General features: G+C 43.5%; 1 protein-coding gene across 1 annotated transcript; it reads right to left on the reverse strand.

Moving 5' to 3' along the window:
* Window positions 1-39,539: 39,539 nt before the first annotated feature.
* LOC146829975 (vomeronasal type-2 receptor 26-like) lies at window positions 39,540-99,465 on the reverse strand. The gene is made up of 2 exons (XM_085604005.1): window positions 99,363-99,465; window positions 39,540-40,435 (listed from the first exon to the last, which is right to left on the reverse strand). Exons 1-2 carry the CDS (start codon window positions 99,367-99,369, stop codon window positions 39,540-39,542), a joined length of 903 nt encoding a protein of 300 aa, XP_085460131.1. The 5' UTR covers window positions 99,370-99,465.
* Window positions 99,466-144,179: the final 44,714 nt, after the last annotated feature.

A 144,179-nucleotide genomic window follows, 5' to 3' on the forward strand; every position in this document is an offset into this window, starting at 1 on the left:
TTTAGGGTTTAGGGCAGAGCACTGGTGTTCAGGCAGTGAAGGGGGATGTGTGGGGTGGTGTTTTAGGGTTTAGGACAGAGCAGTGGTGTTTGGGCAGTGTAGGGGGTCATGCTGGGGAGGGTGTTTCAGGGTTTAAGGTTAGTGCAGTGGTGTTCGGGCAGTGTAGGGGTCGTGCAAGGGGTGTTATTTCAGGGTTTAGGGCAGTGCAGTAGTGTTCGGGCAGTATAGGGGGTCGTGCTGTGGGTGGTGGTTTAGGGTTTAGGGCAGTGCAGTGGAGTGGAGGTAGGGCAGTGTAGGGGGTCATGCTGGGGGTGGTGTTTTATGGTTTAGGGCAGAGGAGTGGTTTTTGGGCAGTGTAGGGGGATGGGCGGAGGGGGGTGTTTTAGGGTTTAGGGCAGAGGACTGGTGTTCAGGCAGTGAAGTTGGATGTGCGGGTGGTGTTTTAGGGTTTAGGACAGAGCAGTGGTGCATGGGCAGTGTAGGGGGTCTTGCTGGGGATGGTGTTTCAGGGTTTAAGGTTAGTGCAGTGTTGTTCAGGCAGTTTAGGGGGTCGTGCAGGGGGTGTTATTTCAGGGTTTAGTGCAGTGCAGTAGTGTTCGGGCAGTATAGAGGGTCGTGCAGGGGGTGGTGTTTAAGGGTTTAGGGCAGTGGTGTTGGGGCAGTGTAGGGGGCCTTGTTGGGAGTGGTGTTTCAGGGTTTAGGGCAGTGCATTGGTGTTGGGGCAGTGTAGGGGGTCATGCAGGGGGTGGTCTTTCAGAGTTTAGGGCAGTGCAGTGGTATTCGATCATTGTAGGGGGTCGTGCAGGGGGTGGAGTTTCAGGGTTTAGTGCAGTGGTGTTCAAGAAGTGTAGAGGGTGGTGCTGGGGGCTGTGTTTCAGGGTTTAGGGCAGTGCAGTGGTGTTCAGGCACTGTAGGGTGTCATGCTGGGACTGGTGCTTCAGAGTTTATTGCACTGCAGTGGTGTTCAGGCAGTGTTGGGGGTCTTGCTGGGAGTGGTGTTTCAGGGTTTAGGGCAGTGCAGTGGTGTTCAGGCAGTGTAGGGGGTTGTGCAGGTGTGGTGATTCAGGGTTTTGGGCAGTGCAGTGGTGTTCAGCCAGTGTAGGGGGTCTTGCTGGGGGGTGGTGTTACTGGGTTTAGGGCAGTGCAGTGGTGATCGGGCAGTGTAGGGGGTCGTGCACGGTTGGTGATTCATGGTTTAGGGCAGTGCAGTGGTGTTTGGGCAGTGTAGGGGGTCGTGCTGGGGATGGTTTTTCAGGGTTTAAGGTTAGTGCAGTGGTGTTCGGGCAGTGTAGGGGGTCATGCAGGGGGTGTTATTTCAGGGTTTAGGGCAGTGCAGCAGTGTTCGGGCAGTATAGGGGGTCGTGCAGGGGGTGGTGTTTCAGGGTTTAGGGCAGTGGTGTTCGGAAAGTGTAGGGGGCCTTGCTGGCGGTGGTGTTTCAGGGTTTAGGGCAGTGCATTGGTGTTGGGGCAGTGTAGGGGGTCGTGCAGGGGGTGGTGTTTCAGGCTTTAATGGCAGTGCATTGGTGTTGGGGCAGTGTAGGGGGTCGTGCAGGGGGGGGTCTTTCAGAGTTTAGGGCAGTGCAGTGGTATTGGGTCATTGTAGGGGGTCGTGCAGGGGGTGGTGTTTTAGGGTTTAGGGCAGTACAGTGGTTTTCGGGCAGTGTAGGGGTTCGTGCAATGGGAGGTGTTTTAGGTTTAGGGCAGTGCAGTGGTGTTCGGGCAGTGTAGGGGTCGTGCAGGGGGTGGCGTTTCAGGGTTTATGGCAGTGCAGTGGTGTTTGGGCAGTGTAGTGGGTCATGCAGGGGGTGGTGTTTCAGGGTTTAGTGCAGTGGTGTTCAGGAAGTGTAGGGGGTTGTGCTGGGGGTTGTGTTTCAGGGTTTAGGGCAGTGCAGTGATGTTCAGGCACTGTAGGGGGTCATGCTGGGGCTGGTGTTTCAGAGTTTAGGGCACTGCAGTGGTGTTCAGGCATTGTTGGGGGTCGTGCAGGGGTGGTGTTTCGGGATTTAGGGCAGTGCATTGGTGTTCGGGCGTTGTAGGGGGTCATGCGGGGGTAGTGTTTCAGGGTTTAGGGCAGTGCAGTGGTGTTCGGACAGTGTAGGGGGTCATGCTGTGGGTGGTGTTTCAGGGTTTAAGCCAGTGAAGTGGTGTTCGGGCAGTGTAGGGGGTCGTGCTGGGGCTGTTTTTTTAGGGTTTAGGGCTGAGCACTGGTGTTCGGCCAGTGTAGGGGGATTTGCGGGAGTTGTGTTTTAGGGTTTAGGGCAGAGCAGAGGTGTTTGTGTAGTGTAGGGGGTCATGCTGGGTGTGGTGTTTCAGGGTTTAAGGTTGGTGCAGTGGTGTTCGGGCAGTGTAGGGAATCGTGCAGGGGGTGGTATTTCAGGGTTTAGGGCAGTGCAGTAGTGTTCGGGCAGTATAGGGGGCCGTGCAGGGGGTGGTGTTTCAGGGTTTAAGGCAGTGGTGTTCGGGCAGTGTAGGGGGTATTGCTGGGGGTGGTGTTTCAGGGTTTAGGGCAGTGCATTGTTGTTGGGGCAGTGTTTGGGGTCGTGCAGGGGATAGTGTTTCAGGTTTAGGGCAGTGCAGTGGTGTTCGGGCAGTGTAAATGTATGTAAAATGTTTAGGTATTTATATAGCGCCGATGACCACTACGGGTATCTCAGCGCTAGTGTAGGGGGTCGTGCAGGGGGTGGTCTTTCAGGGTTTAGGGCAGTGCAGTGGTGTTCAGGCACTGCAGGGGGTCATGCTGAGGGTGGTGTTTCAGGGTTTAGTTCAGTGGTGTTTCAGGGTTTAGTTCAGTGGTGTTTGGGAAGTGTAGGGGGTCGTGCTGGGGGTTGTGTTTCAGGGTTTAGGGCAGTGCAGTGGTGTTCAGGCACTGTAGGGGGTCATGCTGGGGCTGGTGTTTCAGGGTTTAGGGCAGTGCAGGAGTGTTCGGGCAGTGTAGTGGGTCGTGCTGGGGGAGGTGTTGCAGGGTTTAGGGCAGAGCAGTGGTATTCTGGCATTGTAGGGGGTTGTGCAAGGGGTGGTCTTTCAGGGTGTAGGGCAGTGGTGTTTGGGCAGTATAGGGGGTCTTGCTGGTGGTGATGTTTTAGGTTTTAGGGCTGTGTTGTTCTTGCAGTGTAGGGGGTCTTGCTGGTCATGGTGTTTCAGGGTTTAGGGCAGTTCAGTGGTGTTTGGGCAGTGTAGGGGGTCTTCCTGGGGTGGTGTTTTAGGGTTTAGGGCAGTGCTGTTTTGTTTGGGCAGTGTGGGGGGTCGTGCATAGGGGTGGTGTTTCAGAGTTTAGGGCAGTGCAGTGGTGTTCGGAAAGTGTGGGGGTTGTGCTGGGGGTGGTGTTTCAGGGTTTAGGGCAGTGTAGTGGTGCTCGGGCAGTATAGGGGGTTGTGCTGGGGCTGGTGTTTTAGGCTTTAGGGAAGTGCAGTGGTGTTCCGGTAGTGTAGGTGGTCATGCTGAGGGTAGTGTTTCAGGGTTTAGGGCAGTGTAGTTTTTTTCGGGCAGTGTAGGGGGTTGTGCTGGGGCTGGTGTTTCAGGGTTTAGGGCAGTGCAGTGGTGTTCGGCAGTGTAGGGGGCCATGCTGGGGCTGGTGTTTTAGGGTTTAGGGCAGAGTAGTGGTGTTCGGGCAACTTAAGACAAAATCCTTACTTAAATCTGTCTTAAATCTGTCTTAAGTCTGTCTTAAGTCTGTCCTAAGGTTGTCTTAAAACAAACTTAAGACAAAATCCTATCTTCTGGAAATACCAAAATTAGTAAGTTTAGGATTTTGTCTTAAGGTAGTTCTGTGAATCGGGCCCCACGGCAATAAAGGCTGCAGAATAAATCTGTTTTGTATTGGTTAACATATTTTTCCTTCCTGTCTTGTTCAAATTCAGAAATAAAACGATTCTTGATTTGATAAGTTGAACCCTGAAAAATTTAGAAATGTCATTGCAAAAGTTTTTGAGCCATCCTTTGGAGGTGTAGGACAATGTTCCCATTGGTTATACATTAATATATTTCTAGGTGATGGAGTTTTATGCAAGAGATGATGACCATAGTGATTATAACAATACATTTGTTCCTAGTCTGATGAACCCTCTAAATATTCATGATTTGTGAATACTGCAGACAACTCTAGATCAGACATCATGTTATTAACAGTCTCGAAGTCCCAATCATCAGAAAAGGTACTAGAGGTAATATAGTCACTTAATTAAATTTTAAATAGGTGTGGAATCTTCAAATGTTCCGACGAGCCAAAAATGTCATATTCAGTTCTGTCCCAGACTATACCCTCTGGTATAGGAACGGCTGTGATGTTCACTGCTGACAGGTCTCTTGCTCATGATGGAATGATTTGAGTGGCTGGAGAAGTAAGTTCACTCTTTTACTTGCTGAGTCCTTTTGAATATATCTTCCATTTATCAGCATACCCAGAGTTATTACCAGAGCTAACCAAAGTAGAAAGAAGAATAGTCCGAAAACAATCCATAGTTCAATCCATGGTGAAACCAGATAAGTTTTTTTCAGGAGACGAAAAATGTCTGTTGCTTGTTCTTTGAAAGTTCTTGTGCTGGTGTCGTATCAGGTTCGCTGGGATCCTCAGAAAACGTATCAAAGTTCATGAAATAGCCAGAGGCAGTTCTGTCAATGGTTGGAATTGTATCAGGACATGTTGGAATCGCTGGAACCAGTTGATCTCTTGTTACTTCGTTGTAGACAGGTGTATCAGGACGAACTGTTATTTGGGTCTCAAGAGGGACGAGTTCCAAAGCTTTGTTGCTTATTCCTTTATTTCTCACTGTAGACTCTTCAAAGGTGATGGGTCACTCAGTTTGAACCTCTTGGATTGTAGCATAGGGGAGTGCGCCTGCTACATTGTCGGAGTCCACTTGGCCTACTGCTTAGTATCAGCCACATAGTGTGATTTGATCAGGTCGATGGACACAAATCTTTTCTCCTTTTTACCAGCAAGGGGCATCAGTAGTACTGTTCTCGATCCGTGGATTGCTAGGACAGGTACTGGTTGTCTGTAAGAAGGCAAAAATCCCTTCTTATCCGCGATCTTTTCTCTGACTAGATCACCAAGCTTTGGGATCCAGACAGGCCTTGCTGGGACAGTTGGTTTTTCCTCAGTGGTGGTTGACTTCAGGAACACGTTGCTTTGTTTCGATCTTAGTTCATTTAAGTCCTGTAAAACAGCTAAACGATCTTAGATATCAAACTTAATTATTTTCCACCATTGTGCCTTTCATGTCAAGGTCCAGAATCAATATTCTAGTTCCACATAGGAGTTCATATTTGGTGACACCCCCTAGAGAACTTCTTGGCAAATTGTTTAATGAGCGTTGGACCCCATAAAGAAGTTTGACCCACCCATCACCCAAACCTAATAACCTAGCTGTTATAGACTAATTTATGTCCCGGTTTTTTCTTTCCACAACAAAATTTCCCTCAGGATGGAATGGAGAAGAATACTGCAATGCTAGGCCCAAACTGGCCATGGCTTCTTTGTAAGCTCAAGAGCTAAACGTAGGACCCTGGTCACAATGTAGTGTGCCAATTGCTTATGTGCGGATAAAGACCCGCAAATCTTTTATAACAGTTTGAGCGTCAGTCGAGCGCTGAGGCCACATCCAAAGGAACCTCGAACACAAATCTACCGCGACCATGATATATTTATAGTTACCATCTCTTTGTAAGGGACCGCAGTGGTCCCGGTAAACACAAGCTAATGGTTTATCTGTAATTAACAGGGGCATCTGTGCAGGACATTTCACAGTAGAGACTTTCATCTTCTGGCATATTACACAGTCCAAAATATAATTCCTGGTCTGTTTCCTAATGCCTGGCCACCACTATGTCTGTTTAATAACGATACTGTGGTGGAAACACCTGCATTTGTAGAGGCGATCCTTTCATGTGTTGCTAGGATTAGTCCTAATCTATGTTCCATGTTTGGTATTACCCTATCCCACTCCAAGGATTCGAGCAAACGTAACATTGTTCGCATCAATTATATATGAGTATTTGAGTGGAAACCTTTTAGGTAACGCTGCATCGCTGCCTTTGCTTGAAGCATTGACAGCCATCATTATTTCACTGCCTATTTTCATTTTTGAACGAGTGATTGCAGCTATGGAAGCCGTTTGCACAGCCCCCTTCCGGCTTCATCAGCCAATGAATTCCCTTCAACGTGAACGCCATCATGTTGATGACTCAGCGTGTGTATCACGTGAGTGTTTTGTAGTCCGTTTCGCAACTGAACTACTTGTTCCCAAAGCATTTTATGCTTTATTGTGCCACCTTTTGTATCTTTGAAACCATTTTGAAGCCAATTCTGTAAATATTCATTGTAAGATTGAACACATAAAAATAATTGCACACTATGAGTGTGGGGAATTCGCGATCCAAATTTTCAAGTGCCATTTTAAATGCTTGTAGTACAGCTCGCTCGTAGAGATTGCGTTTTTGTGACCGTTGGTCTGAATTTGCCATCGAGCATACGACCTTTAACGGTTGCGCATGCTGCACTATAAGCTTGCTTACCCCCATAGCGGGTTGTGCAGGTCCGTCAGTATAAATTATAAATTCGGACTGGTCAAGAGGGAGAGTTTCAGTAGGCAGAGAAAATTTGTGTTAGTAAAGCAGGAATGCTTGTGTTTTCAAATAAGGATCAAAAACATATTCAACATCAGTTGCAGCAAGAGAAGCAACCCACTGTATCCATCTTGGATGTAAGCTTTTGCATTCGGAATACTCGCTTTAGTAACTGCCTCTAAGGCTGGTACAGGGGTTACGACCATAATGCGTTTCCCCTGTGCAAGGGCTCTTTCTTTTGCTTCAGCGGTTTGAACTGCTGTCAGAATTTTCTCTGTCATTGTAAATTTAATTTCTGCGTGCGTGTACAAATGTGATTTGTATGCAATTGGTACTTTTTCACCTTCGTTAAAAGTTAAGTAGGTGAATCCGCATTGACCTGAAATGATTCGGATCACTAAGTTGCGTACGTTTACGAGTTTTGCAAATGTTTTGTTGCTAACATGTCAGCTTGAAGTGAACGCAGGATATCTGTGTGTTCCTGTGTCCAATGTGTGATTTTAAAATCAGGTTTGATTAATTTGTAGAGAGATTTAAACCTTTCTGCGTAGATTAGAATGTATTTTCTTCCAAAATTTATGAAACCTAGAATCAACTGTAAGTTTTTCATTGTTTTTGAAGGTTGGAGCAGCGCACACGTTTCTAAAAAGTTGTCTGTCAGGCTTTTCCTTCACTTGATAGTTCATATCCTAGGAAAAGGATGTTGAGATGAGCAATTCTTGATTTTTTTAAATTAAATTTATCACCTTCAGAGGTGAAGCCCAGTATAATGGTGTTCACCCTGTTCAAGTGCTGGTTCAGGTCATCGTCTGTCAGATAGATATCATCGACATATGGCGATGCCTTGTCATCATAAATTTGAGGTAACTCTGTTACCCTTGCTGAGAATAACCCTGGACTATTCTTGAATCTCTGAGGGAGACGACAGAATTAACGCTGGGTCCCCATTATTGAGAAAGCTGTCAAATACCTACTTTCAGGTGCTATGTTTTGACAAAAGTAACCGTTAGAAATATCTAATGTGGTTTTATATTTTTTACGCACAATGTTATTCATTAATGCTGCACTATGTGCATTTTGTACTGCAAATGTTATACAAGAGCTTAGGTGTCTGTAATCCAAAACTAGACGATATGTATTATCTGGTTTGGAAACAGGAAACAAAGGATTGTTCATTGATGAGGTGCATGTTTCAATCACCCCTTGGTATTCAAGTTGATCTAAGATCTCCCTGACCTGTTTTTTAGCTTCTTGCTTAACTGGGTACTGCCTTTAAGCAGTTGGTTGATTTTTTAACTGGATCTTATGGTGAGGTGAGTCCTCATCCCATCCTACATGATTGTTGTATAATGCTGGGGCTTGGGCCACTGCACATTTCCTGGCATAAGTATATTTTAAATGTACTGGAACATGGTTAGAGAAGGCTGGCGTGATGATGTCTTCGTCATGTGAGCACTCTCTGACAAATTCTGGTGGCCAGTCCCGTTCTGCTAGAAGTATATCATAACCCTTTGAAAGTCACTCCCAAAAGAGTGCTTTCACTTTTCTTGGTATGTCTCCCTCCATCCGGAGTGTCATTTCATATAACCTTTGTGGAGAACTAACCCTGGTGTCTGCAGTTTCAACTCGAATGTCTTCATTCAGGTCCACTGTCTCCAGAAGTCCCTTCAGTTTCTGGCAAGCTATTGTTACTTCTGCTGCACTGTCCAACATTGTCTGAGCCCATTCTCCGTTCTTGAGTTGTTTTCTCAGAATCCTCGGCATGTCTGATCTTCAGACCTGCTACTTTCTTCTTGGAGAATTGAGGTTTTGATTTGTTTTTCTGAACGTGTTGATCGTCTTTGGACTTCACGTGTTCTTCTTTTTGATCTGACCGTCCTCTTCTTTCAGATGTCTGTGACGATATCTGAAAGGTACGTGAGGAACGTGTATCAGTATCTTGATACCTGTCAGGTTTTCTCAAATTCGCCCTATTCCTGAGGTTATACCTTCTTTCAGAGGGCTCCTTTTGAGGAGATCTACCTCGGGATTGAGAATCTTTCTCTTTTGAATGTTGTTTGTTATTTTCCCACTTCTTTTTAGAAGAGGCAGGATTGTTTTTAGTAAAGGCCTTTTCAGGACTTTCAGACAGTTGTGGTTTAACTGTGTAATTCTATTAAATTTTGTATCTGAGTAAGTAATTCTACGTCTGACATTGCTTCAATGTCCGGATGAGGTGTGTAGCCGGCTAAAATCGGCCATGTTGCTCCTGGTCTACCTAGTGGACCGAGCCTGGTAATGTGATTGTAATGTTTTAGGGCGCCTTTAAACCAGAGATCATGCTCTTGGTATGTGAGTGGAATTTCAATATCCTCAAAAGGAATATATTCCTCATGTGGTTCATCATCTTTGTAGAAGTGAAACGTTTTAGTTACTGGATTTGATTCTGGGAATATGTGAGATTCATGTGCCTCTATCACAAAAACTGCTCTCCCACCTCTTAGTGTTAGGCCATGTTTTATAAGTTTTAGAGTGATGGCTCTCTTTAAATATGGAGCAATTATTTTCGCACTTTCATCGGTTTCATTAAAACCTGTATAATCAAACACTGCTGTGACATCTTCAGGTACAGCTCCATCGGTTCCGGTGTTGTTATCCTCATTTTAGGACATTTGTTTAATGAAAATTGCAGAGCAAGTTTAAAGGGAACACAGATAAGGTGCACAACACTGTATCCTAAAACTTTGAACAAACCAAATAGCTAATATATTGGATTTTTGTCCTACTCGGCTATGGCGGATATTATCCCTACCCACTCCAGACGTCTTATGGAGTATTATGAATAGGAGTCTCTGAGAAAAGCACAACTGAGTTACTTCAGTATCGAGCATTAAATTAGTGCCTTACCAATCCGTTGGGCACCATGTATTGTAGTTCCTATATCCCTGATAGGCTCTGCACATTGGAATAATATACACTATAGTTTTGACATAGGACTGAGGTCAGTATGTCTATATCGAGTACATTAAACTTAATTACTTGTGTGTGCCAGCTAACTCAGAGGTCACTAGAAAACTACTCGAATGATCAAGAAGGGATTAGTTTCTGACAACCGCATAAACATGACAACTTTGTTTCCCTTAGAATCGGAACAATCTCAGAATCGTGGAAACAATAGATAACAGTTTCACTCAGTCAATCGTGCATGCTTCGTTTCTAGATGAGTTACACAGAAATAGATAGACGGGCGTTTCAATAAAAAGGGTTTATTGTACAGTCTTATTTCTCATGCAAGAGATATGAACTGCTACAATCGTAAGACAGAATGTGAAGTAAAATATGTACAGCGTTAGCAGTAAGATAAAATAATACTGCAATAGCATGGTTTGTAGCTATGACAGATATTCATAAAAATACATACAAAAATAACACAGGCTAACATGTTAATACTCATCTGATGCTTCTAGCTAGTTCTACCCCAGTGTACCTAACCTAAGTGTAGTACGAGGTAAGAAGTAGGTGCTGTTTGTCTATAGTCTAGTTTAGAAATAGTTGCCAACATTTGCCAAAAGTCCCTCTAGGTTCTAGTCCGCTCCATACCTTAGAATGAGTGAGGTTGGAATCTCTTTCTGAGTCTCGATCTCTAACACCCCGCAAGGGGAGTCAGAAACACTGGAGCTGGATTCTCTGCGAGGAGGATGACAGCGTCTGGTCAGTGCATCAGGCGGGGACTTGACTTCCTTCTGAACTTGCCGTGATGAGCCGCGTCTTGCTAGTAGGCAGCCGAACCGTGGTTTGCCATGGTAAGTGAAGGTATATTTATACCTTGAAGGTGTTTAGGAATGCCAGTATTGACGTAAAAGTTGGGCAGAAGAACGTCATGAATGAACCCCTAAGGAATAGATGTTCATGCATAGTAAATGAGTTCTTGGAGAAATCAATATCAGAGCAAGGGGAAGTCCTAAAGGCTTACGAGTCTGGTTTTCCAAGAACTCTTTGTGACGTAGATGAATGGATGTAGGTGGCCATGCCTCTATTTGGTTAGCATGGATAATGCCTAAATAAGGGTAGGATTTCTATGCCTAAATATGGGCAATGCAAATTGTGCCTAAATAAGGACATAAATCGGGAAACCTATATATGGTATCTAAATCGACACACAACAACCTGACACCTCTTTCTCCTTGCTTGGACCTTCCTAGTCCCCCCACCACTCAGTGGGCAGGATCACCAAAAGGAGACATTAAATCACTCTTGGCCCAAACCAATATGGGCACAGCACCAGCCTCTCTACAGCAGCAAGCAGGCCTGGACATAAACGACCAATCTCTCCTGCAACTTTCTTTCTTCCTTACGGACTCAGTCCAATCCTCTAACCGGAAATCAGAATTCAGCATGAAGGACGCCACACTCATTCTAGCATCACCCGCATAGCCTCAGCAGCTGCAAACCCTTCAAACAACAGTAACGGCGTTAAATTACCAAAAAACAAACTTAACATTGAAGTGGAGCTCCTGAACACTATAGCCTTGTTCACGGCCGGCATTGATAGCAAGTTTGAAGACTTGAATAAAGTAATAACAAGGGTTCAATCAGCCTCTAACTTAGTCCAGTCTATCTGTTATTTCTCACCAATTATAGAAGACTTATCTACCCTTCCAACATTCTCAACTAGTGTTTTAGAAGAAGTAAAACACCTTTCGAGGGACCCAGGCTGGAAAAAGAAGAACCACGATACCCTGGATCGGATCTCTCTAAAACGTTTTGATCAGCTTTAGATCCAGCGTGCATAAATGCACTAGATCCTTCCAACAAGATACCTCAGTTGTGTGGGTGGGCCAAGGTCCTGCGACTGGGAAGGGCCAAAAACATAGGGATTGAGAGGATAGTACTCAGAACTCTAAGCACTATATTTTGTTTAATAAGTGTTTTTAGGCAAATCTGCATTAGATATCCTAATAAGTGAGGTATCAGTTTTTATCGGGCGACCAAGGGGAATGCTGTTTGGTCAAACATTTGTGCCGGCATGGTGATCCCACCCATAAATGTAAGAAAATTTGATTATGTTTAGCTAAGTTTGAGTTTTGCAGGGGATTCTGGGTAGAAAAACGTTGGGGGATCCGTGCAAGCTCTTTTTTCTCTTCTTCATTTGGTCACCCGCCCCTCTCCCTCTTCAACTGATGCCTCCTAGCCTCACATGAACGCTCTTTCATTCTGACCTCTTTGGACATTAAGGAAAGTTTGATCACTGACGCCATTTTCCCACAGGCCATTCCTCTTCCAAACACCCAGTATACAAAATGGCTGAATCCATAAAAAGTAAAAGAGGACTACACAGCAAAAGCTGGAAAGACTATCTAAGGCACCTTCTGCCTCTTTCTACAAAGTGGCAGTCATCTTGTAATGGCACCCAACCTACTGTTGTACCTCTAACAATTATGCAAAGCATTTACCCACATCACCTTGGAATAATATATCATTAGCATCTCCACCGTAGGTTGAGCAAACTGGTCGTTCCCCCCAGAACAAAAAAAATCACTCGGGCTCCCACTGCTTGAGCCTACATTGATGCTACTGATTTACTAATGTAGCATTATTAGCACCTCGTAACAAATCTCACACAGATAAGCTCTCATAAGACCACCCACAGTACACCTCCTAGTCTGATCTACCTTGTAACCTACCCTCCACCTCCAAATCCTTTCCTCCCGAAGGTCGCCACCTGAACTAGGTCAGAGCTGCTCACTGACCCACCACCTCACCATGGCGGAACTATCTATCAAACTTGCAGGAAATAACTCCTACTCTATTCTATTCCCCTCCAATCTCTCAAAAACGCTACCAAAACCATCAAACACAGCTTACTAAGAAAAAACCCTGATACTCTGTCCCTTGACCCCTACTTCAACTTGAACAAAGTCTTTATAATTAATGACCTCATATTTTTCACTAGAAAAATGGCCAAATGGCGAACTAACTTTTCTAAGATACTTCGCATCGAAGATAAGAAAAATATCCAATATGGAACCAAGATTACAATTGTACCCTCACAAAACCCTACAGCACATCTAAACACAACCTCCTACAAAAATGACACTGTTCTTATCCAAGCAGCCAACAAAGACTTAGAACAAATACTTCTGGACACTAAAAGCTCACGTCTTCAATTACTTCTATCACCTTCTCCATATCGGAGATAATGCTCTCACCAATACACCACCTGTAGTCCTCTTGTACCAATCAACTCCCTCTATCTCTCTGCTATCACAACAACCGGCACCACTATCCAGAATACCCAAAAAAGCAATAGCAACCCACTGCCTTTAGTACACATCTCACGACCCTCATCTATCCCTTACCTTGCCCCCAGCCTCATTGCTAGTACCGGCTCCCCCCCTCAACCCTTCCTTGACCTCCCGTACTTCACTCTATAAAGAGACCTTGGTAGCGAATCGTAATAAAACCCATCACCTGGGTCTACACTGCTCATCTAGGACCTCCATCAGCCCTACCACACAAACCTACCTTACTGTAAACAAAGACACCAAACCTCCCAGCATTCCTAACACAAGCCTTTCTTGCAGGCCGCTCTTTCCTTCCCGCTCATACCACTCGGAACTAGACACACTCAGAACTCAAACGGACTTGACATACCAGAACCTACAAAATGTTATCTTAGAAATCAAAAATATACTACAACTCTCTCCAAAATGTAATATCTTCAACTATCTTTAACCTCAGCCAACTGCAATACTCACTCCATCCCGCTCCCTCTGTCAAAGCAGACGTACCGTACACGCAAACACTACAACTACTTAACTGACTCTGAAATCCAAACCTTACTACTATCCTACGAGTCTACTCCATGTCCCCTCACTAACAAGGATAAATTCTCCATTCTCCCTGTCCCATCAATCCGAATAGAATTTCATAGCCGAATAAAGATAAACCCTAACAACCTACAAAGAGTAACCTTAACCCCTGATATCCATGACCTTGCTCTCGGAAACGTATTGACTCAGATCTCCTGCCTCCTACTGAATTACCGCTCTGCCATGAAACACACCTCTGATATCGCAGACCTAATCCTGAACCATAAAGTGGACATAACCATCCTAACGGAATCATGGCTGACCGAATCATAGTCTCCATGCCTAGACATCCTGTCCCCCCCTGACTACAACATTATAAGATTAGACAGACTACATAAAACGGGTAGAGGTATTGCTGTTATTCACCGATCCAACTTCCCTAGCTCGAAATTTCACGCCGAACCCCTTGAATCCTGTGAATACCTTGGGCTCTCCATAAAATCTTCAGCTAGCCATCCCTACAAACTACATATATTGTACCACACCCCAGGTAAAAACGTCTTATTCATAGACCAACTAATGGAAATCAATACTATAAACTCTACCCCTCACTTCAATGACTTATTCCTGGGGAACTTCAATCTTCACTGGGATGACCCCCTTGATAAAAAGGTCAATGCTGTCAAAATCTTTCTAGCATACCATTCCCTGCCTGCTCTTTACTAACTCATTCCAAAGGTGCTACACTGGACTGGATCATCTCTAAAGAAAAACTGGTTGAATTTATCTCAATCATCGCATGCGATTGGTTAGACCATCATATTATCACCTTCCAATTACCTGCCACAACAAGAACACCTTCCACACAGCAACTCACACCCTGACATTGAGTTAGAGACACTAAAAACCTGAACTGGGACAATCTAGCTACTAATACGAGAAATAACTCCTTCCTCCCAAAAACTTGCTACAACTCCACAATGACCAAACTAATTGACCGCCTAGCCCCACCTAAACTCAAAAGAATTAAATACAAAAACAAGTGGTTCTACAAAGCCCTTAATGATGAAAGGCGCAAACTGAGACTAACTGGACGAATATGGAGACAACATCCTTCCTCCCCTCATCTCAAACTGCAAAGAAAATCTGGAAACTCCTATAACAAACATATTTTAAAATCTAAAAAAAGACTTCTTTTGTTCGGAACTTGACAATGCTAAAAACAGACCGAAGAAACTATTCGACATTTTGAAACAGCAATCACTCAAACTGGCCAAATCCGCACTCTTGACCTCAAAATCACAGCTAAGTAGAAGAATTTTCTTCCTTCTTCACAGCCAAAGCCAAAGCATTATAGAATGAGCTTTAGACGGCCGCAATCAACTCAGCTATTCCAAGCTGATGATCTAATCCAACCTACTTTGCCATTGTTCAAAAATAATGCTCTATGGTCATCCTTTAAGCTTTATGATCTCAATGATATTACAAAAACTTTATCGACTATCAAACACAATAACCACTTCAATGACCCTCCCTCCTCTAAATGCCTATCTCCTATCTACCACATCATCACTCCTCTCTGGACCAAATTCATCAATGCTTTGCTCTCGCAAAGCTCCATCCGAATTGCCTAAAAATTGGTCACGTCACCCCATTCTCAAAAAACCTTCAGATAACCCCTCTGACCCAAATAACTTCTGACCACTAATCAACATTCGCATGCTAGCCAAGTTCTTGGAAAAATTTGTTCAACAACAATTAAACCAACACATCACAAATTTCCAGCTTCTGGATGACTGCCAATCTGTATTCAGACCTGGAGACAGCACCAAAACGACAATTCTACACATTGTAGATGACGCCCTACTTGCACTCGACTGGAATGAAACTTGTCTACTAGTGCTGCTTAACCTCTCGTCTGCCTTCGATACTGTTAACCATGTAAAAAAACTGGAGAGGCTAGAAAAAAGGATGGGGTTATCGGGCACAGTCTTTCAATGTTTCAAATCCTTCTTGGAAAACAGGACGCAAAGGTTTATGGTGATCAACAATTTATCTCCTCCATCTCCTAATCTTTTAGGAGGACCACAAGGCTCTACTTTATCCCCTGCACTATTCAACCTCTATGTCGAACCCCTAACTGATTTACTACAACAGTCAAATATCTCCTTCCATATGTACGCAGATGACACACAGTTACACATCAAGGTCACCTCCCTTCAAGAGATCAAGTTGATGAATCATGCTCTTGAAAAGACCGTCCACTGGCTAACCACCAACTACCTTAAGCTAAACTCACCAAAAACTGACTTCCTTCTAATTTCCCCCCAAAAAAACTCTGAGGCTGGAAAGGACTGGACCAAAATGATCACTGTGTTGAACTGTACCCCGATCCTAGTGGTTTCCACCAAATCACTTGGAATCACGGTGGATAAGAACCTAAACACGCAAACACACATCAAGATGCTAGCTAAAAATGCTTGCTTTCACCTCAGCTATCTCAGAAAAATAAAACCATTCATCGAGACTCCGGACCTGCAAACTGCTGTTCAAGCGCGAGTCATCTTGAGGCTGGAATATGAATGTACTACACTATCGGGTCTTCCCAAGATCTCCACAGCCCCTTTAAAAGCTAGCCTCCACGCAGCCGCAGACATTTAACAGTTTCTAGAAGATTTGACCACATCTCACCACTCCTGAAAGCACTCAACTTGCTGCCTTACGAAGCGAGAATACAGCTAAAGATGGCCTGTATCACACATAAAGCCTTACACTACAAAAAACCCCAATATCTAGCACAGAAACTTACGCTATCAGGTGGAAACAGACTTACTAGGAGCCCCAACAATCTGCTCCTAAAACCTTCTTCCTTCAGCAAGAAAAAAACATTTGATAGAGAATTCTACGGAGCTGCACCAAGATTTTGGAACTCTCTCCCCCGAGTATCAGAAGAATCTCTTCAATGACAACATTCAAAACGGATGCTAAAACCTTTCTGATGAGCAAATGTCTCCATTAAATGCTTAGCATTACTCACCCACCTTGGCTCATTAAACTTCAACAGATATCCTTTCAACTTGCCCCTCTCTTGAGTGACTCTCCCCAATTTTCAATCACTAAACCTGTTTCCTGAGGCAGTTCCACCATCGATTACATCTCTGCTTACATCTTACCTACCCTTCTCCATGGCTCCTTGTGTAGACTGCCATGCCAAATAAGATTTGTTTGTACTTAAACTTGCCTTAATGCACCAAACTAAAGTACCTATGTCTTCTTAGCATGTGTTTTCTAATTGTATCTATCCGTTCTTCATATATGCCTGATATCATTCTCTCTATGACCCTTCTAAACTGTCTTTAATATGTTTTACTCTTTACTGTGAAGTGCTCTGATACCCTATTGTGGGTCTTGTTCACGCTATACAAAACTCCAAATAACTAAGCCATACCTCCCTGGACTCCCCCGGGTGTCTAGCTTTCAATAATGTGTGAGTTTGGTGGGTTTCCCTAAATGGACGCCGAGCCGGGGGCCAAAAACCCAGGTGACCCCCCGTTGCAAAACCAGGTCGGTTTGCGATCAGTAATTTTGATGTCTCCACAATACGCTTTGGGCCCTTGCCTGTCGCGGTTACTTGACCCACCCATACTATTGAGGTACCACTTTTACCGCGAGACCTGGGGGAATGCTGAGTGGTAGGAAATTTGTGGCGGCCCCGTGATCCCACAACTTTCCCACACAGAAAAGTGAGAACATTTTGATTGTTTGTTGTTACATTTGACATTTGCAGGGGTAGGAAAATGCTGGGAGATCTACGTAAGCAACACCTCCCTGGACTCCCCTGGGTGTCTAGTCTTCATAAATGTCTGGGTTGGTAGGTTTCCATAGATGGCCGCTGACCTTCTTGAAAAACCAGGCAATTTTGTTTTAGATTGGTGGGCAACTTTGTTTTTGGTCCCCGGCTTGCAGACATCCAGGGGAACCTAAAAAACCCAGACATTTCTGAAAACTAGACATCTGTGGGAGTCTAGGAATGTGTGGCTTGCATTGATCCCCCACAATTTTCCTTCCCAGAATCTGCTGCAAACCTCAAATTAATTTAAAAGTCAAATTTTCTTTAATATCAGTGTGGGAAAGTTGTGGGATCACCACACAACACACATTTCCTACCACTCAGCATTCCCCTCAGTCTACCTATAAACACGATACCTTACTTGTGTGGCTGGGCCAAGTGCCTATGAGATGGTGAGGCCAAAAACATGTCGAGATTGAGAGGGGCCCAACGCAGTTCAAAAAGGGCAGTTTATTTATCTGTTTTTAGGCTGATGCTACTTTGGGTACCCACACAAGTGAGATTTATTTTTCTCGGGAGATCGAGGAGAATGCTGAGTGGTAGGAAATGTGTGCCAATGCAGTGATGCTACAACTTATCCACACAGAAATGTGAGGAAAATGTGACTTTGTTAGTAAATTTGAGGTTCGCAGAGGATTCTGGGTAAGAAAATGCTGGGGGTTCCATGCAAGCCACACCGCCAGCCGAGAGTCAGTACATGAACACCACCATCCGCACACACTACCAGCCAAGCGCCATCCACTAACACTGCCAGCCAAGTGCCATCCACACACACCGACATCCATGCGCCATCCATGCACACTGCCAGCCAAGTACCATCCATGTACACCACCAGCCGAATGCCATCCATGCACATAGTCAGTCAAGCACTATCCATGCACACTGCTAGCCAAGCAGGGCCATACTGGGAACAGCAACCATCATCCACACACACTACCAGACACTTCCAGCCAAGTGCCATCCATGCACACTGCCACCCAAGTGCCATCACACACACACCACCAGCCAAGCGCCATCCATGTACACCGCCAGCCAAATGCCATCCATGCACACAGTCAGTCAAGCACTATCCACACACATGGCCAGCCAGGTGCCACCCATGCACTCCGCCAGCCAAGCACTATCCCCACACACCACCAGCCAAACAGGGCCAGACTGGGAATTGCAACCAGCCCTGGCAGATTGCTGCTCATCCGGCCCTGAGAGGGGGAAGGGACACACTAGTAAAAAGCACCAATACCGCTTTTGTTATTGGGGTCCGATATTGCAGCACTGCTTCAAAACCGGTCCCTGTGACAAAACCGGCTGCCATGGAGAGAAATCCAGCCTCCAAACCTCCGTCCCACAGGGGAAATGCCCGGTGGCCGCTACGACCTGTCCGGCCCTGCAGCGAAGCACTATCCATGCACACCATCAGTCAAGCACCAGTCCACATACACAGCCAGCCAAGCGCCACTCCACCACACCACCAGGCAAGCGCCAATCTACATACTGTCATCAAGCATGAGTCCACACACACCATTAGCCAAGTGTAGGTCCACACACACCAAAAGCAAAATGCTAGCCCCAGGTCAGTACATGCAGACTGTCAGCCAAACTCCAGTTCACACACACACAAACTCTCCCTGGTTTCTAATAGTTTTCTGCCCCCGCTTGAGGGTAGATGAGACTAACATTGGCACTGAAACAGACAACATATGAGCCTAAAAAAATGGGGAGCAACCCTTGCATATGGGGCTTTTCCCAGATATGCCCATAAACATATCCCTGGTGCCTACTTGGCCGTTTTCCCCCCAGGGGGACCAGATAAGGGGATATTGCTCCAATCTGCCTTTTTGGGAGGCAGAAAGACTTTTTCAGGGGCATTAGCATGCTCATTCTCGGCAGCCCCCTCCCTTATGTATAAAGAAAAAACAACATCATCCCTGGTGCCGAGTGGGCTTTCTGCCCCCTTCCCCGAGGAGAAGATCAGAGACTATTGCTCCATCTGCCTCCCGGGGGAGGTAGAAAGGCTGTGGCTAATATTTTTTGGGGGGTGGGAGCATTGGCATGTCCATTCTGGGCAGCCCTTGCCACTAAATTCCATAAAAAGACTGTTCCCAAATATGTTTGGGTGGGGCATAGTCTTGCGCTTTGTGGATTTCTCCCACCTCACTTTTATATAAAAAAAGACCTGGTGTCTAGCGGGCTTTCAGCCCCTCTGGGGGGCAGATTATGGATAATACCCCTCATTTGCCCCCTAGGGAGGCAGAACGTCAGTGGAGGTTGTTTGGGAGGTGAGGGCACTGGCATTCCCATTTAGGGGAGCCCCCACTCCTAAATTCTATTAAAAAATCCACGGTATCTTGTGTGCTTTCTGCCCCCTCTGGAATTTGCCAAAATGATTTTGGGGGAGCAAAGGCCCTTTCCCAAGGGGCTGTTCCCCCCTCCCTGGTGTCGAATGCTAGATCCCTGTTTGGGGATCATCCTCCTGAGGCGATCCCCAAACATGGATCCACTAGTAAGGGGAACCATTGGAGAGGAGAGATTCTTCTCCAGCTCCTGAGGGTGTTTTGACTGAAAAGAAATCCCTCAGGTGCCCACACAAGAGGGATTTCCTGTGCCATGTGCGAGGACGGCCAGGGGCCTTCCTACGCACATGAGCATTGTGACATGGGACGGCTCCTGGTCATCCCACGCATTCAAGGGGTTAAAACTAATGAACGTTTTCCACAACTCGTATCCTCTTTCACCGTCAACCAGCAGACTCAATCATCCTAATGCTCCTGGAACAATAGCGGCCTTCATCGGAAAATAAGCTCCCAGGAGATTTGTGACTTCATCTCTGGACATAACTTTCTCTCAATGCAAGAAACATGAGTCACTCAAAATCACCTCCTAAATGGTTACCTGGAAAACTGGAAGCCTGCTGTAAGAGATCGGAAATGTGGCTGGCCCAAGGGGGGGACTGTCAATATACACTTCAACCCACTTCAAAGTCCTTATAGTGAGGAAATATGAATTTTGTGATCAGTTATGTCCCCTATCGTAGACCCCAACGGCTCCATGTGCATGCTATAAGTACATGTATGTTCCCTCCTGCTCCAGTTTTGAAGACGCAAATATATGTGCGTCCACCGTCAACATGTCCTCTTTCAGATCCGCCATGAATGGGTCAGATATTCCATTCCTAAGTATGAAAGGCCACCGACTTTATGTGGTTCACTTTCCACATTTTACAGATTCAGGCGAGTAGGCCCAGAATTCTGTCATCAAGCCTTTTCCTGCCTTCTGCCTCTGAAAGCTCCAGTCTGAGCCTGCATCTGTATCCATGAACTTTGTCCTACTCCCTGCGCGGCTAACGGTGCCTGATCCAGCCTGTCGCCTGCCAAAAACTGTATTTCACCTTCAAGATTATCTACTCCGCTCCTCATCCGATGCATTCCTGTCTAGTAGTTTAGGTAAACATTCCTCCAGCTACCGTGCAAAGGGCCAGGCCTCGCTGTCCTCATGCAAGTAATTCATAGCCCCGTTACCATGGAATATTCCTACCCCCTCGCATCTAGTGTAGACACTTAGACGCTTGTACACGCACTAACAGTCAGTATAGAATAGATTCTATCCTAGAGACCTCTCCTTTTGGATAACACAGTTCTTTAAACATAGGATATTAGATATGATTTGGGATTAGGTTGACATGACCCCCAGACTTCTGTCTCCACATGTAGAGCTAAATGTCAAGTCCCCTTCACCCTCTAGTTGCACGTCAATCACACGTCATGCGGCTGCGCGCGCATCTCTGTCAAATATTTCTGCTGACATTGCAAGATTCTCTTATGGATCCACCCACTTGTGACATCATGTATGATGACGTTTATTAAATTACGCCCATACATCCGCCTCTATTAGTTACGTATGCACCTTTTATCTGTACTATCAGCTGTTACGCCTCTTGCATCTGTTTCACTGTAATGTATTTTCTATAAAACTGACTATCTGTCAATAATGTATGCCCTTCCTTCCTGAACTTTCGTGGTGATGGAATAGAAAGCCTACAATTCGAATTGCATTCCTTTGTATAGGAATAAAGCCTTTTAAAACCTCTAATACCACGGATTCTGCCTCTTATATTTACTGAGTTATTCTTAATAGACTTTACCGCATAAAAATAGTACCGGTAATGAAATATTTACCACATAAATTGGCGCCCGAATAGGGACCCTTTCTCATCTCACGCGCCGGCGGTGCGTTGCAGGCCCGGTCTCCTGCCACAGCTGAACGGACAAAAACGCGTACCTGCAGGATTTCCTGTATCTCCCTCCGGCCAAGCGGGGACGACTGAGGCTGCGATCAACACCCAGACGAGGCGGTGAGAAGTGCGAAGTATCCCGACCAGAGCCTAGCTGAGAGAGCAAGATCCGAGGTATACAGAGGCCCACCAGGTTCCGAAGTTCCGAGTCCAGTCGAGTCCAGTCCAGTCCGGTCCAGTTTCCGAGGCCTTCCGTTCCGAGCTACCCGGTGAGTACCATTACCGGGGAGGCATTTAACGTGCACATAGTCTGTGCCGGTCAAGACGGGTTTGGGTACACAAATCCGGTCTGCACTGTTTTAGCAGTGTATCTGTACTGTTTAGCAGTATATATAGTATGTCTTGCATATAAATAAGTACTATCTAGTGTCAGTATTATGTCAGTAACTAGTTTTCTATTAGTTATCATTGTTCGTAAAACTGTTAAGTGTTAAATGTTTTAAATACGTTCTATATATTGTGGTGTGAATGACTGTTCATTATTGTGTTTTCTTGTATAAAGTGTGTTCTAGTAGTAAGGTCTAAAAATGCCGCTCTTTTCGAAACTAAGACAGATCAAAACTAGAAAAGGTGTACTCGAAGAAGCTGTTCCCATCCCACCTAGGGACACTCCAGGGTACTTTATGTATCATAAGCATGGCCTAGATGCCGTATTATTTCTTGATTTATGGGTGGACTACACCAAAGAATTACCAGAGAGTCAGAGATGGCCCGCAGCGGGGACCTGGGATGCAGATTGCATCATGAGAGTAGAAGACGAATTATGGAAAAAGAAAGCCAGACAGTCACAGAAAGATGCCATTGCATTATGGCGTAAAGAATCATATAGACGTACAGAAAAAGCACTCAGACAGGAAGAGAAAGGTAGAGAGAATTCAAATAAAACCCGAGAAAATCTTTTACTTGAGGAAGGTACCCGAGTAAAAACAGAACAAGTAGATAGACAAAGAAACACTCTTATGAATGGTATGTATCCTCTTCTGGCCGAAGGGTTACCTAAGGCTACCCCGGAAATACCAAAAGACTTAACTCCTCCATTGCTCCCGATAAAAGCACATCCCAAAACACATCCCAAAACAGCAAAGGATGTTTTCCTTTCCTCCTATTTAGATGACGCAGCGCCCGAGTATGCTAATGCCATACCACCCACACCGCTTGCCGATGGTGTTCAACACCAAGAGCATTCGTCTGTATCCCCGCAACTACAAACTCCTACACAAGTTCCAACAGGCCCGTCCGTTTCTACAGTTTTTCCCGCATCTACAATCTCTATCCTACGCCCAACGAATCCTTTCGTGCCTAGCACCTCAGATGGTGCTGCAGGAGGTACGACAGACATGTTTGCCACACCGCCGCGAAATAAACAGACCCTTAGAGATTTAGCACTCCAACGTACACCCCAACTAGCGACATCCGAGATGTTTAAAGAACAGCTTGTGGATTGTAGATACGACCCAGTACCAGGTAGACAGGATAAATTGCTCATATCATCACTACGTATAAGACGAGCTACATTATATTTAATGACGATACCAGGAATGGGTGAACACCTAGATGAAATATATCGCTTTGTCCAAACAGGGCGAGGTCCAGAAAGTATTAACGAAGCTATGGAATACCAGAAAGTGGATGTCCAAAGACAACTACTACGTTTTTTCATAAATTGTGTAATTAGGAATCAAGACAGGCCTGGGGCAGATCACGATACCATGCAAAGACTTGCCAAATGGGGTCAGAATATATCAGAAGAGAAACATGATAGACAGGCGTGTATAATCGCCATGTGTCGAAAGATCCGCAAGGAAGTAGAACGAATACATAAAGAAAGACGAGAAACAGACAGAGTAGAATCAGAAGAAGAGGAGGAGCAAGAATCAGAGCAATTAGAAACGATAGCTTATGTAGGTAGAGGAAGACCCCATAATAATACCAGAGGTTTTAACGACCCGATACGTCTAATACGTCCAGAATATAATAGACATTTTCCAAACCCTATGTTAAATACAAAATCCCCTGAACACCTATTCCAAGCCGCTGATAAATTACTCCGAGATCGAAGGGGGTACCACTTGCTCGATTCCATGGACGAACAAGAATTATCCAGGTCAGCAGTACAATGGGCTGACAGTCCCGGCGAATACAATGATGATGTACTTGCACACACGTTTCTGAATCTTGACCCATACGAACAGCGTTTAGCTAGTATATACATGATTCAACACCTCCTTATATTATATAAAAGCCAACACTCCGATCCAGGACCCTTACCTGACATATTGACAGAACTACTCACGAATAAATGGAGAGGGTCAGGTACTGATTTGATTAAAGAAATTCTAGAATTTCGAAACCAATATTTAAATTTCGTATGCCCAGAACACGTTCCAGTTCCTATCATGGGAAGAAGAATGTATCACATAGATAGACAGAACCCGTTACGCGAAGTACACCCAATCAGAGGTGACGGTAATAATTTTACACGCGTGTTTGTGTACACGCCTAAACTGGAATTATTAGAAATGAAGAAAGTAGTACCTAGCCATGACAAGGACCCAGCAGGTTTCCACCGTGAAATAAAGGACATGTTACTCATGGGAGAGTATACCTACCCCGACATTATGAAAATATTAAAAGTCCTATTACCCGCCGGTGTTTATGAGAAACTCAAAGAAAAAGAATGGGAGGTGGGAGACCAAAAGATAGATTGGATAGCATTAGAAAACGAAGAAAGGGCCCGAGCTGCAGGAGCAGGGCTTGGGGAAAAGACTACAGCACTAGCAGGATTACTAATACAGGTATTGCCACGTTTATTAACTACGAAAAAGGAAGACTGGGGTGCAATCTCAGCCTGTAAACAAAAGCCAGATGAAGACACTAGTGATTTCTATTCCCGATTTGAAAAATGTTTTGGTATAAATAGTGGCATAAAAGCCAGTAGTGAGTCATATCCACATCTGTTTGTGACAAAATTAGTTGAAAATTCTCTGCTGCAAATCAAGAATAGAGTATTGAAATTCGAAAGTACCTGGCAAGGTAATACCCCATCACAGATGTTACAGATGTTACAATATCACCACAATAGAATTAGAGAAGAACAAGAACATGAACAAAGACGTATGAAAGATACAAAAATGAAAATGCTTGTTGCACAGTCAGTTCCAGCCGATGGTCATCAAAAGGGTGACTCCGCAGGTCCAACGAAAGGGACATGCAACTATTGTAAACAACAAGGTCATTATATACACGATTGTCCAGTCCTGAAACATAATATTGCCACAGGTAGAACCCAGGAGAGACCACGTTTACCTAGACAGGATCAGAATCAACAACAAATCCCTCAGCATGCACAACCTAGGTTAGCTCCGCAAAACTAGCTCCACAACAGGCGGCTCCACAACAGATCGTAGCACCACCACAAGCGCAGCCTATTGCTGCAACACAAGCAACGACACAACAGATGTATCAGTACGCACAAACAGATTATCCCGATTATCAGCGATACTCATGAGATAGCCTAGAGAGGGAAGTTGGCTTACCCCTTATTGAGGTTCCTGTAGACCAAGAGGGACCTTATGTACATAGTGAACTATTAGGGGAAGACAGAAAGTTTTTACTTGATACAGGGGCAAGCAGAACAACTATAAGACGCAGTGAAGTACCAGGGGCACCCCTCTCAGGCTCACAGAATATTTCCCTTGGATTCTCAGGAAAACCTATAATAAATGACGTAACACAACCTCTTCCACTTACGGTCGGTCCATTGACATGTACTACAGATTTATTGCTTACTAAATCATGTCCAGAAAACTTGTTAGGCATAAAAACATTGAAAGCTCTAGGAGCCATAATATGTTGTTCTCCGGAAGGAGTACGACTATTTTTACGTGACTTTAAAGGTCACTACGTGTCCAGAGACATGGATCACCGACTGCAGAATTTACCTACACATTTATGGGCACAAGGCCCCACTGATGTTGGTTGCATGAACATTACACCATATCGAGTTACACTGAAAACAGGAATAGTACTACCACGAATGCGACAATACAAGTTACCACCAGATGCTGTAGTGGCTTTACTGCAAATCATTGACGAGCTCATTGCACAAGGAGTGGTTGTCGAAACCGACTCCAATGTATGTAATTCCCCGATAATTCCGATTCTTAAAAGAACGGATCCAAAAGCACCACCAGTATATCGATTAGTTATTGATCTGCGCGAATTAAATAAATGTATTGTACCACAATACCCTGTGGTCCCAGATATCTCTTCATTACTAACAGCTATTGACTCAGAAGCAACGTTCTTCACTGTAATTGATCTCAAGAATGCTTTCTTTAGTGTCCCAATCGATCCGGAAAGTCAATATCTGTTCGGATTCAGTTTAAATGGACGAAGTTTTAAATTCACACGCGCACCTCAAGGGTTTACAGAAAGCCCCAGCATCTATAGCCAAGCACTGAAACGAGAACTTGACAGTATCCACATGCCAGTTAACACTGCCTTGCTTCAATATGTCGATGATCTGCTGATCACCGCCCGAAGCGAACCTGAATGTGAGACAGCGTCACTGACGGTTTTGAAATTTCTGGCCGACAAGGGGCACAAGGTGTCCCCTTCTAAGCTGCAATTCTTTGTCCAGCGAGTTGTTTACCTTGGGCACTCGCTGTCCAAGGAGGGAAGGCAGCTTACACCCGACCGCATCCAGTTAATTGCTAACATGCCACCACCCAAGACACAAAAGGAGGTGCGGGCTTTTATAGGCCTCACTTCATACTGTAGGCAGTGGATCCCTCAATATGCATTTCTAGCAAAACCACTCATCCAGTTGACAACACAGGAGGCAGCCACATCGACTGTCCTCCCTTGGACTCAAAAACATACACACGCCTTTGAAAGCTTAAAGAAAGCTTTATGCCAAGCACCTGTTTTAGCAACACCATGTTACAGTAAACAGTTTACACTTTTTGTTACAGAACGCGAAGGTACTGCCTTGTCAGTACTCACTCAGGAACAAGCAGGATCACACAAACCATGTGCTTATTTCTCTAGTACATTAGATCCAGTAGCTCAGGCACTTCCTGCGTGCCTGAAATCGGTGGCAGCAACAGCTTTAGCAATCAGACAAAGCGATGCCATAGTGTTAGGACACCAATTGACAGTACAAGTACCACACGCAGTAGAGGTTCTCTTGAACCGCACACAAACACAACACTTGACTATAGCGAGACTCACCGGTTACGAATTAACATTGTTTCAGCCACATATAGAAATCAGACGTTGTAATACGTTAAATCCTGCCACACTGTTACCAGTAGGCGGAACAGATCCATTGGCACATGATTGTGTCGAAGTCATTACTATCACGACGAAACCCAGACAAGACTTGACAGATATCCCTTTGTCAGATCCAGACTTGACATTGTATGTAGATGGGTCATGTATGAGAACAAGTACAGGAGAGTTAGTGGCCGCTTACGCAGTTACAACAGACACTGAAGTCATTGAAACAAATTGTATTAACACTTTGTCAGCTCAAGCAGCAGAGCTCACCGCTCTGACACAAGCCTGTATTCAAGCCAAAAATAAGAAAGTCAATATATACACAGATTCCCGTTATGCATTCGGAGTCGTCCATGACTTCGGCGTACTGTGGCGAGAGAGAGGTTATTTAACTTCTCACGGTGCCCACATCCAACACGGACCACTCATTCAAGCCCTATTAGACGCGATTCATCTACCTACTGTAATATCGATTATGAAATGCAAAGCCCACACAAAAGTTACCGATATCATTTCTCAGGGTAATGACCTAGCTGACAGAACAGCTAAACAGACTGCTCAGAATCAGACTCACACAACTGACACGACAAAGACAATAGTTCCGACACCAACACATTGCATGACAGTTAAGGATCCCGCCCTTGATGTAATTGACATACAGACACATGCTACACCAGAAGAAATAAAGAAATGGACTGAATTAGGAGGGATCCAAACGGATCAAGGATGGATGACGAAGGAAAAATCTATATGGTTTCTTCCCGACTCAATGGTTCAAGTCATCATTAACACTATACATAGTCCAGCGCACCTAGGAGAAAAAGCTATGCTAGACAGCATTCAACACATTTGGTTCAACAAACACTTGCGAGCAGCAGCTAAACAAAAAGTTCGTACCTGTATGATATGTTGTCAGTTTAATGCAGGTAAAAGCATCCCCGTAGAGCGGGGTGGATTTCAAACTCCCGATCATGCTTTTGAAGCCCTCCAGATGGATTATATCCAGATGGAACGATGTCGAGGATTCAAATATGTTCTCGTAGTTGTCTGTGCTCTTTCCCGTTGGACAGAAGCATACCCGGTTTCAGATTACACTGCCCCGACTACTGCCAAACAGTTAGTTCGAGAATTCTTCCCACGGTACGGTTTACCACGTGTTGTCTACTCAGATAATGGCCAGCCGTTCTCATCCGAACTAATGAAACACGTTTCCCTTCTGTTAGGCTACCAACGGAAATTCCACTGTGTCCGACATCCCGAGGCGGCAGGTCTCGTGGAACGCCATAATCAAACTCTGAAAATTAGATTGTCCAAAATATGTAGAGAAAAAGGTGTCGATTGGATAGTAGCCTTACCAGTTGCGCTCTTTTACATGAGAATGGTAGCACATTCTCGAACAGGGCTATCCCCGTACGAGGTGATCTTCGGTAGACCACCAAATATGTGGGGGACGCCTATACCTCGCAAAATCACTGATGTTGACTGTAATATGCTGACAGATTACCTGGCTTCCTTGATGTCTGCACTACAATCTTGTCGTTCACAGGTAGCCGCAGCTTTTCCCGACAATACTGAGGTGAAGCCCCATGACGTGGTTCCTGGTGACCTGGTTTTGGTCAGGAATTTTGACCGAAAGACCCAACTAGAGCCTAGATGGACCTCGCCAAGATTGGTTCTACTAACTACAAGGACAGCCGTGAAGATTGAAGGACGCAAAGGGTGGTTGCACTCGAGTCATATCAAGAAATTTTATGGACTACCATCTAGTGTGAACGTTCAGCCCTGCATTCCCTCACAGACAGACTCAAAGCTCCCCTTGGCTGAATTAACAAATTCAGAACTTTACAAACTAAAATTAAGGTCTAGTAAGTCAGACAATTTGATTGTTTAAGTCCTCTCCAAGGTGAATCGGTTGAATTTGTCTCTGACATGTATCCTCTAGACCGGAATAGAGAAAGAAATCATCAGATGCAGCTTAAGAAGCATGCGTATTGTAAATCATTTCGTAGTCACTGCACAGTAACATTATTAATTTTGTTTTTTCTAAGTCTTCTGATCATCATTGTCAGCATACTATTGCACATGTATTACCCTATTCTTAAGCGTGCTTACAATGTAACTGCAGAACATTCTTTTAGCGAATTACCTCCGCATGAGTTGTCCTATAGATTTGCGCTGCGCAACAACACATTCATTAGTATGTTACATCATTCCCATCAAACTAGCAATGCCACAAATTGTTGGATATGTGGCCGACTCCCTCCCTATCAGAACTATAAGGGAGTTTTGCCCCTCTTTCCCTATCCGTTCACACACAATGGCTCCTGTGGAGCATGGTTTAGTTTGATTAATTCCCTAGATTCAAATTCCGCAGTTTATCAAGACAACTGGGTATGGGGAAACCTGAACTTAGTTTTGCTTAAAGTCTGCTACCCTAACAAGGAGGGACTTCCCAGAAGAACAGGAACTGATCTAGAAAATGAAGTATATGGATTAGGTAATTTTACACTTAACCTTATGATCCTGAACGTTGAATCTGAAGCTACACCAATCTTGCCCGCCATGTCAGTATTCCCAGTGAAAGGGGAATTATGTGTAAGAAAGAATGGTTCCATACACATGGGCCATAGTAAATGCACCACTGTAATAAAATTCAGTGATCAAGGCAAGTCTACATTTAGAGCTTCTCGCCATTCCTACTTTATATGTGGCCAGACCGCATATATACGTCTACCTCTAGATTGGGATGGTACCTGTTACATAGCATTCCTTCTACCACCTGTTTTCCTAGCTCCTCCTGATTATCATAGAAATACCCATTTAGTACACAATAGACAGCAGAGAGATCTCCCAATTGTCGATTACACTGAAACAGCATGGGAAAAATACACCGATTTCAATAAGGGTTTCTTTCCCTATATAGGTGCAGTCACTAATAGTAAGCTGATACGTAGATTAACCAGAACCCTTGAAGCAGTAGTGAACGAAACTATTTCCGCCTTAGGCAATTTAACAGAAGAGCAGTCTGCTATGCGGATTGTTGTGCTTCAAAATCGTCTTGTCCTTGACGTCATCCTGGCCGATAGGGGCGGAGCTTGTAGGGTCATCGGATCAAGTTGCTGCATTTTCATACCAGAAAATTCGCCGTCAGTATATAAAGCCATAACTCGCCTTCATAAGATTGTAAGCCAGATACATCAGAGTCCAGGCACCTGGACTTGGTCCGGTTGGTTCTGGGGCGTGTTGTCAGCCTGGGGATGGAGAATCCTATCCTTCCTAGGTATTGGCTTTCTCATACTATTCAGTTGCTGCTTATGTCTACAATGTGGGCCAGCGATTTGTGGTCTGTGTGCCACCTCGTGTATCCCACATCCAAGTTTTCGTTCAAGATCCCGGAAGAAGAAAGAAGAACAAATGATGCTATATGAACAGATCGATGGATTGATGAAGATCGATATCTCCTGAGGGTCCGTAGGGGACAAGGAGGGAATGAGGAAATATGAATTTTGTGATCAGTTATGTCCCCTATCGTAGACCCCAACGGCTCCATGTGCATGCTATAAGTACATGTATGTTCCCTCCTGCTCCAGTTTTGAAGACGCAAATATATGTGCGTCCACCGTCAACATGTCCTCTTTCAGATCCGCCATGAATGGGTCAGATATTCCATTCCTAAGTATGAAAGGCCACCGACTTTATGTGGTTCACTTTCCACATTTTACAGATTCAGGCGAGTAGGCCCAGAATTCTGTCATCAAGCCTTTTCCTGCCTTCTGCCTCTGAAAGCTCCAGTCTGAGCCTGCATCTGTATCCATGAACTTTGTCCTACTCCCTGCGTGGCTAACGGTGCCTGATCCAGCCTGTCGCCTGCCAAAAACTGTATTTCACCTTCAAGATTATCTACTCCGCTCCTCATCCGATGCATTCCTGTCTAGTAGTTTAGGTAAACATTCCTCCAGCTACCGTGCAAAGGGCCAGGCCTCGCTGTCCTCATGCAAGTAATTCATAGCCCCGTTACCATGGAATATTCCTACCCCCTCGCATCTAGTGTAGACACTTAGACGCTTGTACACGCACTAACAGTCAGTATAGAATAGATTCTATCCTAGAGACCTCTCCTTTTGGATAACACAGTTCTTTAAACATAGGATATTAGATATGATTTGGGATTAGGTTGACATGACCCCCAGACTTCTGTCTCCACATGTAGAGCTAAATGTCAAGTCCCCTTCACCCTCTAGTTGCACGTCAATCACACGTCATGCGGCTGCGCGCGCATCTCTGTCAAATATTTCTGCTGACATTGCAAGATTCTCTTATGGATCCACCCACTTGTGACATCATGTATGATGACGTTTATTAAATTACGCCCATACATCCGCCTCTATTAGTTACGTATGCACCTTTTATCTGTACTATCAGCTGTTACGCCTCTTGCATCTGTTTCACTGTAATGTATTTTCTATAAAACTGCCTATCTGTCAATAATGTATGCCCTTCCTTCCTGAACTTTCGTGGTGATGGAATAGAAAGCCTACAATTCGAATTGCATTCCTTTGTATAGGAATAAAGCCTTTTAAAACCTCTAATACCACGGATTCTGCCTCTTATATTTACTGAGTTATTCTTAATAGACTTTACCGCATAAAAATAGTACCGGTAATGAAATATTTACCACAATAGAGTCATTAGACTTCCGGGAGACTTAGCTCCTTGGAATTACAATCAACTCGTGGAGACAGAAGTGCCACCTGCTACTTCTTAAAGCTTACAGTAATCCTAACGCTGGAAAAAATTATTTTTAGTTAGAACACCCTGTTCAGAGTTCTGAGTGAACCAGAACTGAAGGCACTGGTAAAACCTATATGTAAAATATGCTGTAGATTAGGGGGAACACTGGTTCTACAACTCTACAGAGCAGGCTTCATCGTACTGAATGGGAGATTAACACAGGACATTCCTCCAAATTTGACATGGAAAAATGGCTGTAAGTGCACCTACCATGATTATTCTATCTGGAACTTAGAACTGCTTACATACATAGACAATTACAGCATCATACAACGCTTAGAAAGTGACCATTGCCCGCAAGTTACTATGATTGCTCTGACACTAGACCACCACAAACCCGCCAACCAATCAATTAATCAATCAATCCATCAATCAGGGATTTATAGAACACACTACTCAGCCGTGAGGGTCTCAAGGAGCTGGAGGGAAGTTTGGGCAGCTCCGAGGTCATCTGAAGAGCCAGGTCTTGAGGTTCTTTCTGAATATTTGCAGTGTAGGGCTTCATCTGATGCTGAAGGGGAGTTCCTTCCAGGTCTTGACCGCGATGTAGGAAAAGGATCTCTGGCTCTGTGGATGTGGGGGACCTTGGCTAGGCCTTGGTTCGCGGAGCACAGGTTTCTTTTGGGGGCGTGGAAGGAGAGTCTTTCATTGAGGTATTGGGGTCCGGTGTTATGGAGGGCTTTATAGGCATGAGTGAGCAGTTTAAAGGTTATTCTTTTTTTGACGGGGAGCCAGTGGATGTCTCAGAGGTGTTAGGTGATGTGGTCATGTTGTGGGATGGCGACGACAAGTCTGACTGAGGCGTTCTGTATGGTCTGGAGTTTGCCAAGTTGTGTTTTGTTGATTCCGGCGTAGAGAGTTTTTCTGTAGTCCAGCCTGCTGGTGATGAGTGCATGGGTGATTATCTTCCTGGAGTCAGGGGGGATCCATTTGAGGGTCTTGCGGAGTATGCAGAAGGTGTTGAAGCATGTGGAGGACACGGCATTGAGCTGGCGGTTCATGGTGACTGAGGAGTCGAGAATGATGCCATGGTTGCAGGCATGGTCGGTGGGGAAGGGCGGGTTTTCGAGGGTGGGAGGCCACCAGGTGTTGGCTGATGCAGAGGGGGTGGTTTTGAGGATGAGGACTTCCATTTTCTCCGAGTTGAGCTTCAGGCATCTGTCGCTCATCCAGGAATGCGACGTCCTTCATTCCTCCAGGAAACTGTGCCTGTTAATGTTAGGTTCCTTGGTGAGAGAGGAGATGATCTGGGTGTCTAAAACACCTAAGATGGAGTAACACAATTAGCACAATGATCATGGGAGAGTGTGAGCAACTGTTAACACACCTTAACCAGTGTCTGTTTCCCCAGTAAACAACTAGGCAAACATTTGCTTTCATCTTTTAAAGCAGTTTACACTGCCACCGTGACATTACATTGGTTCCAGCAATAAGCAGACCCCCCACTAATCCCCGACAATTTTGTTGAAGACAATCAGGAATGCCTCCATTAGGGCTGCCAGGAGACACCCAGAATTGGAACCTTTATTATATAGCGACAAAAGTGCACACACCAATTAAAGAAGCCCATGCCGAACCAACAAACAATATCTTCAGCAGCTTTGGTGCCCCCTCCAATATGCCGGTAAGAGCCAGAACCCCAGAAAAATCTGGGCGTTAGTAAACAACCAAACCAATGAAAATCTCAGCTTGGGAAACACAAGCATTGCTGAGCAGGAATGGGCATCCTTCCTGGCCGGTCACTTCCAGGTGGATGAGTTGAAGGCATCCCTAGTGATAAATCCTTCCTCGGAGCATCATGATAATCCACAAGAAATACCAAAAAAACTATGGTAGAAATCTCCCCCTCTCCCACAAAGCTGCTCAAATCTAAAGCCAGACCTGACAGAGCTCCGGGCCCAAATTGCCTGCTAACGGCCCTATTTAAAAAGAATATTCACTTCTGGTCCAAGCAGCTAGCCAGTCTGTTTGATTTCTCTTTACGAAGTTCAACCCTACCCGACTCTTGGCGCGGCGTGATTATGCTGCCTATTCACAAGTCTGGCTCAAGATCAGCTCCAAGTAATTATAGACTGATAGCATTACTGGACAATGAGGTGACGTTCTTTGCCATCCTGCTGATGGAAGACCTAAGGACCTGGTCTGACTCAAAAGGATTGAAATTCAAAAATCAAACAGGGCTAGTTAGGACCTTGTTTCTATTCAAAAAGCATTTCTTTCTTTTGCCAATATCTTTGGCGCCATTTGGAATCTTCGCAAATTTTTTAAAACTAATGGGGTGCTCCGGTCAGCTCCTGTCTTAAAAGTTTTGGGGTAATTCGTCAAGCGGGGCCCGAGAAAAAAGGGGGGTCCCAAAACGTGTTTTCTCCATGTTAATTGCCATAAAAAAAATTGTCACGGCTACAGCCCGAACTGCTAAACGGAATTACACCAAATATATCAGAAAGGTAGCTCTTGGTCCAGAGTGCACCCTTTGCTTTAAATGGTATAAATCAGTTCAGTAGTTTTTTAAATATTAAAGGAAAGAGAAATGTATATATCTGGGTGGAGCCAAACCACACATCTCATCGTGAGATCTGATTGGCTGTCAGCACTTCATCCCAGAGGTGTTGGCAGCCATCTTGGGATCAATATACATGAAAGCACCCCATTGAAATGCATTGTAGTGAATGGCAACATTATACATGATAGCACCCCATTGAAATGCATTGTAGTGAATGGAAGGTTTTGAGGGTCACCAAAAGAAGAACGTAAAAAGGGTGATAACAGACTTCAGCTACATTATAAATCATTTGTCGATGGTCCCATTCTAATTTTAGGAATTGTGGTGTGTGCGAAGGTGATTTTTTGTTTAGAAAAAAGGGGACCCCTACATAACTAATAGACTTGCTATTTAGGTAAAACACTATAGCAAGTGATGTACGTTTTTGAGATCTCTGTAGGCAAGCTCAGCATCAGTTTTAACCAACATGTGATCAAATTCATTAAAAAGGTGCTCCGGCTGGCAAAAACATCATCTGCTGCACAGATCCGACTAGAGCTAGCCCTTGCAAACTATGCCTTGCAAAGCACAGGGGCCTTCCTCAACCTGTGCAACAAGATGAGACAGGCCAGATTTGGCTCACTTGAGTTCCTGTTATGGATTGACATCAGTGCCAATAACCCCTGTGGGTCACACAGTCGGTCCTTCAACAAATGCATGCCACAACTATAAGCAGAAGACCTGTGGTCTCTCAATCCTGGCAAAAAAGCATTCAAACTAAGCCTCAAGAAGCAAATTCAACTCTGTTCCAGAATGTTAGACAGAGAAACTCTAGCCAAAAGTAAGCATGCGTGGGCAGTAATTTATTCTTTCCAACTGCCCCCTCCCCTGCCAAACCTAGCCTGTTCATGCTCATTTGAAACAAAGATGTTTAGCCTTGCGCAGAACAAAGTTGAGGCCTGAGTAGAACAAACTGGAAGTCCGGACCTGCACGCAAGACCTTATGGCATTTGAATCCTGAGAATACAGCTCTAAACATCAGCCTCACAATTTTCATCCATCTGGATTAATATCAGTTCAAGCAGCATCAAGCGATTAATTCAATCACGGCAAATTGAGGCATCCACCACTGTTGGTCACAACTGATCTCTCATAAAACTAGTAGCCGTGGCTTAAATTCTCAAACTGGAGGCCTGGCTTTTCTCACTCCGTTATCATTCCAGAGCCATCCTGATCACCTTTATTAAACTTCTTAGTATTCTATGGAACATTTTAGCTTTCTTGAGACTCTTTATCAAGCCATTTTACCACTGGACTATTGAATAGCCAGGCCACATGGCTTTTAAATACTACGGTCACCTACTCCTGTGACCCTACATCTGCCCACGATCAAGGTGGCACCTTAGAGTAACTTTTAAGGGGATTGTTGGATCTATTGTATTATTAAAATATAAACGTATCACGCAAATAGCTATTCATTGTTGTTATACCTGTTGTAATGATTTTAATTTCAAACAATAAACATATATATTACCATTGACAGACACACTTGGGGAGTGCTATATTTTGACCAGAACCCTTATAGCAGGCAATCACAAAAAAAAAAAGGCCAACAGTAATAGAGTGAATTTCTAACCCCCAAGAGACATTTCAATCAAGAGGTTAATTTTCCAAACAATAACAATGATTATAACCTCTGCACGTCGGTGATTTTCAGACTGGTTTCAAGGGGACTGCACTTTGTGAACACTTTGGAGTTTTGCAGTTCATGGTTAATTTATTGTATTATAAGTTTTGTAATGCTGTGTTTACTTTAATTTGTACAATGCAATAATGTGCCTGATTATTGATTGTGGTCTGAAAGAAGTGTTTAAGTGCTCATGAAGTATTTGCATAAAAGGAGAGAATAACTGTGAATAAATACACAGGCCATTAGAATTCCTTTACTTGACCTTGTATCTAAAATATTGACTTAATAATTTCAACTTGGGTAAATTGTTCATGTAAACTTTCTAAAAGTGGTATTTTAAAAATTATAATGAAAAATTGTACTTTACAATTAAATAGAGTTTATCATTGCAATTTCATAGTTATTTCCAGAGATCTTGTGGAGTCTTTGATGTGTGGTGTTCAGTTGAAGGCTTCTAGGTGTTTCATCCAATTTTCAATGTCGCTGTGTCCTTATGGTGGTAAAATTAGGAGGAGTTTTGTTTTGAGCGTGTTATGTTTGAGGTGGTTTCTGGTCAGCCAGTTGTGGGTTTTTTTGCAGAGTAGTGTTGAGTAAACAGATATCATCCATGGATGATAATTTTAGTTATAGTTGGGTATTATCCACATACATGTAGTAATGAACATTGGAGAGTTTCAGAATTTTGTTTAAGGGCTCCATGTATAGATTGAAGAGGGTAGGTGATAAGGAGGAATCCTGAGGGACTCCCAGGGTGACCGGAGTAGCAGTGACAGAAATTGGTTATTCTTGATTCTTTGAGTTTTGTTGTCTAAGAAAGAGGCGAACCACTTTAGGGCAGCCCCTGATAAACCCATTCCGTGTTCAAGTAAGTCCAGGAGACTGTTATGTTTGACCGTATAGAAGGCTGAGGATAGATCTAGGAGGATTAGTAGGCAGGATTTGTTTTGATCTAATATTCTGAGCACGTCATCGACAATGTGTGTCAGGGGTGTTTCCCAGCTATGGTCCTGACGGAAGCCTGACTGGAACTAGTCAACGAGGTGGAATTGAGCGACATGGCTGCATAGTTGGGAATGGACGTAATCCTCCAGTAGTTTTACTAGGGCAGGAATAGTGGATATTGTGTGGTAGTTATCTGGGTTTGTGTATCTGGGGTATGTATTAAAAGGTGAATTTAAGGCTTGGCCAAGGGTGTTAAATGTCAACTCGAGGTGGGAGTGACGCTACACACACTGGCTTTGCAGTGGCGAGCCTGGGAAAGGTTTAAAAGGGCTACTTTGGCTTTTTAAACATTTTATATAACATGAACTCAACCGAAGTATCAGAGAATGATATATGAGCACCAGTTGTATTACAGATGGGCAAATTAATTTTCAGGCACGGGGGGCCGATTCACAAAACTAACTGAAGACAAAATCCTAAACTTACTACTTTTGGTATTCACAGAAGTTAGGATTTTGTCTTAAGTTTGTCTTAAGACAAACTTAAAACAGACTTAAGACAGACTGAAGACAGACTTAAGACAAAATCCTAACTTCTGTGAATACCAAAAGTAATAAGTTTAGGATTTTGTCTTAAGTTAGTTCTGGGAATCGGGCCTGGGGAGATTACATTGATTTGCCCAGAATTACAGGATTTTGAGACTCCTGCCGAGACTCAAACCCAGTTCCCCAGCTGCAAGGTTGGCCGCCCCAGCCTCTGGGTGGTACAATCAGGGCTGCAGGACACTAGTAGTAGTAAAACCACTGGAACTATGCAAGTACAAGAAGGACTCAAAATCACCCTCAGTGAATGTCCTTAAAAACTATCTTTTATCACTGGAAGTATTAATGCTTTACTGCAGACCGTCAAATGGTTATACAAAAGGATGATAAATTTCTTTCAAACCCTCCAGAAAAACAACATTTTAATATTAAATTGGGTAAATTTCGAACTCAAATATTAAACTAGAAATGACAATGTAATGTAAATGTAATGTAATGTAAAGGAGTTTTATAAAGCGCAGACAGTTACCCTGAGGCATCCAGGCGCTGGTGGATAGAGAACTTCTGCTGTGGTGGATCGCTGGTGGATGGTTTTATTTAGATATTTTTTGATTAAAAAGAAAAGTTTTTAGTTGTTTACGAAAGGTAAACAAGTTCGGGTTGAACCTTAGGTGGAAAGGGAGAGAGTTCCACATCTTAGATGCATTGTAGGAAAAGCTACGACCCCCTAATCTAGCTCTTCGTATCCGTGGAACAGCGGTTAAAAAGGCTTTCGATGAGCGGAGTTCTTTTTTGGGATGATAGGGAGTGATCAGGGAATGATTAATCACGGCCCCGATCTCCAGAAGGATTGGTGGGTAATGCACAAGGTCTTAAATTTGATCCTCTCTCTGACAGGGAGCCAGTGCAGGGATTTCAGGCCAGACCCAATAGAGTTCCTACGCGAAATTCCGAGGATGGTGCGTGCAGCGCAGTTCTGGACCCGCTGAAGTTTGTTTAAACAATATTCTATGGAACCCAGATATAAAGCGTTGCTGTAGTCTATACGAGACTGAATTAGGCCCTGGATAACTACCTGTTTTGCCTCAAAAGGGAGTAGTGGTAGAATTTTTTTGAGTTGCCTAATTAGGCCGAAGCAGGTTGCTGACACTTTGGTGGCTTGTGTGTTGAAAGTCAAAGCTTTGTCTAACCAAACTCCGAGGCTCTTTATATTGTCTTTGGGTGCAGGGGGATCGCCTAGGCTGGAGGGCCACAGAAGCTCGAGAGTGGAAGGGGCCTGAGAACCAAGGAGCATTAGCTCCATCTTGTCTCCATTGAGCTTTAGGCATGAGCTTGTCATCCAGCTCTTTACCTGCTCCAGACAGGGAATCAAGTTGGTTTGTGATTGCTGGCTATCCTTAGGTGCAAGAGAGACCACTAGCTGGGTGTCATCCGCATAAGTGATGATGGTAATGCCGTGCGGACGAACAATCTCTGCCAGTGGTCTCATGTATGCATTAAAAAGCGTGGGGCTAAGTGAGGAGCCCTGTGGCACCCCATACCCCAGTGGCTTGCTTGCGGAGACTGAGGCTCCTTCAAAGACACTGAAGGTGCGGTCTTTTAAAAAGGATTTAAGCCAGGCCAGGGCTTCTCCCGCTATTCCCAGACTTAGTAGACAGTGGAGGAGAATTTGATGGTTCACCGTGTCAAATGCGGCGCTCAGATCAAGGATGATCGCTGCCACTGCTCCCCCCTGATCTAATATCCGCCTTGCCTCCTCTGTAACTGCTACCAAGGCCGTCTCCGTACCATGCTTGGGTCGGAAGCCAGTCTGGGAAGTGTCCAGCAGTTGGTTACTCTGATAAGAATTTGGTTAGACAGGTATTAACGTGTTTTTCGAGGAGTTTGCTTGTCCAGGGGAGCAGCGAGATATGCCGATAGTTGTTGAGGTTACAAGGGTCGAGGTTGGATTTTTTTATAAGTGCACGTACCCTCGCATGTTTCCATGTAGACGGGACTGTGCTAGTTGTTATCGAGGAGTTCAGCAGTTCCAGTAGTGTGGGAAGAATTACCTGTCCAACCGAAATCAGTGAGTTTGGTGGGGCAGGATCACAGGGTGAGCCAGATTTTATTTGGTGCATTAACGAATCTAGTGTGACCGAATCTAGTTGTGGGAGGTGGACTAAGGTGTTGTGGAAAGATATTTCTGTTTCTGCTACGGAGGGATGGCTTTTGGGGGGGGGGTTTGCTTCCGTGTTCGGAAAGGATGTGTAGATATTATTTATTTTGGTAAAAAAGAACTCAGCTAGATCATCACATCGTGGGGGTTCAGTGGGGTTAATGTAAAGTTAAATGTTCTCTGGTGTTGATATGCGGCCTGAACAGTATGATGTAACATTTGGGAATGAACAAACAGCCCAGCAGTCCAGCGCTGGAAGCTAAGATGGCGAAGATCTCCACGGCCACCATGTACCTGCCTTTAGTGCTGATGTATGCAGGGAAGAAAGAGACCCAGACACTGCAGAACACCAGCATGCTGAATGTGATGAGCTTGGCCTCGTTGAATTTATCCGGGAGGTTCCTTGCTAAGAACGCTACTATGAAGCTGGCAAAGGCCAACAGCCCCATGTAACCAATCACACAGTAGAAAGCAGTCACAGAGCCCTGGTCACACTGCAGGATTATCTTCCCAATCTCAGACTGTGTGTCAATGCCAGAGTGAGGTGGAGAGGTGAGCAGCCAAGACAGACAGATTGTCACTTCTCCCAGTGCAGACAAGAGGACAATAGAGCTGGACACCCGTGATCCCAGCCATCTATTTAATCTGCTCCCAGGCCTGGTGGCATTAAAGGCAATGACAACATTGACAGTTTTTGATAAAACACAAGACACAGCAACAGTAAAAATGATCCCAAATGCAGCTTGTTGAATCAAACAGGTCCATGCTGCAGGGCGTCCAATAAATAGAAGGGAGCAGAGAAAGGCCAACATTAGGGCGGTGAGGAGTGCGTAGCTGAGATCTCGGTTATTGGCCTTCACTATTGGTGTCTCTTGGTGTTTGAGGAAGATTCCCAGCACTGCAGCAGTGACAGCAGAGAAGATCATGGCCACAGTGGCCAAAATCCTGCCGAGTATGTCACTGTATGAGAGGAAAACAATGTCCTTTAGGAGGCATCCAACCTTCTTGACACCTGGCCACTGGTCCTCAGGGCACTGCAGACAGTTTTCCATGTCTACAATAAAATGCAAACACAATCAGTCATTTCCACTGGTTCAAGCTTTTTAGAAATGTGTATTTGATTGTGCAATAAAGCATTTATTCCCAAATTATTTCAAAAATATTTTACTTTTAATACAGAAGGTAGCTTTTTGACAATTTTAGATGATAGGTGCAGGGTGTGAGTTAGGCTCTTGCTACTCAAATGCGATCACTTAATGATAATACATTTCACCTCTCTTTGACATTGGATGATTTAACACTAGACTATGACCAGAAAAGAGGATGTGGATCTATTCAATTGCCTCAGTAAATAATGCTGATATTACACGTCCTATGACCTAAATGCACCATCCCAGGAGACCAAGATGCTTAATAAAATCAACACCATTAAGTGGAGGTGAGGATATAGGCTAACATCCCTTCTGAGGACCTGCAGAATCCTAGCTGTCCACTGGATGCTAGATATCCCTCACCTTTGCTACTGCATCACACTAAGAGAGTTCCGTGAATGAAAAGGATGATGCAACCCCCAAGAGACCATTCTGCACAGTACTTCACACGGCGAGTACTGGTTATGGGATGACACAGTGTGTGTGAAGCATGTGTTTACTGTCATTGCCGGGTCTGGTGGCTCAGTGGACTAATGCTTTTGCTGCAAGGGCAAGTGTTCGACCTCATGGGCACAGGTTCAAATCCTGGCGGGTGCACTCAGCCTTTCATCCATCTGAGGTCGATAAAATGAGCACCATTGAGTTGGGTAAAAATAAACATCTGTTATTCAGCGCCAAGAGTCCTATGGGTGAACGTGCGCTTTACAAATACACATTTTATGTTATATTCACTTATAGAGTGATCAACAGTGGAGCAGTGAAGAAAAATACATTGCTGCTCCTTCCGCGGTATGAGGTAGGCCATATGGAGTATGAGGCAGTGGAGAACTGTCACTACAGATGCCAATTATGTACACACCAGACACAGCAGGAATCTCCCAGCCTGCTTGCACATCACACCGTCCAGGTCAATAACAAATTTCTATGACTAATGCTTAACAGAGAGTCTGGACACCAGCAGAACCTGGACTGTAATCATGCTGAGTAAAAATAATGCTAAGGGCCGGTATCTAAACTGCTGGAGTTAGTGCTTACGCACAATAGGAAAATGATTCTATGGCTGGAGATGGGGGAGATATCATGTAGCTTACTTTGAATCTGGAAGTAGACAGAACCTACAGCAACTGCTTTAAGGCACACTGAAATGTGCCCGGCAGCGGGCCAGTGGGAGAACACCACAGTGACTCATTTTATAGAGTGTAGACTGGCCGAATGAGGATGCTGCTACAACAGAGACTACTGTGCAAATGTTATATTGATATGATATGGTCCAACCAACCCGCCGCCCTAGCCTTGCTTGAATACTCCACTGTCAATGCCAAAGCTTCAATGCCATGAGTGAGACCTAGAATTTAAATACGGCCTAAATGTTTTCATCTGCTCATGCACCTTCTGAAAAGTACAGTTAACTATCTTCTTCTTTGCGCATTGATGCATGGGTGCATAGAGGCTGGTGTTCCACTGGGACCAGATATCCTGTAGTGCAGATGAGGTCTCTGTGGAATCGTGAAAAGGTGGTGGTTGGTTAGTAACATACGGTTCTACTCTGTGCCCCAAGTCTAAATTAGATTGACTACCATACAACTACAACCTTCGAGGACCAATGTAAAAAGATTGCAACCCCATATGTCCACATATACGAACTTACTTGACTACCTGTCACATTAATGGAACTTTTCCCAGATGCAACATATGCAGGACCAACACGTCAGCTTCTGTTTCCAGAAGCACTTTTAGACAATAAACAGGTGACTAGAAGAACATAAAATCATCAAGGATGCTTACACTTACATGAGAATTCCTCATGAAAATCATCATGAAAGAAATGTCATCCATTGTCCCATCTATTGCTAATTAAGAACACAAAGTCACAGAAATGGTGAATGTGATCAAATCCATGGGACTGGCCATTACTGAGTCAGTGTAAGGATGGTCTTGGCTCAGAAACTTATGAAGTCAGTCAACGATCACATTCCTAAGGTGCAAGAGTGGGGGCAGGATGTCTAGTTTATAAAATGTATGATTACTGACATGGAAGACGGGTCACGATGCAATAACATTAGGATATGTGGTGTGACTGAAACCACAGAAATCTATGATGTGTTCTAGGACCATAGATCACGCCTGAAGGAATAGGAAATAAATTATGGTCTCTTAGACTCGGCGACAATGCTTAGCACATGGATGTTGAGTCCTCAGGGTTCAAGGTAATTTGCAGTATTTTGTGGATTCTCTTGACTCTGCAACGGTGGATCCTACACTTTCATCATCGGGATGTTCAGATGGAAACAGTAAACTTATCCTCGGACCAGAATTGCACTGAACACCTAGATAGCATGCCCCCTGAGAGGTCAGGCAGACAACATTTGCAAGAGGAAGGACCGAACAGAATCATTCAGGAACTTCGTAAAGACAGAGTTAAATGTGGGTGCTCCTTTTAGAACAACATTTACCTTAATCAGCAAACTGCCAGAACATCCAGTCCTTCCTTTTCAAAACCATGCTTATCAATATTTACATAGTACTGGGAAAGCACGGCAGAAATACTTTTATCAGTCAAGCACGTGTGTATGGGGAGATCCTCGAAGCCTGGGCAATGACAATGTAGTTGTGATAACAACCAATAGTAAAGCAACAAACAGTAACAGCACAGCAAGGGGGAGTCACGATTAGTTTAAAATAACAATATATGAAGAGGAGCAGAGTGTGATGGAGATGATTATGGATATAACTAAGAGGGAGGGGCCTGTAGCGTGATATAGTACAGTATTACAGTGTAGAATAACATTTTATGAAGAGGAGCATAGTGTCACAGGGTTGACTGTGGATACAGCTCGGAGGGACGGGCCGTAACGTGATATTGTGCAGGGCTACAGTGTAGAAGAACAATATATGAAGAGGAGCAGAGTTTGATGGAGTTGAGTGTGGATACAACTCAGGGAAACAAAAATGTAGTGTGATAATCTACAGTGTTACAGTGTGAAATAACAAAATATGAAAAGGAGCAGGATGCTTTCCAAAACATTTTGCCTGCCACTTCTGCCCTCGCTTTGCTGCATCATCGGGTTGCTGACGCCGGATCCCCAGCTAGCGGACCTCGTTTCCCAGCGCCAATAGTGGCATGCACGCCGCTGATGCCACAACAGCACCTGGGGGAGGCCTTTAAACTGCTCCCAGGGATCCTGCAGCGCGGGACGCACGCGCCCATTTCTACTGTGCCATAACACTACTTTGTCAAAGGGATTTAAACACTGTTTAATTTCTGGGGCTGTAGTTGTATTTATTTATTTATCCCTCAATGGGCCACTACAATGAGCAAGTGAAAGTCCCTGACATGGAAGGGGGCTGTGGGTGTAGGAGAGTAAGATCTGCTTCACATGGGTACCTCCACTTTTTGCTGATTTTTCACTTTTTTCGACCTTAGTCTGGCTGTGGCCCTGCTAATCAGGACCGCAGCCTAGCTGCTTCCTCTCTAAAATGGTTTCCATGTACATTAGGTACATATATAATTGAATTCTGCAGTGCCTTATAAGCCCCTAGTATATGGTATTCTATGTACCTAGGGCATATGTACCTCAGAGGCCTACCAGGGGCTGCAACATGTATTATGCCACCCCTGTGAAGCGCTCCAAAATGGCACCACAGGTCTGCTACTGCAGACTGGGTAAGGGTGTGCTTGCACCCCTTACTGTGGTATAGGCTACCTATATCACTACCCTATACAGACACATATAAACCTATAATCCACTCCTATGGCAGGCTTTGACAATCCTGAAGGCAGAGTGCTTGGTTTTATGTGAGAAGGTGTCCAAGCATGAGCTGAGCCCCTCTGAAGCTTTCGGAAATACTTCCTGATGGCTGTTCTGTGATACAGCCATACCATATACTCTTAAGTGCATTATAACCTCATGCTAAATGCTAACTTTGGAATGGCTGCATCAAAACATGTCGTGTTTGGTGTCAAATGCTTTGGAATACTACTCCCCTGCCAGTTCTGGTGGTGGGGGAAGCATTCCACCCTTCTAGAGGGAGAGACAAGTTCACACTGGCTAAACCCGGTAGGACTTTCCTGAGCCCTGGCATCACAAAATGGATGCCTCTGCCACAGACACGGGTCTGGCCTCCTGCTGCTCACCGAAACTCCGGCAGAGGAGGCCTGGACAGTAGGTTTCCTGTTGAAGGGAGGTGTGACCACCTCCCCAGACAGGCTGATGTGTATTGGGGCTGGCCGGTAGCACTCTCTGGTGCTTTGAAGTCCTGCACTGGGGGCTCGTTTGCTGTCCCTGTGCGTAGCCCAGTTCATACCATTTCCAGGGGCTACCTGCCCCTGCTCTGGTGCAAAACTGGACAAAGGAAATGGGTGTAACCACCCCTCTTTCCAAGCCCAACCATAGGTGCGGCCTTAGAGTTAGTCCATCCCCTAAATTTAATATAAGTATATGAATCCAGTCCCTAGGACTTTAGATTACCCTGGCCGAAACTCTGCAACATATATCCTGGACCTTCGACGTTCTATTCTGACTAGAAGACTGAAGAAATATCCCTTGGGGTCAAGGAGTGACTCCCATGCTTGGCAGGCACCAAAGAAGCAACTGATCGGTCTGCATCGCTGAAGCATCTGCTGGACGCCGAAGTCTTTGCTTCACCAGAGGTGGATTTCCAGACTTCCCTGAGGCTACCCTGAGTCCACAGCAAAGCTGAGGCCCGTGGCTATCATGGGTGACGTGAAATTGTGACCCGTGGACACCGTGAACTTTTGCACCAACACTATCTTCCTGGTCCTCCTCGAAGTTGTGCTTTGGGCTCCAAATAGCTCCAGCCTTGAGCACCTCCTGCACCGAAGATTGTTGGCCTCCACTCCACGAGTGACCCGTGACCTGGCTTCAAGTGAGACTGCTTGAGACTCCTTCACGATCACTAGCCCGTTGGCTAGCAGGTCCCCACGAAGGCAATTTCGTTTCTGCTTGGGCTTTCATGGTTGTCCCAGACATACCCTTACTTACCCTCACTGGGTGAGTCCATCAGACCTTGCTGGTCTTCACTGCAGTCCTTTCTCTGATTTCCAGTGACTTGCCGTTGCTAAGGCTTGTTGGGTCCATTCCGGTCGCCGACACTGCAGCACTCCACAAACTTCGTGGAACATCTGGAATCCTGTTTGTGGACTTCATAGACGCCTCCTGGACCTCGTGGCTGAAGAGTCACGACACCCATCAACTCACCTGCAGCACCCGACATCTGTGGGCATTGGTCCATCCTGCCCTCGGTCATTGGCTAGTGACCCAGACTCTCTCCCCTCTGCTTTCAGGTTCCTTACATCCTAGATCCAGGCTTGGATCTCTCCGGACACTTCTCCTCTTCACGGCAGCAGCAGTTCTTTGCAGGCTCCCATTGAAATCGACAACGCGACCCGACACCAAAAGTCACCTATGCACCCGGCTTCCCTGGGTGAGGTAACTCGAGTACTCCAGTGCTCTCGTGGGTGCTAGCCCTAGAACTACCTAAGTCCAAAAGGGTTTGGTCCTGACTCGATTAGAAGTGTCCCTAATCTTTAAATTTCCAACCGCGACATTGCCCATAGAAGATAACGGGAACCCGCGGTTGTGTTTACACACTGCATACAGTCCCCGTGGTTCCCCTGTGTCACTACCTTGGGTGGTTCCTTGGGGTCCCAGCGATTCTAGAGGCTACAGGTCTAGTGTCTATTCGAGTCGTCGTTCTTATACCACTTTTTTGGTATATGGTTTGGTACGCCCCTAGGGCCCAAACGTGTATTTGTGCTATTACTGATGATTGCTATCTTGTAACTTAAGTACTTCAAACTCCAGTCTCATAAAGAGACTAGAGGGGTGTGTTTTATCTTAAATACATATATTTTAAATATATTCCTGGTGTGGTTGTCCTTTCATTTGATCATTCAAGAGATTATAGACTGATAAAACAAGCTGCTTTACATTCCTTCAAGACTTAGCCTGAAGCCTGCTCTCCATAGCTACCACTAGGAAAACTTTCAATAAAGGTTGTCTTTAACCTATCACCATAAGGGGTTGTTTGGACTGATACAAGGTGCCCACTAGAACTAGTGGACAGCATATATCAGGCCACCTTCTCAAATTGGTGGCAGCGGTGGGATCTCAGCTTGCTATTGTTTACCAGATAATCTCAATTGAATTCATCAACTGAAAACCACTAAAGGTACCTGAGGTACATATAATATCAAGTTTAACTACAGTAAGTTCTACTGAACTTAGAGTTGTGTGTTAAGGGATAGCACACCCTTTCTACAACTCAAGAGAGTTTAGTAGGTCACACTAGTGCAGGTAGTGCAATACAGCACAGCACATTAGTAATGTCTAACCAGCCGGGAACCAGTGGGTCCCTACCAGGAACCAGTGAGCTCCTTCCCTATAAGTATGAGGATCTCGCCTTTGCTCAACTTAGGTCCTTATGTACCATTAGGAGGCTGAAGACAGGCAAAAGTCTAGGGGTGGGCGGAATTTGCGGAATTAACCTTCGCAAATTATCGCGAGAATGTTTAAAATTATCGCAAACAAGCAGAAATATCGCAAAGATGCAGAAGTTTTTTTCCGGCATGTTCGCGAGATTTTCTGCATGGTTGCGGGTCGCCAACTTACCCATGTGGTTGTTTGCGGGCGCGGCCATCTTGTTTTGAGTTGTTCTCGCGGTGCATGATCGCGAGAAGAAAGACGTGATCGCGCGACGCATGACGTCACTGCGGGCGCGAAGACAGCGCAAATGGCTAAAAACAATACAACATCTCATGGAGAACGCGACCGGATCAAGAAAACTTGTCGGCGAACGCAGGGATTCAGGTAAGGCGATCGCGCGCGCGCGAGAATGTATCATTTTACAGCGCGAGCAAGAAACAAATTATCGCCAAGCTGCGGAAACCGGAATTTTTGACATTCTCGCGCTCTCCGCGGAACGCAAAAATGTCAAATTATCGCAATTTCCGCGAACGGAACGAAATTTTTGCCCAGGCCTACAAAAGTCCATCCACACAGCATCTCATAAAGATACTGAAACTGGATGATATCACAGGGCCTAGTGGGCCTGAGGATTTAGACAGTGTGGGTGGGGCAGCACCTGAGGGTGGGTCTAGGGGTGGAAACTTCCCTGACCCTAACTCTAATGCTGACCAGACTGGTGACAATGACCAGACTCTGGTGAACACTGACCACCAGGATGAGGATGAGGAGGATGACAACAATGCCACTTCCTTTATTCCTCCTGGTAGGCCTGACAACAGGGCTAGAAGGGATGGATCTCTGTCAAGGGGATCTATGCAGTCTAACTCCTTTATAGGAACCTCTGTTTCTTCTCACAGAGGGAGGGAAACCTCCCAGGAGAGGAGAGAGAGACTGCTGAAGTATGAGCAAGACAAGTTCAACGTCAGAAAGCAGCAGATGGTCTTAGATAGGGAAGCCCTGGAGCTCTACAGAGCTAGAAGAAAGGGGGGACTAGAGTCCCTTGGTGGCAGCAACTTCCCTAGAGATCGGGAGAGGTCTTTTGACCATAGAAACCTAAGTAAGATTGTCCCTCCCTACCAGAGTTGGGATGACATCCACAAATGGATAACTGCCTTGGAGAGGGCCTGTAAAGTACAGAAGGTCCCTCAAGGTCAGTTGGCAACAATCTTATGGCTCTCCTTTGCAGACAAAGGTAGAGACAAGCTCCTCACTGTAAGAGAAGAGGATGCTGATGATTACCAGGTCTCGAAAAGTGCACTGATAGATGGTGTTGGCCTAACCACTGAACAATACAGGTTAAAGTTGGGAGACACCCAAAAAGCACAAAATCAGGACTGGGTTGACTTTGCTAACTGTGCTGCTAAGGCTCTGGAAGGTTGGTTATTGGGCAGTAAAGTGAGTGACTTCATAGGATTGTACAATCTGATAATGAGGGAGCAGATTCTTAATAACTGTCAAAATCAGCTGTTGCACCAGTACCTGGTAGACTCTGATCTGGCCGCTCCCCAAGAATTGGGAAAGAAGGCAGACAAATGGGTCAGAACCAGGGAGAGGCAGAAGGTACAGAACCAAGGTGGTGACCCAAAGAAGCAAGATTCCAAAAACTCTGATAAGCGTGGGGACAGGGGTAAAGACCAGAAATCTTCTCAAGGGCCGCAAAAATCTTCTTCAGGTGGGGATTCACAGTCAGGAAAGGGTAAAGGCCAAAAGAAACCTTGGTGCAAAATCTGTAAACAGAAAACTCACTGGATTAGTAACTGCACCAAGGCCCAAAAAAATACTCCAGCCCACACCAATGCCCCTAAGGCACCTACTCCCCCTAGTACAGCTACAATTGGTGGTGGAAATACACAGAATAAGGGTGTAGTAGGGTTGACCCTGGGTTCTGAGATGGACTCTGGCCTAGTCAGATTACCAACTCAGGCTGTGCTTGTCAGTGATGGGGGCATGGATATGTCCTCCTTTGTGAGTCCCAGTAACTTGGGCAAATACAGACAGCAGACTTTAATTAATGGAGTAGAAGCTTGGGCATTCAGGGACAAATGAGCAAGTGTCACAATGGTGACAAAAGATCTTGTGGATCCTGGGCAGATCATACTTGGTGAAATGTACCAAGTGACCAATGCTAGCAATGTCAGAACAGACCATTTTCTGGCAGTTGTTAACTTCTCCTGGGGATGGGTAACTGGCATTAAGAAGGTTGGTAATTGCGGACCTACCAGTACAGTGCTTGCTTGGTAATGATCTGGAAACTTCAGCTTGGGCTGAAGTGGAGCTCAGGACACATGCAGACATGTTAGGGATCCCTGCACATGTCTTTGCTGTGACCAGGTCACAGGGAAAAATGTGAAAAGCTGGACAGGCCCTGGATTCTGGAATAATGGACCAGGTGCCTCACAAGAGGAGGAGAAATAGGGTTAAGTCAGAGCCTTCCCCCCCTGTCTCAGAATACTGATCAGTCTCCTCAGGGAGATGATCTTGAGCCTGCAAAAGGAACTGTCCCAGAGGAGCTTTAACCTGACCAGGTTGAGTTCCTGGGGACAGGGGGCCCTTCCAGGTCTGATCTGAGCCAGGAGCTGAAAACCTGCCCCTCTCTTGAAACCCTCAGACAGCAAGCTGCTGATGAGGCTGCTGGGAATGCTAGTGGCACACATCAAGTAAATTGGGATAATGGACTTCTATACTCAGAGAGTAGAGACCCCAAGCCTGATGCATCCAGGAGGTTGGTTATACCTCTGAAGTTTAGGGGTTTCCTATTGACACTAGCCAATGATATTCCCCTAGCAGGACACTTAGGCCAGAACAAGACTTGGGACAGAATTGTTCCTCACTTTCACTGGCCCCACATGTCTGAAGACACAAAGGAGTTTTGTCGCTCCTGTGTAACCTGGCAAGCCAGTGGCAAAGCAGGTGGTACTACAAAGGCCCCCCTGATACCACTACCTGTGGTGGGGGTGCCCTTTGAAAGGGTAGGGATTGACAATGTTGGTCCCATGGATCCACAAACAGCATCATGGCACAGATTTATACTGGTGGTAGTGGATCATGCCACCACGTATCCAGAAGCAATTCCCCTAAGGACCACTACAGCACCCATAGTGGTAAGAGCCCTCTTGAGTGTGTTCTCAAGAGTCGGTTTTCCTAAGGAGGTAGTGTCTGACAGGGATACAAACTTAATGTCTAGTTACTTGACTGCTATGTGGAAGGAGTGTGGAGTGAACTACAAGTTCACCACACCCTATCACCCACAATGCAATGGTTTAGTTGAGAGATTCAACAAAACCTTAAAGGGCATGATTAAAGGACTCCCAGAGAAGCTTTGGCGAAAATGGGACCTTCCCTTGCCCTACCTTTTATTTGCATACAGGGAGGTGCCTCAGAAGGGGGTTGGCTACAGCCCATTTGAACTTCTGTTTGGTCACCCTGTCAGGGGTCCATTGTGTTTGGTGAAGGAAGGATGGGAGTTACCTCTCAAGCCCCCAAAGGAAGACATAGTGGACTATGTACTTGGTCTCCGCTCCAGTATAGGCTGAGTACATGAAAAAGGCAAACAAAAACATTGAGGCTAGCTAGGAACTGCAAAAAGACTGGCATGACCAAAAGGCTGTACTGACTGTTTATCAGCCAGGACAGAAAGTGTGGGTGTTGGAGCCTGTGGCCCCAGCAGCTCTCCAGGACAAGTGGAGTGGACCCCGCACTATTGTTGAACAGGTGGGGGGGTTACCTACTTGTTGGACCTTGGAACCCCTAGGAGTCCCCATAGGGTACTTCATGTCAACAGGCTAAAGCCATATGTGGACAGGGCTGACATGGGCTTGCTCATGGCAACTGATGAGGGACAGGAGGAAGAGAGTGACCCATTCCCTGACCTCCTCTCACAGAACCCTGATGATGGGTCAGTTGATGGTGTAGCCATAGCAGGCAGCCTCACTGCCCAGCAGCAAGCTGATTGCAGACAGGTGCTCAATCAGTTCAGACACATGTTCTCACTGACTCCAAGTCAGACTACCTGGTGCACTCATGAAGTGGACACTGGGGACAGTCTGCCTATTTAAAAAAAGATTTATAGGCAACCTCACCATGTCAGGGACTGAATCAGGACAGAAGTCCAGAAAATGTTGGATTTATTTGTTATTGAACCCTCAGATAGCCCTTGGGCTAGTCCAGTGGTCCTTGTGCCAAAACCTCACACCAGTGGTGGAACAAGAGAGATGAGGTTTTGTGTGGACTACAGGGGTCTTCATGCAGTCACCAGGACTGATGCCCATTCCATCCCCAGGGTGATGAGCTGATAGATACTTTGGCCTCAGCCAAGATTCTAAGCACATTTGACTTGACAGCTGGCTACTGGCAGATCAGGCTAGCTGATGATGTCAAGCCAAAGACAGCATTTTCAACCCCCAGTGGGCACTATCAATTTGTGGTAATGCCCTTTGGTCTGAAAAATGCACCTGCCACTTTTCAAAGGTTGGTGAATACAGTTATCACAGGCCTGGAAGCCTTTATTGCAGCATATCTTGATGATATTGCTGTCTTTAGCTCCACCTGGGATGATCACCTGGTCCACCTAAGGAATGTTTTGGAGGCCCTGCAAAAAGCAGGCCTAACTATCAAGGCTACTAAGTGCCAGATAGGGCAGAGTCAGGTTGTGTACCTGGGCCACCTTGTAGGTGGAGACCAGGTTCAACCATTGCAGAGCAAAATCCAGAACATAATGGACTGGGTTGCTCCAACTACCAGACTCAGGTGAGAGCCTTCTTAGGCCTGACTGGGTACTATAGGAGATTTGTCAAAGGGTATGGATCAATAGTGACACCCTTGAATGACTTAACTCCTACGAAAATGCCCAAAAAGGTTCAGTGGACAGCTAGCTGTCAAAAGGCATTTGATGACCTGAAGCAGGCCATGTGTACTGCTCCCATTCTGCAGAGTCCTGACTACTCCAAGAAGTTCATTGTTCAAACTGATGCATCTGAATTGGGGGTTGGGTCTGTACTGTCACAATTGAATGAAGAAGGTCAGGATCAGCCAGTAGCTTTCATAAGCAAAAGGCTGACTCCTAGAGAGAAACGTTGGTCAGCCATTGAGAGGGAGGCCTTTGCTGTGGTTTGGGCTCTGTAGAAGTGGAGGCCATACTTGTTTGATACTCACTTCCTTGTTCAGACCGACCATATGCCCCTCTTATGGCTAAAACAAATGAAGGGTGAAAACCCCAAACTGCTTAGGTGGTCCATTTCCCTACAGGGGATGGATTTTACAGTGGAACATAGACCTGGTAGTAACCATGCTAATGCAGATGGACTCTCTAGGTATTTCCACTTAGAACATGAAGACTCAACTGCTCAAGGTTAGTTTAATGTCCCTGCGGTTGGGGGGGGGGGGTTGTGTAGTAGAGTAGGATCTGCTTCACATGGGTACCCCCACTTTATGCTGGTGTTTCACTGTTTTTCAACCTTAGTCTGGCTGTGGCCCTGCTAATCAGGACCACAGCCTAGCTGCTTCGTCTCTAAAATGGTTTCCATGTACATTAGGTACATATCTAATTGGATGCTGGAGTGCCTTATAAGCCCCTAGTATATGGTATACTATGTACCTAGGGCATAGGTACCTCAGAGGCCTACCAGGGCCTGCAGCATGTATTATGCCACCCCTGGGAAGCACTCCAAAATGGCACCACAGGTCTGCTACTACAGCCTGGGTAAGAGTGTGCTAGCACCCCTTACAGTGGTATAGGTTACCTATATCACTACCCTATACAGACACATATAAACCTATAAGCCACTCCTATGGCAGGCCTTAACAATCCTGAAGGCAGAGTGCTTGGTTTTATGTGAGAGGGTGCCCAAGCATGAGCTGAGCCCCTCTGCAGCTTTTAGAAATACTTCCTGATGGCTGTTCTGTGATACAGCCATACCATATACTCTTAAGTGCCTTATAACCTCGCGGTAAATGCTAACTTTGGAATGGCTGCATCAAAACATGTCGTGTTTGGTGTCAAACACTTTGGAATACTACCCCCCCCTGCCAGTCCTGTTGGCGGGGGTAGCATTTCACCCTTCTAGAGGGAGAGACATGTTCACACTGGCTAAACCCGGTAGGACTTTCCTGAGCCCTGGCATCACACAATGGATGCCTCTGCCACAGACACGGGTCTTGCCTCCTGCTGCTCACCAAAACTCTGGCAGGCGAGGCCTGGACAATAGGTTTCCTGTCGAAGGGAGGTGTGACCACCTCCCCAGACAGGCAGATGTGTATTGAGGCTGTGCTGGAGCACTCTCTGGTGCTTTGAAGTCCTGCACTGGGGGCTCGTTTGCTGTCCCTGTGCGTAGCCCAGTTCAAACCGGTTGCATGGGCTACCTGCCCCTGCTCTGGCGTGAAACTGGACAATGGAAATGGGTGTAACCACCCCTCTTTCCAAGCCCACCCATAGGTGGGACCTTACAGTTAGTCCATCCCCTAAACTTAGTATAAGTATAGGAATCCAGTCCCTAGGACTTTAGATTACCCTGGACGAAACTTTGCAACATATATCCTGGACCTTCGACGTTCTACTTTAACTAGAAGACTGAAGAAATCTCCCTTGGGGTCAAGGAATGATTCCCCTGCTTGGCAGGCACCAAAGAAGCAACTGACCGGTCTGTATCGCTGAAGCTCTCGCCAGACGCCGAAGTCTTTGCATCACCAGATGTAGATTTCCACACTTCCCCGAGGCTACCCTGAGTCCACAGCAAAGCTGAGGCCCGTGGCTGTCTTGGGTGATGTGGAACCGTGACCCCTGGACACTGTGAACTTTTGCAGCAACACTATCTTCCTGGTCCTCCTTTAAGTTGTGCTTTGGGCTCCGAGTAGCCCCACCCTTGAGCACCTCCTGCACCGAAGATTGTTGGCCTCCACTCCATGAGTGACCCGTGGGCCAGCTTCAAGTGCGAACCCTCGAGGCTCCTTCACGATCACTAGTCCGTTGGCTAGCAGGTCCCCACGAAGGCAATTTCTTTTCTCCTTGGGCTTTCCTGGTTGCTCTAGAAGTGCCCTTACTTACCCTGGCTGGGTGAGTCCATCAAACCTTGCTGGTCTGCACCGCAGTCCTTTCTCTGATTTCCAGTGACTTGCCGTTGCCAAGGCTTGTTGGTTCCATTCTGGTCACCGACACCACAACACTTGACAGACTTTGTGGTACCGGTCAAATCCAGCTCATGGACTTCGTCGACACCTCCGGGACCCCATGGCTGAAGAGTCAAGACACCCATCAACTCACCTGAAGCACCCGACATCTGTGGGCATTGGTCCATCCTGCCCTCGGTCACTGGCTAGTGACCCAGACTCTGTCCCCTCTGCTTTCAGGTTCCTTACATCCTAGATCTAGGCTTGGATCTCTCCGGACACTTCTCCTCTTCACGGCAGCAGCAGTTCTTTGCAGGCTCCCCTTGAAATCGACGACAAGACCCGACACCAAAAGACACCTATGCACCCAGCTTTCCTGGGTGAGGTAACTCGAGTACTCCAGTGTTCTCGTGGGTGCTAGCGCTAGAACTACCTAAGTTCAAAAGGGTTTGCTCCTGACTCGATTAGGAGTGTCCCTAATCTTTAAATTTCCAACCACGACATTGCCCATAGAAGATTACGGGAACCCGCGGTTGTGTTTACACACTGTATACAGTCCCCGTGGGTCCCCTGTGTCACTACCTTGGGTGGTTCCTTGGGGTCCCAGCGATTCTAGAGGCTATAGGCCTAGTGTCTATTCCAGTCGTGGTTCTTCTACCACTTTTTTGGTATATGGTTTGGTACGCCCCTAGGGCCCAAACGTGTATTTGTGCTATTATTGATGATTGCTATCTTGTAACTTAAGTACTTCGAACTCCAGTCTCATAAAAAGACTATAGGGGTGTGTTTTATCTTAAATACATATATTTTGAATATATACCTGGTGTGGTTGTCCTTTTATGTGATCATTCAAGAGATTATAGACTGGTAAAAGAAGCTGCTTTACATTCCTTCAAGACTTAGCCTGAAGGCTGCTCTCCATAGCTACCACTAGGATAGCTTTCAATAAAGGTTGTCTTTAACCATTCACCATGTTGTTTGGACTCATACAAGGTGCCCACTAGAGCTTGTGGACAGCATATATCAGGCCACCTTCTCACAGTGGGTACTCTGGATGCTTTCCCTAAACGGGCTGAATCTGCGTTAATGCATGAAATAGCGATAACTGAACACAGATTATCAATCGAGCCCTTGACAGCAGGGCTGCAGCAGTTACTGCTTGCTCAAGAAGCCAAATCTTCCATTGTATGTACCCCTCTGATATCCCCTCCTTTTTTGACCCCTCCCCATACCTGGGTCACTTCATGTCCATTCACATGACTCACAGGAAAGGAATAATGAGGATGCTAGATCCAAAATCGTTACCAGGGGCCAAAAAGCAAAATATAGTCAATCAATGAGCTCCAAACCCCCAGGGAGGAAAAGAAAGCTGCAGGGTAACAATAGGCAAACCAGTAAGTGGCACATACCTTTATGGCCTGATCTGACAACGGGTTTGCATGTGTCAACCCCTGAACACATTTATCTACCTCCTGTGGAGGTGGCTACTACCTGCTCTATAGGTCTGAATACTGGGGTGTTTTGGCGGAAGTTGGAGGAAACCCTCACAGCCATTGTTAGCCCTTTAGCAGCCACTCCTACTAATATGGAGGGAAGGTTAACCAAATTGGAGAATCTCATTAAGTGCTCTTCCGTGGTGGCATCAGGTCCCAGCCAATATGTCTCCAAGGCTCCTTTAAGTTCCTTGGACGACCATGCACATAATATTTTTCAGAATATTGTTTCACATAAGTTCCCTTTACATCAACAGGCATCAAATTGCTCATGTCTGCAAGCCAGCCTAGTATGTCCTGTGTCCGAGGTGCTGACCCCTTGCAGTCTCAGGCAGGTCAGCTGGAGCTCCCCCAATTAATGCAGCAGCAGGGACTTTTGAATGTTGTCAACTCAAGACCTACTACCAACCAGCAGATATTATGTAAAGCGGGATCAGGAATTCAGCTTCATTCAAACTTAGGACCCCAGAGACCCTTTGGGGGGGTGTGCCATGGGCCCGAAGGTATTGCACCTTCCGCCTGAAGCAACACCACTTACCGTAGTCCTTGTGAACGTCCCCCCATTGCCACAAGGAGAGTTCGAACACTGGTCCACATTACGTAACAAATCCATGCACTATTTAAGTGAGAAAACAGGTCTGTCAACCAAGCTTTTTGCTAAATTTAGGATGGGTCATCGGATAAGGTGGGTGGGAGCTTCTAACAAGTCACTGCCTAGAGATTGTGTAGTCCTTTCCTTTGCATCCCAACCCCTGGTTCGAACCATCATGACATGGGTGGCCAGTTAGACGTAAGGGGTTCAGCATTGTCCCTTTGGGTTTTTCTATCAACCTTACAGATCCTTTCAGCCTCCTTTAGAGGGACCCCGCGTAGTTTCTTTTCACCATAGATACCCAGTTCCTGTAAATAACTCTTTTGAACCCATTACAACATGGAAGATATTGACTGATGATTCCCTCACAGCGCATTGTCACAGTTGACGGGGGTTTGAAATGCCAGTGGACGGTCCTATAGTTCAGTACAGCAAGACTGATAGTCCCATTGCTCTGACCAATCTATCTCCCCCGACACTTTGTATAACCTTAGGGAGAGTATGGGCAGTAACTCCTCCTCACACTTGCAGTTAAACAAGAGTGAGCACTGCCCTAGTACAGGGCTCCAACACTGCACTAGTCACCTTCCCTCCTCAACGGGGAACCACCTTTACAACGCAACTTTTACAACGCTATGCTATTACAACGCATTTTTTACAACGCAAAAACTTTTACAACGCATGCTTTTACAACGCGTGCCATTATATGGTAAGTACTTTTACAACGCATATACCTTTACAACGCATTATTTGTAAATGCCTTTACAACGCATGCATTTACAATGCATGCATTTACAACGCAAGATGTTATATGGTAAGTACTTGTACAACGCATATACTATTACAACGCATATACTATTACAACGCATTTTTTTTTTCTTGGTGTTTCCATTAAAATAAATATTTATCTTGTTTAATTATTTTTAATAAAGCAATTGTAATTTGAAAAAAGTGAGTAGTTTATCAAAATATTAATACTTGAGTATTTTGTCTAGTACAAATGTTTGGTTGGATAGCAGTTAAATTAATACTTGAGTATTTTAATATTTATACTTGGCTATTTTGTCTACTAGGAATGTTTTGTTGGATAGTTAAATGACTACTAGAGTTTTTAAATAGTAAAACTTGATAATTAATAATTACTTAATTTAATACTTGAGTATTTCTCTAAATTGAATGAGTTTCTTTAACTTTACTTTTAAATATATTACAGTGATTAGTGAGTATATTTTAAAATAAATAAATATTTTAGAAGTATTATAAATTTAAAGAGTATTTAATATTTTACTTTAAATAAATATGAGTGAGTAACAAAATTTTAATACTAGAGTATTTCATAAAATATTACAAGAGTGTTTATCTAAAATTTAAGTCATCACATATGAAAATACTAGAGTATTTATAAGTTCTAAAAAAAGTGAACTTTATTTTTTAAGAAATGGAAGAGTATTTTTGGTTTAATTAAATTAAAATTAAGATAAATTAAATTTTTAATAAATTAAAAAATAATACTTTAAAGATTTTTTACCTATTTAAAAATAATAATAGTTTGAAAATTGAAAAAAAAATAATTACTTACTTTTTTAAAAAAATTCCCACGCTTTTCTATTGAAGTCTATGAGCGTCTTTGTCCTTTATTTATTTTGGCAGCCTCAGAATATACAACCCGCGGAACAAGAAAAGAAGGTTCAGAAAGTGAAGAAAGAGAAAGTTTTGAAGGGAAAAGACAATAGAGTCGAGGTAAGGAACATATTTAGTAAATTTACATTTTTTAAATTACAATTTTGGAGTTTAAATAACTATTTTTAAAATAATGACAGCAAACAATTATTGTTTTCACATTTTTAATTTATTGAAAAATTATGAAAAAAATAAGCATATTTTTCTTAAATTTTGCAATGAAAGTAACATTTTTATAACAAAATATAAATATTTTATTTACATATATAAACATTTATTTACAGATTATTTGAAAAAAGTAGTCCGCTATAAATTGAGATGCACGCGATGACGTAAGGACGTGAGCGTCGACGTAATTCGCCATTTTGCAGAGCATCGGAGGAGGAAGCAGCAGGAAGCTGATCTGCGTCCAGGTAGGAAATATTTTCAGTTGATATTATAGATTAAAACTTTAAAAGGGATACATATATAGTTAGGAAAGAATAAGGGGAGGTTGCGGGAAAACTAATTGATGTCTTAAATGTTGTTAAACATGTCCACATTAAAGTCATTAATGCATGCCTATGTCGGGTCGCTAAAAGTTATTTATTTAGTAATAAAAAGTATGTAACTCTTTAAAAATTAAAAGTTACTGTTCAGACAGTTGATTTGTTTATTTACGAAGTAAAAAACGTACTGTCGATCTTCATTTCAAAGTACAAAAAATGTGCGTACTGTAAAATTTTGAAAATACAAGATTGTCATAAAAATGATGATTCAGCTGCAAAGTGCATTTCGGAATATGGTTTGATTTGTATATTCTACATCTGTTTGAGATTTGGTGATTGGTTTTGACGGTAATTGAATTGGAATTTTACGGAAAGTTTATTAATGGAGTTCAGATAAAGAAAAATTGTTCAAATACTATGAGACAGTAAATTTGTAAACATTGTTATTTTTTAGTGGAAATGAAGATTTGTTTTAAAAAAAAAATAACCCGACTTGTTTGTTTGAAAAAATTTTAACAAAATATCTTGATATGCCAATTGAATTTTTAAAATTAGTAAAATTTAAAGCAAAGCAGGAAAGTAAGTAAATTCATTGTTTTAAAAAGAAAGAATGTTAGAAAGATTTTCCAGGTAGTATATAGCCACACACAACGAAAACTGTTGTAGAATTGCCAATAGTCTCTCAGACATTTCCCTTGTTTTGACTGTTACTCGTGGGTTTAGACTACCTGCGAGTGTTTGTGCTATTCTCATTTCTTGGAAACTTTGCTCCTTCTTCAAAGTTTCCAAAAATGAGTAGAAGTTAGGATGTGGTTTTCCAATTGTATGATTGAAGGAGTTATGCCATCCCTCAATGGCATTGTTTGTTTTGGCCTCTCCCTCTAAACAACTCGTGTAGCAGTTCCACCACTCCACATGGAATCGTGGCTTCCTCCTGCGACCCGATCTGCTTAGGTGTCCAATCCATGTGTCCTCAAAATAATTTAGAATGGGTGCCAATTTTTCCTCGTTACTCGTATAATAAACAGATTCTATAATTGCAGTGTAGTACTCGTCCACACTATCGGGAGGAACAAAACAAAGTGCAGTTAATTTTTTTAGTTCAAACTGTAGTTTGCTATCACGAGAATATTCTGCAACTAGGGATGTTTTCTGTAATTTACGCCAAAATGCCTGCGAAAAATGGAAAAAACATCCCTGAATTTGGGTATCCGTGTACGTTTTAGTGATCACATTGATCATGCTCAATTCGAAATCAATAATTATTTTTCGAGGACTTGCAGATGTTTTACTTTTAATCACTGATAAAAGTTCAGTGTATGTTGCAGAAGTCTTATCAGGTAGCAAACTATACACTAAGGGAATTACACTATTGTTAATTTTAGCATGTATAGTGTAAATTTGAGTGAAAGGATGGGGTGTACTTTTAAACGTCCCATCCATCATCCAAATTTCACTACTTTCTAACTTAGCAAGGTTACGTGGGGTACTAAAAATTAGAATACGTTTCTGAGGGTTGTCGTTGTCATGCAGAAGGAAAGGTTCATCAGAAAAAGAAATAGAAAGATCATGAGGAATTCTAATGTCAGAGAAAGTATGTGGTGTAGACAATTGAATGTTACTTGCCTGCTTTTGTCTCTGAATAATTCTTCTCAAATTGGGTATTATAGGCATGTTACTAGCAACATGACTGGGGACATGCTGTGCAACCTCTCTTAAAATTGATCCTGTAGAATCATTGGAGGTGCTTGCAATAGCTTTCATCTCATTTATTGTCTCTCTGATTTCTACATCCATTGCAGAGGCAGAGTGGTTATGTTCTGTGGTTTTCACAACCAAATTATCAACAGTAACCGCTCTGCCACTGCAATGGGTAGTGTAGTATTGCACGCACCTCCAATGATTTCTAGTTAAACTTATTCTTTCCTTACTATATATGTATCCACCATGGTTTAACAAATTTTTGCCCTTCCTCGATTTAATAAAGTTGGCAGCTCCCAGGCTAGACATTATCTGAAAAAAGGAGAAAAGACAAAAAAATTAGCCTGAAAAAATTTAATATTTTCTTAAAACATAACATTTACACCATCCATTAATTTCCCTACTGCTGCACCTTCCTGGAGTTAGAATAGTAAATTGATACCCCTACACTATCCAACACTTTCCCTACTGATGCACCTTCCTGGAGTTAGAATAGTAAATTGATACCCCTACACTATCCAATACTTTCCCTACTGCTGCACCTTCCTGGAGTTAGAATAGTAAATTGTTACCCCTACACTATCCAACACTTTCCCTACTGATGCACCTTCCTGGAGTTAGAATAGTAAATTGATACCCCTACACTATCCAACACTTTCCCTACTGCTGCACCTTCCTGGAGTTAGAATAGTAAATTGATACCCCTACACTATCCAACACTTTCCCTACTGATGCACCTTCCTGGAGTTAGAATAGTAAATTGATACCCCTACACTATCCAACACTTTCCCTACTGCTGCACCTTCCTGGAGTTAGAATAGTAAATTGATACCCCTACACTATCCAACACTTTCCCTACTGATGCACCTTCCTGGAGTTAGAATAGTAAATTGATACCCCTACACTATCCAACACTTTCCCTACTGATGCACCTTCCTGGAGTTAGAATAGTAAATTGATACCCCTACACTATCCAACACTTTCCCTACTGCTGCACCTTCCTGGAGTTAGAATAGTAAATTGATACCCCTACACTATCCAACACTTTCCCTACTGCTGCACCTTCCTGGAGTTAGAATACTAAATTGATACCCCTACACTATCCAACACTTTCCCTACTGATGCACCTTCCTGGAGTTAGAATAGTAAATTGTTACCCCTACACTATCCAAAACTTTCCCTACTGCTGCACCTTCCTGGAGTTAGAATAGTAAATTGATACCCCTACACTATCCAACACTTTCCCTACTGATGCACCTTCCTGGAGTTAGAATAGTAAATTGATACCCCTACACTATCCAACACTTTCCCTACTGATGCACCTTCCTGGAGTTAGAATAGTAAATTGTTACCCCTACACTATCCAACACTTTTCCTAGTGATGCACCTTCCTGGAGTTAGAATAGTAAATTGATACCCCTACACTATCCAACACTTTCCCTAGTGATGCACCTTCCTGGAGTTAGAATAGTAAATTGATACCCCTACACTATCCAACACTTTCCCTACTGATGCACCTTCCTGGAGTTAGAATAGTAAATTGATACCCCTACACTATCCAACACTTTCCCTACTGCTGCACCTTCCTGGAGTTAGAATAGTAAATTGATACCCCTACACTATCCAACACTTTCCCTACTGCTGCACCTTCCTGGAGTTAGAATAGTAAATTGATACCCCTACACTATCCAACACTTTCCCTACTGATGCACCTTCCTGGAGTTAGAATAGTAAATTGTTACCCCTACACTATCCAAAACTTTCCCTACTGCTGCACCTTCCTGGAGTTAGAATAGTAAATTGATACCCCTACACTATCCAACACTTTCCCTACTGATGCACCTTCCTGGAGTTAGAATAGTAAATTGATACCCCTACACTATCCAACACTTTCCCTACTGATGCACCTTCCTGGTGTTAGAATAGTAAATTGATACCCCTACACTATCCAATACTTTCCCTACTGCTGCACCTTCCTGGAGTTAGAATAGTAAATTGTTACCCCTACACTATCCAACACTTTCCCTACTGATGCACCTTCCTGGAGTTAGAATAGTAAATTGATACCCCTACACTATCCAACACTTTCCCTACTGCTGCACCTTCCTGGAGTTAGAATAGTAAATTGATACCCCTACACTATCCAACACTTTCCCTACTGATGCACCTTCCTGGAGTTAGAATAGTAAATTGTTACCCCTACACTATCCAACACTTTCCCTAGTGATGCACCTTCCTGGAGTTAGAATAGTAAATTGATACCCCTACACTATCCAACACTTTCCCTAGTGATGCACCTTCCTGGAGTTAGAATAGTAAATTGTTACCCCTACACTATCCAAAACTTTCCCTACTGCTGCACCTTCCTGGAGTTAGAATAGTAAATTGATACCCCTACACTATCCAACACTTTCCCTACTGATGCACCTTCCTGGTGTTAGAATAGTAAATTGATACCCCTACACTATCCAACACTTTCCCTACTGCTGCACCTTCCTGGAGTTAGAATAGTAAATTGATACCCCTACACTATCCAACACTTTCCCTACTGATGCACCTTCCTGGAGTTAGAATAGTAAATTGTTACCCCTACACTATCCAAAACTTTCCCTACTGCTGCACCTTCCTGGAGTTAGAATAGTAAATTGATACCCCTACACTATCCAACACTTTCCCTACTGATGCGCCTTCCTGGTGTTAGAATAGTAAATTGTTACCCCTACACTATCCAACACTTTCCCTTGTGATGCACCTTCCTGGAGTTAGAATAGTAAATTGATACCCCTACACTATCCAACACTTTCCCTAGTGATGCACCTTCCTGGAGTTAGAATAGTAAATTGTTACCCCTACACTATCCAAAACTTTCCCTACTGCTGCACCTTCCTGGAGTTAGAATAGTAAATTGATACCCCTACACTATCCAACACTTTCCCTACTGATGCACCTTCCTGGTGTTAGAATAGTAAATTGATACCCCTACACTATCCAACACTTTCCCTACTGCTGCACCTTCCTGGAGTTAGAATAGTAAATTGATACCCCTACACTATCCAACACTTTCCCTACTGATGCACCTTCCTGGAGTTAGAATAGTAAATTGTTACCCCTACACTATCCAAAACTTTCCCTACTGCTGCACCTTCCTGGAGTTAGAATAGTAAATTGATACCCCTACACTATCCAACACTTTCCCTACTGATGCACCTTCCTGGTGTTAGAATAGTAAATTGTTACCCCTACACTATCCAACACTTTCCCTAGTGATGCACCTTCCTGGAGTTAGAATAGTAAATTGATACCCCTACACTATCCAACACTTTCCCTAGTGATGCACCTTCCTGGAGTTAGAATAGTAAATTGTTACCCCTACACTATCCAAAACTTTCCCTACTGCTGCACCTTCCTGGAGTTAGAATAGTAAATTGATACCCCTACACTATCCAACACTTTCCCTACTGCTGCACCTTCCTGGAGTTAGAATAGTAAATTGATACCCCTACACTATCCAACACTTTCCCTAGTGATGCACCTTCCTGGTGTTAGAATAGTAAATTGATACCCCTACACTATCCAACACTTTCCCTACTGCTGCACCTTCCTGGAGTTAGAATAGTAAATTGATACCCCTACACTATCCAACACTTTCCCTACTGATGCACCTTCCTGGAGTTAGAATAGTAAATTGATACCCCTACACTATCCAATACTTTCCCTACTGCTGCACCTTCCTGGAGTTAGAATAGTAAATTGTTACCCCTACACTATCCAACACTTTCCCTACTGCTGCACCTTCCTGGAGTTAGAATAGTAAATTGATACCTCTACAGCATGGTACATTTTTAAAACTGCTGCACCTTACAATGTTGGTTAAAAATACCTTTTTCTTTCGAATTTGCTTTTCTTGCTGACTCTTGTTCAGTGGGATTGGTGTGTAGGCTGGAGTAGACACTTAAGAGGTGATTTGTTGTCGAATTGAAAAATAAGTGTCTGGAAAAGTGATAAAAGATAAAAATGAGAAAACAGAACGATGTTGAAAAATGCGTTTTAAGATATTTTTCTACAAAAAGTACACATTTGATATAAGTTGCAGCACATAACACTTTCCGTAATGCTAAACCATCCTTTAGTCTTGAAATATAATTCTGAAATGTGGAAATATAATCATAATTACATTGTTTTTTTTTTTTAAACTTTAGCAATGAGATAGTTAGTCTAATATTTTGCAGGTTAAAAACACATGCTGTAAATAAATACCTTGTTTTGTACAACTCGCTTTTCTGGATGAGGTGGATGAAGATGATTTGCTTTGTTGGCTCAAGATTTCAGTTGTGATTCAAAATTGTTATCTTTGGAAAAAAAAAAGAGGATAAAAAAATAATTAACGGTGGTTAGAAATGTTAAAACTGAGTATTTTTAAAATAATACTGACTTACAATATAACTATTACTACATGACACTGTCCTAATCAATGCACCTAACTGCAGTAGAAAGAGAGATATGTACCCCTACACTACACAGAAATATCCCTAATGTTGCACCTTCCAAGAGTAGAAATAGTATATTGTTTTTCTAAACTATCCATTACTTTTCAATTTAGGTACGTTAGAGGAGGAATAATTGCAAAAGGAAGGATTAATAATGTATAGTAATAATAATATGGAAAAGGTAACATACCTTTTCAAGTTGTTTTTGGTTTTCGTGCCTTTAAGCTGATGCTTGCAGGAGGTTAAAGTTTTTTTGGGGAACAGATGTACACTGGTGAAAAAAAAAATAGAAAAAAAATTGTTCCTTTGCCAACGTTGGTTAGAAAAAAAAAACAATATATAAACCATTTGTGATATGAAAAAGGAGTATGAGTAACAATTGGTGAAAGTAAACATACTACACATTTGAAGCATTTTTTAAAAAACATAAAAGGTAATTTCGAAACTATTACTAAATTAGTAAAATGCTGAACATTCATGGACTCAGAATAGAAATATTTGCTCTAGTAATATGAAACGCTTTTTTATATGTGGTACCTAAATGAAGTCTTATTAGTAATTGTTACTCCAGCATCATGGTAATATTTCGTTTATTATGTGGTGAGATTGAGTTTTAAAAAAAAACACCTTTGCCATACCTGATTGTAGGTAATTTTACAAATTAATTTTACAAGTAAAACCATTACACATAAATAACATTTACCTTAACAATTGTGTTTGTCAGTCGTTAAAGTGGTGGGGAAGTCCAAATAGGTTCAGCTATTGTGGATTCTCAAAATCTTCCGATTTTCTGGTTGTGGAAAATAAAATACTTGTTTTAATTTTGTGTTTAATTTTATTGATAATATATTGGAAACAGTACATTTTTAAAGTTATTATTTTAAATTTAAAATATATTTTTTGTGGGTTATGAAAATATATTTTTCTCAAAACCAACGTTTAGAAATATATTAATAACTTACTAGTAGTTGTTCTGTTGTTATGCTTTCACGAGTGAATTCCGTGCTCTCTCTGAGGAGGTCGCAGTGCAGGTGACAGAGGGTCAGCTTATCACGTCTGCTCTCTCTGCTAGTTGATAATCAACTGAGTGCAAAATGGTGTCTCCCTTGTATTTATAAGTTTTACTCTGTGTCACTATTAATTTTTTAAAAAACTGCGTTCGTTGTGTTTTTTTTAATGCTTTGTTTTACTGTGGAAAATGATAATTTAAAAATGCTTTTTAACAAATATTGTTTTCATTCATTTGCTCCGTTTTGGCATCCATTTTGGAACATGTCTTTTGGTATTGTTTACATAGAAACTGTGGTAGGACAAGTTTTACAAGTGAGATGGTTAAAATGGCGCCTATGTGTATGTGTGTTATGTTTTAGTTGGTTTACTTACTTTGCGATCTAATCATGTTAAAAATGTGTTTGTTCTGTTATTTATTTTTTCGTTATTTCGTAAAAACTTACAAATGTGTGAAAACGGATTTTTATGGGGAATTTTGAGTATTAATTTTAATACTCGAGTATTAATTTTAATACCCGAGTATTAATTTGGTAATGCATTTCAGTCGATTTACGCTCAGTTGTTCTCCACGTTTTAATACACTTCCCCACCCTAAAACCCCTAATTTCCCTGCATCCCGTGCCAGATTTTATTGTACTTTTAATTAAAAAAAAAAAAAAATCGCGTTGTAATGGTATGCGTTGTAATATATTTCGTTGTAACAGCACTTTTCAGTATTTTAATAGGTTTTGCGTTGTAAGAGAATTCGTTGTAAAGTAATGCGTTGTAGTAGTACTAGCGTTGTAAAAAATGCGTTGTAAAGGTATGCGTTGTAATAGCATGCGTTGTAACGTCATACATCCCTCCTCAACACAAGAGAGTTCTACACCCACAGCAGCAATATCTACATGTGGTATCACCTCCCACCTCCTGGAACATTGCAGGGTTGCGCTCCAAGATTCAAAACCCTGTGTGGTGTGAATTCATTGAAAGCGTTGATATCTTGTGTCTGCAGGAAACATGGGGCTTAGAGCCCATACACATCAATGGCTATAGGACTTTTAACACTCCAGCGGTGAAAGGTCTGGGAGGAAGGCCGAAGGGTGGGTTGTGAATGTATATCTCAAACAAGCTAGGGGTGGATACGATTATATTTTGTGCAGGGGATTGTTATTATCACATCATTGAACTAGTCATAAATCATTCACAGTGTATAGTCATGGTAAATTTTTATAACAATGTGCCAGCGGCGGAAGTTGGGCTCGAGCTTACAAAAATTTGTGAGGCCCTGAATGCCATCTGTAATTTGAGCTCAAAGGACAGCACGATAATTCTGATGGGGGATTTTAATTGTGCATTATGTAAATCGGTTGATTTTAGAACGTGTAGACTCCCCAATGATGAGGGGGAGTTTAATTTTCATTTCCCTCATACAAAGGCGGGGAAACTTTTTAATGAACTATTGTTTCGATATGATTTGGGATTTGTCAATGATCTTGTATCCATCCCCGAGTCTAGGTCTTCGACTTTCAACGGTAGAGGTCTTGCTTCCACCATTGACTTTATGTTAGCCTCATGCACCCTCGCACCTAGGTTGCTCTCCTTTAAGATAGGGGATATCTCCTTGAGTGAGCACTACCCGCTCTGCTTAAAGTCATATTTACCTGCCCAAAGTTTCAAGAGGTAGCATCCAACTAACCAAGTGATAGGTAGCTTAGAGTTGAAACAAATGAATAGATATTCCCTGCGATGGTCCAAAGTGGACCCTGAGGCACTGATGAAACAACTCATCTCGAAATGTAAACCCGCCTTTGATACATGCCTGAGTGAGCTTTCTTCATCGGACAACATAATAATTTACGAGGTTAGGAGCTTATTAAGTGTACAATGCCATAATAAGCCTAAAGGTTTAAGTTGGTTTAACAATGCCTGCACTAAAGCACACTCTAAATTGAAAGCTGAGCTGCACAGGCAACCTAGATCGCTCGCGGGGATAAGTCAGGCAAGAGCAGATTATAAGACGGTCATCACTGATAGAAAAAGAACCATGCGGGAGGAAGCTTGGGAATCTCTTCACTCTGCATCCCAACTGAAGGACTCTGTGGCCTTTTGGAAGGTGCTAAGGGCCCCTCCCCTGTGTGGGGGGGGGAAGGCCCCTCTATCGAGATTGCAATACCAGAAAATGTATGGGTCAGTCATTTCTCAAAAGTGTATAACGGACCTGTCCTTCCTGACCAGCAATCCCTGGGTGCCTATTCTGCTCAATGTAATCAAGGCAAGCTCCAAATAACGTTGGATGAAATAGACATAGCCCTTGCCAGGAGCCAGGGGGGCAAGGCCCCCGGCCCCAATGGGGTCCCGGTTGACTTATTTAAATGTAATACACTTTTATGGGGTCCCCTTTTAACTCAATTTGTTAATGCTAGCACCCGCACTACATTTCCAAAGACCTGGGTGGAGTCCATCATTATCCCGATCTTCAAGAAGGGAAACCGTCAAGATCCCGGTTGTTATAGACCGATTTCCCTCCTTGATTCAATGGTGAAGGTGGCAGGACGTGTTGTCCAGGAACGTCTGCAGGATTGGGCAGTAGAACACCAGTTTCTGTCAGATTTAAAGTACGGTTTTCAGGAAGGACTGGGCACTATAGAACAGAGTCTAAACCTGGCTATCATCATAGGGAAATATACAAGAGCCAAACAGGGAAGACTGTATTTAGCCTTCGTTGACCTTACGGCAGCGATTGACTCTGTAATACATGTTAGGTTATGGGAGATCCTTGCATGCTTAGGGGTGGACCCTAATATTATTGCTTTTTTGCAGCGCCTATATGATGGGGCTTCTGCCAGTGTTCATTATGGGATAGATGGACAGTGCACAGAAGCATTACCCATAAGGAGGGGGGTCAGGCAGGGCTGTGTCCTGGCCCCTTTCCTTTTTAATCTATACATTAATGGGTTGGATGATGCACTGCTAAAGAGCAGGCAAGATTTTCCCCAAGCGGGTGGGCGGTCTATACCGGCCCTTTTATACGTGGACGACGCAGTTTTAATGGCACGCACTCGAAACGGTCTGCAAAGAGTTTTAGTCAGTTTCAACGTTTTCATGCTTGATCTGGGTCTAAGTATCAAAATCTCAAAGACCTTTGTCATGAGCTGTGGACTATGGGCTCGGAGGGAGATGGGCAGGGACATACGTTTGGATGGTAGGAAGCTAGCGTCAACTAGTACTTTTACGTATCTTGGTGTCCTTTTCAACCAGAATGATACTTGAACACGCACCATTGCTATGAAAAAACGTATATTTAGCAGATCAACTAGAGCCTTTGCTACCTTTGCGAAGAAGTTGGGCAGGAAGCCGCCTGGGGAACTTTTGCAAATCTATAAGGCACAATGTATCTCAGCTGCGATGTGTGGGGCTGAGGTATGGGGTTTTGCCAACACCCTTCCCCTACAACCCGTGGAAAATACTTTCCTGCGGTACATCCTCTCAGACCCCCGCGGCACGTCCTCCTTTGTGTGCCATGCGGAGCTAGGTCTTCCTTATTTAGTGGACCTCATTAAATTGGAGCCAATACTTCTTTGGCACAGGATATAGGCCAGTGAACAGACCCACTTAAACAGAGATATCCTGTGTGATAGCATTGGGCTGGGGGGGGCCTCTAAAGATCCCCTTGGTCAGGTTTGTCCGCTGTTTCATGAATGACCTAGGACACCCAGACTATTTCACTAACCCCAGTTCTATGACTGGGATCTCCAGTAAAATTTTGAAGAAAGAGGGCATCGAACTGTTGGGCTCTTTAAGAGCAGCAAGTGAAGTCTCTGAACCTACTGTTATGCAACATCAGATAAGGCTCACCTGCTTGGGCATGGAACCATATCTACATTTTGTACCCAGTGGCTTTGATAGGTTGCTCCTGATAAGATTTAGATTGGGCACCATTCACAGATTATTGACCATACCCAAAATGAATGACTGGTCAATACCCCCTCTCCCTTGCCCCTGCGACACCTACTCCGAGCAGTCTACTATCCACCTAACTCTTCTCTGTAAGCTGTTTTCGGAGTTAAGGAAAGTTTGGCTCTTGCCACTTTTAAAACAGCAAGGTCTTAGGCAATACCGTCCAGCCCTTATTCACTTACAACTATTAGAGAATGAGCATGTGGCTTGGAGGGTATCACAGTTCTTAAAAAAGGTCCTTCAGCAAAGGAAAAGTATGACATTTGAGGTTTCGCAGGCTATTTTTAATGCGGGGAAGTGGGATCTGACCTTTGTACTTATTTTGTAAAGTGTAAATTTTAATGTATTGTGAACCTGCAATTTTAGTGCTGTATTAATCTATTAATTTTATTATTCAAACATTATTGTTATTTTATACTTTTGTGCTTTAATGACTCTTATTATCATAATCGATTAAAGATTTTTGTTGATTGATTTCATTGATTGAAGAGGAGCAGAGTGTGATGGAGATGGCTGTGGATACAGCTTGGAGGGACGGGATTGTAGTGTGATATTGTAGTGTTACAGTGTAGAATAACAATATATGATGAAGATCAGAGTGTGATGGAGATGACTGTGGGTACAGCTCGGAGGGACGGGAGTGTAGTGTGATATTGTACAGTGTTACAGTGTAGAATAACAATATATGAAGAATATCAGAGTGTGATGGAGATGACTGTGGGTACAGCTCGGAGGGACGGGAGTGTAGTGTGATATTGTATAGTGTTGCAGTTTAGATTAACAATATATGAAGAGGAGAAGAGTGTGATGGGGATTCTTCTCAAAGCCTTCCTTGAAGATCATTCGCTGGTCCAAGAATGTCATCTACCCACCCACTCCAAAGGTTCTACCTTTGATTGGATCATAGCTAAAGAAAAAGTTACAGATAAAATCGTAATCACCTCCTGCGATTGGTCTGATCATCACATCATTACCTTCGAAATACCCTTCATTAAAACCAGAATGTCCTCACAACCAATTAATCACAGAAAATGGACTTGTGACACTAGAGGAATCAATATGGATAATGTCGCAGCTCGCTGTGAAATAGAATTGCAACCACCAAAGAACATGGTTGACGTCAGTGACCTCACAAAGTACTATAACAATAAAATGTCAAGCATTATTGAGGACATAGCCCCTTTAAAATTCAAAAGGGTCACTGACAAAGACAAAAACCCCTGGTTTAACAGTGCCCTAAATTAAGAAAGACGACAACTCAGACTTACAGAGCGTAAATGGCGAAAACACCCTTCATCGTCCCACTTAACCCAACTGAGACAGTCCAGGAAAGCCTACAACAAAAGTATTTTAAACTCAAAAAAAGACTTCTTCAGGAAAGAACTGGATAATGCAATAAACAGACCAAGGAAACTATTCGATCGACTAAAAGTTCAATCCAATATATCTGCCAAATCTGCACCAGCCACTATAAAAACTATCTTAAACAGTGAAGATTTCTCTTCCTTCTTTACAGACAAAGCAAATTCACTGGAGGTGGAGCTAAAAAAAATCAGCTGAAGACCCTGAAATCATTAAGAGCACCTTAGATGAACATCAGTATCAACTAGATTTGGGAAAACAAAAAACAATGCTCGTTGGTCAGAATTCAAGCCAGTCAGTGAACTAGACATTGCAAGGATCACTTTGACCATTAAACCTAACAATCATTATAATTATCCCATACCTGCAAAGTGTTGGTCTTCAATAAATCATCAGCTCATCCCGTCATGGACAAAGGTCATCAATGCTTCGTTGACACAAGGCAAAATACCGGACTGCCTAAAAACTGGGCAAGTCACTCCAATTTTTAAAAAAACAACAGAGAACCCCTGTGATCCCAACAATTTCAGACCAGTAACAAACATTCCCATGCTAGCCAAAGTCCTGGAAAAATGTGTGCAACAACAAAAGAGCCATCATATCTCTGAATTCAATCTGTTAAATGACTTCCAATCAGGATTTGGACCAAACCATGGTACGGAAATAGCAATTCTGCACATCATGGATGACGCTTTACTTGCCCTTGACCATAACGAAACATGTCTCCTAATCCTGCTTGACCTTTTGTCGGCTTTCGACACGGTAAACAATGCCAAAATACAGGATCGCATGAAAAATAGAATGGGAATAGAGGGAACAGTCCTAACATGGTTTAGCTCCTTCCTAGAGAACAGATCGCAAAAATTCATAGTTAACCAAGCATTGTCAGGTTCAACCAGAAATAAAGACGGAGTTCCGCAATGGTCAACGCTATCCCTGGCGTTATTCAATCTGTAAGTAGAGCTCACGGAAATATTACAAAGAGCAAACATTTGTTTCCACATGTACTCAGATGACACTCAGATGTATATCAAAGTCACATCGACAGAAGAGATAGGTATCATGAACCAGGCACTAATGAGAACCATTCATTGGCTAACCAGCAACCACCTGAAGCTTAACCCACATAAAACTGAATTCCTGCTAATCACGCCCCAGAAAAGCGCAATGAGTATATTAGAATGGTCCAACCTAATCACGGCTTTAAAGTGTACTCCAAAGACTGTTGACTTCACCAAATCCTTGGGAATTATTCTGGACAAAAATTTGAACATGCTATCTCATAATAACACAATGGCAAAAAATGCCCGGTTCCATTTAAGCTACCTGAGAAAACTGAAACCGTTCTTAAATAAGTTAAATCTCAAAACAGCAGTTCAGGCACTGGTCATATCAAGGATGGAGTATGGATGCACAACTCTGGCTGGGCTCCCCAAGATCTCAACAGCCCCACTGAAAGCGTGTCTTAATGTGGCCACAAGACTTATAACTGGATCCCAAAAATTCGACCAGAGCACCCCTCATTTGAAATGAACTCAACTGGTTGCCCTATGAAGCAGGAGTTAAGTTGGCATGCATCACTCACAAAGCGATACATTACAAGACACCAGGGTGCCTAGCCCAGAAACTCACACTATCAGGAGGTTGCCGGGTCTCCAGGAGCCACGCAGATCTATTACTGAAACCAGCACGTTTTCGTAAGAAAAGAACTTATGACCGAGCGTTCTCCGGTGCAGCTCCTAGAATCTCTCTCCCTCCTAACATTAGAAGAATCCCGTCCATCGCTGCATTAAAAAAGGAAGCAAAATCTTTTTATATGAGTAAATACCTTCCATAATTTCAACAGATTCGCTATCGTCAACGGTCCTTTCATAATCATATTCTTGCTACCTCTCATCGAACACTAACCTTTTTGTGGGCTTGAATATATGTATTTTAAGCTTAATGCTTAGTTCTAATCGCTGTAAAACAACTGATAACTTGGTAACATAACTGGTTTGGGAAATGCAAATGTAAAGCGCTCTGATACCCTAGGCAGGGTCATGTTCGCGCTATAGAAAACACCAAATAAATAAATAAAAAAGACTGTGGATACAGCTCCGGGTACGGGGCTGCAGCGTGATATTGCACAGTGTTACAGTGCAGAATAACAATATATAAAGAGGAGCAGAGTGTGATGGAGATGACTGTGAATACAGCTCAGACCGACAGGGCCGTAGCGTGATATTGCACAGTGTTACAGTGCAGAATAACAATATATGAAGAGGAGCAGAGTGTGATGGAGATGACTGTGGATATAGCTTAGAGGGACAGGTCTGTAGTGTGATATTGCACAGTGGTACAGTGCAGAATAACAATATATGAAGAGGAGCAGAGTGTGATGGAGATGACTGTGGATACAGCCTAGAGGGACAGGTCTGTAGTGTGATATTGCACAGTGTTACAGTGCAGAATAACAATATATGAAGAGGAGCAGAGTGTGATGGAGATGACTGTGGATACAGCCTAGAGGGACAGGTCTGTAGTGTGATATTGCACAGTGTTACAGTGCAGAATAACAATATATGAAGAGGAGCAGAGTGTGATGGAGATGACTGTGGATACAGCTTAGAGGGACAGGTCTGTAGTGTGATATTGCACAGTGGTACAGTGCAGAATAACAATATATGAAGAGGAGCAGAGTGTGATGGAGATGACTGTGGATACAGCTTAGAGGGACAGGTCTGTAGTGTGATATCATACAGTGGTACAGTGCAGAATAACAATATATGAAGAGGAGCAGAGTGTGATGGAGATGACTGTGGATACAGCCTAGAGGGACAGGTCTGTAGTGTGATATTGCACAGTGTTACAGTGCAGAATAACAATATATGAAGAGGAGCAGAGTGTGATGGAGATGACTGTGGATACAGCCTAGAGGGACAGGTCTGTAGTGTGTTATTGCACAGTGTTACAGTGCAGAATAACAATATATGAAGAGGAGCAGAGTGTGATGGAGATGACTGTGGATACAGCCTAGAGGGACAGGTCTGTAGTGTGATATTGCACAGTGTTACAGTGCAGAATAACAATATATGAAGAGGAGCAGAGTGTGATGGAGATGACTGTGGATACAGCCTAGAGGGACAGGTCTGTAGTGTGATATTGCACAGTGTTACAGTGCAGAATAACAATATATGAAGAGGAGCAGAGTGTGATCGAGATGACTGTGGATACAGCTTAGAGGGACAGGTCTGTAGTGTGATATTGCACAGTGTTACAGTGCAGAATAACAATATATGAAGAGGAGCAGAGTGTGATGGAGATGACTGTGGATGCAGCTCCGGTGGACGGGCTATAGCCTGATATTGTACAGTGTTACAGTGGTCTAGCAGTGGGGGGTAAAGAGTTAGAAACCAGATCCACTTGCAGCATGTGCACATGGGGGATGAAGCGACGCAACTGTGTCTCGCAGCGCCTCATATCAGTTGTCTACCCCTTCAGGGCAAGAGATCATCATTAGAAATCATCAGTTTCTGTTCATGTAGCAAGGTGATCAGCGATTGGAATACGAGATAGCCCCTGTTTCTACTCTCTGCATAAGGAGTTCCCCTCTTCCTGTGCCGAGTGCTGACGATCCTTATCCGAGAGGGCGGAGAGTGCGGTGTCGAGGCTCTCCAAAGCCGGGAGATAGCTCGCCATGCCTCAAGGGAGGCAAGGAACTGGGTGGTAGGTTTGCCCTCTCCGATCTGGAGTACCTGCTGAGTGGGATGTCTCCAGGAGAGTGTCACAGTGGTTGCTTAGTAAGCTGTGTGAGTGTGGAAGGCTCTCCAGTCCAGACGTGCCTTAGTTTTTCCCAGCACAAGAACATTTGAGTCAGGTGCCCTGGTTTCGTCTGGCATTGGGGCAGTTCAGAGAGGCATTGGCGAACTCTCTATTTTGCTTCATAGGTCTAAGATAGACTATTGAGAATGAATGTTTGCATAAACAAAACGGGCATTGAAAGGTATTTGAGAGGACTGCTATAGCTTTGCAGTGGACAAGGGTTGGAGGGTCGGTGGTGTGGTGTGGGTATGGGGATCGTGACAAAGGGTATGGAGGGTCGGTGTTGTGGTGTGGGTATGGAGATTGTGACAAAGGGTTGGAGGGTCGGTGTTGTGGTGTGGGTATGGGGATCGTGACAGAGGGTATGGAGGGTCGGTGGTGTGGTGTGGGTATGGGGATCGTGACAGAGGGTATGGAGGGTCGGTGGTGTGGTGTGGGTATGGGGATCGTGACAAAGGGTATGGAGGGTCGGTGGTGTGGTGTGGGTATGGGGATCGTGACAAAGGGTATGGAGGGTCGGTGGTGTGGTGTGGTATGGGGATTGTGACAAAGGGTATGGAGGGTTGGTGGTGTGGTGTGGGTATGGGGATCGTGACAAAGGGTATGGAGGGTCGGTGGTGTGGTGTGGGTATGGGGATCGTGACAAAGGGTATGGAGGGTCGGTGGTGTGGTGTGGTATGGGGATTGTGACAAAGGGTATGGAGGGTCGGTGGTGTGGTGTGGGTATGGGGATCGTGACGAAGGGTATGGAAGGTCGGTGATGTGGTGTGGGTATGGGGATCGTGACAAAGGGTTGGAGGGTCGGTGGTGTGGTGTGGGTATGGGGATCGTGACGAAGGGTATGGAGGGTCGGTGGTGTGGTGTGGGTATGGGGATCGTGACAAAGGGTATGGAGGGTCGGTGGTGTGGTGTGGGTATGGGGATCGTGACAAAGGGTATGGAGGGTCGGTGGTGTGGTGTGGTATGGGGATTGTGACAAAGGGTATGGAGGGTTGGTGGTGTGGTGTGGTATGGGGATTGTGACAAAGGGTTGGAGGGTCGGTGGTGTGGTGTGGTATGGGGATCGTGACATAGGGTTGGAGGGTCAGTGGTGTGGTGTGGTGTGGTATAGGGATCATGACAAAGGGTATGGAGGGTCAGTGGTGTGGTGTGTGTATGTGGATCGTGACAAAGGATTGGAGGGTCGGTGGTGTGGTGTGGGTATGGGGATCGTGACAAAGGGTATGGAGGGTCAGTGGTGTGGTGTGTGTATGGGGATCGTGAGAAAGGGTTGGAGGGTTGGTGGTGTGGTGTGGGTATGGGGATCGTGACAAAGGGTTGGAGGGTCGGTGGTGTGGTGTGGGTATGGGGATCGTGACAAAGGGTATGGAGTGTCGGTGGTGTGGTGTGGGTATGGGGATCGTGACAAAGGGTATGGAAGGTCGGTGATGTGGTGTGGGTATGGGGATCGTGACAAAGGGTTGGGGGGTCGGTGGTGTGGTGTGGGTATGGGGATCGTGACGAAGGGTATGGAGGGTCGGTGGTGTGGTGTGGGTATGGAGATTGTGACAAAGGGTTGGAGGGTCAGTGTTGTGGTGTGGGTATGGGGATCGTGACAAAGGGTTGGAGGGTCGGTGTTGGGGTGTGGGTATGGGGATCGTGACAAAGGGTATGGAGGGTCGGTGGTGTGGTGTGGGTATGGGGATCGTGACGAAGGGTATGGAAGGTCGGTGATGTGGTGTGGGTATGGGGATCGTGACAAAGGGTTGGAGGGTCGGTGGTGTGGTGTGGGTATGGGGATCGTGACGAAGGGTATGGAGGGTCGGTGGTGTGGTGTGGGTATGGGGATCGTGACAAAGGGTATGGAGGGTCGGTGGTGTGGTGTGGGTATGGGGATCGTGACGAAGGGTATGGAAGGTCGGTGATGTGGTGTGGGTATGGGGATCGCGACAAAGGGTCTGAGGGTCGGTGGTGTGGTGTGGGTATGGGGATCGTGATGAAGGGTATGGAGGGTCAGTGGTGTGGTGTGGGTATGGGGATCGTGACAAAGGGTATGGAGGGTCGGTGGTGTGGTGTGTGTATGGGGATCGTGACGAAGGGTATGGAGGGTCGGTGGTGTGGTGTGGTATGGAGATCGTGACAAAGGGTTGGAGGGTCGGTGGTGTGGTGTGGGTATGGGGATCATGACAAAGGGTATGAAGGGTCGGTGGTGTGGTGTGTGTATGGGGATCATGACGAAGGGTATGGAGGGTCGGTGGTGTGGTGTGGTATGGGGATCGTGACAAAGGGTTGGAGGGTCGGTGGTGTGGTGTGGGTATGGGGATCGTGACGAAGGGTATGGAGGGTTGGTGGTGTGGTGTGGGTATGGGGATTGTGACAAAGGGTATGGAGGGTCGGTGGTGTGGTGTGGTATGGGGATCGTGACAAAGGGTATGGAGGGTCGGTGGTGTGGTGTGGTATGAGGATCGTGACAAAGGGTTTGCCAGGTTTCATGTATTGCCAGGCATATCCTGCTTAAGGGAATTAACTCACCCAAAGGGAGTCTGCTTTGAGATTTCATGATTAGGAAGTCCTGTAGGAGTCCATCTTGAAATAGATCCCCTATTAGGGATGGACCAGCTGGCTGCCATTGAGCGAGGCTGCAAGAGGAGACAGCTTTAGGGTGCGTGGGAACCCAGGCAGTGGAATTGCTGGAGCATATGTGCCACTGCCGAACATATTTCAAGGAATTAAGCAGACATGTATGCAACACCTCTAGCATAGAGTGCAGGCGGAATGGTGCCTGGCACTCGGAACTAGCACATTATGCAGTCCTCCTTTGAAATCAAGTCTGCTGTGAGGCCCATCTCAGTTCAATGCTGTCCTGTGAGCCCGCAGGCAACCATTGGCATTGTGCAGCATAATAGTTGGCCTGAAAGCCAGGTGTCCAAAGGTAGAGTAAGTACTGCAGGAGCGCCATCTTACAGACGGCCATGCACCCACCATCAGTAGAGAGTTCCAAATGGCTGCTTCGGACCAGATGCTGCATATCCCAAAGGCTGGCCTATAGGAGGTGCTCCGGAGTGGGAGAAATGTTGATCCAAAGGTATTTTAAGGAGTCTGCCGCCCCCTGGAGGCAATCCAGTGCACATGCAGGTTTGGGGGAATTACACCCGGCTACAGTGGGAAGAGGAATATTTTAGTCAGGTTGATTCTGAGGCCAGACATGGTGTGGAAGGTGTCTATTATAGACACAAGGGGTTCAAGGTACATATTAAAAGAAAGTAACATATCATCATGTGGTGAACAAAATGGGGGAATAAGGGAATGGTGTCACAGGTGATGTCGTATGACTCAGACATAAGGGGGCAGATTTATGTTGCCTGGCGCATCTCTGCAAATCAGCAGCAATGCGCCAGGAAAGATGCGGCACGCAAGTATACCCTTGTGCCACCCATGATGCGCCGCATTGTAAATGCGACGCATCATGGCGCAGCAATAAACAGATGCGTGTCGCATCTGGGGCGCAAAGTTGGTGCAGTGCTGAAGTAGTGTTGCGTGCCTCACACAACTCCAGCACTCTTCCAACTTGCCCTATCTGTAACCTGGTGCGTCAAGCCTTACGCCTGCTTCAAGCAGGCGCAGGGTTTTGACGCGTTGGAAAAGTGACTCCGTGAAAATCTTGTAGATTTCACTGAGTCACTTTTCAGGGGCGTTCCTGCAACGGAATGCCACCCCCCTGCGTAGAAACGCCCACATGAAATCTGACGCAGGTTTCATGTGGCGCAGGGCTTTACACCGTGACGCATGTCCATAGATGCATCACGATGTAAATAGGGCGCAACATGGCGCAAGTACAACATAAATCTGCCCCGTGGTGTTTGCAAAGGGGGATGAGTATAGCAATTGGATTAATTGCAGTATCCGGGTGGGGGCAAGGCCTTAATGCTTGAATACTGTTAGCATATAATCTGAGCTAAGCATGTCAAATGATTGTCCTAGGTCGATGGAGATACAGGCCGTCTTTGGCCATGTTTGTGAAGCCCCTCCCATGGTGTGGTATATGCATCAGACATTGAGGGAGGTATTATGAAGTGGAAAAATCAGACAATGAGGGAGGAGGCGGTCTGCCAGTAATTTAATGAGGACTTTACAAACCATTGTGAGGGTAGACAGTAGACAAAAAGAGGAAACACTTGTGGGATTGTGGTTGGGCTTAGGTATGGAGGTCACAATCTATTCTTTCATCGTGGGAGGGAGCCCAGTTGTAGAGTTTCTACGCGTGGTGCAAGAAGACACTCATATGTTGCATAAAACTCTGTTGGAAGTGGAGTAGCGTAAACTTGCTCCATCCTTTCATATTGATAAAGCCAGATACATGTCTTTACTTTTGGCCTCATCTATTCGTAAAAGTTAATCAGACTCAAATTTGTGTGGGGGCACTAGTATAGGTACTGCTGGACCATCAACAACAATTCATCTACAGGCCAAGATTGTACTGGAGTTTCACTAAAATGCATTTCATGTGTTTACAGGATTATACGTGTGTTCCACAATTCTGTGCTTTTGCAAGTAACATCTTAAGGTAGCATGGCTGTGGGTCTTACAATTACAGTTGGATCATTCAACATTGTACGTGAACTTTTTTTTGATTTATTTCTCTTTTGTAGGTACAGACCAAAGCATTCTGAGTTAGTGAAGGATCAGTGTGTCTTGAGATAGTGTGGCGTGAAAGAACTGCCAAGGTCAATTACATTTAATGAGAAGAACAAGGAAGTGCTGCTACCAGTTGGCGATTAGGCCTGGGCGGTAAGTTTCGTTCCGTTCGTGGAATTTGCGATATTTTGACATTTTCGTGTTCCGCGGAGAGCGTACAAATGTCAAAACTTTCGCAACCTGCCGCGAAACGGAAGTATTTTTCTTGTTTGCGCTTTAAAAATGCATTCTCGCGCGCGCGGTCACGACTTACCGGGTCCCTGCATTCGCCAACAAGTTTTCCTATCCGTTCGCGCACGCCACAAGATGTTGGATTGTTGGTAGCCGGTCGCACTATCCCGCAAGAGTTTGCAATCGCGAACACGTCATTGCGATCGTGAACAGGAAATAAGCATCGCGAGCAAGATGGCCGCTCCAATTAGCGACCGCATGGGCAAGTTGGAGATATATTTCCCCGCGAGCACGCAAAAACACATCGCGAACAGGCGGGAAAAGCAATCTCCGCATCTTCGCGATAATTTTCTAAAGTCAATTTCGCAAATTCCGCCCATCCTTATTGGCGATATCTGTCAAAGGGAGGAGTTCAAGGACACTGCAGAAGTGAAGACTGGAAGGTGAGAGTCTTGTACCAGGTGCTGGAACTCCTCTTGAGAATCTAAATAATGAGGTTGATTAATGTGAGGCAAGTGTTTTTCAAAGTTTCTACGTGTTTTTTATTGGTGAAGTTATTTTGCCGTCAGATCAGATGCCTTTAGACTCCAAGAGGTACAGATCTCTCCTGACTTCTGCTAGTGTGGCTTTATGCTATACAAGATCATTTGTTTCCAGGACTTTTACAGAAGTTCTGATGCTGACTCCTTTCTTTGCTTCTGGATTAATACGGCTTCCTTTATTCTTAGCTTAGAGTAGAGATAGCTCTATTCAGGACTGTTTCCCATGTATGGGGAGAAGGATCAAAACCATTTGTTCACTCATCAGATTTTTTCTTAATTTTCTGCATTGCAATTATGGAAATTCAGATTTATTCTTTGCTGCTAAGGCCCAATATTGTACGTTGATTTCGTCTTCCTATAATAATATTTTATGTTTTTATGTTTGATTTATACTGACTCTGACTCTTAATGTGTGGTCACATTGGTCACACGGTCTATAGAATTATAAATTGTTGATAACCCCTTACATTCTCAGGCTACAACAAACATATGTTGACTCAAAGCATTGTAAAGGTTGGCCCAGAGCTTCATCAATAGGCTAAGCCAGGGCCTTACCGTGTGCTGGGACTTGTGTTGCCTGATAGAATTCTTGCCAAATGTTAGGGAATTTAGGATGTTATGATATGGGGAGGAATACAGAGGACCATTAAGTCCTTTGGGAATTGATGTTAAGCTGGTGCTTGCAGAGGAGGCTCGAGCACATATAAGTTCCTGTAGTTTCGCACACATGTGGGTTCAATGTTGTGTTGTGTGAATACTAATGACCCAGAAATTTCTCTGGAGTGCATACATGATGTTTTTTCATGGAGTGAAATAAGCGTGCTACAATCTTTCTGGCCTATCAGCTTAAGTGTGGGTTTGAGCCACATATGCTGTAGTATTCAGGCATTGCAGCCGTTTCATAAGATCAACATGTTTGACTCTTTGGTGTTCAAGCATGTGAGATGGGTTGGGGAAGTGGACAGTTTGTTTTTGAGCTCTTGCATCTCTGACTCAGTCTGTTGTAAATGTGTCTCCAAGAATGAACACGCTCCAATTGTGGTGTGCAGTGTATTGCCACGGATGTCCACTTTGTTTCTCTTCAATCGCTGTGTCCAAGGTTGAGTCATTATTGTCCACAATTTATTGTACAGTCGCTTTGCGTGGTGAAACCTTTTGTCTTGGAGCCGCAGTAGTTATATCCTCCAAGTAGGTACCGGGGTAGGCAGTCTTCCCCAGACAAGGTATACAATTAATGGATTATAAACAGAAAGGATTTTACAGAGATAATGTGCATAAAGAAATTGTATTTGGAGGGCAGTGTTGCAAATGATGGAGTGATCAAGATGAACATGATGAAAAAAGATGAAAAAAGATGGAGTGATCAAGATGAACATGGTGGGTATGGGCGGGTGACTAAAATGACTATTTCTTTGCCTGAGGGTGTCATGTCTGCAAGACTTCTACAAGATTCCTATGGTGAAGCCAATTGGCAAGAACCAGTGAGTTGAATATGGCGGGCTTGCCCTGGGGTGGAGGATGTGATTGTTCCACTGTAATGTCCAGGACATTGTTAAAGTCACTCGTTAGGCTCTATTAAAGATCAGTCCATAGGTGTTGCCCTCCACCCTTTTCCCCATCACTCCCTTCTCTGCTCCCTGTTGCTCCCACATACCTCAGTCCTTCCCCTATCCTCTTATTTGGATCCAACCCCATCCCTGTTCTTGCCTGAAGGAAGTGGCCCATTCTGGGTCACCCGAGTCACTAATGACCACCTCTCAGCCTTCTATACCAAATGAAGAGTCAGTCAGACAGTAGAGGACACAAACCAATAACAGTTTATTCATATACACTCAGAGCGGAGCCCAGTCTACCCAGTCACTAGGAGTGCTGCAGAGGGACTGAAATCAACAAGCAAAAAGATACATTATGTATTATCTCGCAACTAGGCAAAAACACGCCCGCAGTGGAATTTTCCAGGCAGATGCAGATGAACAGCAAAATACAAAAAATACGTTTTGATTCTCATATCACACACCACCTAACACAACCCAAGGTCGTTTCACCCTGCACCCGCCACCAGACAAGTGGGAGAGGGCCTCCATCTAGTGAGAAAGGTATGCACTAATATGAACAGTCTATTCATTAGTGAGGCAAAACCTAACATTGCAGAAACGAAATGTAACAGAGGCTTTTTCTCAGAAACAGCAAAGGATTCGTTTGGATCATGGTTCAAAATGGTGCCTAACTAGAAAATGGTGCTGCGAATGCTAACTTACAGAAGGCAATGCACAAACAGGAACATTTCTATTCTAACAGACCCTCCAATCAGCATGAGCTAAAACATTTTTTAGCAGCAACAAGGAGAACATAAAACCAAGACAACAGGAAACCATAAACAATAATAACAAGAAATCCTTAGGAGCATTCCATGTTCTCAGTATCGGCGAAGGAGACTGTAAGTAGGGAACACGTCTCGAAAACGCCCTCATCTATGTTCATGAGGTTGTCTATTTCTTTCTGTGCTATACTTGCAGCATTGGTATCATGAATCAACATTTTCCGTTTAGGGGTGAGAATGGTGGTGCAATAGGAGCAACAAAAGGGGAGGCACTGAATAAGGGCACAGCAAAGCACCATTATCACAATCATGTAATTCACCTTTTCTAGAATCCAACGCCAACTACCGAAGAGAGACGAACTCCAATTTCCACTCTCCATTCCCTTGGCATTCTTGAGAATATCGAGAATGTGTTCGGTGATATTCTTTTCCATATTTTTGATCCCGACCACACACTGGTCTCCCACTGCCACGCATACACCACCACTCTTGGCTAAGATGAAATCAACCGTGTATCTAGTTTATTCAGGATATATTTGCATAATTTTCAACTGAGTGGTGATGTTGCGTAAAGCTGCCACAGTAGTATTAGATAAAACGTATAATTTGCACCCAAAATATTCTCTAGCTTTCTCACCTTGAGCAATAGAGGTAAAAGCCAATTTGAAAATGGAAGAAAGGATGGGGCAAATCAACAAGGTGGCGCTAAAAAATGATCGCTGCATTTGCGTCCGTTTTCAGACGAAAAGCGGCGATAATTTTATCGCTTTATCAGCATGGTCACGCTATCGAGTGAATCCTTGCCTTAGCGCCCTTTCCCGTGACGCCCACCTTTGCATCTCTAATGAGATGCAAAGTGGGCGTTCCGTCCCAAAATAGCTGGATAAATGTTGCTAACTGACATTTCTCCAATTATCAATGGGCACGCTAACAAGCACAGCAATAAGAAAAGTAGCGCTAACCTTGGTTATCACTACTTTCCTTATGCCTGCTTTTCCTTTGACTAAACAATGCTAGTCAATGGGTGGTGGATTATAGGTCTGAGACCACCCAACCCTACCAACAAGGATATCGCCGTTTTCCATGGAACATCGCTGGACCATGTGCCATAGTAACTGCGGAAAGAACATATGCATCTGGTAACATCCATCTCTGCTTCCCAAATTTATCAATCCAACATCCTTCCTCATTTAACTTTCCTGTACTTTCCTAACATTCTGCAAATTCTTCCATTGTGGCTTCACTTTGTATCTCCTTTACACTTTCAAGGGTATTCACAAACATGACAACTTCGGGTACCCACCTAGTTGGACCTACTACAACCATACGATTCATCTTTGTTCATGCCGTTTCCTTAGCTGTCTGATCTGCAAAAGCATTTCCTTTACCCATATCATCAGTAACCTTCCTCTGGGCACTACATTTAATTATGGGCAATTTCTTGGGGAGCGTTAAAGCTGACAAAAGCCTCAATATGAGGTGCCCATGCAAAATTTTGGTGCCATGAGAAATAAGACTCCCCTCTCTGCCCATAGTCACCCAAAGTTATGCTCGACTCCAAAGGCATACTGGCTGTCAGAATAGATGTTGACAACCTATCCCTCGCTCAATTTGCAAGCTCAGATAAGAGCGGCAAGCTCAGCAGCTTGAGCAACTGCTAGGGGACCCGTGATGTCTCTACCACCGTGCGCAACATAGTGACAGCATAAGCTGCCATCGTGGTGCCATCTGGTACCTGAAAACAAGAGCCATAGACATTCTGGGCCTGATTCACAGAACTAACTTAAGACAAAATCCTAAACTTACTACCATTTTACTCAGTTTAGGAGTCCTAAGAAAAATCCTAATTTTAAGGCTTTCGGTATTCACAGAAGGCATTTAGGAGTCCTAAAGTTAGGAGTCCTAAACTTAGGAATACTAAATTGAGAAAAATCCTAATTTTAAGACTTTCGGTATTCACAGAAGGCATTTAGGAGTCCTAAAGTTAGGAGTCCTAACTATACTACTACTAAACTGAGAAAAATCCTAATTTTAAGACTTTCGGTATTCACAGAAGGCATTTAGGAGTCCTAAAGTTAGGACTCCTAACTTCTGTGAATACCGAAATGAGTAAATGCCTTCTGTGAATACCAAAATGAGTAAGTGCCTTCTGTGAATACCAAAATGGTAGTAAGTTTAGGATTTTGTCTTAAGTTAGTTCTGTGAATCGGGCCCATAGTTCTCCTTGAGGGTCAGATAAGGTAACAACAGTCAGATCTACCTGTCCCTTCATCTCTTCTTCCGTCATTGGATACAATCATGCATCGTTCTCAGAAGGGCAGGGTAGTAACTTGGCTGGATTCAGAGTAGCACATCTTTTAATTGTAATATGCTTAGCAAAGAGGGTCAATTCATAGCCAGTAAGATGTTCACTTGTGAGGTGCTGTGTCTTTGTCTTATTCAAAAGTGTATCCACAGCATGAGGTCCCATGACTGTGAGGTCAGTATCAAGCACAAGTCCAGCCGATTTTCTGATTGAAGTTGCCAAAGCCACGACCACTCCCAGACAGTTCGGGAGGGCCCTCACGAAGAGATCAAGCACAGCAGAAAAATAAGCACATGGCCGGTGCTTATCACCACACTTTTTGTGACATAAAGCGTGCAGCCAGCCATCTTGTGGACATAAATCACAAACGGCTTGCCGTAGTTAGGTGTAGCAAGCACTGGAGCTGAACAAAGCCCAGTTTTCAATTTCTCAAAAGACTGCTGGCATTCGGACGTCCAAGGCAAAGGCTCATGCACTTCCTTTGTTTTTAATGCAAGCAAAGGCTTAATTAGCAGGGAATAGTTAGGTATTAATTGAAAAGCATGCACATCTTTCTGAGTATGTAGAATAAGCATTTTAACAATAGTACTGATGCGCTTAGGGGTCAACTACCTACCCTCCTTCAACAGTAAGTGACCTAAATAGGTCACCTTCTGATGACAATACTGACATTTAGAAAGGGGAATCTTATGTCCATGATGGGCCAAATGCAACAACAAATTAACTGTACTATCTCTGCAAGCTTGATCTGTATTAGAAGCTATGAGTAGATCATCAACATACTGCACACATACATTACCTGAGAGAAGCAATAAGGAATCCAACTGACCTTTTAATGTTTGACTATAAATATTAGGACTCTCAGTATAGCCCTGAGGAGAGCCAAAAAATCTAAAACTCCTACCAGCCAGTGTGAACCCAAACAAATATCTACTGTCTGGATGGATAGAAATGCTAAAAAAAACATTTTTCAAATCAATAACAGAGAAACATTTAGCGGTAGAAGGAATCATCGTCAAAATCGCAGTAATATCAGGAACCATAGGGAACTGTGGAACCACTATTTTGTTAACCTTGCGCAGATCAATCACAAAACAATAAACATCATCAGCGTCCTCAGAAGAGCCTAAAGGTGCCCTTTTATGAATCAAAAGAATAGGACTATTACAAATATTGCCAGACGTTTCCTCAACTACTCCCTTTTATATCAAATCCTGAATAATCTGAAGAAGATCAAAAAATCAATAGGAGAGTGGATCACTGGTCCTGGGAAACCAGGGTATTGCATGGTTAGTACTTTGTACTGTTTAAGAAACCCTCATTCACGTTTGGTAAAGGATCGGGATTAGCGGTATATCTTGATTCTCCGCTGGATTTGGTATTAACGTGATCGCATAATCATTGGGTTAATCCAATGCTTCCTCCACCCGGAGGCTTTTACCACTAGTAGTCACAGTAGTGATCGTGAATAAAAAAGGTGAGGTGATTGTGGTGAAAGAAAGTGTTGTTTAAAAATCTCGTAAAGCCAATAGATTTCTTTATTAGTACTGGATTCGGGATAGGTTTAAAAAAAGTTTTCTAGTTGTGCACATATCCGACTTATTATGGTCAAGTGCCCTTTTTTAAAAAAGATTTGTGTCCAAAAAAGGTCGACATGTTTCAGCCCTCGTCAGCCCCTAGGGGTCAAGTGGGCTTTCTTCAGGACCTGGTGCAGAACAGAGTGGCCTTAACTACAGGCACCCTTGTGGATGTGCGGGAAAAATTGTTTCCTTTTTGGTCGCACATTCAATCTGGTCTCCTTGGTTACAGGCCACAACGGGTACTCTAGGGGGGTCGCTTCACGCTCTCTTTGGCGTCGGTCTGTGACCTGTGCTGACTCTGCCCCCTAGGACCCGGTGAAGAAGAGCCTGCTCTCTTGCCCATGATATCTTATACTGAGGACTACGAGGCAAAACATAATTCTCTTTAACTTGTATAGAAACTGGTGGTATATGCAGCAGTCATACATCCGTGTCACCTGTAGCCCATAGAGTGGGTGAGACATCAACACATTCTGCTGGAAGGGGTGCATCCTGGGGCAAACACTGTAAAGTACACACATCCGGACCCATAGTAATATAGACACCCACATGAGAGCAATAAATAGTAGCATACAACTTCTTCAACAAATCCAAACTCATCAGATTCTCACCACAATTAGATGTCAACAAAAACACAGTAAAAGGACCAACAGTCAATGTAAGGGGTTGTGAATGGGGCTTACAACCGGTACACCTGAAAAAGCTACCAAAACATTATTGTGGCCAGACAGGGCTGGCCCAGGAAACATATGTCGAGAAACAGAACTCTTTGCGCACCTGTGTCCACCAAAAATTCCATAGTCGAGCCTTGCAAATCCGCTGTGACATAAGGACCACACTGATCTACAGGTATCTGAACTGGTCCCTCTCCCTGTCCCTGGCTGTCCTAACTATAGGACATACTTGTCGCCTCATCCATATTGTAATCATAATGATAATACCGGCCATCACAAGGGTCATTAAAGTAGTTATTATCAGAATAACCCTGGGAAACCAAAGCATTCTGAGCTCTCTCTGTCCCACAACCTCTCCCACCAGAACTGCACCCTCTAGGAGCTGCACCTTTCTGTAAAAGCACTAGGCACTGGCTACGCCATTGGCCCTCCTCCTTACAATACACACCCAGATTTGGCCCTAAAGGTGTCATTGAAGGCTGTCTACTAATACTTGGAAGCTGTCTAGAAGGGCCACCCCATCCCTTACTATTTCCCCTAAACGCTTGCTGCAACAACACCTTCATCTTTAAATCCTTGTGTTTCTTATCAGTCCTGTCCTTCTCCTCCTGATCTCGATTTTCATAGTACTGAGCCATATTGAAAATAACAGAGGGGGAAGAGATGGGCCAAGTACTGTCAGATGCCTGTAAATGAGTCATAATTTCAGGAAGAAAATTAGAAACAAATCTGTCAACAAACAATCGACCTCCTCCCTCAATAGACATATCCTACCCACTATAGTCCAAAAACGTATCTTCAAACCGGGTAATGAAATTGGACACACTATCATCCTACTTCTGTCGACAAGCCCTCAATTTGTCCCAGCTTACCTTCTTAGACGGAATAAGGGAATGCATATATGTAATAATGCGACCTGGCAAAGCAAGTATCTCCGCTCGGGGTTCGTCATGTGGCTTCCTTTCCAGATCCCATCCCTTAATCACATCCCATGTACCACCCAACTCGGCGATATGATCTTGAGTATGAACCTGACTCCAAACATCAACCGGAACGAGGAGGCCAAAAAACATTTCAATATCAGCAAGGGTTATCCCTAAACGTTTTGGTTTTTCCTCCTATTTTTTCCTGACTTGTGTGTGTTGGTTTTAGGACTCTGGGCACTTTCCCACTGCCAATCAGTGCTAAAGTGCATATGCTCTCTGTGTAAACTGTGTTATGGATTGTTGTTTCCACGATTGGCCTATTTGATTTATGTGTCAGTCCCTAGTAAAGTGCACTGCGAGTGCCAGGGCCTATAAATCAAATGCTGTTGATGGGCTGCAGCACTGGATTGTGCCACCCATGCAAACAGCCCATAAAGTGTAACTCTGGCCTGCCATTGCAGAAGCCTGTGTGCAGCCTGGGGTTGCCATGTCGACTTAGAATGTGCACCCACTTGATAGTACCTAAACCTTCCCTTTTCTACATGTTAGTCACCACTATGGTAGGCCCAAGGTACCCCTGTGGGCAGCGTGCATTGTACGTGAAAGGTAGGACAGGCCCTGGTGTGTGTGGCATGTCCTGATAACGAATTACAGCCTACTTCATTTTTCACTATTGCAAGGCTACCTGTTCCCCATAGGCCAGAATGGGCAATTTGATTATAGCATCCTATAATCCTAACTGACCCAGGGAACATGGTAGAAATTCGAGTTTAGTATGCCTGAACTCAGAATGATAAAATACATGGTTTTAACATTCTGTGTTTGAAAATACCACTTTTAGAAAGCAGGTATTTTCTTACCTAACCATCCAGCCTGCCTCTGCTAGCTTGTGTATTATCTGTCTGGTTTGTGAGTGACAGGGGCCGGGGGAGACTCCAAAAGACAAGGTGAGTCAGCACAGGGCTGAATAGACCTATCTGCACATAGATGGGTGGGAGGAGTTACACCTGGGTCTGACTAGGGCTGTGCCTGCCTTCCACAATGCTGGCTCCACCTCCTGTGGTGTGTCTGATGACCCTGGTCTACACTGACAAAGGAAGAATGTGCACACTGGCAGAATGCACCCAGAACTGGTTTGAACTAGGTACAGGACCCTCTGCCTTCAGAGGACAGGGGATTTGGTGGTATAAATATTGGGGCCCAGACCCCAGAACTTTAGATTCATTCTGAACTAAGGAACCTCCCAGGAAGAAGGACCGGGAAAGCTGGAGGAGGAGTACTGCCCCTATGCTGCGTGTTGAGGGGTTGGCCTGCAGTGGCTGCTTCTGTCTTGGATAGGGAAAGGACTGGACTGTGCTTTCATCATCCTGCTGTTAAAGTGTTCTCCAAAGGCTTGACATAGAGCTTGCCTCCTGTTGGAAGCCTCAGGGATAGAAAAGACTTCAAAGAACTCACTAGAATCAAGGAACCTGCCAAAAAGAAGAGCTGGAAGAGCTTCCAGGAGGAGCTGTGTTGTTGCTTTGTTGGGTTGGCCTGCAGCTGCTGCTTCTGCCTTGGGCAGTGAAAGGACTGGACTGAACTTTCTCTACTTGTGCTGAGTATCTCCAAGGGCCTGAAATCGAGCTGGCCTCCTGTTCAGAAGTCTCAGGGACTGCAAAGACTTCACCAACCTCTGGGTACCACTCTTGGAACCGTTGTTTCAGTTGCCACAGAGGAGAGGGAACCACGACCGACTCTGTCACCGACTCCGTCACTGGCCTTGCGTCCTGAAGGCACCACAGGTCTCACCATCAGCATCTTGCACCGCAACCTTGATCTCACTGACGACGACGACCACCGCTGCCACCACCGAGCCACTGCTTGTACCGTAACCTGTGGACATCGCAGCCCGTACCGCCTCGCTTCACTTCACTGGCCTGGTCTCACCGACACGGTCGCCTCTGGCTCAAAACCAATCACCGCCTCGTCCCGCACAGCTGCCCAGGTCGACCAACGCCAATTCCCGCCATCCGGCTCTGTCGCCTGCATCGCAACCTGCCAGCACCGCATCGAGCATCGTCTCACCCTGCACCGCACGCCTTGGTCTCACTGACGCCGTCTGGACGATCGTCACTGAGCCACTGCCTGCACCAGATCGAGAGGACACCGCTCCCTGCACTGCTTCCACTTTGCATCACAACCTGCCAGCACCACATCGAGCACCATCTCACCCTGCACCACACGCCTTGGTCTCACCAATGCCGTCTGGACGATTGTCACCGAGCTACTGCCTGCACCGCATCGAGAGGACACCACGCCGTGCATCGCTTCCACTTTGCACCGCAACCGTGACGGGCGCCACGACCAGCTCGCACCTCCGTGTAAGCCGCAATAAGAAAGGTGCTGTTACTGAGTCTGTTCACACTGTTGCTAGCCCGTACTGACGCGGTCAGCTGTAAGTGCGAGACTCTGTTGTTTTCAGCATCGCGGTAGGCTCGGACCGAGCTACCGTCTCGTGCGAACTGTTTTCAACATATTTTCGCAATATAAAGACATCCTGCGAACTATCTGTGTTTAAAGTACTGTATTGTGGATTTTTATCGTATTTGGTCTTGTTTTAAGTATATAAAAATATTGGATATTTTTCTAAACTGGTGTGGTGTCCTTTTGTAGTGCTTACACTGTCTTACTGTTGGCTATGTGCAAATGCTTTACACACTGCCTCTAAGATAAGCCTGACTGCTCATGTCAGGCTACCAAGGGGGTGAGCAGGGGTTGTTTTAGGAGTGTAACTCCCTTACACTGAATAGGAAGAAGGGTCCCTACTCGAACAGAGGTGCAAGCCCTTGCCAACTAGACACCCCCATTTCTAACATTGATGGCAGTGGTAGGATAGGACTTGTGTTTGTACTTAACTTACAGTGATTGGTGTGCACTACTACCATATCGCAAACCATTACGTGCCACATACTGGTTCTTTTTCTGTTTGGCCTATTTTTGATCTTGCCAGTTTGAACTTGCCACTTCAACATGCCTGAATCTAGAGCATCATCAATTGCATCAATGGAAAATGCCTTTGAGGAGGATAGGTTGTAATCCTACAACATAAAGGAGTTCAAAGCGATTTGCAAGAACCTGAAAGTCCAAGTCAGAGGCCTCACCAGGAAGGATGAGCTACAAAAGGTGCTGAGGGCCTGGGTAGCAGCCAGACATGCTAGTGGGCAATCTGATGATCTCAGTGAGAGGCAGAGGAGCCTATTGCAAGGGTGGATGTGCTTTTGGGAGGGGGGAACTCTCCAGGCCAGGCGGCCGTGGCTTGTCCCCAGAGGAGGTGGAGGACAGGTGGGAAGCAAGGAAGTTTGAGTTGGAAAAGCTCCGGATGGAGAGGAAAATGGAAGACAAAAGAATAGCCATGGAAGAAAAGAGGATGATCTTGGATCATGACCTTAAAATCAGAGAGCTTGAGCTGGATTGGGAAGCTGGTAGGGCTTTGTCCAGCCCAGATGGTGGCAGCAAAAATGTAGTGTCCAACACTGAGGGTGAGGTACACACACACACAGATTTGAGGCCCTCCTTCAAGGAGGGGGTTGACATACACCAGGGGGTTCAGGATTGTGAGGTTACTCCACTGGTGCCCTGAGGTGGATTTGGGGAACTGGCACAGGGGATCATATTTTTGGGAGTGGGAGGGACACTCTACTGACTCTAGATGAAAGGTGCAGGGAGAGAGGTTCCCCCATGATAGAAGTCCTCGTAAGTGAGTATGGAGACCAGCCAGAAGAGCATGGGTGAGAGACAGCAACAGTCAGACACTGTCTCACCAGTCTTGTGAGAATGAAGTGGGATATTTTTCTGAGGCACTGGATGGTGGGGCAGTGTGATTCAATTGTTGGAGAGCATATTTTAAGTCCCTGTTTTCTAGAGCTATGCCAACACCCGGTGGAGTGTGAATTCTCTGACCCCAGGAAGTTTGTAATGGAGACAGACCTTTTGGTGGATTCCAGAGGGTCTGTAGAAGCACCTGGGGGTGACCCGGAAGGAAGTGGCTGAGGTTTTTTCCAACCAAGGGTGGTGAGAAAGGTTTGTGGTAGCCCAGATAGGTCCCGGTGTCGTGGAAAGGGTGTAGGGACTCACGTCCTATCTCCGTGGAGAAGGAGTGGGAAAGGGCTGAGGCCCAAGGTGCGTGAAACCCAGTCCCAGAGCCTGGGTCGTTCAATGAGGGAATGCCAGGTGGGGAGCCTAGGCTGTACTGAAAGGCCACCCATTGAGGGGGATCCCCTAGTGTCTGGGGGAATAGGGGGGCTGCTGTAACCAGCATCCCACCGGTCCTGGAGTCTGGCAGCACTGCTCCAGTTGGGAGGGTGCATGAGTCCAGACAAAAGGGTGAGGGGGGACGTCGTCCCCAGTGGAAGGACCAGTGGGCCAGGGATTGCCAGCTCTGATGTCAGACCACCCCTGGACTGACCCTGGTGAGGCCCTGGCCTGGGGGGTCTTAATGCTCTGTCAGGTGGACAGGATGCTGGAGACCTTCACCAGGCAGGCTCTCGCACAACTCATGAGGAGTGTGTTTCCCTGGGGGGGGGGTTGGTATACTCCCAGGAAATCCTGGGTTGCCAGGCACAGGGCCAGCCTAAGAGTACAGACCCTGGGTCAGAGGGCCAGGTTCAGGGTATCCCTCCTGACCTAGAGGGAGGGGTGACTGCTAACAGTCCCCCTACCAGTTTGTCTTCTGGTAGTGCCGCTTCCGGTGGGATGGTACAGTGCCCCAAGGAGGAAGAACGGGTGCGGGAGAGCCCACCCCAGTCCCTTGTTCAGCCTCAGGGTACAGACCCTGAGCTGGTGTACCAGTTGCAGGATAGCACCCCTGAACTGGTGGGCGAATTTTGCAGAACACCTGCCACAGCTCACCTGACAATTCTGGAAGGGGGTACCACTCCAGGTGGGAGGGTACAGTGTTCCAAGGAGGAGGACCGGGTGTGGGAGAGCCCACCCCAGTCCCTTGTTCAGCCTCAGGGTACAGACCCTGAGCTGGTGTAACAGTTGAAGGAGAGCACCCCTGAACTGGTGGGCGAATTGTGCAGAACACCTGCCACAGGTGACCTGACAATTCTGGAAGGGGGTACCGCTCTAGGTGGGAGGGTACAGAGCGCCAGGGTGGAGGACAGGGTGTGGGGAGCCCACCCCAGTCTCCTGTCTAACCACAGGGTACAGACCCTGGGCTGGTGGGTCAGTGCCATATTGGATATTTTTCTAAACTGGTGTGGTGTCCCTTTGTAGTGCTTACACTGTCTTACTGTTGGTTATGTGCAAATGCTTTACACACTGCCTCTAAGATAAGCCTGAATGCACATGCCAAGCTACCAAGAGGGTGAGCAGGGGTTATTTTAGGAGTGTAACTCCCTTACCCTGACTAGGAAGAAGGGTCCCTACTTGGAGAGAGGTGCAAGTCTTGCCAACGAGAGACTCATTGTCAGTGAAATTGATCTCCCTCCCTCGCAGCTACACCATTAAGTGAGGCCTTCCCCAAAGCCCCTGCACTCTCGAGTGTTGGTGTTTGAGGCCCTCCTCCACCCACAGGTTTCATTCTCTTTCTACGCTTTTTCTCTCCTCTTTCACTCGTTTGTTACTTCACTTCTATCTCCCCCTTCCCTCTCCTACTGGGTCTTTCCTCCATTTTCTGTCATTTTCCCCTCATTTCTAGCTCCCCCTTAACTCTCCTGTGTCTTTCCTCCATTTTTCATTCGTTTTTTACCCTCATCTCAATCTCCCCCTTTCACTCTCCTGTGTCCTCTGTGTCTTTCCTCCACTCTTTCTTGCACTTTTTCTGTCGTTTTCCCCTCATTTCAAGCTCCCCCTTCACTCTCCTTCTGTGTCTTTCCTCCGCTTTTCACTCATTTTTTATCCTCATCCCAATCTCCCCTCCTGTGTCCTCTGTGTCTTTCCTCCACTCTTTCTTGCACTTTTACTGACTTATTTGCACTTTTCTCTCCCTTTCTGCCTTTTTCCTTTTGCCTTTTTCAGCCTGTTTTTCCCCGCCGCTGCTGCCCCCGCTGCCCCTCTCCCCCAGCACAACCACTGCGACCGTCCAAATACAACTCCCCTCTCCGCTCCCTCCTCCCAGCTGTCCAGCCCACCCCGACCCGTACTTAATGACGGCCACTGCGGGGACAGGCGAGCAAGACCACTGACTCATTGTCAGTGAAATTGCTCTCCCTCCCTCGCAGCTCCACCATCAAGTGAGGCCTTCCTCCATGCCCCTGCACTCTTGAGTGTTGGTGTTTGAGGCCCTCCTCCACCCACAGGTTTCACCTGCGCCTCATCCCTGGCGGTCCAGTGGACCTCTGTCTCCATTCTCTTTCGCCGCTTTTTCTCTCCTTTTTCACTTGTTTTCCCCTAACTTCTATCTCCCCTTCACTCTCTTTCTGGGTCTTTCCTCCATTTTCTGTCGTTTTCCCCTCATTTCAAGCTCCCCCTTCCCTCTCCTGTGTCTTTTCTCCATTTTTCACTCGTTTTTTACCCTCATCTCAATCTCCCCCTTTCACTCTCATGTGTCCTCTGTGTCTTTCCTCTACTCTTTCTTGCACTTTTTCTGTAATGTGGCTGGACTGTGGGAGGTTATCAATCATTGACTACTGCACCAGCTGTGGCTGGACAGTGAGAGGTTGGGATTCATTAACAACTGCACCAGCTGTGGCTGGACTGTGAGTGTTTGTGACTCATTGACTAATGCACCAGCGGTGGCTGGACTGTGAGAGGTCGGGATTCATTGACTACTGTGTCAGCTATGGCTGGACTGTGAGAGGTCGGGATGCATCGACTACTGCACCAGCTGTGGCTGGACTGTGAGAGGTCGGGATGCATCGACTACTGCACCAGCTGTGGCTGGACTGTGAGAGGTTGTTAATCATTAACAACTGCACCAGCTGTGGCTGGACTGTGAGAGGTTGGGATTCATTGACTACTGCACCAGCTGTGGCTGGACTGTGAGTGGTTGTGAATCATTAACAACTGCACCAGCTGTGGCTGGACTGTGAGAGGTTGGGATTCATTGACTACTGCACCAGCTGTGGCTGGACTGTGAGTGGTTGTGAATCATTAACAACTGCACCAGCTGTGGCTGGACTGTGAGAGGTTGGGATTCATTGACTACTGCACCAGCTGTGGCTGGACTGTGAGAGGTAATGAATCATTAACAACTGCAACAGCTGTGGCTGGACTGTGAGAGGTTGGGATTCATTGACTACTGCACCAGCTGTGGCTGGACTGTGAGTGGTTGTGAATCATTAACAACTGCACCAGCTGTGGCTGGACTGTGAGAGGTTGGGATTAATTGACTACTGAGCCAGCTATGACTGGACTGTGAGAGGTTGAGAATCATTGACTACTTCGCCAGCTGTGGATGGACTGTGAGAGGTTGGGATTCATTGACTACTGTGTCAGCTATGGCTGGACTGTGAGAGGTTGTGACTCATTGACTACTGCACCAGCCGTGGCTGGACTGTGAGAGGTCGGGATGCATAAACTACTGCGCCAGCTATGGCTGGACTGTGAGAGGTTGGGATTCATTGACTACTGCGCCAGCTGTTGCTGGACTGTGAGAGGTTGGGATTCATTGACTACTGCGCCAGCTGTGGATGGACTGTGAGAGGTTGGGATTCATTGACTACTGCGCCAGCTGTTGCTGGACTGTGAGAGGTTGGAATTCATTGACTACTGCGCCAGCTGTGGATGGACTGTGAGAGGTTGGGATTCATTGACTACTGCGCCAGCTGTTGCTGGACTGTGAGAGGTTGGGATTCATTGACTACTGCGCCAGCTGTGGATGGACTGTGAGAGGTTGGGATTCATTGACTACTGCGCCAGCTGTGGCTAGACTGTGAGAGGTTGGGATTCATTGACTACTGAGCCAGCTATGACTGGGCTGTGAGAGGTTGGGATTCATTGACTACTGCGCCAGCTGTTCCTGGACTGTGAGAGGTTGGGATTCATTGACTACTGCGCCAGCTGTGGATGGACTGTGAGAGGTTGGGATTCATTGACTACTGCGCCAGCTGTGGATGGACTGTGAGAGGTTGGGATTCATTGACTACTGCGCCAGCTGTTGCTGGACTGTGAGAGGTTGGGATTCATTGACTACTGCGCCAGCTGTGGCTGGACTGTGAGAGGTTGGGATTCATTGACTACTGCGCCAGCTGTGGCTGGACTGTGAGAGGTTGTCCATGCACAGTTTGGAATGCTGGTGCTGGATTCCTTGATGTAGATTTACAAAGGAAGCTTTGTGTGCGTGAGATAGTATTCCTGCAGGACATCTTTACTTACGCTTAAATGCCTCTGCGAATCAGCCCAACATATCGAAAATGTGAATAAACAATAATAATAATACACATATTCAAGGGTTATTCATACATATGTTGTACACATAGAATGGTCTGTGTGCTCAGAGGGCTGTGACATTTTGGGAGTTGGACTTATCAGGTTCAATGTACAAAGGCCCAAAATGCCGTTAAAAGGGAGCTCGTGTAGTACTACTTCCTGTGGAGCTTTCATGATTCAATTTCTTTGATTTTGGCCTCATCTTGTACATACTGTGCATTACCCTTAAATCTCCTGTCACCCATCACCCATCTAACTCAAACTAATGCCATTTCTTATGTGATACCTCGATCTCATTATCTAGTATTGTGCTCATTTGCTCTCTTCATAGCATCCCTGTATTTCTAGGTTGCATTGCAGTGGTTGTACAAACAAGCAATACAAGTCTCTGTCTGCCTTCACCGTGAGGCCTTCAAAAAACTGAGGTGATGCACTGAGTCTCACTCAAGCCAGAGTCTTCATCCAGCTTACAGTTTGCCAAGCTCCAATCTGGAAACTGTGTGCAGTTTTGGAATCAGGGTGGCCGGATTGTAATGAGGGTGCACCTAGCTCCTGATGAATGCACTTTATCTGACACACAGAAGAGTTGAAACATGTTGACTTGAAGTGAAGATTTAATTAAGTGCATTCCTGTTTTTAAATTTGTGGAAGGAAGTTAGCAGATGTACCACTGACATCCTAGCCTGGTGATTATTCTGTGTTTGGGAAGATTTTGTTCTTCTAGGGTGATTATATAATCAACATGAACAGCAGAGTCAAGCTGCCCTCTCAAAAAAGTGATCCGGAAACATGTAGAAGGCTTTTAATAGTTAATATCATCCCTCATGGAAGAGGGACATGCTTTTAATAAATATATACTCCCATATAATATATTTACTTATCCTTTACTACTGAAATGACATGCCATATCCTAGTCTATTGCCACAAGCAGCATGTGAACATCTGCTCTTTCACTTTTGTATTGCCCTCTGTTCCCCTTTCATTTTGGGGTTTTCTGAAATAGGTGACTCCCTTTGTGCTCTACAAGTGCCCACCAATTATAGGAGTTAGCACTGGGACTAAAGGGCCTCACCTGTATTACCCTGGAGAAGTTCAAGAGATTAGGAGATTAGCTCAGCATGTTTCACCCACTAAAGTAAAAGATGGATTTACAAGTCACATACAATCAGTCAATCAATCTGGCTTTATAAAGGGCAGCAAACAACCATGAGGGTCTCAAGGCACAGTTAGGGAAAATCATAAGAAATCAGTTGGAAAAATGGAGGAGAGGAAAGAAAAAGCAGTAACAATATGAGGCAAAGAGTAGGAGAAAGCACCACACAAAATGGAGGAAAGGAAGAAGAAAGCAGTAAAGAACAAGGCAAAAGTAGGAGAAAGCACTCAGAAAACAGGGGGAGAGGAAGGGGAACGCAGTAAAAAACAAGGCAAAAGCAGGAGAAAGCACTCAGAAAAACAGGGGGAGAGGAAGGGGAAAGCAGTAAAAAACAAGGCAAAAGCAGGAGAAAGCACTCAGAAAAACAGGGGGAGAGGAAGAGGAAAGCAGTAAAGAACAAGGCAAAAGTAGGAGAAAGCACTCAGAAAAACTGGGGGAGAGGAAGGGGAAAGCAGTAAAGAACAAGGCAAAAGTAGGAGAAAGCACTCAGAAAAACAGGGGGAGAGGAAGGGGAAAGCAGTAAAGAACAAGGCAAAAGCAGGAGAAAGCACTCAGAAAAACTGGGGGAGAGGAAGGGGAAAGCAGTAAAGAACAAGGCAAAAGCAGGAGAAAGCACTCAGAAAAACTGGGGGAGAGGAAGGGGAAAGCAGTAAAGAACAAGGCAAAAGCAGGAGAAAGCACTCAGAAAAACAGGGGGAGAGGAAGGGGAAAGCAGTAAAGAACAAGGCAAAAGCAGGAGAAAGCACTCAGAAAAACAGGGGGAGAGGAAGGGGAAAGCAGTAAAGAACAAGGCAAAAGCAGGAGAAAGCACTCAGAAAAACTGGGGGAGAGGAAGGGGAAAGCAGTAAAGAACAAGGCAAAAGCAGGAGAAAGCACTCAGAAAGGCAGGAGAAAGCAGTAAAAATGTGACAGAAAGCTGTAGAATACAATCAGAAGAACGGAGGAAAGGCAGGAGGAAGCAGTAAAACAAGATAAAAAGTAAAACAGCACGGGAGAGTTGGGCCTGGGGCCAGTAGGATTGGACTGAATGATTAGACGGAATGGAAACCTGTGTGCACCTTGTGATCTTGTGAATAATATTGACTATACCAGAACACAGGTCACATCAATCTGTGGTCTCTTAGATTTCCGGTACCAAGTGTTTACATTGTAATTAGGGGTCAGCCAACATTCACCTTGGAATTCACACATATGATCTGCCATACATGTGTGTGCTTATACTATCTAAAATATAAACAGCTCCTTTGTTCTTATTTATTTCCTGCTAAAAGTCTTTTTCTAATGCATTTGAATTCCATTTGACCCTATGCCAATAAGATTTATTAATTATTCAGGACCGTATGGCACCACACGACATTGCACAAAAGACAATTAGGTTTACATGAAAAGAAATACAAAGCTAAAGTCTTTCTTCTCGCTCCCTTCATGCTCATGATGTGCGCCTGATCTGATAGGCGTGTGCATTATGACACGTTAGATGATGGTTGGACAACCTACTAAAACAATGCCAGTCCCTAAGCAGGGCTATGTGTTTGGAAGGGAATAGATGTTGCAGACAGGTGTAAAATTAAACAAAATGGTAACACTACCAAAATTGGCAACATGTTCTTAGCAAAGGTATTCTGAAATAGGTGACATACCTCTTAGGACTTTCTCCGACCCAAACATTGAATGTTCCACTGTGGGTGGACACCTATATCATGCATATGTGTGCATCCGACACGTCTGCAGACGAAATGCACACACAGGCATCAATATATTTGTGCTAAATACTCACTAACGATGCAAGATCCACACCACCCTCCCTGAGGTCAACTCGTAATACCGTGGTCTTTGGAAATCCGTAATGAGGCCCTAACTGCTTTATTTCATCTCTTTTGAGGTTTTGTGTTGCAGGCACCATTCCTCTTCTGACAACAATAACTATTTTTCCCAGTATTTAACATCTATTGATAATGATGCTTAAGGGATTCAGTTTCTCACATACCGGTCATGTTGGAAAACTCTCCATCCGCACATGGCACACAGTCGAAGCAGCAGACTGGCTTCCCTTCTCTTGGTGCTTTGCGGTACCCTGGGAGGCAGCTCTCACTGCAGACAGAGCGCGGAGTCTGTGAAGCAAACACAAAGAAAGAAGAATTGGTGCTTATCTGTTCAGTGGCAGCTGCTAGCCGGCCCGAAATATATCTTTCACCACACACACTAATGTCCACGTGGACTCATCTGCTTAGGCACAAAGAAGTTAAATACATTTTTTAAATTGCATGATTGTTTTATTGATTTTAGTAAGCTTAACAAAGTTTTGGAGAATTTGAACATAATTGAGTGTCATCTATTTCATTTTCAGTGTTTGACTGAAACTTCAAATAAGTATGTTTTAAAAATGTGTTTTTTGGGGGACATATGCTAATATTTAAAATGTATTCTATGGAACATTTCATATTTAATGAGTCAAATTTAATTTCATACCTCATTGTAAAGGCATGAAAACATATTCTAGAATGTGCTTTTATTTTGCACTACATTAGGGTGCTTATTAACGAGCCCCTTGCCCCGCCGCGAGTGTCACCTTTTTGTTGCTCCAGCGGGGGAAATTACGACTTTGTATCTATGAGGCGAAGTCACTGTAATTGGATTTTGAATGGCCGCAGAGAGATATAGAGAGCAGCGCAAACTGCTATGTTGCCTTACTCTGCGCTCCGGGGGTGTTCCATGGGCCGTGCGGTGGGCTTTCCCATGCAACCTGCCATGGATTTTGACGCTTTCCCAAGTTTACATGATCATGCAAACCTGGGAATGCGCCAAAACATTATGCCTCCCCAGGGAAGCGCGGAGAAATAACTTTATTTCTCCTCATTTTTTCCTCTTTTTCGTGAGTGCTGGATTCTCCAGCACACATAGAAAGAGTACAAGGCTTCCAGGATTGTCTTTGTGCAGGAAGGTGTCCCTTCCTTTACAAAAACAATTCTGCCAACAACACACACACCCTGCACTGTGGTGCACGGTTGCCAGTGTTGGCGCTATACTGATGAAATAGCTCCATTGCAGGGGAAAGGACAGGAATGCACTGTATTGCACAAATACAGTGCATCCCAGCCCTTTTACTTTGGCATCAGGAATCACTGACAAAATTTCGACGGACAGAATATCGAGCTACAAAAATATCGACACAAAAATATCAAAGTCAAGAATATCGACATCCTATCTCCATCATGGTATGTACAAAAATATCAACAACAAAATATCGACACAAAAATATCGAAGTCAAGAATATCCACATCCCATCTCCATCATGGTAAGTACAAAAATATCAACAACAAAATATCGACACAAAAATATCGAAGTCAAGAATATCCACATCCTATCTCCATCATGGTAACTACAAAAATATCAACAACAAAATATCGACACAAAAATATCGAAGTCAAGAATATCCACATCCTATCTCCATCATGGTAACTACAAAAATATCAACAACAAAATATCGATGTCAAAAATATTGTAAAACATAACGTTTTTTTTTAATGGTAAAAAATAATGTAAAATAAAGTAAATAATACATATAATTAACCCCTTCGGTGCTCACCGAAAGAGCTTCCCCAACCTCCCGAAGCCAATTTACATTTTCTTTGCAATGCCGATCGCGCGCATTGCGCGCTGATGTCATTGCAATGAAAATGAAACTGAAATGAGCAAAGAGGCTCATTTCAGTTTCACTTTCTATGTCCTTGGGGCTATCTCAGCCCCCTGAGCACGTACAAAGTCAGGAGAAAAATCATTGGAAAGGGGAGTGGGGGTGGATCCCTGCTTGGGGATCGCCCCAGGAGGGCGATCCCCAAGCAGGGATCCACCCACTAGACACCAGTTGTGCTCCCCCAAAAATTGGGCATGTTCAGTCTTTATGCCCCCTTGGGGGGCAGATGGGGCAGTAGCCTCCAATCTGCCTCCAATAGGGTCAGAAAGCACCCTAGACACCAGGGATAGGCCCGAGGTGCGGGCTGCCCAGAATGGGCATGCAAATGCTGCCCCTCCAGGAGGAAAATGGGGCAATAGCCCCTGATCTTCCCCCGGGGGGGCGGAAAGCTCACTAAGTGCCAGGGATTTTTTTATATATAGGCAGGGGTAGCCCAGAATGGGCATGTCAAGGCCCCCACCACCCCAAAATATGGTAGTCTTTCTGATCCCCCTAGGAGGCAGATGGGGCAATAGCCATACCTCTCTGGAATCCCCCGGTTGTCTAGTTTTCAGAAACGTGTGGGTTTGGTAGGTTTCCCTAGCTGGCCACCGAGCATGGGCCAAAAACCCAGGTGACCTCCCTTGCAAAACCAGGTTGTTTTGTGATAGGCAATTTTGATGTCGCCTCAAAAGGTTTTGGGCCCTTGCCTGTCGCGGGTACTTGGGCCTCCCACACAAGTGAGGCACCATTTTTATCAGGAGTCCTGGGGGAACGCTGGGTGGTAGGAAATTTGTGTCAGCCCGGTGATGCCACAACTTTCCCACACAAAATTTAGTGGGAACATTGATTTTTTCAGCTAAATTAGAGGTGAGCAAGGGAATTCTGGGTAAGAAAAATTTGGGGGATCCATGCAAGCCATACCTCCCTGGAATCCCCTGAGTGTCTAGTTTTCAGAAATGTGTGGGTTTGATAGGTTTCCCTAGCTGGCCGCCGAGCATGGGGCCAAAAACCCAGTTGACACCCCTTGCAAAAACTGGTCGTTTTGTGATAGGCAATTTTGATGTCTCCTCAATATGTTTTGGGCCCTTGCCTGTCGCGGGTAATTGGGCCTCCCACATGAGTGAGGCACCATTTTTAACAGGAGACCTGGGAGAACACTGGGTGGTAGGAAATTTGTGTCAGCCCGGTGATTCCACAACTTTCCCACACACAAATGTGTGAAAAAAGTATTTTTTTTCTGCTAAGGTTGAGGTTTGCAGGGGATTCTAGGTAAGAAAGCATTGGGGGATTCATGCAATCCATACCTCCCTGGAATCCCAAGGTTGTCTGATTTTCAGAAATGTGTGGGTTTGGTAGGTTTCTCCAGCTGGCTGCCGAGCACAGGGACAAAAACCCAGGTGACACCCCTTGCAAAAACTTGTTGTTTTGTGATAGGCAATTTTGATGTCTCTTCAATATGTTTTGGGCCCTTGCCTGTCACTGGTACGTGGGCCTCCCACACCAGTGAGGCACTGTGTTTAACAGGAGACCTGGGAGAAAACTGGGTGGTAGGAAACACCTCCAGGACCTCGTGGCTGAAGAGTCAAGACACCGATCAACTCACCTGAAGCACCCGACCTCTGTGGGTATTGGTCCACCCTGACCTCGGTCACGGGCAAGTGACCCAGACTCTGTCCTCACTGCTTTCAGGTTCCTTACATCCTAGATCCAGGCTTGGATCTCTCCGGACACTTCTTCTCTTCACGGCAGCAGCAGTTCTTTGCAGGCTTCCATTGAAATCGACGACGCAACCCGACACCAAAAGACACCTATGCACCCGGCTTCATGGGTGAGGTAACTTGAGTACTCTGGTGCTCCCGTGGGTGCTAGCCCTAGAACTTCCTAAGTCCAAGAGGGTTTGGTCCTGACTCGATTAGAAGTGTCCCTAATCTTTAAAATTCCAACCGTGACATTCCCCATAGAAAGTAATAGGAACCCGCGGTTGTGTTTCCACACTGCACACAGTTCCCATGGGTCCCCTGTGTTCCTACCTTGGGTGGTTCCTTGGGGTCCCAGCGATTCTAGAGGCAATAGGCCTAGTACCTATTACAGTTGTGGTTCTTATACCACTTTTTTAGTATATGGTTTGGTACGCCCCTAGGGCTCAAACGTGTATTTGTGCTTTTACTGTTGCATAATCACTTGTAACTTTGATACTTCGAATTCCAGTCTCATAAAGAGACTAGAGGGGTGTGTTTAACCTTAAATACATATATTTTTAATATATACCTGGTGTGGTTGTATTTTCATTTGATCATTGAAGAGATTATAGACTGGTAAAACAAGCTACCTTACATTCCTTCAAGACTTAGACTGAAGGCTGCTCTCCATAGCTACCACTAGAATAGCTTTCACATAAGGTTGTCTTTAACCATTCACCATAAGGGGTTGTTTGGAACGATACAAGGTGCCCACTAGAACTAGTGGACAGCATATATCAGGCCACCTTCTCACAATTTGTGGATCAGGTCATTCATCCTACCCCTCCAGAGGAGTGCAAATCCTTAGCCATTTGGAAGAACTTTGACCCCATCTCTGAAGACGCCCTCCTCAAATGCATCCTCGAAACAAAGCCCTCCAACCATTCTCTTGACCCCATCCCTAGCGCCATTGCCATCGACTTCTATACCCATTCTCTTTCCTATTGGACCACTCTGGTTAACCTCTCCCTCTGTCAAGGCTCCCTTCCTGTTTCCTTCAAAACTGGGCAAGTTACCCCTCTGCTTAAAAAATCGAACGCTGATGCGAACGACCTCAACAACTTCCGACCCATCACTAACTTACCTTTACTTGCGAAAATCACCAAAAAGATGTGTAGCGAAACAACTCTCCCGTCATATCAAGGACCATAATCTTCTTGACAATTCCTAGTCTGGCACTGAAACAGCCCTGCTGCAAGTGATTGATGACGTGTTGCGGATACTCGATTCGGGGAGTCTTGTCTTCTAATTCTCCTTGACCTTTCTGCAGCCTTTGACACTGTCAATCACAACACTCTCCTTAACACTCTTCAACAGAGAATGGCCATGGAGGGCACTGTGCTTAAATGGTTTGCTTCCTTCCTCTCTGATAGATCCCAAATGATCAAAATAGTGAACAGTCTTTCATCTCCTTTGGCAGTAGGTCAAGGTGTTCCTCAAGGCTCTATACTTGAACCCACTCTGTTCAACCTCTATTTAGAACCATTGGGAAATCTTCTAAGTAAATCCGGGATCCTCTATCATCTCTATGCGGACGACACTCAAATCTACCTCAAGGTGTCCTCCACTCACGATCTCTCTGTTAGACCTGGCACCTTGGCGTGAGTCTACCTTCCACTTTTTGTCGCTGTGCCTCATGTGTTTTGCTGGTGTTAGCTGCTCAGAGCACTGTGCCACTGCCAACCAATGCCACAGTGCAAGTGCTCCCTATGTGAAATGTATATGTTGGTTGAATTCCATGATTGGCTTATTTGGTTTACTATCAGACCCCAGTAAAGGGCACCAGGAGTGCCAGGGCGTGTAAATGCAAATGCCGCTGTTGGGCTTGCAGCACTGGTTGTGCCACCCACAGAAGCGTCCTGGTAAAATGTGTCTAGGTCTGCCATTGCAGAACCTGCGTGCAGTCTGGTACTAACATGCTGACTGGGCAAGTGCACACACTTGCCAGTCCCTAAACCTTTCCTTAACATCATATTAGTCACCCCTATGGTAGGCCCAAGGGCAGGGTGCATTGTAAGCATAAGGTAGGACAAGCCCTGATGTGTGTGGCATGTCCTAATAGTGAATTACAGCCATTTTCGTTTTTCACTACTGTAAGGCTACCCTGTTCTCATAGGCCAGCATGGGATGTTAAGATTGTTACATCCTATGATCCTAACAGGCCCAGGGAACATGGTAGAACATTGAGTTTGGTTTGCCTGAACTCAGGATAATAAGGTACATCTTTCAGTAAGGTTTATTTTAATATTCTGCGTTTGCAAATGCCACTTTTAGAAAGTTGGCCTTTGCTTGCCTAACCATTTCAGCCCGCCTCTGCGTGATGTGTATCTGCTGTCTGGCTTGTGTGAGTGACAGGCCTGGGGAAACCCAGATGGGCAGGGCTAGGTAGCCTGGTGGAGAATAGGACGATTGGCAGGTAGATGGGTGGGAGGAGCGCACCTGGGCTCTGAATAGGACTGTGCTCTGCCACCACAATACCGACTCTGCCCCCTGTGGAGCGTCTGATGACTCTGCCCCCTGAATGAAGAAGCCTGCATCGCATCAACAAAGTGCTCCAGAACTGGACTGAACTAGGCAAGGGCCCCCCTGGCCTGGGAGAACAAAAGAAATGTAGTATAAATGTAGGAGCCCTGCTCCTAAGAAACCAGATCCTGCTACAAGATGAACCTCTGCCTGAGGGGAAGGAACCGGGAAAGCTGTATGAGGAGTACTGTCCCTGACCTGGCGGATTGGCCTGCAGTGGTTGCCTTGCTTCTGAAGGAGAGGAGAAAGATTGCTGATAAACTTTGCTTCAACTTGTGCTGTTTAAGGTCTCCAAAGGCTTGTGCTGAGCTTGCCCCTGAACGAAGTCCCAGGACCAGGGCACTTCACCCCCCTTGAGAACTGCCGTTCTCCCCGTGAAGCTGACGGCGAGAAAAGTGTGCGCCTCTCAACTCGGCGCGTACTTTGGCAAGCCTGTGCCCCCCTGCCCGGCCCGAGCACCGCGACTAAGGCCCCTCGAGCCGTAGCTCGCAACATAAAGGAAGGACTTCGTGACAATTGTTATTTGCCCCTCTCCGCATCGTATCCTTTTGCGTGCCCTCTTACCCTTGCTGAGGGCAGGCTGTGGTGTGTAGAGTGGTTGGTACGCGGCTCCTCCCCGGAGCGTACTGCCTGCTTCGCATCGTGCTGAGAACAAAGGCGCCGCTCTCAAGGTACGGCTCGAACGCCGCAATGAAGAGCCAGCGCACCATACACCCTTTCCTGTCCCCCTGAGCATCGCGACTGAGGCCCTCTTCGAGCCGTAGCTCGCACTGCAATTGAAAGGACATCACGTTGTACAAACACGCTGGGATTCACCGCATCGTCCGTGACGAACTCCTGAAAGATAAAGGTACTGTGCCCCCTTCGCACCGTAAGGTGCACGCATCGCCCGGAGCGTCTGCAAACGCTTGTGAGCCCCGCTCGCAAGCCTCTTCCAGTCATGCGAACCGCACGATGTGCACGAAGCGCACAGAACTCCTGAAATACGCTTAAACTCAAGAACTACTTCTTGCAAAGTATTGTGGGCCCGTTTTAACGTTATTGGGTCTTGTGCTAAATCTGCCTATACATAAAGTAATTATTATTGGCAAACCCAGTGTGGAGTCCATTTGTGGGGGTGTCATTGAATTGTTGTATGTGGTCCCAAATGCTTAACCTTACGCCTTGTGTGCTCGCGCCAAGCTACCTAGAGGGTGAGCAGGGGTTATTGTTAGAGTGTTAACCCCTTACCCTGACTGGAGGAAAGGTTCCCTGCTTGGCACAAGTACCTACCTGTGCCAACCAGAGAACCCGGATTCTAACACTCTCCATCCTAAACTCTACTCTCGACTCCATTCAAAACTGGATGTTAACTTATCAAATGATTCTGAATCCCTCCAAAACTGAATTCCTCCTCCTCTCCTCCTCACTTTCTCCTCCTCCGGTTCAATCATGGATGGATCAGATGAATCTACTTAACAATAAATCCATCATTGTCGACAGCGCAAAATCCCTTGGTGTCATTCTCGACAAAAAACTCAATCTACTCTCTCACATCAATTCCTATACTCGATACCAACTGTGCCTCCTTTGGGGGATTCATCGCTTCTTCGCGGAGCAAGACCTTAAAACTCTGGTCCAATCACTGGTTCTCTCTAGATTGGACTACTGCAATTCTCTTCTTACTCACCTCCCCAAATCCCATCTGTCCCCCTTTAAATCGGTTCTCCATTCAGCAGCTCGTTTCATATATGGGGCCAAAAGAATCGACCACATCACACACCTTTTATCCACCCCTCGTTGGCTTCCCATCAAGGCAAGATCTATCTACAAGACTGCCTGTATCACCCACAAAGCCTTGCACTCCTCCTCTCCTCGCTACCTGGCAAATAAACTGAAACTCTCTGGAGGCTCTAGACCATCACGTGATGCGGAAAATGTATTGCTTGAACCTCCCACTTTCAAAAAGGAAAGATCGATGGCCCAATCCTTTTCAGGCAACGCGGTGAGAGTCTGGAACTCACTTCCACCTCAGCTCCGGACCACCTCCTCTTCCCAGTCCTTCAAAACTGACCTCAAAGTTCTACTCCTTCAAAGACACTTCCAAATCTAATTCACGCCCTCTCTAGTCCCTGAAGGAAGTTCTTCCTCTATAGGAAAGTCTGTACTCCATGCCTATAGAAGTGCCTTCCCAGTGTGTCCTTGTGTTTTGAGTGTCTGCCATTTATGTCAGTTTTATACCTCTACATGTATCTTGTACGCTTATGTAACATGCACACATGTCACTTTTTCCTCTTGTAATGTATAGCATAGTATAATTTGCTACCTCTTCTTGTATTTTGTTTGCTTTTGATACATGCACATTTGTCACTTTTGCCTCATGTAATGTAACGTTCCCTTTTGTAACATGCCCACTTGTAATTTTCTCCTCATGTAACTCTGCTGTTCCTATGGTGAAGCGCTCTGACACCTTCGGGTAAAGTCCGCGCTATATAAAAATGCATAAAATAAATAAATAAATAAATTTAAAAAAATGACATTACCAAGATCACCACCATGGTAAACCATTCATTGGGACCTTTACATTGTGGCATCCGTTTTTGATTTTTATTAGTATCAAGTTGAAAAGAACTAAAAAAGATGACTTATGCGTGCGCGACACAAGGAGCTGATACGCAGACACGCTTGTGGGACTCGTCGGATTATACGGTAAGACGGAACGCGGGAAGAGAAAATCTTGAAAATACCCGACTTAGTAGCCAGACTATAGGGCTAGAATTATAAACACGTCTTCCCATGGGGGTTGGGGGCTGGGTGTTTGTTTCCATTTTCTTTAGATGGAACTTAATATAGCTCTGTGAAGGATACCGAATATCGGAAGGAACGGTGCAAATCTAAAACCATAACTATTTAACGGAAATTTGCATTGAAATAAAAAACTACAACAAAGAAATTTGTGACACTTTCGTAAGATGCGAATATGCTACCTTACTGTGGAAATGCGTCATGCATTCATTGGCTTGATTCGTTACTGGGAGGGAAGTTTAAGAACTGTTCTTTGATTCTCAGATATATTAACATAGGAAATTGTTTTTACGACTTATTTAGCATGAAGTTTATGGACTAGTCGCAGACATAAGGATAACAATTTTCTAATAGCGAGGTGAGAATAAAAGGACATCTTCTCACATATTTATTATATCATCACATACTGGTTTAAGACAGACGCAGCCCGGATATAGACCATATGAATATAATTGGGCACTTTGTGATCTGGAGATATGTTGGCGTTGTCTCGTTTCTCTTTCTGTGTGATAAATGGTTTGAGGGTGTGGGATGTTTGACCCACTAAGAGTGATTTAAGCATCCTTTTTTGGGATTGGTGGCCGTACCCCTAAAATTGACACGTACTTTAATATTGGTTTTAAATGTTTGAGCTGTGTTTTTAATGATTGTATAATGAGCTGCTACAACCATGTTTTTATATGTAATTTGTAGCCTTGAGGAAGCTCAGGAGGGTTTGAAATCGAATCAGGATCGGCAGTGTGAGCCGACCGTGATTCAATTTCAAACCACTGACAAACTAACGATGACACAATAAAGGAAGCGCTTGAATTAATGACTGGAATGCTTCGCCTTATGTCATTATACAGAGAGATGCATCAGATGTCCTGAATATACCATGTACCATCACAAGGAAGGCTAAAGTGCAAGTTAACCACGCCAAACCCTGAATTATCCCTTAAGCCGTCACCCCCTGTCCCCGTCCTGATGAAGTCCCGCACTGACCCTATAGTAGTGCAGTATCTGGGTTGAAACGTCAACACTATCCCCTGGACAAGTTGCCAGAGCCTGCGAAGAAACAAATTGACTCAGTTCTCAGACCTACTATTAATACTTGTTTTCTAGCCATCAGAATCAACTTTTTAAAGCACTTTGCATATATCACGCACTATATCACTGAGCACCACTTGTCACCTTGTCACAAATTGTATTTCACTCTGTACCTTGACGGCCTTTCTAAATGTTTTTGGATATGTATATGAATGACGCAATCTATACATAAAAATCTGAGAATACCCCACAGCTTGTTGTGTGTGTTGCCTATGACTAATTGCAAATTCTGAATGACACATGACTTGTGCTATTTGTGTAAAGCGGCCTATTTTCACCCAACAGAACCATTGTTTCTTTGATATATTATTGCCCAGGTTCTGATGGATACTGGGTTACCCCATTGTTACTAAGCTGTGCCCCAGAGCAGGTACCCTTGCGTCATTTTACTAGGGTGCCTGTGCTGCAGGGATGCTTGTCTTTGTGCTGGAAGGGACATCTTCCTCCACAAAAACAATCATTAATGGCATTTTCCTCTTTCGATTTGCAAAGAAAGAGTAGCAAATGAGGAGAAATAACAGTATTTCTCCTCGCTGCACCTTTCCTACGCCTCTCCTGGGGAGGCATGAGATTCTGATGTATTTCCTGTTTTACAGATGTTGTAAATCTGGGAATGCATCAAGTTCCATGGATGTTGTGTGGGAACACCCACAGCAAAGCCATGGAACGGCCCTTTCACTTAATGCTTAAAAGGGCCCCACATTTACAAGGCCATGAAAAGTCCCACAGAGTGACGCTAACTGGCCTTGTAAATATGGGGAGGCGCACTGCACTGCCCGTGCTTTTAAAAAAAAAGTGACGCACCGGCGGCGCAATTGGCTTGTAATTAAGCCCCAGCAATTCCAGTATCTAAAGAGTATTTGCTTAGCAGCAGTGATCAATTCAAGCAGGTGGGGTCTACAGACACTCATTTATTAGGATTGCCACTTATTATTTCTTAAAAACTTTCAGAGCTTAAAAGTGTGTGCTACGCAGCTTTCTCATACATTGACTCTTAGCGCCTAGACAGAATGTGCTTAGCAGTGTGTGCTCCTCATTTTAAATGTTTAAAGGTGATACGACACTTCTGACATGTTGGGACATTAGCTGATCCCAAATTAAAACAGTTGAAACAGGTCCCACCTGATTGCCACTAATTGAATACATGAAGGCTATTACACTGACCTGATGCTTGTGATCACCCCTAACACGCCACAAGATGGAGCTCTTGTTGATGACAAGTTGTTGCCCTGGTTGTGCTGTGAGATCTAAATGTCCAACTTTAGCAACTTTCAATAAATAGTGGTCTACATAAAGCCAGTTCAGAATGTCATACTTTCCTGGCACTTGCCCTTTGTCATCAAAAATTATAACATGCCCAGCTGGAGTCTTAAAATGTGTCTTCTGGAGGAAACTGTTCACCTGAAACACAAAACACAAGATCAGAAGGTCACATTCAGGACTAACAGTGTGAAACCAAATTAAAGGATGACATCACCATTGAGGGTGACTTCTAGAACATATCCAAGTTGTATACCTACTAATAATTTTAACTTAACTGGGTCAGTTTGAAAGGCACTCCTAAACATAGTAATTGTACTCTGGGTCACAGCTTCGGATACCTCATGGTGTAAATAACAGATGAACAGCTTTGGAACTCACTATAATTGTATGTATCAGTTGAATATTTTTGCACTACTTCAATGTAATGCACCCTTACTTCCTAGGTGGATGAACAAACTGTTTACAACTTGAAAAAGGCAATTCTTAACTCCCTATGTTTCCATAACTAATACTGATGTATATGTTTATATTTAGGAGGTAAGCTTTGTGAGAAGGTGGCCTGATATATGTTGTCTACTAGTTCTAGTGGGCACCTTGTATCAGTCCAAACAACCCCTTATGGTGATAGGTTAAAGACAACCTTTATTGAAAGCTATCCTAGTGGTAGCTATGGAGAGTAGCCTTCAGGCAAAGTCTTGAAGGAATGTAAAGCAGCTTGTTTAATCAGTCTATAATCTCTTGAATGATCAAATGAAAAGACAACCACACCAGGTATATATTCAAAATATATGTATTTAAGATAAACACACCCCTCTAGTTTCTTTATGAGACTGGAGTTCGAAGTACTTAAGTTACAAGATAGCGATCATCAGTAATAGCACAAATACACGTTTGGGCCCTAGGGGCGTACCAAACCATATACCAAAAAAGTGGTATAAGAACCACGACTGGGATAGACATTAGGCCTATAGCCTGTAGAATCGCAAGGACCCCAAGGAACCACGCAAGGTAGTGACACAGGGGACCCACGGGGACTGTATGCAGTGTGAGAACACAACCGCGGGTTCCCGTTATCTTCTATGGGCAATGTTGCGGTTGGAAATTTAAAGATTAGGGACACTTCTAATCGAGTCAGGACCAAACCCTTTTGGACTTAAGAAGTTCTAGGGCTAGCACCCACGTGAGCACCAGAGTACTCGAGTTACCTCACCCAGGGAAGCCGGATGCATAGGTCTCTTTTGGCGTCTGGTTGCGTCGTCGATTTCAATGGAAGCCTGCAAAGAACTGCTACTGCCGTGAAGAGGAGAAGTGTCTGAAGAGATCCAAGCCTGGATATGGGATGGAAGGAACCTGAAAGCAGAGGGGACAGAGTCTCGGTCACTTGCCAGTGACCGAGGGCAGGGTGGACCAATGCCCACAGATGTCGGGTGCTACAGGTGAGTTGATGGGTGTCTTGACTCTTCAGCCACGAGGTCCAGGAGGTGTTGACAAGGTCCATGAGCCGGAATCGAGCTGTCCCACAAAGTCTGTCGAGTGCTGCAGTGTCGGTAACCAGATTGGACCTAATAAGCCTTGATAACGGCAAGTCACTGGAATTTAGAGAAAGGACTGAGGTGCAGACCAGCAAGGTCTGAAGGACTCACCCATCAAGGGTAAGTCAGGGCACCTCTTGAGCAACCAGGATCACCCAATTTGAAAAGGAGTTGCCTTCGTGGGGACCTGCTAGCCAATGGGCAAGTGATCGCAAAGGAGTCTTGAGCGGTCGCGCTTGAAGCTGGCCCACGGGTCACTCATGGAGTGGAGGCCAACAATCTTTGGTGTAAGAGGTGCTCAAGGCTGGGGCTACTCGGAGCCCAAAGCACAACTTCGAGGATGACCAGGAAGATAGTGTTGCTGCAAAAGTTCACAGTGTACAGGGGTCACGGTTCCACGTCACCCACCATAGCCACGGGCCTCAGCTTTGCTGTGGACTCAGGATAGCCTCAGGGAAGTCTGAAAATCCACCTCTTGTGATGCAAAGACTTCAGCATCCAGCGGGAGCTTCAGCGATGCAGAACGGTCAGTTGCTTCTTTGATGCCTGCCAAGCAGAAGAGTCACTCCTTGACCCCAAGGGAGACTTCTTCAGTCTTCTAGTCAGGACAGAACATCGAAGGTCTAGGATATATGTGGCAGAGTTTCGTCCAAGGTAATCTAAAGTCCTAGGGACTGGATTCCTATACTTATAGTAAGTTTAGGGGATGGACTAACTCTAATGCCCCACCTATCGGTGGGCCTGGAAAAAGGGGCGGTTACACCCATTTCCTTTGTCCAGTTTCACACCAGAGCATGGGCAGGGGCCCCTGCAACCGGTTTGAACTGGAGTATGCACAGGGCACCAAGTGTGCCCCCAGTGCAGGACTTCAAAGCACCAGAGAGTGCTCCCGCCCAGCCCCAATACACATCAACCTGTCTGGGGAGGTAGGGACACTTCCCCTCGACAGGAAATCTATTGTCCAGGCCTCCCCTGCCAGAGTTTCAGACAGCAGCAGGAGGCCAGACCCATGTCTGTGGCAGAGGCATCCATTTTGTGATGCCAGGGCTCAAGAAAGTCCTACCGGGTTTAGCCAGTGTGAACATGTCTCTCCCTTTACAAGGGTGGAATGCTGCCCCCACCACCAGGATTGGCAGGGGGGTAGTATTCCAAATCGTTTGACACCAAACATGACATGTTTTGATGCAGCCATTCCAAATTTTGCATTTACTGCAAAGTTATAATGCACTTAAGAGTATATGGTAAAGCTGTATCACAGAACATGTTGAGGATAGGGAATGCACACCTATTGAAATTGTAATCTGTAAGTAATCCTCATGATGCATTGTTGCGTGCTCCTTAGAAAAGCGCCTTGCCCATTTGGCACTTGAAATAACAAAACCAACATTTTGGGGCGACATACGCCCCAATCCAAAGGCACAGCACTCTAGTGCTTTAATCCTTTATTAATGTGAAAACCAATTAATCGTATTTTTTGAAAACGTGTAATCACTCGCTTGCACAATCTTCTCTGATAACTCCCGTTTAATCCACAGGTGCGGTGTAATGCCAATTTTCCAGGTTTCTCATGCTATTGATGTGCCCATCCGGACCTCTTTACAATAACACGTATGTTTATGTTTATGTTTATGTTTTTAAGATTTTTATTGCGCACGAATACCCTAGGGTGTCTCGGCGCATACAGAACTTCCTAACAACAAAGACATCTGAAGGAATCACTGGTTGAATAACCAAGTCTTCAATAGCTTACGGAAGATGGTAAGGGTAGGGGCAATTTTTATAGCCAATGGGAGGGAATTCCACAGCCTGGGAGTTGCTACCAAAAAACGTCTGTCTCCCCATGTAGAGGTTCTGGTGCGTGGCACCGGGAGCAAGTGCGTGGAGGCTTATCTTAAAGTTCTATTGGGAACATAGATCCGAAAAGCGTCCTTCAGGAATTTAGGTCCTGAGTCATGAATGGCTTTATAGGCAATGCATAGAGCCTTGAATGTTATCCGACTCTTTACTCTCAGCCAGTGCAGATGGTGAATGGCCACGGATGTAGGGTGACGAAATGGAACGTCAAGCATTAATCTGGCTGCCGCGTTCTGTACTGATTGCAGCTTGGCTAGGACCTGCTCCTGAGCATTGAGGAAGAGGCCATTGCCGTAGTCCATTTTAGAAAAGACAAGGGTGGTAATTAAAGTTTTTCCTGCAGTTGAGGGGAGGTATGGCAGCAACTTCTTGATTTTTCTCAGCGTGTAGAAGGAAGATGCCGCCACAGCATTGACATGATGCCTAAAAGAAAGTTTATCATCGAACATAATGCCGAGATTCCTGACCTTGGTTACTGGAGTGGGGGGGGGACCCATATCGCTGGGCCACCAAGTCGCAGACCACTCAGGAGAAAGCCTACCAAAGGTCAGCACCTCGGTCTTATCCGAGTTCAATTTTAGACTGTTATCCGCCATCCACGAGCTGATGGCCATCATCCCTTCCTGGAATTTAGCGGCGACTGCGGGACCATCTTTTTGAACAGACAGCACCAGTTGGGTGTCGTCAGCATAGGTGGTTAGCCGCAGCCTTTGAGCTTTTATAACCCTCGCCAGGTCCGCCACATATATATTAAATAGTGTGGGGCTTAGCGAGGATCCCTGAGGAACCCCGCAAGGGAGAGTAAAAGTGGGAGAGTAGAAATTACCCAGTTTCACCGCTTGAGTTCGGTTGGCCAGAAACGAAGCGATGAGATCTTTCGCATGATGCGACACGGTCGACCAAGATGGAATGGTCGACCGTGTCGAAGGCGGCGGACAGATCAAGGAGCACCAGGACCGCCGCCCCCCCCCCCCTGATCCATGATGGTCCTGATCTCATCGGAGGCTTTTATCAAGGCTGTTTCTGTGCCATGATATTTCCTAAATCCGAACTGAGTGTCATCTAGAAGATTGTGATGGTCAATAAACTCGGATAATTGCAGGTTCATAACTGACTCAAATATTTTGGCCGGAAAAGGTAGGCAAGCAATAGGCCTATAACTGGCTGAGTCAGTAGGATCTAGAGATGTTTTTTTCAATAGAGGTTTAATAACTGCTTTTTTCCATATTTCCGGATAGATGCCTGATCGGAAAATGGAGTTACAGAGGTCCGTTAGGGGAGGTGCTATGACCTCAGTGAGAGTGTTCAATATCGCGGGGGGGTATGGATCAAAAGGGGAGCCGGACTTGATGGAACTAACCAACCTACTGATGTATTCAGATGAGACAGGAAGGAAATTGGTGAACTTGGGCGTGTGAGAAGGAGGGTCAAGGGCAACGAAACGTGTAGGGAGGGAAAATGACGAATAGATCATTTGATTCATCCAAAGGCAGCTTTTATTAAAAAACCCAATGCATTTCGGGCTACTGAGGCCCTTCGTCAGGGGTCACTACAAGTAACAATAAAAACACATATTAGTTACAAAACCATTTTCTAATGCTCAATGCTCCATACTGATTGTTTTAACTAAATAAAATTCACTTAACCCAAGCTGATCACTCCCAGATTGCTATGCTAACAGTGTCCAAACACTAAATCGTGCGGTCCCCTACTTTTGCTAAGAAACCTCTGGCACCACTCATTTTCAACCATTCAGTTCTTATTAAAGCCAACACATTATTCTGCCATTGAGTCCCCTTGAAATACATCTTTCTTAAAAACACAACCCTATTCCATATTACCATTCGTGCTTTTCACCTCCCCAACTTTTTCTGATTTTCAGCAAGTACTACTCCGATATTTACTCTCTCTACTAGCTCGCGCTGCCTGCACCTAAATATACGCCTCCTTTAAACATTTCTAAACTTCACCATGTGCTGCGCACCTTCAACCCCCCACCTTGTTTTAAACATATCACCTCCCAATCTTCAATGCCCCAAATGTAATCCGTGAGCTCAGTGTTAACATTAAACCACTTTCACGCATGTGAAAGCCTACCACATTTAGACATCTCTGCATCACGTACCTGCCGAAAATAAACCCTCCTTATCTTTCTTTTCAAGGAATTGCTAACATTTTTGTTCGCCCTTCGTATTTAAACTCTCTCCTGATGTTCTAATCCCTCCCATGTTTGCCGTCGGTTTAATGTTACCACCTGCAACAGATTTCTCACTTCAAACACCCCACCCTCCTGTCCTTAACACTACTGCTCCCACAATCCAGCAATTGAAATGACATGAACATTGCTATGCCGATATTTAACAAACAAAAAACATTTTGATACAATCATGCAAGGGACCGCACAATTTAGTGTTTGGACACTGTTAGCATAGCAATCTGGGAGTGATCAGCTTGGGTTAAGTGAATTTTATTTAGTTAAAACAATCGGTATGGAGCATTGAGCATTAGAAAATGGTTTTGAAACTAATATGTGTTTTTATTGTTACTTGTAGTGACCCCTGAAGAAGGGCCTCAGTAGCCCGAAATGCATTGGGTTTTTTAATAAAAGCTGCCTTTGGATGAATCAAATGCGTCAGTACGTGTTATTGTAAAGAGGTCCGGATGGGCACATCAATAGCATGAGAAACCTGGAAAATTGGCATTACACCGCACCTGTGGATTAAACGGGAGTTATGAGAGAAGATTGTGCAAGCGATTGATTACACGTTTTCAAAAAATACGATTAATTGATTTTCACATTAATAAAGGATTAAAGGACTTTGGATTGGGGCGTATGTCGCCCCAAAATGTTGGTGTTGTTTCACAGAACAGCCATAAGGAAGAATTTCCGAAAGCTGCAGAGGGGCTCAGCTCATGCTTGGCACCCTCTCACACAAAACCAAGCACTCTGCCTTCAGGATTGTCAAGGACTGCCATAGGAGTGGCTTATAGGTTTATATGTGTCTGTAAAGGGTAGTGATATAGGTAGCCTATACCACAGTAAGGGGTGCAAGCACACCCTTACCCAGGCTGCAGTAGCAGACCTGTGGTGACATTTTGGAGTGCTTCCCAGGGGTGGCATAATACATGCTGCAGCCCCTGGTAGGCCTCTGAGGTACATATGCCCTAAGTACATAGTATACCATATACTAGGGGCTTATAAGGCACTCCAGAATCCAATTAGATATGTACCTAATGTACATGCAAACCATTTGAGAGAGGAAGAGGAAGCAGCTAGGCTGTGGACCTGATTAGCAGTGCCACAGCCAGACTAAGGTAGAAAAACAGTGAAACACCAGCAAAAAGTGGGGGTACCCATGTGAAGCAGACCCTACTCTCCTACAACCTTCAACAGTAATATGTACCTTTCCTAATGCACTTGCATCTTACTGTGCCCGAAGAACTCATGGAACACATCATAATTTTACGTGTAAGTCGAATAAGTTTACCTTACTTCATTGCACTGCACTTTTACTTCTTGGGTGGGGGAAAAGCTGTTTACAACTGGAAAAAAGTCAATTCTTGACTTTTTTATGTTTTTTCTTTAACCAACAGTGATGTATATGTTTATATTTAGGAGGTAGCCTCTGACTGTAATATGTACCTTTCCCATTCAAACATGCTTTTCTTCTCAGGTTGTATGCCTTCCATGGAAAGACACTTTCCTTGCACTTAATCGTCTTTTGTATTTTAATTATTTTTAATGCATTTATTGATAGATTGATGTATGCATATTTTTACTGGATTGTCCTTCAATTGCATGTTTTTCTTTTTTAATATATTGTAATCCTGTCATCCAAAATAATAAATAAAATACTAAATACATACAATATCTATAGCTATATATATATATTACCTACTGGCGGTCACCAGTAGGTAGTTATAGTAAGGACCAAAGTTTCCATAGGAGAAGCATTGTTTGGCACCGCTTGACGAATCTCCACAACATTTTCAAAAAACTTCCCATTTTGGTTCAGCTGCTGTGTTGAAAGTCATGGGGTGATCCATCAAGTGGAGGCAGAGAAAAAAGGGGTCCCAAAACACGTTTTCCCCATGTTACGTTAATGGGGAATTTTCATTTTTTCACAACAACTACAGCCCGAACCACTGAATGGAATTACACCAAATTTGGTAGAAAGCTAGATGTTGGTCCAGAAAGCATGCTTTGTGACTTGGTGTAAATTCATTTATTCATTCATAGCCCGCCTCGTTTCTCTGCCACTCTGCAAACACTCCTCCTGGTGCACTACTGGTTGGAAAAAAAATGGGTTGTAAGGAGCACACCAATTTGTAAACAGTATTGAAAGTAATTTTAGGCTGGTAAAGGTAAAACGTTTCAATAAGGGTGCTGAGGTACTACATCCGTTGACACCACGGATGTGGGATTAATGAGAAAAGGAGAAAGTGGGGAAACCCACTTAGTGCCTCGCACTGTTCACTGGGCGGGAAAAAAATCCCTGGATATACATTATCAGAGTGCAATTTTTGAATGGATAATTCTTGATTACAAGTAGAAAATGTGTTGGTAACTTTCAATCAATTTTAACAACAAATGGAAAACAAAAAGATTTAATCATCACATTGATATTGTTGATTTCACAATATGTTGAGCAGTAAATGCATCATATTCAAATTACAAAAGTATCCAATAAGGAGAAAAAATCAATCAAGTTGTTTTTGTCTTCATTGGTGTTGAAGCCCAATGCATTTCGGGATTTGTAGAATCCCTTCGTCAGGGTCAGTCTAGAACATAAGCAGAAACAAAGACATGTGTCTAGACAGTGTACTTTTAAGATGCAAATAGAATTCAAACTGATGCCACAATGGTGGAGACACAAGGGTGTGAAACCTTAGGATTGGTTGCCAATGTTAAACCTTCGTGTGTGCATGTTATAGGCAAGTGGAATGATTCAGCGAGTATAGTTGTGAAAGAAACCCGTGTGGTAAGAACCCTGGTAAAAAGAAAGTCAACATAGTGCTGTGAAAAAAGCTGATATAACTAGAAAAAAACGTGAAAGAGTCCCGTGTGTAAGGTGTCGCCAGTGCTGTGTAAGAAATGGAACGAAAAAGCGCTCACCTCAGTATGGCGACAATGCGAAACAATGGAAAAAAATGAAGACAAAATGATGGGCCAGTAGTTTACTGAAAGAAAACTCTTCGAGTTCTGCGAATAAGGAAGAAAATGAAATAACATTATAGTTTGCTGACAGTGGGAATATGCTGTGCTGTCCCAAAAGAGCGTGGGAGAATGAACTGGTACCTGAAGTCTCGACGAGACTGAAGAAGCTGAGTGTCCGTATGGAGTTCGTGAGAAGAGCCGTTACGCGGCAGCAAGAGTTGACGAGGAAATGCCTCTGAAGGTAAACGTAGGATCTGCAAACATAGAGAAAATTAGCTTGCTGGACAATGAGATGCCAGGCGATGGTCTGTGAAGGGAGCAGAGTAATGGGCTCTGGAGTACCTGAAAGCCGCAGCTTAACGGGATAGACGAACTGTTACGTCGATAGCAGGAAAAACCGGAACTCATCTCAAGGAAATGCAGTGTTGCGTGGATGGATGACGGAACGTTTAAATGGACGTGAACCAATGGAAATGGAAATGGGACTGGGAGTGAGCAGAAGATGTCGGGATGGGAGTACTGGGTGTAAAAATCAATAAAGTTTAGTGAAAAGAAAAAAAGGGGTGTTCAATAAAGATAAACCAGGAGAACCATGAGATACCTCAATGTAGAAGGGTCTAATGGTTATATGTAGTGTGTGTGTAATTGAGTCTAGTGTGAACATAATAAGAGTGGTGTAAACAAATTCTCTTGTGTACTATATGCACAACGAACACAGTTACAAAAAACAATCATAAGGTGATGGTCAAGATGAAAAAAAATACATATGCATAACTGTACAAAAAGAACAATAATACTTGAGGCAGTCCCTAGTTGAACAGTGATACTGAAGACAGTGCATAATTGAACAGTAAACACCTAATGAATTACGGAATAAGAGTGTAAGTTCAGTATAAGATTGCACAAGAAAAAACATGATTGTGGTGTCTGCATTGTTTGTCTCAGAGGGAAACCAAACCTTAAAGGTAGCAACTCATGTCAATACGATCATTTAGTCCACATGGAATCAAGGTATTTAAAAATTTGATCCAGTGAATTTCTCTTTGGAGAAGCTTTTGGGTAATGTCTACTCCTGGTTTGGGTTTCACAACTTCAATTATCTGAAATCTAAGTTGTGAGATGGTATGCTAAGTTTCATGCCAGTGAGTTGATAGTGGTGAAGTGGTACTGTGGTTCCTAATTTTACTTTTCTGTTCGGTGATTCTTACTTTGATCTTTCTTTCCGTTTTTCCGACATAGGCTTTTCCGCAGGGGCATTTGATGCAATAAATGACATTAGTGGTATTACAGTCGCTTGAATGTTTAAGTTTCGTTGATTTGCCGGAGGTAGGATGTGTTAACACATTGCCACAGATGACATTGTTGCAATGAATGCAATGAATGCAATTGTTGCATTTGATGGTGCCTTTGAATTCATCAGTAGGAAATGTGAGAGACGGTGTGGACAGTAGTGACTTCAGATTTTTACCCCTTGTGTATGCAAACAGGGGTTTTGCGGCAAAAATGTTGTTAAAATCATCCTCCGTGGATAACATCTCCCATCTGGTATTCATGATGTCTAGTATGGATTTGGATGCAGTGGAGAATTTGGATACAAAGACGGCACAAACTTGTGTCGGTTTGATCGTTGATTGTAATAGGTTGGTTCTGTCTAGTTGTTGGGCACGTGACAAACAGTCTTTAAGTATGTTGTCAGGATAGATTGATGTGTGCATATTTTTATTGGATTGTCATTCAATTGCATGTTTTTCTTTTTTAATATATTGTAATCCTGTCAGCCAAAACAATAAATAAAATTCTAAATACATACAATATCTATAGCTATATATATGTATTACCTACTGGCGGTCACCAGTAGGTAGTTATAGTAAGGACCAAAGTTTCCATAGGAGAAGCATTGTTTGGCACCGCTTGACGAATCTCCACATTTTCAAAAAACTTCCCATATTGGTTCAGCTGCTGTGTTGAAAGTCATGGGGTGATCCATCAAGTGGATTCAGAGAAAAAAGGGGTCCCAAAACACGTTTTCCCCATGTTACGTTAATGGGGAATTTTCATTTTTTTACAACAACTACAGCCCAAACCGCTGAATGGAATTACACCAAATTTGGTAGAAAGCTAGATGTTGGTCCAGAAAGCATGCTTTGTGACTTGGTGTAAATTCATTTATTCATTCATAGCCCGCCTTGTTTCTCTGCCACTCTTCAAACACTCCTCCTGGTGCACTACTGGTTGGGGCATGAAGTCCCCTTGGCTGCTGAGGATACTTAGGAGCAAATAACCCCTCCAGATACCTCCAGTAAGTCCCATGCAGAGGCATTGCTAAGAGGTCTTCAGAATCCATGCCCCTTTCCTCACCACTCTGCAAACGCGTCTTCTGGTGCACTACTGGTTGGAGAATGAAGTCCTCTTGTTTGCTAAGGGATCTTAAGGGCCAAGAAGCCATCCTGGAACTTTCTGTAAACCCTACACAGCAGGATTTCTGACAGCAGGTCAGAGGCCCTTGCCCCTTTCTCCACCACTCAGCAAGCACCATTACTACTTTAAAAAACAGAGCAATTCACTGACAAAAACAAAGGTTAAAAAGACGTTAAAGTTAGGAATTAGCATATAAAAAACCTTAGAAATTATCCAAAAAAAACCCAAAGATTCCAGGGACGTTATAATTAGGAAATGGAATTAAAAAACCTTAGAAATTCACTGAAAGAAAACAAAGGTTATTGGGATGTTACAGTGAGACTCAGGTTCCACTCCTACAAAACCAGTGAAATTCAGCAGTTACATTTAGCTGAACTAACTATAACTTATGTCCCCACAATACACTGCTTATGACCTCACATATTACATCACGTGTGACATGGTCAGTGGCATCACAGATGCCATCACCGATAAAAATAACTAATGCATCTACTCACATCCCTATAGAACCTTTCTTACACCCGCTTCCACACAATCATTTGCAAACCCATTCACAGACCTATACCAGTACTTACTCACTGATTCATAGATCTACACACACACACACGCATTCACTTACTCACCCATTCAGCCACTCATACACCCACTCACTTACTAATATAGCTATTAAAATATTCACTCATATACCCATTCAGCCACTCAAACACTGAGTCAGTCACCCATAGAGTCAATCAAACAGCCATGTACTCACTCATACAGTAACACACACACCCATTTACTTACTCATACAGATACTAACTTGTACTCACTCACCTATACAGTCACTGACACATGCACACACTCACCCGTACTGCCACTCTCACATTCATTCAATTGCCCATACAGTCACTCATATACCCCACAACTCACCTACTCTGTCTTTTATATACCCAGTTACTCACCTATATACTTACACATCTACTCATTCACTGACACAGCCATCCAGATACTCACTCACCCATACAGTACCACACACAGGCACTCACTAACCCATACAGCCACTGACTCACCCACTCACTCATCACCCACCCACAAAGACACTCAGACACCCATAGATATACTAAGAAAATCACTCACCCATACAGAAACTCACATATCTACTCACACAGCCATACAGTCACTTAGACAACAACCGACATACAGAAACAGACATTCACATAACCACTCACTCACCCATACATTCACTGAGACACCTGATGACTCACTTATATGATTAGTCATGCACCCACTGAATGATCCAATCCGGCACTCTTACACCCAATGATTCACCAATCTATCTTGATTTATAGTTTAACACTTAAAAAAGGTTTTAAAGACATTCACAGTTACCGGATGATGTCATCAGAGATGTCACCAGTGATGCCATTTGAGGTCATCAGTGATGTCAGTGACCATGTCATGAGTGATTTAATATAGGAGGTCATAAGCAGTACATTCAGGGGCAAGAGTTATAGTTAGCTCACTAACCATAATGGCTAAATTTCTCTAGTTTTAGCAGTGAAACGTCAGCCTAACTATAATGTCCCTGAAACCTTTGTTTTTTTCAGTGAATATCTACGTTTTTTTAAATGCTAATTCCTAACTATAACGTCCCTGTAACCTTTGTTTTCTTTGTGAATTTGTTCAGTTTTTCAAATGTTTGGTTCTAATTATATTATATATCTATGCATTAGTTTTCATATTGAAATATAGATTTTTTTTATTATGTTTTCTAACTAGAACATTCCCCTAACATATTCATACTGCATATGTTTTTTAAAATAACATAATAGTTTTGTAGATTTAAAACCAGAAATTAAAATATTTTAAGAAATGTGTTATTCATAAGAAGAAACTAAACTTCTTTTATTTCTAAACTCTGATATTCTGAAAAATTTGTGACAGTTATTGTACAGTGGAATGCATTATGGTATAATAGAGTGAATGTATAGATATGTAAGTATTTGATAGTATATGTTAATTAAATCATTTTAATATATATATATATTATCTACTGGCGGTCGCCAGTAGCTAGTTATAGTTAGGACCGAGTTTCCATAGGAAATCTGAAAATTCTATTTTGAATAACTTTGGCGCCGGTTGACGAATCCTCGCGAAATTTTCAAAACTAATGGGGCGCTCCGCTAAGCTCCTACCCTGAAAGTCTCGGGGTGATTCGTCAAGTGGGGGCTGAGAAAAAGGGGGGGTCCCAAAACACGTTTTCCCCATGTATTTTTCCATTGGACCTTTAGTCGCGGCTGAACAGAATTACTTGAAATTTGAGAGGTAGCCATAAGGTAAAGGAAGTGTCTTTCGCAGGTCTGGTGTAAATCTGTTCAGTATTTCCTGAGAAAATAGCATTTAAAAGCATATCAATATCTATACGCGCGCAGGGTGCGCGCACTGTGCAAGCCCTGTGCGCGCACCCTGCCGTGCGCGAGCGTAATTCTGATTGGTTGTTAGATGTCAGTAAACATTCGAATCGGTCAAAATCAGGAAGTGTCGGCCGCCATTTTGTCTGTCGCACTGAAAAGGAAAGGTGGAGAACGTGAATAGGGGGCAGAGTAGGGAGTTCTTGACCCCCTAGCCATTGTCAGGGGGTCACAGTAGGATCACGAAGGGCAAAAAAAAAGATTTTAATGTTTTAAAAAAACATCGCGAGGTGCGCGCACTCTGCGCGCACCCGAAAAAAAACATTAAAAAAAATAGAAATAAAAATCAAGTTTAAGTGTTTAGATATTAGGTGGCTCTAAAAAGAGCCCTTGTGTTTATTAAGTGTTTTTCGGTACCTACAAGTAAGTACCAATGCAGAGTCTAAAGTTCAAGAGGAAGACTCTGTTCCCTCCATCACTGAAATGTACACCGTCTCCTTTATAAATGTCTTGCATGTTGTAACGCAAGTTGTTGTGGTATATAGAACCCATACCATATTCTCTGAGGAAAGCAGAAACAGACTTATTGACGTGCTTTCTTGCTTTGTCAATCTGCGGACAAAATTGGTTGGACCAGTTCCACTTTTGCCTTTGGCATATATTAGAATATACAAAGGCAGTTTGTGGAAAAAGTGACATCAATTGCAGAAAGGTGTCCTTAATAAGCATTTCCAGACCTACCCCAGTTAAATTGCCTAGGTCATTTCCACCACAGTGCACAATAATAAGGTTAGGCTGTGGGAGATGTAGAAAGGTTTTCACCAAAGGCATTAATTGGTGCCACTTTAATCCTCTCTGACCAATCCATTTAATGTCTACATTTGGCAAAGCAAGGTCTTTTACAATACCTCTTTTTTCTGCAAATTTTCCCTCCAGAAGACATAGCTATGACCTACAATCCACACTGTGAACATCTTTCAAGGAGAACAGGATGCACTAAGGAGGTGTCTTTCAGTAGAATGGCAATATGAAAAGAAAGACAGTTGAAAAATGGAGGCATAAATACTTTTTTTAATAAAAAGAACTCATTGGCTGATTCAAACCATTTTACAGTTAAAACTAGGCTGTATGTTTACATTTTTAAAAGCATGTTTTGGATTGGTACAGAAAAATGTGTTCCCACTGAACATTACTTTGGATTTGCTGTTAGGTTTGAAAAGTCAAACACTCTTGCTCTTTGGATTTGAAACATTGTGTGCTGAACTTCTGACCTCTCTGCTCACACTAGTGTTCCATGACCTGTTGCTATGGTAGCAGGCAGAAGTCATGTTGGGGGAAGGGATGATTTGGAAAGAGGTTGAAAGTTGCAACCAATAGAAATGTGTGATTCCATTTGAAAAAATGTGGGAAGGACTGTGATTTTACATTAACATGTATATGTGTGAAAAAAGAGAGGGAAACATTGCCATTTACTGGTTGTGGTGAGAGGAGAGAGGTGTACAGCTCTGAGATTCTGGCTCTGATAATCTGCTGTTTGAGTGCCACATTTCTTTCTCAACTAACTAATTTTAAAGATGACTTATGAGTTTGAGAGGGGATGTATGTGGTGATTTTTGATATAAATATTAGAATTGTCATTCTTCTTTTAAAGTTGTGTTTTACATTTTGTGTTTTAGGAGATATTTAACTGTCTTGAACTTGTAAGATATTATGGAGTATGTCTTCACTGTAAGTTAAGGTGTAGTGGTATCACTGAGGAATACTGTTTTGTGCCTAGAATCACAACATGAGTCTGTCTGCACACAGGATTTGTTGTCAGAGATTTAATTTGTGTTGCTCTTGTTCTGTTAGCCTTGCACTCGCAGAAAAGGGGCAGTTTGTTTTCTTAAAGTGTGATGGTTAGCATTCAGCAGAAATCAGTTACTCACAAATGAGAGGCAAATGCAAACACATTTGAAAATAGCATGGTACATTTTCCTACCACTTTAAAAGTTGTGTTTTACATTTTATGTTAAGGAAGATATTGTGTTTTAGGAGATATTTAACTGTCTTGAACATGTTAGATATTATGGAGTATGTCTTTACTATAAGTTAAGGTGTACTGGTATCACCCAGGAATACTGTTTTCTGCCAAGAATCACACCATGAGACAGTGTGCACACAGGAATTGTTATCAGAGATTTAATTTGTGTTGGTCTTGCTCTATTAGCCTTGCACTCGCAGGAAAGGGGCAGCTTGTTTTTATAACACATGGTCATGGTCTCATGGAGCTGTTAGGACTTGCGCTCTTTTCTGCTTGTCTAAAAAATAGGAAAAATGTGTCAGGCTGTCACAGTAATTATCACTTACTCCACCACAGTACTAAATGTGCTTTCAAATTGCCAAAGAAAATATCGCTTTGTGCTTAGAATCACACCATGAGTCTGTGTGCACACAGGAATTGTTGTCAGAGATTTAATTTGTGTTGCTGTTGTTTTGTAAAACTTGCACTTTTAAGAAAGGGCAGTTTCTTTTCTTCAACTGTGTTGGTTAGCACTCAGCAGAAATCACTATCTCAAAAATGAGAGGCAAATGCAAACACATTTGAAAATAGCTTGGTACATTTTCCTACCACTTTAAAAGTTGTGTTTTACATTTTATATTAAGGAAGATATTTAAGTGCCTTGAACTTGAAAGATATTATGGAGTATGTCTTCACCATAAGTTAAGGTGTACTGGTATGACCCAGGAATGTTGCTTTCTGCCTAGAATCACACCATGAGACAGTGTGCACATAGGAATTGTTGTCAGAGATTTAATTTGTGTTGCTGTTGTTCTGTAAACTTGCACTTTCAGGAAAGGGCCTGGTATCACCCAGGAATACTGTTTTGTGCCTAGAATCACACCATGAGACAATGTGCACACAGGAATTGTTGTCAGAGATTTAATTTGTGTTGCAGTTGTTCTGTAAAACTTGCACTCGCAGGAAAAGGGCAGCTTGTTTTCTTAGAGTGTGATGGCTAGCACTCAGCAGAAATCATGATCTCACAAATGAGAGGCAAATGCTAACACATTTGAAATCAACAGGGTAGATTTGCCTTCCAATCTTGTAATGGGTGAGGTAGTTCCTACATGTACAAAACTCCAATTAACCTTTACCAAACATGTACTCTTACACACATATCTGCAGTCTTCATGCAGTTGTAAAAGTCTCCATGCAGATCTCTCTTGCAACTGACAATACACAGTCTCCAGAAACACACTCTTTGCACACATGCAGCAGCTTCTCCTACACTCCCATGCATAATACTCAGCTCTGTGTTGTGTTTCAGATAGCAGTGTATAATGCAAACACATTCAACGTCATCAAGGCACATTTCCTTTGCTGTAGTTTAAGCACTCACCCTGTAACACATGGTCATGGTCTCAAGGAGCTGTTAGGACATGTGCTCTTTTCGGCTTGTCTAAAATATAAGGAAAATGTGTCAGGCTGTCACAGTAATTATCACTTGCTCCATCCACAGTACTAAATGTGCTTTCAAATTACCAAAGGAAATATCGCTGTCTGCCTAGAATCACGCCATGAGTCTGTGTGCACACAGGAATTGTTGTCAGAGATTTAATTTGTGTTGCTGTTGTTCTGTAAAACTTGCACTTTCAGGAAAGGGCCAGCTTGTTTTCTTCAAATGTGTTGGTTAGCACTCAGCAGAAATCACTATCTCAAAAATGAGAGGCAAAAGCTAACACATTTCAAATCAACAAGGTAGATTTTCCTTCCAATCTTGTAATGGGTGAGGTAGTTCCTACATGTACAAAACTCCAATTAACCTTTACCAAACATGTACTCGTACACACATATCTGCAGTCTTCATGCAGTTGTAAAAGTCTCCATGAAGATCTCTCTTGCAACTGACAATACACAGTCTCCAGAAACACACTCTTTGCACACATGCAGCAGCTTCTCCTACACTCCCATGCATAATACTCAGCTCTGTGTTGTGTTTCAGATAGCAGTGTATAATGCAAACACATTCAACATCATCAAGGCACCTTTCCTTTGCTGTAGTCTAATCACTCACCCTGTAACACATGGTCATGGTCTCAAGGAGCTGTTAGGACATGTGCTCTTTTTGGCTTGTCTAAAATATAAGGAAAATGTGTCAGGCTGTCACAGTAATTATCACTTGCTCCATCCACAGTACTAAATGTGCTTTCAAATTACCAAAGGAAATATCGCTTTCTGCCTAGAATCACACCATGAGTCTGTGTGCACACAGGAATTGTTGTCAGAGATTTAATTTGTGTTGCTGTTGTTCTGTAAAACTTGCACTTTCAGGAAAGGGCCAGCTTGTTTTCTTCAAATGTGTTGGTTAGCACTCAGCAGAAATCACTATCTCAAAAATGAGAGGCAAATGACAACACATTTCAAATCAACAAGGTAGATTTCCCTTCCAATCTTGTAATGGGTGAGGTAGTTCCTACATGTTCAAAACTCCAATTAACCCTTACCACACATGTACTCTTACACACATATCTGCAGTGTTCATGCAGTTGTGCAAGTCTCCATGCAGATCTCTCTTGCAACTGACAATACACAGTCTCCAGAAACACACTCTTTGCACACATGCAGCAGCTTCTCCTACAATCCCATGCGTAATACTCAGCTCTGTGTTGTGTTTCAGATAGCAGTGTGTAACGCAAACACATTCAACGTCATCAAGGCTCATTTCCTTTGCTGTAGTCTAATCACTCACCCTGTAACACATGGTCATGGTCTCAAGGAGCTGTTAGGACATGTGCTCTTTTTGGCTTGTCTAAAATATAAGGAAAATGTGTCAGGCTGTCACAGTAATTATCACTTGCTCCTCCACAGTACTAAATGTGCTTTCAAATTGCCAAAGGAAATATCGCTTTCTGCCTAGAATCACACCATGAGTCTGTGTGCACACAGGAATTGTTGTTAGAGATTTAATTTGTGTTGCTGTTGTTCTGTAAAACTTGCACTTTCAGGAAAGGGCCAGCTTGTTTTCTTCAAATGTGTTGGTTAGCACTCAGCAGAAATCACTATCTCAAAAATGAGAGGCAAATGCTAACACATTTCAAATCAACAAGGTAGATTTTCTTTCCAATCTTGTAATGGGTGAGGTAGTTCCTACATGTTCAAAACTCCAATTAACCCTTACCACACATGTACTCTTACACACATATCTGCAGTCTTCATGCAGTTGTGCAAGTCTCCATGCAGATCTCTCTTGCGACTGACAATACACAGTCTCCAGAAACACCCTCTTTGCACACATGCAGCAGCTTCTCCTACACTCCCATGCGTAATACTCAGCTCTGTGTTGTGTTTCAGATAGCAGTGTGTAACGCAAACACATTCAACGTCATCAAGGCTCATTTCCTTTGCTGTAGTCTAATCACTCACCCTGTAACACATGGTCATGGTCTCAAGGAGCTGTTAGGACATGTGCTCTTTTTGGCTTGTCTAAAATATAAGGAAACTGTGTCAGGCTGCCACAGTAATTATCACTTGCTCCTCCACAGTACTAAATCTGCTTTCAAATTGCCAAAGGAAATATCGCTTTCTGCCTAGAATCACACCATGAGTCTGTGTGCACACAGGAATTGTTGTCAGAGATTTAATTTGTGTTGCTGTTGTTCTGTAAAACTTGCACTTTCAGAAAATGGCCAGCTTGTGTTCTTCAAATGTGTTGGTTAGCACTCACCAGAAATCACTATCTCAAAAATGAGAGGCAAATGCTAACACATATCAAATCAACAAGGTAGATTTTCCATCAAATCTTGCACTGGCTGAGGTTGTTCCTACATGTTCAAAAGTCCAATTAACCCTTACCACACATCTACTCTTATAAACATGTCTGCACTATTCATGCAGTTGTTCAAGTTTCCATGCAGATCTCTCTTGCAACTGACAATACACAGTCTCCAGAAACACACTTTTTGCACACACGCAGCAGCTTCTCGTACACTCCCGTGCGTACTACTCAGTTGTATGTGGTGTTTCAGATAGCAGTGTGTAACGCAAACAGATTCAATGTCACCAAGGCTCATTTCCTTTGCTCTAGTCTAATCACTCACCCTGTAACACATGGTCATGGTCTCAAATAGTTGTAAGGACATGTGCTCTTTTCTGCTTCTCTAAAATATAAGAAAAATGTGTCAGGCTGTCACAGTAATTATCACTTGCTCCTCCACAGTAGTAAATGTGCTTTCAAATTGCCAATCAAATATCGTTTTCTTCCTAGAATCACACCATGAGTCTGTGTGCACACAGGAATTGTTGTCAGAGATTTAATTCATGTTTCTTTTGTTTTGTAAGACTTGGACTCGTAGGAAAGGGTAAGCTCATGTGATAGGATTTGAAAAGCTCAAAAAAAATTGTAATGAATTAAAATTACATAAAGGTATTTTATTTTAGTCTCTTGCAGGTATTGCTGAGCAACAGTGAAAAAATTTAAAGATGCTTATAAAGTCAAGAAAGAGAAAAGAAAAGCAACAACAACTATATTTGAAGACAACTGGTAAAAAAAAAATAGGAGGAGAAGCTCGTGTTGGAAAACAGAAAAAGTCTTCTGGTAAGCAGACTAAAGAATTTTTTCAAAATATCTTCAAAAAAAAAAATGATCGAAAGATAAATTCAAACAGTGTTTCAAGTACAAAACAACAACAGAGTCGACAGCAAAAACAAAATGATAATGTAGACTCAGAAGTAAGAAAGAGTGACTTAACACGAAAAATTTATTTTAAAAACATTCGCAGAAAAACGTTTCAGAGAAGAGTGATGTTAAATTTGCTAAAGGATGTGAAAAAATATAAGAAGAAAACCAAATGTTATAAGAAAAAGAAATTTATTGAAAGTATTGTTACGAAGGCTTTAGAAATAAAAAAAAACTATTCATTTTAATTTTGAACAGGATGCGTAGATTAGATAAATTAGTCAATGCAATGAAGTCACAAAGCAAAAGGAAAAGAGAAATGAAAAAAAATACCTTTTGTAAAGTGTTCTTAGGAGAATGGAAGCATAGTTCAAGTACTGAACCATTTTTTAATGAAGAGAGTTATCTTCAAAGTAATAGTTTGTTGCATGCAGTTGACACCAATGGTAGAGCATATGAAGTTAAGGATGGTTGTGTAATGGAAAAGGAGAAAATGGTTCCAAGAAATGAGGAAGAAGTGATGGCTGATGAGGTTATGGGGAGACGTCCTAAAGCCCCAGTGCACACTTGGAATTGTAGTAGTATTTGTACTGTGCGTCAGGAATCTATTGATAAATTACATGACTTTCTAAGAGAATATAGTAAAAAGAGTGTTAAACAGAAGATTAAGGTGCTTCAAAGACTAGATCCATGCAGAGTGAGAGAGAATACTGGTTTGCAAGGACATTCTCTGGCTTGTCTATCTAGGAAAGTGTGTCAAAGTGTTTTTCAACATTTTAGGATGCTGGCTGTTCATCATACTGAAATGAGAAAGTTTGTGAGAACATTATATTTTGCTAAAAGTCCAGCACTAAAGTTAAATGAGTTGAATAATGCTCTGTTCCGTGGATCTGTATCAGATGTAGTGAAGGTTACTGATGAGATTCGGTTTTGTTACTTTGGTCCAGAACAAGATAGTGCAGAAAATGACACAGTTATTGATGAAAATGTGGAAGAGAATGTAGAACTTACTGTTAGTAAATATTTTGAAGATGAAATGACAAAATTTACTATCATCTCTAATGAAAGACCAAATATTACTTGTATTTGTTGCCGGAGAAGCCATTATAAAATTCAAACAAGGAATGTTGATCTGTATAAAAAAAGTGAAAATGAAGATAATTATAAGTGGAAAGATTTTGCAACATATATATTTCTGGAAAATTGTTTTGAATTGGGTGAAGATCAGCGTATTTGTAAATACTGATATAACAAGTTAGAAGAAAATAGAATGCCAGCAAGAGCTGTACATAATAAATTAGAATTGGTTGATATTCATCCGGAACTTTCTGATTTAAATACGTATGAGTCTATACTCATTCAATGTGTCCATCCGTTTCAGACCATAGTGCGTATGGAGCCAAAAACAGGTAAATTACCTCCTTCGGATTTACAAAGAGGTTTAAAAGGAAGAGTTGTCTATTTGCCATTGGATTTGAAAAAAAATATGGAAACAGTTGATGCAGATACTTTGGAAGCTGAACCATTAGTTATTCTGGTTAATGGTGTACCTACAAAGAATAAGAAAATTTGGCAGGAGCTGGTGGATGTACGAAAAGTACAAAGAGCAAATTTGTATTTGAAAAAAAAATAATAAATGGTATGAAGCCATTTATATGGATGAAGATGAAGAAGAAATACTAGAAGACACAGGAATACCAACTGGGCAAATTGAAAAAGTGGATAAGTCAAAAGAAGAAGAAATTTATGAACATTTCAGCATACATCCTCTTCATTCTAAAGAAGTTATGGGAAATGCTATTGATCTGTTTCAGATGAAGAAAGCAAAAGGAACTCCTGTGAGTGTATGGGAGGAGAGCTTGGAAGCTCGTTGTTTTCCCCAACTGTTTCCTACAGGAAAAGGTGGACGATATGATGAACGTCCAGTACAGATTCCTGCTTCGGAGTATCGGACTACAAGATTATATGCAGAAGATCCCAGATTTCGTCAAAGTATTCCTTATTTGTTCCATCTTTTATTTGAAAGTGACTTGTCTGCACTATCTTATGCAGTAAATCACATTTTGAAAACTGGAGTACATCTACATAATGTGTCAGCAAAGGACTTTATCAACAAAGTCCAACAGCGAGATGATCATTTGGAATCTCAATTGATCAATTTGATGGCTTGTCAGCGTGGGACTAATGAATATTGGTACCGACGCCATGGAGAATTGAAATGTATGTTACGGAATTTACCCTAAGCTGTGTTGAGTACGCTTGGGATGATCTTCTGGATTTTCTTCGAGAGGCAAATTCAAACATTAAAAACATACAATACAAGACAGCAGGAGAATTGTGCTCATTGGATCCGGTTAATGTTTGCAGATATTTTAATCATAGATTTGAGGCTATGATGTCCTTCATCTGCAATAAAAAAAATCCACCTCTTGGAGAAGTTGTGGATTTCTTTTGGAGAAAAGAGTACCAAGCAAGAGGTGCTCCTCACATTCATATGCTGTTGTGGATCAAGGATGCCCCGAAATTTGGAACAGATTCTGATGGTGCAGTTTTAAGTTTCATCGAAGGATATGCAACATGTGCTATACCTAAAAGCACAGAAGAGAAAAATTTCGGTGTGGAAAATACTGTCGACGAAAGTACAAGAGTAAAGATAAATTCTACACAAAATGTCGATTTGGATTTCCACGACCTGTTCTTTCAAAAGGAAGAGTAAACAGTTTTATGACAGCTGTGCGACATACTATTACAAGAAAATCGCCTAAGAATACCTACAACCTAAGAAGAAAAGAAGAGTCAAAATATATAAATGACTACAACCCAGTCATTTTATCCATGTGGAATGCTAACATGGATATACAGTATGTGGCTGACAATTCTAATGCTGTTGCTCGGTATGTCACATCTTACATCACTAAATCTGAGAAAACGCAATTGAAGGAAATGTGGGAAGAGATTTCTCACGAGAAGACTGTCAGTAAGAAGCTATACAGTTTCAGTTTAAAGATGTTATCGCATTGAGAAATTGGATCCTACGAATGCTCAGATAGGTTATAATCTGCAAGTCTGTACTCGAAATCCAGAAGAATAATATGGGTAAGTTTAGGCCTTGCAGGAATGCGAAATCGGGTACTGAAATCTATTCGAGAAATTGAATATTTAGCAGAGTTTGAACCAGAAAGTACAGACATTTTAAGAATAAACATGTTGGACACATATTACCCACAAAGAAGTCATCACCTTGAGAACATGTGTCTCTTTGAAGTGCTGCAGAACTTCATTTTTAAATGGAATGCCACAGAAGATATCAACAATGGAAAATATAAAGTCAGTGGTGAGGAAAGATGTTTGGTGAAGCAAACAAAAGGAAGTTTGATAAATCACCGGAAGCTGAGTTGCGACACTCCTGACAAAAAGGAATTTTACTACTTGGCACTTTTGCAGCTGTTTAAACCATGGCGTTCAGAGGACGAACTACTTGGAGAATTCTAGAGTTATGAAGATTCCTTCAATGCTAGCAAAGACAGCATAGAATGCAGTACTTTCACAACTTATGTTCAAATGTTAAATGAAGAAATTGAACAAGAAGCAACAATTGCAGCTGAAGTAGCTAGAGACAGTTCTCAAGACAGTCAAAGTTCTGGGAGATTCAGTCAAGATCCTCTAGGACAACCAATCGTAGAAAATGAAGCAGCAATAGCCATGAATGAAGTGGAAACAGCTATGAATCAAGCTCAGGAAGATTTAGTAGACTTAACATATTTGGAGCAGCAACTGAATGAAGAACAAAAACAAATTTATGAAGAAGTCAGGAAATAAATTGATCACGGATTACTACATGAAAATAAAGAGTGCTCATGCACATCTTTTGAACCAATGAGAATGTATGTAAGTGGACAAGCAGGATCTAGAAAAAGTTTCTTAATTAATGTAATTAGAAGTCACCTACAGAAGAAAATGGATTCCATTTTGTTATGTGTTGTTACTGCTCCAACTGGGTTAGCAGTGTATAACATAAAAGGAGTTACCTTACATTGTTTGCTAATGTTACCAGTAGAGCATGAGAACAAAATACAGTACCACAAACTAGCAGGAGAAGCATGCTTGGAAGTTTCAAGAGTATTGAAGAAAATGAAAGTACTCATTATTGATGAGGTAAGCATGGTATCAAACTTAATGCTTGCCTTTGTGCATTTCAGAATGCAGCAAATTCTGAAAACAGACTATGACATGTTATTTGGAGGAAAACACGTCATAGTTTTTGGGGATCTTTTGCAACTTACTCCAGTTAAAGGACAACCGGTATTCCATACACTTACACATGAAGACACGAAAAAGTCGTTAGGGAGTATAGGCAATGTAAATATTTGGACATATTTTGAGTATAAGGAACTCATTACCAATATGAGGCAAGCCAATGATGAGGACTATGCAAGTATTCTGAAAGATATAAGAATTGGACTACTCACAGAACATGGCAGAAAAGTATTACAGAGTCGATTGCTGAGTAATTTGTTTACAACAGAAGAAATAGTTCCAGAGAAATTATACAAGAAAATTGCTGAAAAAAATACTGTAATCTGCTTAATGGCAACACTACATGAATGCTCTGTATTCAACCAAGAACTTTGGAAATTGGAAAATGAAGAGATCATAAAACTGGAAGCTGTGGATAAAATTCAACATGAACGAATAACTATTATATTGACAGGCAAGTTGGCTACTAAATTGGATTCTCTAGAGAAAAACATATCAAAAACAGCTGGTTTGGAAAAGAATCTTTATGTGTGTATGAACTGTAGAGTAATTTTAAGACGTGATTTGGTTCCATGGTGGAATATCGTTAACATAAATATCGTCTGAAATAAATATCGTCACTAAAATATCGCTTACATTAATATCGTCATCCTATACTTAAACAAGGATTCACACAAATATCGGTTTTTTTTTATCGACAACCCTAATATCGTTCACACTAATATCGACAACATAAATATCGACTACTACATTATCGACTTTATTTTAAATAACATTACCTTAGATATAAATATCGACTACACTAACATCGACGACCTATCTGCTTATAGAAATATACAAAAAATATCGTCTTTTTATTACCAACTGGATATGCACTATTCTTTTATTTTACTCACTTTTTTTACTATTTTACTTTACAAAACTATTCACACATATAATTATTTAGTTTTCCTAATACTTATTGATATAAAAATATATAATATAGGATAGTAAACCATTATAATTAACTATTGTACCTCCAAACATAACATAAGTCAGGGAAAGTGCTGGATAGTAAACCATAATAAATTACTATTCTAACTCCAATCCAACATAAGTCAGGGAAAGTGCTGGATAGTAAACCATAATAAATTACTATTCTAACTCCAAACATAACATAACTCAGGGAAAGTGCTGGATAGTAAACCATAATAAATTACTATTCTAACTCCAATCCAACATAAATCAGGGAAAGTGCTGGATAGAAATCCATAATAAATTACTATTCTAACTCCAAACATAACATAACTCAGGGAAAGTGCTGGATAGTAAACCATAACAAATTACTATTCTAACTCCAATCCAACATAAGTCAGGGAAAGTGCTGGATAGTAAACCATAATAAATTACTATTCTAACTCCAAACATAACATAACTCAGGGAAAGTGCTGGATAGTAAACCATAACAAATTACTATTCTAACTCCAATCCAACATAAGTCAGGGAAAATGCTGGATAGTAAACCATAATAAATTACTATTCTAACTCCAAACATAACATAACTCAGGGAAAGTGCTGGATAGTAAACCATAACAAATTACTATTCTAACTCCAATCCAACATAAGTCAGGGAAAGTGCTGGATAGTAAACCATAATAAATTACTATTCTAACTCCAAACTTAACATAACTCAGGGAAAGTGCTGGATAGTAAACCATAATAAATTACTATTCTAACTCCAATCCAACATAAGTCAGGGAAAGTGCTGGATAGTAAACCATAATAAATTACTATTCTAACTCCAATCCAACATAAGTCAGGGAAAGTGCTGGATAGTAAACCATAATAAATTACTATTCTAACTCCAAACATAGCATAACTCAGGGAAAGTGCTGGATAGTAAACTATAATAAATTACTATGCTAACTCCAATCCAAGTCAGGAAATGTGCAGGTTAGTAAACAATATAAATTTTTCTATCTAAATTATTTTTTAGACCCTATTCCCCTATAATACCAAAATAACGCTTCTTCAATATTAATTTAATAATTTTTATTAATATTAAAAAATAAATTTCGTGTAAAATTTTAAATTTCGATGTTAAATTTTGATTTCATGATAAATTTCTAATTTATTAATATTTTATACAATTTTTTAACACTACATTTTTAAATCACTACCCACCCTAATCCCCTATAATACCAAAAACTCGCTCCTAAAATTTTTATTTGAAATTTTAAAATTTAATTACAAATTTAATTTCGTGAACAATTCGAAATTTCAAATTATAATTTCGATTTCTTAATTATTTTCTAATTTGTTTATATTTTATAAATTTTTTAAAAACCAAATTTTAAATTACTACCCACCCTTATCCCCTATAATACCAATAACCCGCTACTAAAATTTTAACAATTCTTTTGTAGAAAATATTTTTTAACACATATTATTACTAGTAGGAGTTTTGTAAGTTTTTTAAAAACATAATACATATTTTTTTATAAATTTTATAACACCTTATATTTTTGTGTCGATATTATATAAAACGACATTTTGATCAACGATATTCTGTTCATCAATATTTTTTTATGACGTTATTTTTGTCATTCTCACGAAACGATATTTTTTACAACGATATTTTCTATTACGATATTTTTAACAGTCGATATTCTTACCACGATATTAATGCTAGTCGATATTTTCCCGTCGATATTCTATCTTTATACCGTAATTTGGATGTAGAAAAAGGTTTAGTGAATGGAGATATGGGTAAAGTTGTGGGTTTTGTAAAGTACCAGAAAAAAGATGGAATTTAATTCTTAAAAATAAAATTTGATCAGATTGAAGAGGTTAAGGTCATTAGTCGTTGTTCAGTTCGTTTTTTGCTAGTGAAAGACTTATATGTACGTAGGAAGCAGTTTCCGATTTCTCTAGCATATGCTGTAACTATTCACAAGTCTCAAGTATTAACTGTTGATAGTGCTTTTGTAAACATTGGATCTACTGTGTTTAAAGAAGGTATGGCATATGTTGCTTTGTCAAACGTAAAAAAATTATCTGGTTTATTCAAGATAGACTTTGATGACTCAAAAGTAAGTGCTGATGCAAACTGTGTAAAGGAGTATAATAGATTAAGAAGAAGCTATGCTCCTCATTTAGGTCAGTATCCTGTGTTTGAAAAACGTGTTGTTTGTCGGAAAAGGAGATTTGAAAATATCTGTAATGAGGATGTACAGAAGAGAAAACAAAAAGACAGTGATGTGACTGCAAGCAAAAAGAAAAAGGACAGGGTGGAAGAGGTTGTTGGTTGTCATTTTGAAAATAGCTCTGGTGTCATCTGCTACGCAAATGTAGTGCTGAATGTTGTATTTTATCTTGAAAGTTTGCAAGAGTAGATAATACTAAATCATGAAAAAAGATTCTGTTCTTTGCTGAGTCTCCTTTATGAGAAGCTGAGTAATGATAAAAATAAAATAGAAAGTGCTTCTGATGTTAGAAATCTTTTAGATGCATGTTCTGGATGTACACAGTTTACACAAAATGTGCAGCAAGATGCACAGGAAATCTTGATGTATATCCTGATGGTACTGGAAGATGAAGGGGTAGAAGTAGAACATTTATTTGGTGTCTCTTATAAATGGGAACATTGTTGTGATAACTGCATGAACACAAGCAGTACTAATGTTGATTCTGAAAGGTTCATATATTTACCATTACCAGAAAGTAAAACAGTGACTTTCAGTAAATTAGTTAAAGATGCTAATCACAACATGGAATGTTCTGAATGTAAATCTGAAATGTTGTCAACGTTATTTTTAAAGAAATATGGACAGTATGTAATGTTAATGGTACAACGTTGTAGAGCTGATGGAACAAAATTGGAAACTTTACTAAGGAAGTTTGTTGGTAATCAATTATCTATATCTGGAAAAACTTTTGTAGCAGTTGCAATAATTTTTCATGACGGTCCTTCTATAATTTCTGGTCATTACACAGTTTATCTTAAATGTGAAAAAGGATGGACACTGTGTAATGATTCTCAATTGATTTTCAAGCAACGTTTGCCTCATGATTTACCAAATTGTTACTTAATTTTTCTGAAACCCAAATTTTAAATACTAAATTCAGCATCTGAAGAAAGCATTATTTAAATTTTAAAGGATTAAAATTGAATATTTCACTCAAAAAGGATTTTAAACTTACCATTTGGCCTCAAGGAAAGGTAAAACAAACAATTGTGGACTTCTTTGACAGATATTATTTTGGAAAATGTTCTTTAGCAACAAGGTTTACAGACGTTATTTCTTGAAAATTGTTATTGTACTTAAAAGGTATTTTTGACATTTCTATTAAGGTATGTTTTAGTGAGGATAGATTCAGGGCTTTTTTAAACAATCTTTCAGATTGTTTTTTTTTTGCCCGCTGTTAAATGATGAATACAATTGATTTCACTATTTTCAGTGAAAATCAAATCATTCTGAAAACAGCAAAAAAAGGGCAAAAAATTGCTTTGCTAAACATGAAAAAACATGTACTGTTTAATAAAATGTATTGTTGAATATTAATACTTTTTTTCTTTTTTTCAGAACTAGAAAGAAAATTTAGAAAATGTAATTCAGTTTTCTTGCAATTAAATAAAAACATTTATTTCTAAATAAGTTACTTTGATGGTCAGGTAAGTTTAAAATATCTGTATGTGTCACTGCTTTCGTTTCATGCTTCCTTTTCTTCACCTCTCCTTACTCTGCTTTTCTCATTTCTCTTCTCACTCTCTCTTCCTGCTGTACTACTCTTTTGTAACTCCCTCACTCCTTCTCTACTACTCCCCTACCTTTACTACCTCCATCACTAATTTTTCATCCATGTTTCTTTCTCTGTATCCATATGTCTTAGTCTTTTTAACTGCCTTACTCCTTCTCAGTTGTTTGCTTTCTGTCTGTATCTGTCACTCTCTGTTTGTCTGTTTTACCCTTAACTTCCTTAACATCTCTGGGGCAGATTTACAAGCCACCTGCATCACCACTACGTCACTTTTCTTGACGTACTAGTGGCGCAGGGTGCTCCTCCATATTTACAAGAAGAGTATAAGCCACTCTGTGTGTCTTTTCCTCTCCTTGTAAATACAGCCAATTCAAATGCAGCACTAAAATGAGCTATTATCTTTTTTGATAGGTTTAGGTTACCTATACGTAAGTACTGATGCGGAGTTTAAAGTTTAATAGGAAGACTCTCTTCCCTTCATCTGTGAAATGTACACCATCTCTTTTTTAATTACTTTGCCACTCCCCTCTCTTTGTCAGGGAGTCCCTGAAGATTTACTAAAGGTGAAAAAATTGATTATTTTTTTTTAAAAAAAATTATTCGGTGCGCGCAGGGTGCGCGCACCCCCCCAAAAAAATTGACAAATAGATTAAAAAAAACAAGTTTTTGTGTTTAGATTTTAGGTGGCCCTAAAAAGAGCCCTTGAGTTAATGTAGGGACAGAGGAAGAGAAAAACGAAAAAAAAAATAACAAAACTATGGCCTACTGCAATAGTGCTCCTCAAATTTTCTCTGAATGAGATCAACACTGCTCTCACCCATAGTAATAAGAGTACCACAAACCATGCAGCGTGTACTCATCCGCCCAAAACAAGGACGAATATCCAGAAGTGTGTAAGAAGGTGAAGGCACCATCGCAGAAGAAGTGCTCGGCTGAGCTGCCAAAGATGTGCTCGGCTGAGCTGCTGCAGATGTCGTCGGCTGAGCAGGTGGAGGGTTTGCTCCAGAAGCTTGACAAAAAGTCACAGGATGCATTTTCTCAACGTGCCTCAACATTGTGTGAATACTAAAAGAGTACTTCTTATTAGCATTCCCACGTGATAAGGTGCGCTGACAAAGTATGCAGGTGACTTTTGGTGCATTCACCTTCTTTTGTCCCTCAGGAAAAGTGAAAAACTGCCATATAAAGGAGTCTTTCTGCTTCCTCTGCCGCTGTCTCTCAAGAGTGTCCTGTTCACTCTCAGAAGATGACTGGTGCTCTGCCATTGTCTCACAAAAACAGAGTAGCTCCTTCTCCGAGAGAATCAGAACTAACAATGAGGGGAGTGGGTGTGGTTTTGGAAGAATCTGGAACTGAAAGTACTTTGAACCAATGAAAAGTGATGTTTCTTGATCACATAACTTGCCATGAGGGGATTGGGTGTGGTGTTGAAACAATCTGAAACTGAAAGTAATGAAAACCAATTAAAAGTGTTGTTTTATTAATCACATAACTCAAGGTGTGCGCACGGAGCAAGCTCAGAACGCGCACAGTGCAATTACGCATGCGTAAACGCGTGTGCGCGCATGCGCATAAGTATTATGCGCGTACGTAACGCGCATACGCAGCACGCGCGCATGCGCGAACGTCAGCGCGCGTACTCCGCGCGTATGCGCGAGTGTAGCGCGCGGAGCACGTACGACACACGCAAGCGTACGTACGCATGCGTACAGGGTACGCGCTGCGAGCACGTACTAAAACGTACGTGTGCGTACGTATAAAACGTATGCATGCGTACACAAAAAACTTACACATGCGTACTAGGTGCGCGCTGCGAGCGCGGACTAAAACGTATGTATGCGTACGTAGATAACGTACGCATGCGTACATGAAAAAGGTACGCATACGTACTAGGTGCGCGCTCTGTGCGCGCACCCTAAAAATGTATAGAAAAAGAAATAAAGTGGACATAAGTTAATAGAACATATTAACAATGCTGTTCAACTTTATCCAAATTCAAAGTAAAAAAAAAATGAGCCACACCAAATTAAAGGATACAGATAATTTATAAATGTATACATAGGGAAATTTTTGTAAAAGAAATATATAAAAAATATATTAAAAAATTCTAAAATTAGCATTTAAAAAACCTTTGGAATTCACTGAAAAAACCATAGGTTTCACACACGTTATAGTTAGGAATTAGCATTTAAAAAACCTTGCAAATTCACTGAAAAAACCATAGGTTTCACACACGTTATAGTTAGGAAATAGCATTTAAAAAACCTTGCAAATTCACTGAAAAAACCATAGGTTTCACACATGTTATAGTTAGCTGGACATTTTACTCATAAAAAAACAATGAAATTCCCCCGTTATAGTTAGTTCAGCTAACTATAACTCGCGCGCCCGCAATCCGCTGCTGATGACATCACATATTACATCACTCATTGGTCCTTTTATTAATGGTGAGCAGCTGGACCCACTGGAGGGTGTTATTGTGCAGAATTTCGAACTACAGAGACCAGCGTGCAACACAAACGTATTTCTAATAAAAGGCACACCGGAGGCCAATTATGCTAATTTTGAAAGCTCGCAGGGGACTGTGATGAAATGCAATTAACTGCTGTCTGCACGCCTTGGCCTCAGATGAAGAGGAAAGAGTTCCTTGAAACGCGTAAGGCCACAAGGACAATATCACGGGAAGGGAAGCTGTTTGTCTCTATAAAATAAAGGCTGATCCTTACCTGCAGGAGGAGTGCGACCTTGTTTTGCTGGGCATCTTTGGAACATGTGTACACGGCGGCTCCAGGCCGTGAAGGTGATGCACCGACCTCGAATGAAAAGAGGGACTAGATGAGGGAAAATCCCCTCGGGAATGGCGCTGCAGGACATTTAAAGTAAGGCAAACAGAGTCTTTTCCAGAGGCTTACTGTGGGCTGCTTTATTGGTCCTTTTATTAATGGTGAGCAGCCGGACCCACTGGAGGGTGTTATTGTGCAGAATTTCGAACTACAGAGACCAGCGTGCAACACAAAAGTATTTCTAATAAAAGGCACACCGGAGGCCAACTATGCTAATTTTGAAAGCTCGCAGGGGACTGTGATGAAATGCAATTAACTGCTGTCTGCTCGCCTTGGCCTCAGATGAAGACGAAAGAGTTCCTTGAAACGCGTAAGGCCACAAGGACAATATCACGGGAAGGGAAGCTGTTTGTCTCTATAAAATAAAGGCTGATCCTTACCTGCAGGAGGAGTGCGACCTTGTTTTGCTGGGCATCTTTGGAACATGTGTACACGGCGGTTCCAGGCCGTGAAGGTGACGCACCGACCTCGAATGAAAAGAGGGACTAGACGAGGGAAAATCCCCTCGGGAATGTCGCTGCAGGACATTTAAAGTAAGGCAAACAGAGTCTTTTCCAGAGGCTCACTGTGGGCTGCTTTATTGGTCCTTTTATTAATGGTGAGCAGCCGGACCCACTGGAGGGTGTTATTGTGCAGAATTTCGAACTACAGAGACCAGCATGCAACACAAAAGTATTTCTAATAAAAGGCACACCGGAGGCCAATTATGCTAATTTTGAAAGCTCGCAGGGGACTGTGATGAAATGCAATTAACTGCTGTCTGCTCGCCTTGGCCTCAGATGAAGAGGAAAGAGTTCCTTGAAACGCGTAAGGCCACAAGGACAATATCACGGGAAGGGAAGCTGTTTGTCTCTGTAAAATAAAGGCTGATCCTTACCTGCAGGAGGAGTGCGACCTTGTTTTGCTGGGCATCTTTGGAACATGTGTACACGGCGGTTCCAGGCCGTGAAGGTGACGCACCGACCTCGAATGAAAAGAGGGACTAGACGAGGGAAAATCCCCTCGGGAATGTCGCTGCAGGACATTTAAAGTAAGGCAAACAGAGTCTTTTCCAGAGGCTCACTGTGGGCTGCTTTATTGGTCCTTTTATTAATGGTGAGCAGCCGGACCCACTGGAGGGTGTTATTGTGCAGAATTTCGAACTACAGAGACCAGCATGCAACACAAAAGTATTTCTAATAAAAGGCACACCGGAGGCCAATTATGCTAATTTTGAAAGCTCGCAGGGGACTGTGATGAAATGCAATTAACTGCTGTCTGCTCGCCTTGGCCTCAGATGAAGACGAAAGAGTTCCTTGAAACGCGTAAGGCCACAAGGACAATATCACGGGAAGGGAAGCTGTTTGTCTCTATAAAATAAAGGCTGATCCTTACCTGCAGGAGGAGTGCGACCTTGTTTTGCTGGGCATCTTTGGAACATGTGTACACGGCGGTTCCAGGCCGTGAAGGTGACGCACCGACCTCGAATGAAAAGAGGGACTAGACGAGGGAAAATCCCCTCGGGAATGTCGCTGCAGGACATTTAAAGTAAGGCAAACAGAGTCTTTTCCAGAGGCTCACTGTGGGCTGCTTTATTGGTCCTTTTATTAATGGTGAGCAGCCGGACCCACTGGAGGGTGTTATTGTGCAGAATTTCGAACTACAGAGACCAGCATGCAACACAAAAGTATTTCTAATAAAAGGCACACCGGAGGCCAATTATGCTAATTTTGAAAGCTCGCAGGGGACTGTGATGAAATGCAATTAACTGCTGTCTGCTCGCCTTGGCCTCAGATGAAGAGGAAAGAGTTCCTTGAAACGCGTAAGGCCACAAGGACAATATCACGGGAAGGGAAGCTGTTTGTCTCTGTAAAATAAAGGCTGATCCTTACCTGCAGGA

The sequence above is a fragment of the Triturus cristatus genome, chromosome 5_1 (genome assembly GCF_964204655.1).
Source record: "Triturus cristatus chromosome 5_1, aTriCri1.1, whole genome shotgun sequence".
NCBI classification, from domain to species: domain Eukaryota; kingdom Metazoa; phylum Chordata; class Amphibia; order Caudata; family Salamandridae; genus Triturus; species Triturus cristatus.